General features: G+C 44.4%; 3 protein-coding genes and 1 non-coding gene across 5 annotated transcripts; 3 read left to right on the top strand and 1 right to left on the bottom strand.

Moving 5' to 3' along the window:
- The first annotated feature begins 31,652 nt into the window (after positions 1-31,652).
- LOC146205902 (tRNA methyltransferase 10 homolog C-like) lies at positions 31,653-37,503 on the top strand. Its single transcript, XM_084590564.1, has one exon. It carries the CDS (start codon positions 31,848-31,850, stop codon positions 33,012-33,014), a length of 1,167 nt encoding a protein of 388 aa, XP_084446690.1. The 5' UTR covers positions 31,653-31,847; the 3' UTR covers positions 33,015-37,503.
- A 5,990-nt stretch (positions 37,504-43,493) lies between these two features.
- On the bottom strand, positions 43,494-137,753 carry LOC146205900 (L-fucose kinase-like). 2 transcript variants are annotated; one of them, XM_084590565.1, is made up of 27 exons: positions 137,535-137,753; positions 137,291-137,446; positions 132,652-132,698; positions 131,916-132,044; positions 131,586-131,658; positions 128,808-128,905; positions 126,896-126,976; positions 125,513-125,632; positions 116,603-116,780; positions 114,238-114,356; positions 104,772-104,945; positions 102,526-102,636; positions 96,827-96,934; positions 95,536-95,651; positions 94,660-94,737; positions 91,517-91,653; positions 88,950-89,107; positions 84,967-85,113; positions 79,893-80,057; positions 72,622-72,656; positions 72,436-72,536; positions 65,207-65,344; positions 65,033-65,127; positions 60,425-60,643; positions 58,169-58,271; positions 50,034-50,257; positions 43,494-44,238 (listed from the first exon to the last, which is right to left on the bottom strand). In XM_084590565.1, exons 1-27 carry the CDS (start codon positions 137,599-137,601, stop codon positions 44,131-44,133), a joined length of 3,285 nt encoding a protein of 1,094 aa, XP_084446691.1. In that variant the 5' UTR covers positions 137,602-137,753; the 3' UTR covers positions 43,494-44,130. The 2 variants fall into 2 exon arrangements, with proteins under 2 accessions (XP_084446691.1, XP_084446692.1); XM_084590566.1 differs by lacking the exons at positions 114,238-114,356; positions 116,603-116,780.
- TRNAS-UGA (transfer RNA serine (anticodon UGA)) lies at positions 57,413-57,485 on the top strand. The gene has a single exon. It is a non-coding gene; the product is annotated as a tRNA-Ser (tRNA).
- Positions 137,754-139,828: 2,075 nt separating the features above from the next.
- Positions 139,829-141,373, top strand: LOC146205899 (uncharacterized). Its single transcript, XM_084590563.1, has 4 exons — positions 139,829-140,074; positions 140,186-140,313; positions 140,425-140,554; positions 141,080-141,373. Exons 2-4 carry the CDS (start codon positions 140,270-140,272, stop codon positions 141,254-141,256), a joined length of 351 nt encoding a protein of 116 aa, XP_084446689.1. The 5' UTR covers positions 139,829-140,074; positions 140,186-140,269; the 3' UTR covers positions 141,257-141,373.
- The last annotated feature ends 2,806 nt before the right edge of the window (positions 141,374-144,179 follow it).

Below are 144,179 nucleotides of genomic sequence, written 5' to 3'. Positions count from 1 at the left end.
ATATTAACTTCACCTTTCACGCTCATCACATATGCTGGGCCTATCAGCCGCGTAGCGACAAGCCGATGCTGCCATATCACTCCGCTCATTCTAAACTTGTGAAAAGAGGTATTGTCAATTTATGTTTTCAAAATGCTCTCCGGAAATCTTGTCCACACATGATGAGCGATAGTTTTCAAGAGCAGTCCAGGAGGCTGACTAATGCTGGATATCCCGCCCATGTTCAAGTTTCTGTTGCCGAAAAACTTCTTTAAAAAATGAAACCAGAAAATTAATGCCACCCAAATCCGGTTCCTTTTTGATTTGCCCCTGTACGTTCCCTATGCTCGCTGAAGAGGTCCTACACGTGTCGCCTTATAGCCACCTAGTGCGCACTGTAGTGGCTACCGACGTGGCGAAGGCATACGACAACATGTTACATGCCAAGATTCTTAGCCATTCCCTTGCAGGTCATAAAAGCAGTACATAATCTGCTTAAGGACAGGACGTTTTCTATCCGGATAAACGGAAAACAAATTGGCAATTACACATCGAACAGAGGCGTGCCACAAGGGTCAGTGTTAGCACCTTTACTATTTAATATCGCACTGATCCCATTGGCGTGGAAATTAGCTGCAATACCAGAAGTGCGGTTCATGATATACGCAGATGATGTCACGATTTGGTCTGTTCATAAACAACTTGAGAGACAGAATCGGTATCTGCGAGAGGCTTTAAATACCATAGATGAGTACGTCCAAGATGCAGGTCTGGAATTGTCACCTCAAAAGTCCAGTTACATTCATGTTGCAAACAAGAATGGAAGAAAACAATTGGCAACGCAGAGTCACCCTAAAGATTGGAAATCAGGCATTGGAAGAGGTGGACGAGTTGGGAGTTGTTGGCCTAGAAATTCACAAATCCGGGAAAGGAATACAATGGCTTCATAAGGTGAAAAAAGTAGCTGCGACTTCCTTAAACCTGATAAAACGCATTTCGTCTAGGGGAGGAGGAGCTCGAGCGGACATGGCAAGACGTCTTATACAATCGGTGTTACAGCCGAGGATACTATACCAGGCCCAATTCCAAAGACTCACGAGGCGACAGTGGGCGAAATTGGAAACAATAAATAGAAACGCAATGCGCACTATCACGGCCTTACCAAAACTTACCCCTATTCCTATTCTCCAAGAGTTTGCACAGATAAATACGTTGACGGAATTAATTGAACAACGAGAGGCGACAAGGGATATGAAGAGAAGGTATGTTATGCCCATAGCATCCTTGTACAACGAAGTGGCAGTTCAAACACCACGAATGGCTGACCCCCCTCCGTGGGAATTCACGACTATTACGACAAACAAGATCACTCGGCTTCGTCGCAAGGAAAAGCTGGCATCTCGACCTCCGGTTGATGCACTTCCAGGTGCCTGCATTGCATATACGGACGCATCAATTATAGAAAATGGCGGTAGCACAGCAGCTACTAGTCCAACACACAGCGAACTAAAGGTACATAAAGAATATGTTTCAGAATACCCGGACCCACTTGTGATGGAACTCTATGCAATCCGCGATGCTATGGAGGCCATAAATAAAATAGATTCCATAACAGAAGCCCACATCTATACAGACTCCTTAGCCGCCATAAAACAACTGAAGAAAGTGACAAAGACGCTATGTGTAACCCAGGAAATCCACGCACTCAATAAAAAAAACAAAGATACGCATCCAGATACATTGGACACAAGACGATGCTGAGAACGCTGAGCAGAGAAAAGTTGACCACCTCACACACGAAGTTCCAAACACTAATGCGCCCCCCCCCCCCCCCACCAGGCTCCCTTTTGATGCCCGCTCCGCTGTTCCCATCTTAGCATCCTCTTTAAGGAAAAGTACACGTGCCCTCATTCCCCCGTGTACATTCCCCCTCCCTCATAACTTAACGAGATTGGAGGAGGTTTCCCTTAGAAGGATAAGAGCCGGGGCGGCCCTTACCCCGTCGGTAACATGCCGATGGGAATCTCAAGCAGACATCGGACCAACCACATGCCCGAAGAGTTCCACACCAGCTGCAGAAGTGGATGTTCGCCACCTGCTATGGACTTGTGCAGGGACAAGGGCATCAAGGACACAGATTCTGCGCGAAGTGGGACTAACCACAACAAGGGAAGAGGATTTCTCAAAATGGCTCACCGACAACGATAAGAGTGGGAGCTTGCTCCGGTTCCTTACGGAAAATAATTTACATGAGTTTCTATAATATGCCTTATGGCAAGCTTGCGTAAAAAAAAAAAAAAGAAAAAAAAAGAAAAAGTTCCCCGCCCATTTCTTGGTCGATCATCATATGCGAATACTCGCGATTTTTTGTTTGGATCATCGACTTCTTGACATTCCTCCTTATTTCTTCTTCTAGAAAAGGAGTTCTTTCTCTAGACACAAAATTACCCTGTCATTCTACATAGAAGGAAACTGAAATGCCGCCAGCAGGATTGAGTTGTCGAAAACAGCGCTTGGCATTGGCTGATTTAAGTACACATAACACGCTTACGAAAGAAGACGCTCTGAATTCTGGGTTTTAACTTTCAGCAGGACAAATGGCAGAAAATGAAGGCTATGGTGTATAATTCCCAGACTATTGAATAAGATTCATGAAAACGACATCAATATAGAAACTCTTACGTTACAGAACTAAAAAGCCTTTATAGTATTTCTTTTCTTTTTGTTTGTTTGTTTTTTTTTTTGTTTGTTTGCTACTCTTGTGTAAAGTCCATATTTTTTTATCAATGTCTACTCTCTTTAGTTTGCATTGTTGCGTGCAGAAGGTAGGCATCTAATCTATGGTCCTTCTAGAGTCATTATCAATACAAAATTCTGATCTTTCTCCGGGTAGCATATGGCTTACCAGAAGCTGGTTTGGGAATGTCCCAGTCTGAAGGCGGCGCCAGGCGACGGCCTGCCTGTAGTTTAGGGTAGAGGCTAGCGCAGCAGCCACCTGCCTACTCAGTCGACAGTGCTGCAGAATTTCGATTTGAGATTTGGGACACTCTACGCTCCCCGCTCCAAGCCCCCTTCCCCTTTCTGCCGCCGGCTCCGTGGTACAGCCCTCGAGCCAGAGCACGGGCGGACTCGTTTCTGGGAACGCCAGTGTGCGCCGGAGTCCAAATCAGCTGTACAATTCGCAAGATTGGATATTGGAGTAATATTCGATTCGCCTGGGGGGAAATCAACCCACGACTGTAATTTCTTATGGCAGTTTTGCTGTCGCAGACCACGAGAAACACCGACTGTGCGCAGGCTAGATCTACAGCCACTTCCTCAGCTGTCTCCAGAGATCTAGTTTTCAGGGTGACCTCGGTGATCGGTCTACCCGACCCGCTCGTTACCGCCTACTTCTACCGCGCACTCAGTAATGATATGTCTGAAATTATTGTTCCTTGCTTCTAGGCTAATGTCGCCATCCTCAGTTAGAGCTGAATACCTATTCTGTAGCGAGATCCTGAACTCCTCTGCCCTCCCCCTAACCGCTAATTCGTTGATGGGTTTCTTTCTTACTAATTTGTTGCGTTCCTTCTTCAGATTTAGGCTAATTCGGGACCCCACCATCCTGTGGTCACTGCATCGCACTTTCCCGATTACCTCTACATCTTGCATAATGGCGGGGGTTGAACACATTATGAAGTCAATTTCATTTTTAGTCTCCCTTTACGACTTTTCCATGTCGATTTCCGGTTCTTCCGTTTGCTGAAGAAGGTATTCATGATTCGTAAGTTATTGCGCTCTGCAAACTCAACTAGTAACTCCCCCCTGCTATTCCTAGAACCAATGCCATAGTCACCTACTCCCTGGTCTCCTGACTTCGTTTTCCCTACCTTGGCATTGAAGTCGCCCATTAGCACAGTGTACTGCGTCTTTAATCTTCGCATTGCCGATTCTACATCTTCGTAGAAGCTTTCATCTGCCTGGTCATCATAACTACATGTAGGTGCATAGGCCTGTACAACCTTCAGTTTATACCGCTTATTAGGCCTAATTGCGATGCCTGCCACCCTCTCATTAATACTATAGAATTCATCTATATTACCCGCTATATACTTATTGACAAGGAAACCTACTCTTAGTTGTCGCCCCTCTGGTAAACCTCGATAACACAGTACATGCCCATCCTTCAGTATAGTATATGCCTCATTCGGCCTCCTAACCTCACTAAGCCCTATGACATCCCATTTCATACCCTCTAGTTCCTCTAACAACACTGCTAAACTAGCTTCACTAGCTAGGGTTCTAGCGTTAAACGTTGGCAGGGTGAGTTTTGCAATGGCGGCCTGTCCAGCGGAGCCAGGAATTCTTAGCACCCCCTGCTGCGTCACTGGTCTGACCGCCGCCGTGGTCAGTTGTTCCGCAGCCGCTGGTGACTGAGGGCAGGGGTTTTATGGAGCTTATCATGAGAGGTTGCGGCCAATTACTGCACCAGGGTGGCCAACTCCTGTTCTGGTGACGAAGGGCGTTGCCGGAGGTGTTCACCGGCATCAGGTCGCACCCCAAACCTGTTTATGCAATTCCATCGACACGCGGATTTTTGTCTTCTTTTTTTTTTTTTTTAATCCGGTGGAGAATTGCGCGAAACCTGGCTGCTAAATCCACCACACTGGAAGCGTCAGGTGACGTTGACGCAACAGAGAGTGCGCCGTTAGACACGACAGAGGCAGTCCACGCGCCGACTAGCGAAGAAGCGAACGTCCCAGACACGCCAGAAAGTAGCGAGGATTGCATTGAGTTTAAAGACGCCTGCGGTGAGCTCATAACGCCGGCATCTGCCAGCTTGCAAAGATTGCTGGGGGTGGACCGATCGTTCATGATAGCCGAGCAAAGGGCCGATTCCACATTGCAGAATCATAAGCACATGAAGAGTGAAGGTATCGCAAAGAGAAAGTGATATTTCTAGAAAGGTCCGGGGTACTTTATCGAAAGTATCTTGATCGCAGAGGAGTGCAGTTCGACCATTTGGTCGTACTAAAACGCTGTCGCGGTGATATTTTGCACTTGGTTCACGGGAGCTCGTGGTTGGGTCATTTAGGGCTCAAGAAAACAAAGAATTCTTTGCAGACAGACTATTGGTGGCTGGGATGTTTTGGGGAGGTTGAAAATTTTGTAAAGACCTGCGACGCATGTCAACGGGTGGGCAAGCCGGGAGATAAGGCGAGGGCCCCAATCAAGCTAGTGCCGGTGATCACGGAGCCATTTCGACGACTCGTTATCGACACTGTTCGTCCCCTTCCAAAGAATGACTGGTTACAGTTACATTTTGACAGTAATCTGTCCTGCCACCAAGTTTCTTGAGGCAGTGGCCCTGAAAGAGTTAAGCTCAGTTGAAATTGTGAATGTACTCATGTCCATTTTCACACGGGTGGGGTTTCCCGCTGAATGACAGTCAGATTAGGGGACTGTTTTACCAGCGCACTGACTACAACTTTCCTGGAGAGATGTGGGAATAAATTAATCCACTTTTCAGTGCACCACCCGCAGTCCAACCCGGTAGACAAAATGCGCTCGGTAATGAAGCGCGTACTGATGGCACTGTGCTTCGATCGCAAAGCCGACTGGGATGCCTGTTTGCCCGCAACAATAGAGAGTTATAGCTGAGCGGGTTTTCGCGTCCGCTCCGCTCAGCGAGCTAGCGGGAGCGCTACTGCGCATGCGCGAAACGCTTAGACTGGAGCGCGCAAGCGGAACGTTTCCTCGTTCCCGCTCCCGCGCGAGCCAAGCGGAGCCCGGAGCGGCGCGGCGAGCGGGCCTCGCTAAACCTTGTGGTCTCTAGTCGACCTCACCCTAAGGTTACAGCTACAGCCCTATTGCTATCGAATAATGCAGTGAAACTACAAAATATGGCTTTATTTAGCAGCTCTACTACAAAAAATGAAGTCTTGATAACTCTGACCGATAGGTGGCGCGACCGATACCTTACGCTTAAAGCCCCTTGGACTTTACTTACGCTTAAGTAGGCGAGAAACCGTTGGGCTCATGGAGGAAGGAAAGCTTAGGAGAGGCCCTGACGTCATTTTTTTCAAGCCGGCGCAGCCGCGCTGCGACCGGACGCTGCAACGTCTCTCCTCCTCATTTACCCTTTCTCCGCGACGCTCACGCAGCTCACGTACCTACCTAGGGCCCTTAGCAACGCTGTTGCTAGTGGCCCGAGTTTTCATAGCAACAGCGTCGCCGTTGCTGATGGCCCGACTTGGCTAACCTTAAATTTTGGCGTCACTTCCGCCACACTTTCTCCAATGCATTGGGAATGGCAAGGGCCTCTCCTAAGTTGTTTCCTTCCTCCATGGTTGGGCTAAAACTGTTTATGCGCTCCGCTCCGCTGGGGTTCTGCTCGAAACTTTGAGCGGAGCGGAATGCAAATCCGCTCAGGGATCCACCCCAGCCGAACTGGTCTACGGCCGCTCGGGTGATACTACATTCACACCAAATTGGTCTAGGGGCGGGGCCTCCGCTTTTCACGTGACCAATGACGTCATGGAGTCGGCAAAAAAAAAAAAACCATAAAAAGCTTTGCTCCGGCGCTGCGGCTGCGTGGAAAGCCTCGCCGAGGTAAGTCGTCTGCTTCAACTTTTGAGCCATAACGGCCGCTTGTGTACCCTGCACTCGTTGTGGCAAGCCAGCAGCGGGGACTAAAATTCCTTATGCTAGCATAAGCAGTCTTTCCAGCTATTTATTCACTTTTTTTGGCAAATCTTGCCGAAAGAGCGCGCGAATCTCGTTCAGTTTCACACTATAATATATCTGCGGCAACAGAAATGTGAGTGATGATTATACAAACTTACTATGTGCACTCGATGTGAGCTTAGAGATATTGTTCTTGAACGATAACTTTAATTGTGATCATTCGAACCGCGCATTTGCGGAGCTACGTCGATCATCAAAATTATAGGCTTATCGATCTATACCTGCATATTGCGCAACTTAATTCTATGCAGATAATAAAATGGCACATTTTTAGCTAGCATTTAATCCAAGTGGCGTTTCGTCTCCACTTACCGCGATCATGCACAGAACCTTCATGATGGGGTCGTCATTGAATTCACCAGCTGGCACATATATATATATATATATATATATATATATATATATATATATATATATATATATATATATATATATATATATATATATATCCATTTTACTCTTGGGGTCTTAATTTAATATTTCATTTTATACATATATTGTATACGATTCTCTGCTAAAGGCCTCTGCCATATACATCAGCTAATTAACCGTGTCTTGTGCCAGCTGCACCCGCCTAGTCCTCACAAACTTCCTGATCTCATCTGCCCACCTTTCTGCCTCCCTCTGTGACGTTTGCCTTCTCTTGAAATGCAGTCAGTTACCCTATAGCAACCATCGACTAGCTTGCCTGATTATTAAATGCCCTGCCATGTCCATTTCTTCTTGGTTTCAACTAGAATATTATTACCTCACGTTTATTCCTGACCACTCTCTCTGCTCACTTACTGTCTCTTAGTATTAAACCTAACATTTTCTATGTCAAAACTGTCTGCATTGTCTAAAAGTTATGTTGAAACCTTTTTATTAGCCTTCTCATTGCTGCCCAATAGGCAGTACCGAAAAGATACAGCTGTCACATATACTATTTATTTTTTGAGGTATACTACTGGGCATTGCGTTAAGCCAAAGGAAATACAGCGCTAAGTTTTAGACGAACCACATAGAAAGACGGACGGGACAGCGCCTGTCCCGTCCGTCTTTCCGTGTGGTTCGTCTAAAACTTAGCGCTGTATTTCCTTTGGTTTAACGCAATGTCACACCAACTAGCCCAGCAAGAGATACTGTTGATACTACTGGGCAGCTGCCAATTATGATCTGAGACCTTGTACCTGCCAAATGTACTCCAAGTCAATTTTATTTTTCTAGTTATTTGACTGCCATCGCAGAGACAGGCGGTTGCTATACCTGTACTTATAAGACATATTTCCTAACCACTTCCAGGTAATTGCTACCTATCGTAAACTCCTATTTGCTATTCTATCCTGTTAAGTGTTACTTTCATTTTCTCTATATAAAATGTTAAGTCTTATTGTTCTACCTTGCCTGTCTAAATTCGCCCCATGAGCTACTTTGCAAGGCACCATTATCAATACATCACAGGTTACTGAGGAATTGTCCTATACCCTTCAGTAAAAAGAAAAAAAACAACAGCTGAATTATTTGATGAAATGAGCGATAGGGCAAAACTGTGCCTTTCTAAGCCAATGATTGTAATGGTGTCATTTGTCGTGCAGATGCCTTCGTTTAGAGCGAGGCTTCAGAGGTGAACAACTGGTGAACTTTGTACATGCAAGCCAGAACTCTCTGGCACAGAACTGGCTAGCCTTCTGAAAGCATAGTAAAAGAATAATTCATTTCGGAGAGAACTTCCTCGTCATGACAATGATAAATAATTGAACTGCACTTTTCCCAACCTTCCAGAATTTTTCTATGCATTCTGAAGGCCCTGTAGGAACTGCTGGCTCAGGCACTGCAGCCCCAGGGGTTTCTGTTAAGTCTTTCTTAACTGTTCATGGTCATGGAATGTTGACGCGGTCGATGCCCTCGAATCAAGCTCTGTTCGTTGTACTAATGGGGACGAAACTTTTCAGGCCGCGTCATGGAATCGAAGACGAATGTATATAACTGGTGTCAAGCACGTAAAAGTTGGACCCGCATATATGCTGACATGTATGCGGCACTTTACAGAAAACAAAATATTTTCTCATGTCCTGCAAATTTTTGCCGCCGATGAATATATGCATATAACCGCTTTTACAACATATATATTGTAACAGCATATTCACTTAACATCATTAAGCTGCTGTCAACATGCACAATTTTTAATATTTTCTCCCCGCGCGCTTCAATACCGAGTGTACACACACACACACACACACACACACACACACACACACACACACACACACACACACACACACACACACACACACACACACGCACGCACGCACGCATATATATATATATATATATATATATATATATATATATATATATATATATATATATATATATATATATATATATATATATATGTATGTATATGTATATTTATATATGTATAGGGCCCCTGATATCATTCTTGAATCTATATGAATGTGCATGCAGATTTGTATATGTATATGTAGTTACAGGCGGTTAGAGGTGAAATGCTAAATTCCTAACGCTAGTTGAAGGAAAAAAAAAAAAAAAAAGAGAAAATCAGCTAGGTATAACCATCATCAATTTTAAAAGCTTGCACATACCGCGTTGTCACTCTTCTAGTATTCTTCCCCGAGGATGCAGATTTTTACAACTTCTTTCTCTACCCGGAAAGGCCCGTCCATAAGAATTTTTCGGTCATATGATGAATCATGGAGAATATGGAGGCGGCACGCATTTATCAGGACTCCCGCGCGCGCATACACACGCACGCACGCGCACACACGCACACACATGCACGCACGCACACACTCTCTCTCTTTCGTGAGAACGCAAGTAAATTTTGCGCAATCCTTGCTAATGTCGAACAGCGAAATTATTGCTATTATGTACAGCATAAAGTTCACATTACAGCATTGCACAGTTCGCCTTAATGCTGTCGTGCTGCAGCTAAATGGCACAAGAAAAATCGAGTAACGCTTGCATGCGTATACACATACATATATTACTGGCTAGAAGCGCCGACACTGTGACAGGAACTTACCTTTGGGTGACGCATCGAACTCTCGTGAAGTCCGCACAGCTACTTTACGTTGTCAGCCGAAATATCTCCAACTTTTTACAATCTTCGCATTTCAGGTATCAATGTCAGTAGCCTCCTTCCTCATGTATGTTGCTGAGGTAGCGTCGCAAAATGAGCTCCTGACGTTCAGGAGCGTCACTCATGGTCGCGAGGAAACAGTGGAATGGATAGAGAAGATCGAGAAGCGCGCGCGCGGATCGACGGCCGAAAAAAACACGCGAAGCGCGCTTTTTTATTGTATGTATTTTTTGCCGATGCCATGACGTCATTGATCACGTGAAAAGCGGTGGTCCCGCCCCTAGACCGATTTGGTGTGAATGTAGCATCACCTCGGCCGCTCCCTTCGATCGCCACTCCGCCTTCTTCGGGAATCGTGGGAAGGCCGAGGAGAGTACCCTACTGTGTTCGAATACGTGCTCGCGCTGCTTGAAAGGTTTCACATGGGACAGGAGCTCGCAGGATATGAAATGAATAAAGCGCATAATGAGGGCCAAACAGTACTATGACCGAACAGCGAGATAACGCTGTTTTGAAGCGGGAGACGTGGTAATGATGCTGCGACCTTCCCAAAAAAATTAATTGGAAGTTCATATAGTCCAGCGGAAGTCATTCAGAGGCTGTCCGACACGAACCATCTAATTAACCTGTCCGGAAGGCGAAAGGTACAGCAGATATATCACAGTAATCTGCTGAAATCGTATAGGTAAGGGAAATGATAGTTAACATTGCCTTAAATCTCCCCGAAGAAACCTCACTGAATTTCCCGGATCTGGGCGCAGAGGCAAATGAGGACTGCAATGACAGCACTGACCCCTGCCCCCAAATTAAGCGGTATGAACAACATCGGACAAAAAGGCAGCCACAACGTAATTTATATGTACCCATATGTGCCAAGACAAACCACGCCAAGCTATAGGGCTTTCACACGTTTTACTAGGCAGTGATGTTTAACTTTATAATTTCATTTTTATTTAATTAGGAGAGACGCGGAAAATTTTCTGAGGGAGAGTCCATACGAAAACAGCAGAACGCCGCCTGTGTATCCTCGAAAAAACGAAGCGAATTGTCGACTGCATGAATCGTCCTACAAGAGAAGCTTCCTCATTAACTCAGCCGTCTGACGAGTCATGCTTCTTGAATGTAAGCGATCACATTCGGCAGTATTTAAGCCAAACACCACCCTACGTATGGAGGAGCAAATTGCTGAACGAAAGTAGGCGCCATAAAAAGGGTGTCAGATACCGCGAAAAGCAGTGATAGACTATCTGTAATGATGACTTGCTCACGGCTGGTAACTGGACAGGACACGCTAGAGTGACTTTCGTGTCACGTGATTGCGCGCCCAGGAACTGCAAAAATATCCTTCCCACGCGGAAGGCATTGGTATGCATTAGTAGCCACTGTAGCACTGGCCAGACCACGGCCGGTCTCGATGGGGAGAGCGCTTCTTCTTACGGCCTTCTCAATGGGGTGTGTTGCCGCCTCTCGCCGCACCTCCGCGGTGTCGCCACCTCCTTACTGCTCTGCGTCTACTACCACCGTTCCAGCGCACGAAAAGCTCGCGCTCGCTCCCCGCTCCACCGGCATAAATTGCAACCTCCAAGTCCTTACATTTCAGTCCTTATGATTTCAAGTCAAGGCTTGGCGCGCCGTGCAGTCTGCACATTCTTGCGATTTTGCCCTCGAACTTTCAGTTCTGCCTTCCATCACAGCAACTAAGACATCTCAGCTCTTCAAAAGCACCATGCGATTTTCGAAATGGCCAGGAAAAAGACCAACTCGCACTGTTTTGCTCCGAGATGCCGAAGCGCGGCTATCCGGATGCTCCAGTCACCTTTGTTTGCTGCTCCGAGGGACAATAAACATCGCACAAAGTGGAAACGAAGCTTGTGAAGGCAGGAAAAGCCTCTCACAGAAACATTGGCAGTGTGTGAGCATCATTTCAAGCCGGATCTGATCCTGCTGCGTGACTACGCACATATATGATCAATGGCAGAAGTGAGGATATACCGCGTGAAATCCATCACTGGCACCTGATGCGGTGCCTATACCCTCTTGCCGGGTTATCCGGCATATATTATCGTCAAACCCGTGTAGCCAAGGCTGGATGTGGGCAATATTGATATTGCAGAGAGTTGTGCTTAGTGCAGATTCTTGCTATTAAGCCTGGGGCACCAAACGATAGCCGACATATTTTGTACCGCGTGTACAAGCTAACTTCAGCCAAGTGTTAAAAATAAACCATTTGAGATAGGCCAGAGAAACCACTTGCTGACAGCCACCTGGCGCACCAGGTCTGAACAAAAAAGGAAGACTTCGGGGAAGAAAGCTTCGACTGTTTGCGTGTTCTCGAATACTACCACTGGCTCAATAAAGCAGACAGCTGAAATTAAATTAAATTCAATTCCGCGTAGTCATGGTATGTCCTTGGATCTCTAGCTGGCACATTTATTTAATCATTTATTCATTCTTCATATCATACCCTACTGATGTCCCAAGACAATAAATATCGATAAAAAAAAAACGGTGCAGGCAATTTTTCATTTTGCAATTCTAATTTACTAAGTATTGTTTTCAAATAAATGTGATTTGTAAAGTTGGGGAGGACCTTCTGAAACCCCCATTTCATTTATTCCCGATAAAGAAAACCTCACGTGCATAGTTTTTCCCACCTCTATAGAAAGCCCGGGAAATAAAAAAAAAATCACGTGACTGACGTATTCATGCGCTACGATATTGTGGTGCTCCCAACCGTACATGGTTTGAGTGACAGAAATTAGCTGCGGCCGTGACTCAACAGCCCAGTCTCAGCGCTATACAGGCTGATAATTTCTGTATTTCGCGGGCTTTCTTTAGAGCTTGGAAAAACGATGAGGCTTTTTTTATCGGAAATAAATGGAATGGAGGTTTTAGAAGGCGCTCTCAAATTCTGCAAACCCAGTTATTGTCTAGAGGCGATAGTTAGTCAATTAGAAAAAATAATTACTAATTACTCAACTTCGAAATTAAAAATTGCCTGGGGTGAGCCAGTTGGCTGGCAGCTGTATACAATTGTGGTCTCTCTATCCTACCTCAAATCCTACCTCAAACTAACTGTGATAAAAGCTTTAATCTTTTTTTTTTTTTTTGAAAAGAAAAAGATAAGTCATATGTAATAAACTTGGCTAATTTTACTAATTTTAAGGACGCAGAGGCCTTTTGTACCCTTCAAGTGATACCAGTTTGTGGCTGACTTTGAGAATGTGTTTACAACCTGCTTCAGCCTAAATTCAAGCAGACAGCTTGTACTCAGTATATGCTACTGGTCAAGCAAACCTGCTAACTTGGGTGCTCTGACCATTGTCAGATTGGTGCAGCTGAAATCACTGCCTAACTACCCGCATGCACTTTTTCACAAAATGCATTATTGACCAGCGCAATGTCAAGATTCAAAGCACCTGAAGATGAGCAGATGGATGCTCTTAGGACTGCTTGTGTAGTCAATAATTTCACAAAACAACTCATTGTTGATGGCTTTTGTCCCATGCACTCTAATAAAATAAAATAGCAGTGGAGAAGCCTTGTGAAGTACCTAAACAAAACTGCTCTGCCCTCCTCATGTATGTATTTTTGGCATATATGTTACGCATATGAGATGATGAAAAGATTTTAGCACCTGGCTTACAGCGATGATTTATAAGAGATATTGTTGCTGTGAACAGAGAATGGTGACGCCACAGAATATAGCTGGAGGATTCGTTTCAAAGCGTAGGATTTGTTTTTTTCATGACCACTTTGTCAAAAATAATATATATATATATATATATATATATATATATATATATATATATATATATATATATATATATATATATATATATATATATATATATATATATGAAGCTGCTCCTCACTTTGCCAGTTGGCAAATTTCCTAACGCCAAGCAGATATCAAGCTAAAATGAGCATTCCTGGTTACCAGTGGATACCGAATAGCGCAGTGTAATATAATCATCCCTATTGGCTAAAGGAAAGTTACTGCGGCGTGGTTGGAGAGATACGAGAACCCGTGCCTGCGCACGATGCCTGGCCGCTCTGCTAACAGTCTGCTGCTGACAGTTGAGTTGGCTCTGTAATAAAGCGGGCTCTGCAGGGCTCAGAAAAATTCCCGTCCCGTACAAATGAATGTGCCGTAACGATTTACAGTGCGCGATAACTCGTCCCGCATGAGCTGTAGCAGACGCCAGCGAAATAAGATCGCTTTCACCCTAGTACAACAGCGAAAACCCGAATAATGTCGAATGAAACGCTTTCTATCCTGGGTGGAGGTCCACATACGTCGGCAGAGGGAAAAAATCACCACTTTTACTGAATAGGCGCACAAAAGCATCGGTACTATGTCGCACTATTGCAAGAAAGCATTGAAAAGTCGACTAGTAGATGTTGCAGTGGCGCCGTCTGGCGGTGTCAATGAAAATCGGCGTGCCCGAGCGTCGTCGTTCGCGCCACTAGAAAGTATTCTAGTTCACTATATTTGCTATCTATAAGGCATAAAATGCAGATAAATTCCGCTCAATGACGTTGCCCTCAGTGCCACTGCATGGTGGTCGCATGAGCCAGCGGTTATACTGCCAGTGCATTGAGCAGTCGAAATTTTAGCCACAGTTTTTAAGTTGCATATATGCATTACTTTCAGAACGTCACTGAGCTGAAAGAGTATGCATCTCGCGACTGACGCAACAACTTTTGATCAAGACATCGAGCACAAATATTTTTGTAGAAGTGAGTACTTCAAAACTGAGCCCTTTTTGGAAGGAAATTTAAGGAAGGAGAAAATGATATTCTCCCTTAAAAAATTGAACATTCTTTTAAAGCTTTGTCCGTTATTTCTCCTAAGTACACTTTGTGGCAGGACGGTGTCGCGTTGAGAACGCTTCTGGCGTCGTCACAACTGTCACTATAATTATATAGTGTTTCGAATGCAGGTCGCCTGCGGCGAGAGCTTGGCGCGCAGCACTTATATATGAACGGGCCGGACAAGTTTTGACGTGTGTCGATAGCGTTTCGAAATGCGCATAACGAATTTTATAGACCTTAAAACTTCTAACATAAAACAAAAAGAGACCCGCCACGGAAGACCGCTTTATTTTCCATTTCTAGTTATAAACAGGGAAGAGTGCCAATCCCGGAGGAACTTTATTCCCTGAATTAGTAATTGATATTTCTTCATGTTATTTGCAAGAGCTATTTTCAGGTTACCTATTCAACTCGCAAAAAAAAAAGCAAAATTTTTGTGTCCACCAAAATTAAGCCAATTTTGATAGCAGCTGCCACCATGCATTTTACAGGATATAAAATTAGATTTTTCTCTGTGTCAAGAAAATGGTGAAGTGAGTCGGGTTCAGGGGGCGATCTTCACCGCAGCGGGCTCAGGAGGCGACGATGCATCGAGGCGGAAGACAGCCAGGGAGGAGAGGCAAAAAGTAACGTTTATTATACACTTTCTACATACTGAAGAAGGTACAAGTCATGAGAGGAAAACGGAGCTATCTGTCCAAACTAAATCCGTCAGTTCAATATGGAAATTTGTTATCCCCAGTTCCCTAGCTGGGGAAACAAAGTTCATCGATACTATCCAATCGGGAGGGGGGGGGGGGGGGGGGTGGCAAGGGATCACTCGAGGTACCGCCCACTGCCGAGGGTGAACCTCCTTGCACATCTTCTGGTGGCGAGGGCAAATCTGATGTCGATGACGATTTTGTGCGGGCGATGGAGTTTCGGTACCAGGGCAAAATGATCCGAGAAGTCGCCATTTGACGGTGGTCATTCACCCCGCGAAATTCCAAGGGGGTCACCTGCTGGCCTCGAGAATTCGGCGAGCGGGGTCAATACTGCTCGGCGACGCGCTTCGTGCCCATTAAGCACAAGAATAGGTGTCCTGTTGTCGCCGTCGTGGCGCCACGGGGATTAAGGCTGGTTCACACTGGCGACTCGCGGAGGTCGCGCGGCTCGATTCGTCACGGAGGGGGAGACCGGCGACAATCGTCGATCAACAGGGAGTGTTCACACCAGAATGCGACTCGCTTCACGACAAACCCCTCTCCGAACGAGATTTGAACGAAGAGCCGACTTTCGCGCCTTTACGGCTTCTGCTACCGCGCTCGGGGTAGATCAATTCGGACTCATTTCGGTTATGAATATGTGAAATTATCAGCGAAGAACAGGATCTTATTGTTATCCCCATGTTTAGGACGGTTTCGACAGCCTAAGCGCTATAGTTCGACGAAGACGGAAGCGGCGGTGTTGTGTGCGCTGTTGTTTGCGGTCTCGCGAAATAGCAGATCACGAAATCGCCTCATGCCCGAGCGTCAAGCTCATCACCAATAATACGAGTACAAACGCGAATTAGTACGCGTCATTCTCGCAGTGATCCTTAACATGTGTGTCCAACTGCGGGCGCAGGAAGTCGATCGTGCATGCACTCTTCAAATTTCCCGCGCTGGAAGGAGGCAGAAGCGCTGCGGATTGGCTCAGTAGCTTTGCGACTTCAAGTCGCGTCGCAAGAAATCGGTCAGCGAGCGACTCCATGGCGACTCCCTCAAACGGGTCGCTGGCGACTCGTTCGGGTCGCCCCCTCCGTGACTAATCGCCCCCTCCGTGACGAATCGTGTCGCGCGACCTCCGCGAGTCGCCAGTGTGAACCAGCCTTTAAGGCTCGAAAGGCAGCTGGTCTCTATCCTGAAGGAGAGGGGGCGGGAAGGGTTGGTCGTCGCAGCCGGAAACACTTGCCGTCGCCGCCGCTTCGCTGCTTTTGGCGGCGGTCGCTCGCCGGCGTCCGCTAAGTACAGCTCCATTGTCAGCTGCTGGAGTCTGCGCATACCTCGGCCGGAACTCCGGTCCCAACAGTACGCCTCCATTGTCAGCTGCAGGAGTCTGCGCATACCTCGGCCGGAACTCCGGTCACAACAGCCCGTCCGCCGCCCGAAGAGGTCTCGTAGTGTTAGCAGCCAACGCTGCACACCGTAGAGACCTGGAGTCGGTTCAGCCTGGTCGATCTGGCCATCTGGTTCCTGCTTCCTTGTTGAACAGTGCTAGCAGACTCAGCCACTCAAAGCCAAAAGCACAGCAAGCAGCGAGCGCAAAACAAACTCTGAGAAGTGCCAGGCTGCCTTCATAACAATGATTGCCATTTCAAAGTAAAGAAAACAAAATAAAATTCGTCCAGAGAATTTTAAGTTATCTTCCAAAAGAGACCATGTCCGAGAAACAAGGAAAAAAAAAACAAGATTTTTTTTAGCAAATATGCTATCTAACATTTTGATCCATGTCGTAACATGAAAGATGCCAGAGAAGGCCACTTCCTGTTAGAACATATCCCAAGGTGGAGCGGTAGGTAAACGATAGTAAGAACAGCAGCAGCAACAAAAAAAAACTGCGCAAGCAAAAAAAAAAAAGAAAAATATATGATATGCGTAGCCAATTAACGTCTGGGAGCCCAACCAGAGAGCGTTACCCAGGGAAACTTCGGCTCAGGCCATCAGAGTTAGCATTATTGCGCCCCTTTCTATAACGCACGTCAAATGCGTGCTCCTGCAAGGCTAAACTCCAACGAAGCAGCCCGCCATTTTTTGCCGACATATTACGAAGCCAAGTCAAAGGACAATGGTCAGTCTCTACAATAAACGGAGACCCTGCCAAATAACACTGCAGCTTCTGAATCACCCACAGGAGACAGGCGCATTCCTTTTCTGATGCACTATAGGCCTGCTCTCGTAGGGTGAGCTTCCTACTTACAAATACAACAGGGTGCTCCTCCCCATTGTCATCTTGCTGGCTGAGGACTGCCCCCATACCGCGGTCACTCGCGTCGCATTGTAGCACAAACAGACGCGTGTAGTCTGAAGTTCTGAAAACAGGCTGACTGGCCAGGGCCGCTTTCAGGGCCAGAAAAGAGCGTTCTTTGTCCGAATTCCATTCTACTTTGACAGGTTCATTCTTTCGCAAACTGTCGGTAAGGGGGCTGGCGATTTCGGAAAAATTGCGGATATAATGTTGATAGTATCCGGTTAGTCCGAGGAATGACCGAATATCTGTCTTGGTGACTGGCCTGGGGAATTCAGATATTTCGCTACTTTTAGTTCCAGCGGGTGCCGATAACCGCGTCCGACAATGTGACCCGAGTAAGTCACTTGAGCTTTTCCCAACTGACATTTCTGCGCTCTCACAGTCAAGCCTGCCTCACGTAACCGTGTCAGTACATCCCTCAAATGACAGAGGTGTTCCTCCCAGCTCTTAGAATAGACAGCTATGTCATCTAAATATGGAAGAGCATAGTCCCCCAGACCCTGCAGCACACGGTCCATGAGACGGGAAAAACAAAAGGGCGCATTTTTGAGGCCAAAAATAAGGACGAGAGGACGAAACGTTCCTAGAGGGGAAATAAAAGTGGCGATTCGGCTCGCTTTCTCGGTCAGAGGCACCTGTCATGCAATACCCCCATGAGGTCCAGCGTGGATATATAATGAGCACCACTTATGGCCTCAACCCTTTCCTCAAGATTCGGAATCAGGTAGCTCTGATCACGTGCTATCTCATTCAGACGGCGGTAGTCGATACATGGTCGAGGGTCTTTACCTGGCACCTCAGCTAATATGATGGGGGACGTGTATATTCACTCTCGGATGGTACAATCAGCCCCATGTCTAACATCCGCTGAATCTCAGTTGCCAATATTTCCTTCTGCCGGGGTGAAACCCGGTAAGGCCTGCACCGGATGGGCTTGTCGCAAATTAGCTCTATATCATGTTCGATCAAGTTAGTCCTGCCGGGCCGGTCAACGAAGCAATCTCTGAACTCTCGCAGAAGCGTTTCTAGCTCTTATTTCTGTTTATCTTCCAGTTTGGCGTCGCATTCAATTTTCTGGCGAAGTTTTTCGAGTGCGGAATCTAGTTGTACTTCTGGGGGAAAAAATCATTTTCCATCTCTTCAGGAACATTTAGAGCGAGCTGCACAACGGCTTCCCTCTGTCTGTACGGTTTCATTAAATTGGTGTGGTAGATCCTCACCTCTGCGTCTTCCCGGCATCTTAATAACATAGTGTCCGAAATCTGCTGTAAAACCTCTGCGGGACCCTCCCATAAAACATCTAGTTTGTTCTTCCACGACGCAGTCAGTAAGAGCACTTTGTCTCCAACAGCAAAATTTCGTTTTCGGGCGTTCCGGTCATAATATAGTTTCGCCTTGCCCTGAGCTGATTTCATGTTAGCCTCCACTAGCTCGCGACATGACTGAAGATGTTCTAGTAGCTGCAACACATACTCAACCACTGTGGGGTACCCTTTCCGCGCCCTTCCCATGCCTCTCGGAGCATCTGAAGCGGGGACCTCATAGAAACGGCCGTACACTAGTTCTGCTGGGCTGAAGCCGGTGACCTCATGTGTCACGGACCTCAACGCAAACATGGTAGCTAGCAAGGAATCCTCCCAATCTGTTTTGTTTTTATGGCAAAAAGCCCTTAGCACTCTTTTCAACACGGAGTGCCAGGCCTCTACACTGTTGCTCTGTGGGTGCCGCACGGAACTGTGTAAAATGCGAATTCCGCATCTCTCAAAGAAGGTAGTTGTCAGAGCGCTAGTAAAGACGCTGCCCTGATCACTCTGCACTTCGGCCGGAAAACCCACTCGAGAAAACACAGAAAGCAGCGCTTCGACCACCTCTACCGAGCTTACTTTCTTAAGTGGGACGGCTTCCGGGAATTTGGTGGCCGGTGTTACGTTTCTCCACCTACAAGTGGGACAGCTGACGCGGCCACCGCATAGCAACAGGCAGAACCCCGAGCGGATCGGCCATTTCGACGCCGTTCATCGGCCGCGCAACGCTTCCTCCCGCGGACAAGTCTCGACGTGATCTTGCCACGCACCAAATGTGTGTGCGTGCGTGTGAGTGCAAACGCCGGCCAAGCCTGGAGCTCGTGAGAGAGTGCGCCGCCCTCGCCCGTCTGCAGGAGGTGGAGGAGATGCGGTCGGACCAGTCGGACCACCTGCTATTGAGTCATCCCTTCGTGCCCAGACTTGTCGGGCTCTCCATTTCCTGTGAGGGTTTTCCCTTTCCCTGTGAACTGGAAAACCTATAAAAAGCAGCGGCCGACTCCGCTGAGACAGAGACTACTTTGACGCGCCGTGGAGACGACGCTAGACACCAGCTGTGTGAACGTGTCTGTATTCTCTCCGGGTCAGCTTCTCTGCCCGTTCCTTCATGATGTTGTAGTAAAGGTTGTTTCGTTAGAAGACGCCTCGTCTTTGCTGAGACCGTTGATGCCGTCAGCTGTCCACGGAGCCGCCAGGCCAACGCTACCGAGGGGCCGCGCGCCGCATGTAACAACTGGTGGCAGCGGTGCGATACCCAGGCGCACACGACCCAAATGTAATAACTGGTAGGCAGCGGTGGGACAACCAAGCCGTAACCGTGGTCGGTGGGACGACGACGACCGAGCCGTGACCGTGGTCGGAGGGACGAGCCAGGCGATACCGTCGTCCAACAACTGGTGAACAGCGGAGGGACGAGGACGACCAAGCAGTGACCGTGGTTGGTGAAACGAGCCAGGCCTGACCGAGGTGCAACATCTGGTGGGAAGAGCGGAGATGTCCCAGGCGTGACCCGTGAAACAAGCAGCTCAGCGGAACGTCGGGAGCAGTGCATCGAGCCCTGTGTGATGACTGGTTGCCTGCAGCGGAACGACTGCGTTTGATTCTTGTATGCGAGGTTTGGTGAGTGCGGGACTTTCTTCTACTGAGTTTTGCCAGGCTTTTGTTAAGTAGAGAACAGAGCAGGTAATTGTGTTGTCGTTGTTGCTGGGTTAATTGCAGCAAGGCAATAGTGGGCAGTAGAGAAGGCAGCACTCGGAACAGCCATGAATTTGGATTTGAAGTCGTTGCGCAAACCGAAATTGCTGGAGCTTGCGGAGGAGTTGGGTCTGAATTTGTCAGACAAACTCAGAAAACCAGAAGTGTTAAAGGCTATTCTTGCGTTGGAAGCTGAAGTTGACGAGCTTTTGGAATGCCTTGAGATTATTGAAGAACGTCACGAGAAAGAGGAACGTGAACGTGAACGTCATGAGAAAGAGGAACGTGAACGTCACGAGAAAGAGGTTCGTGAACGTAGAGAACGTCACGAGAAAGAGATGCGTGAACGTAGGGAACGTCACGAGAAAGAGGACGCCCTCGTAAGGAAATTGATGCAGCTGGAGATTTCAGCACATAGAATGAGCGTGGAAAGGATTAAAGCTTGCAATGCTATTCAGTGTAACGGTTCAATACCGCGAGATGGTCCGCCACCGTTCCTTATTGCCGAGGATGTGGCCGAGTATTTGGCAAACTTCGACAATGTCTGCAGAAGTAAACGCTTCGAGCGAGATAGTTGGGCGCAGAAGTTGGTAGCTCTTCTCTCCGCTGAAGCGTAGGAAGAAATCAAGCGCTTGGTTGGCGACCGCTTGAAAAATTACGATGAACTAAAAGAGTCATTGCTGATACAATATCAGATAACGCCTCATGATCTTCGGAAGAGGTATGAGAGAGAGAAACATTGTGACGAGTCGTACTTTGATTTAACCTATCAGTTGAAAGCCGCTGTAAGTGAATGGCTAGACTGTGCGGAAGTTCCGGAGCAAATCGGACTTGCACCGGAGTGTGAGACACAGCATGGGAAAGCGGCCGAGCAACGTGACCGCAGTAGCGAGCCGACCGAGCCTCGAACAGAGGAGTATTGTGTTACCTTGGTCGAGCCACTAGCTGAGACGGTTAGCACAGGCTTAATCGGCGAGAAGTCCGAAGTGACGCCGTTAAGCGAGGTGAACTGCACGCCGACCCAAGTAGCTGTAGGAGATACAGTTCCATCAAATGAGTGTGGGGAACTGGTAGTAACTGAACCGCCTCTCGAGTTAAAAGCAGTAGCTTGTGTAGAGCGCGACGGAGATGAAAACGAGCTAGGAAATGAGAAAATTGCGGTTTCCGAAATCAGCTGTGTGTCGTAGAGCAGGGCACGCAGAAAAACGGAGTGCCAATCGGGAAACTGCGCAGCCCGCGAGTTGTGATCAGCCAGGGCAGACCGACGAGGAATGCGCGTACGCTGTAGAGAGCGAGACTTGCAAAGGCGACAGCGAGCGACCAGAGCAGAGTCAGAATCGTTCGTGCCCCAATACCACGCTAGGTTGTATTCGCGAAAGCAACCCCAGTGCGAACGCGGACGTAGCACCTATGGCCCTCACACAATCCGAAGCGCCCCAGCTGTCGCAGGAACTTGATCCTGCTCTGGTTAGCTCTGAGCGAGGCGACGCATTGAATGGCGAGCCGCCAGAGCAAATGCCTAGAAGGGGGGCTGATGCGACTGACGTCAGCCGTTGCTGTTCTGACTTGACTGAAAGTGAGCCATGCGCTGCTGGCCGCGGTGCAGACGCGCCGCCGCAATTTGACCACTTTGACGACCCCGGTGTCCTACTAGCTCCGGTTACCGCTAGCTTGTCAGAGATGGCTCAGAAAAAAAGCAGAAGGCTAGTATTCCAGCGCTGCCGACGAAAAACGCGAAAGGTCAGGCGCGAGAAAGAATGCTGCCATCGTAAGGAGAGCAAACTCGTACGATTGCGAAAAGAAAGCAAAAAGCATGTGTTCCAGTGCTGCCGTAGAAAAAAGCGGAAAGGCAGGCGCGAGAACGAATGGAGCAAGTTGAAGCTATCGCGAAAAAGGAAGCGACCATCCAAAGGCACAAATGCGTCCGTGCTGAGAAAATGCGTGACTGGTGCGCCGAGCGTAAGGAGAGGGATAGGTTGTTTAGAAAAGTGAATGATTCAGGCTCATGTGTTTCTTTGCACAGAAACAGGAAGGCAAGGTTGTTCAGTGAAATGGACAGCCGAAGCTTTAGTGAAAAGGGTGATCTCAAAGGTAACGCCGATGGCTTAAGTCGGAGCCCATAACGTGAGAAGCCTTTATTCACTAGTTGGTGTTTTTCTTCTTGACATAGGAATTTGAATATTTATATTCATTATCTTTGTTTGAACGTGATGTTATGCTTTCTTGAAAAGCGCAATTTTAAAATTTGTGGACGTGTTCCAAGTGCTGCTGAGCTGCCCTTTAATATAGATGGGGGCATAAGAGGGAAATAGTCTGGCATAACTTAGTGAAGTTTGTGCCGTGCTTGCTGGCTGAACGGTTGAGTTTTTAGCGTGGTTGTGACGTTGTGGGTTGTCAGAAATCTCTCCTGAAGACAAGTTGCAGAGTGCCTTGGAAGCCCAGACTTTCCAAGAACTTCTTCAGGCTAACTGGCTTAAGAGAAACAAAGTCGGACGACCCCGGCTAGCAGCAACATCCCGATCCCTCCGGACAGCGGATGCAGTCCCCTGCCCTTCGGGATCTCCCTTCCCCGGCGGGGCAGTCTGTTACGATTCTCCACCGACAAGTGGGAAAGCTGACGCGGCCACCGCATAGCAACAGGCAGAACCCCAAGCGGATCGGCCATTTCGACGCCGTTCATCGGCCGCGCAACGCTTCCTCCCGCGGGCAAGTCTCGACATGATCTTGCCACGCGCCAAATGTGTGTGCATGCGTGTGTGTGCAAACGCCGGCCAAGCCTGGAGCTCGTGAGAGAGTGCGCCGCACTCGCCCGTCTGCAGGAGGTGGAGGAGATGCGGTCGGACCAGTCGGACCACCTGCTATTGAGTCATCCCTTCGTGCCCAGACTTGTCGGGCTCTCCATTTCCTGTGAGGGTTTTCCCTTTCCCTGTGAACTGGAAAACCTATAAAAAGCAGCGGCCGACTCCGCTGAGACAGAGACTACTTTGACGCGCCGTGGAGACGACGCTAGACACCAGCTGTGTGAACCTGTCTGTATTCTCTCCGGGTCAGCTTCTCTGCCCGTTCCTTCGTGATGTTGTAGTAAAGGTTGTTTCGTTAGAAGATGCCTCGTCTTTGCTGAGACCGTTGATGCCGTCCGCCGTCCAGGAGCCGCCAGGCCAACGCTACCGAGGGGCCGCGCGCCGCATGTAACAACTGGTGGCAGCGGTGCGATACCCAGGCGCACGCGACCCAAACCTAATACCGGATATATTATAGTCAAAATATATCTGTAACTTGACGTAGTTACAGGCAATGGTACCACTACATCTACAACACGCCGAAAGGGCTCTGTGATTATTGGCACTAATTTCATAGGTGCCTTTCTGGGCTCGATTACTGTTCCCAAGGACGCGGGATCGAATCCCGGCCTCGGCGGCCGCTTTTCGATGGAGGCGAAAAGCAAGGCGCCCGTGTGCTGTGCGATGTCAGTGCACGTTAAAGAACCCCAGGCGGTCGAAAATTCCGGAGTCCTCCACTACGGCGTCTCTCATAGCCTGAGTTGCTTTGGGACGTTAAACCCCACAAACCAACCAACCAGCCTTTCTGGTTTCGTGTGGTTTGCCAATTCTCTGGCAAGTGTCGCATGTCTGAACAAATTTTTCGACGTCTTTAAAACATCCGGGCCAGTAGAATTCTCTCAGCAGCCTGTCTTTAGTTTTTTTTTTTTTTTATACCCAAGTGACAGGCCCAACCTTTTCCATGCGAGAGGGTGAGAACTTGAGCCCTATACTTAGACGGGACAACAAGCTGGTCGTGTTCTACTCCTTTCCTGTCCTTATACTGGCGATACCATAAGCCAGACCGGCGCTGGACAGCGATGTTTTTGCGTGACACACCCGTTTCTCTTTGGTGGCTCAAGTTTTGCAGAGACTGATCTCTTTCTTGCTCAGCGGCAAATATTTCTCGGTCCACACGATGGAGCTCGAGAAAACTCTCTGAATGCGGCAGCACCAGATTCGTACTGACTTCCTCTCCTGGCTCATATTGAGCAGTTGCACATAATTCGGGACAGTCAGTGCAGCAAGCACCGCTATCGGTGCTTTCTAGATCAGCGCTATAAGTGAGTAAATCCTGTTGCTGCTCGCCACCGTGATTTTTACAGAGCGATATCTATAGGAGCGCGAGCTTGAAGTTTGAGTGTTCATTTCTCTCGGGCTCTATATCGGCCGCCACTGCCGCGTATCGATGCAAGCGGCGCTGTCAAGACCCCTTCGTATACTGCGCAACGCCGTGCACATTAATTAAAGAAAACAAGGTTATCGAACCTTCAGGACCTCCACGGCGTCCCTCATAGCCTAAGCTATCCTAATAGGGTGAATGAATGAATACACCATCAGTACCTGTCATATGCTCGTGATACTTTTGGAGAAGAATGATTTATATTTTGATGGTTTTAAGGGGCAGGTTTTGCTATAAAGACTTCATCTACATGTGGAATACACTTGCGACGTGCAGGTAAAGCAACTACATTCTGTTTTATTTCATTTCGGTGCTGCGCGCACTATACAACCAGCGGGTGAATTAGCGCGAAACCAAGCCCCCCCCCCTCCCATTTCCGTCGCCGCTGCAGCAGGCGCGGAGCGAACGGTGGACAGGTTGCGCCCCTTGCGGCGGCAAAGAGCGTAACTCAAGGAGAAACACGGCTGGTCTCAATGTTACTAGTAACAAAGTCTAGTAACATTGGCTGGTCTCGAGGCATGCGCGCGCGTCCACTGCATTCAGTCCGGCCGTGGGAGAAACGGAGAACCATCTTTTTGTGCGGAGCTGCTTGAATGTGCAAGAGGCGCTTCGCTTCGCGACCGCCATCCCCATGGTTCCCACGACCCGTATTGTTATACGCACTGATGCCCTCCAGGTGACAAAGCTACTTAGACGCGTCAGTAGCAGCACACAAATCTGCCACGACATACACAGTCTAGCGGCACGCCTACCGCAGCCAATTCGGATTGAATGGATTCCGCAGTATCTTATAAGCTCTCAAAGCCATGCGGATTCTGCGATCTGCCTTTCCACATCAACCTTATTCCAACGGTTGCGCTTATTTACTCTACAATGATTTAGTCCCATATATATTACTGTCTTCTCGTATGGGGCACAACTACTGCATGCTACCAATTCGGCAAGCATATTTATTACACAGAAAAAATCGATCCGTGCTCTAGAAGGTTTGAAGTACAGCGAAAGCACGCATGCTTTTCGTTTCAGTTATGGAGTAGTGAGGGTGGATCAACTTTATGGAAACAAGCTTGCGATTTATATATACAATGAAATCAGGAAAAACCGTGACAATTTTACACAGACATATATGAGCCTAAATCAAAGTTTTGACCTAAGGAAAGAACAATACAGGTTACCAAAGCTGAGAACAAATTACGCTGGGCAAAGCCTGCGATCCCAAATACCTATGCTTTTGAACAAAAATAAGGATCTTGTTGCCGTTATTGAACGGCATGCACCATTTCGTGTATTTAAACGTAACTGATCGAGATGTGGAACTAAGCGTTTTAATGAAAACTGTCATCGATGTCAAAAATTGTTTAGCTTTTTGAGTGCCTGTTACTGTTGTGTTGTTGGTTCTTTTTTTCTCATTTTTAATTTGTTCAGCTTTTTGAGTGCTTCTTACTGTTGTATTTTTGCATTGTTAATTTGCATCTTTGAGTGGAGAAAACAATTTCATTTGTACCGCGCTGTTTCCCCTGTGTACAAATTGTATGGGGCTCTGAACCTGGTGAGGTGCAAGTACGCACCTTTTGTTCGGGGTCCTTTAGTTTCTGTATAAGGAAACTAAGAATAAACTTTAAACTTCAAACCTAGTCATCGCCAAGCCTCTTAAAATTGGATAACGCTACCCTCTTTTTGAAAAGACGAGCACCTTCACGCGCGCCATACAAGTGCTCTCATATAGAGAGCTTGCATGAAGCGATGCATGCTGGGTAATCCACCATGATGTTTTCGTTGGCAGCAGACGACGCAGAACGGCACTGCCTCACAGCCTCGTCTACACGGTCGCGTAGTACGCGCAGACGATGCTGGCACAATCGAACAGGCCGACTGCGGGTTCTTCACGATTCCAAAAATACGTCTGCACGAGGGCGAGATAGCAAAGGATCCTCTGGCGACGCCGACGCGAATGGCTCGCACGGGCCAACACACGCGAGGTCGACGCCAATCCAGGCAAGTATCAAACTACTCGCCAGAAGTGAAATCATGAATGTCGGCCATGTCAACGGGCGGCCAGCCATAGCGCGCCCGATTTTTCGGGCACAGCGTCGACGCGTACGTTCTCGGGAATGAAAAGCCGCGTGTTTGCTCGGTGGACCATCGAAAACGACAAGGAACTTGCTCAATTCAGCCTGGCTCTATATACTCGCCGTCTGCTGCCAGCAACATCATGGCGGATTACCCAGCATGCATCGCTTCATGCAAGCTCGCTTCACCCGATGTCTAACCCGTGCAAAGAAGGTGGCGCTTCGGAGGATTCTACACTGAAGTGATTCGAAAGTGGCCTCAACCCAGACAACACACCAACTCCCAGGGACATCCCGTTTAAATCCATACCTCCCACATCCTAACAAGGTAATCCGTATGACGTCCCTGCGAGCTCCCTTCTGGGCTATGTTCGAACCTCCAAAGGAGGATCTCCGTGGGACGTCCCATTTACTTGTCCTTTTATAAGACCATGCTAATACATTCCAGGGCAGTTGTAAGGGATCATGCACCCTGTAGCACGAAAGCGAGTGAACAAGAACCCCACAAATTCGCTTGAAATGTCAAAAACAAAAGGCATCATCACTATAACTGGAAATTGGCGCCGTCCCTGCTACGATACTCAACAGTTGCTAACTAAATTTCAGCTGCGCTTTTCCAAGTCTATGTTGGGTTGTTGCCACTGATTGTACACTGTGGTTTTTTAGAACATATGGACAGCAAATGTAAGCTCATAACTACATTAGCTGATGCATGGGAATTGGTTCCTTTGGAAAATATATAAAAGGCGGTGACGAAATATGTTGCATTACATGCAGCCTACCATGATATGAGAGGTAACGTTCAATATGAATCGTGTTCACAAAATGAGGTGGCGCCCAACTATCACGGGGTACAACTTCGTGGTGCTCAACTAGCACGTGGCGCTCAACTTTTCTGAAGAACACAAACCTGCTCTAACTGCTGGCTTTATTTTTATTGTCGACAAAGAAATGAAGTGGCTCAATTAACAGAATGTGGCATTGGACCTTGGTTAACTGTACTGCTAACAAAATACGTATATAACTATCCAAGGGAGTATTTTATATAGCTTTGCACATATGCAGTGTATTGCTTGCACCTGAGACATGTGGTAATCTCAAAATTGTGACTCCGCTGTTATCTGCAAAATGTGAGTGCGCGTAAGTTCGTGTGTGTAATTTCTCAAGGACCGCAAAGCTTCCACTGTGTGTTTATTATGCATAGTATGCGACACCCAGTATATAGGCAAATGCAGAAACTTGTATAGTACAGGTTGGAGCATGCAGTGTTCAACGCCCCCGAATATTGCTTTACACGTGGGCGTTCATCGAGTAAGTGAAATATTTTTAGTCAAATATTAACGCAGTAGCGTTAAGGGCCCCGTGTCGCAGAAAAGTCGGTGTCGTCGTCGGCGGCCGTCGTCCCACGTCGTCCGGCATTGACCGTGAGCGAAAAATCGCAGAAGCATTAGTAAATAAAAACGAGTAGGAAAAATCGCCGACCTGAGGAATCGAATGTGGGTCTCAGGGGTGCGAGACAAACATGCTAACCACTTGGCCATGCCAGCTAGATGGTTTGAAATGGGCAAAGGCGCGTCTATCGATTGTAGAGTTGTCTCAAAAATGTCCCTTAGAAAAAGTGTATTGTGGCGTATAATAATAATTATGAGCATGTAAATTACAGAATTACAGAACACGCAGTTAGGCGAGTGGCAAATTACTTTTCCGCTGTACTTCCTCTTCGTTTGGCGTGCACGTAGCGCCATCATGCATGTGGCGCACGGAATAAGATAGACACGGCATGGCCTCCGAGATCTTCATCGCGCCGGCTCGGATCAGCAACGATGTTGCCGACGAACTACGACTGCAACTTGAGGCCCGCGCGTTTCGGCAAGGTGGCTGGCAGCGCTTCTACGTCCCAGAATTACGTTTCAGAACAAGTAATTACCAAACAGTCATGCTTTGGACAAGTTAACGAGTGTTGTATCATGTGAACTGCGTCTTTGTGTCACTTAAAAGCGCGACAAGCAAATGAGTAGACGGTGCGAACGGGGCGCTATAACGCTATCGCGTTCCATTCTTAAAGCGAAGCTTAAGTGTCCTCCAAACTTTGTATGTTTTGAATTGTTAGTTTGACACAAAATAATTATAACAAATTTGGGAATGGTCACCTCCAGCATAGTGGTCTTTTCCGTTGAAATTCAACTCTGCCTCCAATTCCTCCCAAATCATTCCTGCCCTAACTTTCCCAATACAAATTAAAGATGGCAACTTGAGTCTGCTTATAACACAAACAGGAGCTGAGATTCGTATAATTGCATGCTTCTTACGAGGCCTCTGCAAGACAGGGCCTAGAATAACAAGCAGAGAAAATCTCCTTAACAATGTCCCAATAAGCTCCTAAAGTAACCCAAACATGTCCCACCTTAGTATTGTTAGGGACGTCCTGAGGAAGTCACTTCTTGTTTCATTTGGGATGTTTTCGGGATTTTTGTGGGACTTTCGGACATCCCTAGGACATCCGAATCTCCCATTATCGGAATCCCTGGGACGTATGTGTGTTTGGGAATTTCGAAATTTGTATCACCACCCTGGCTGCCCCGTCTGCAAGCCCGAGATACATAAGCCGATATTCCCCACCTGCTGTGGGAATGTCCAGCGCTGAAGCCGACGCGGATCCGGCACCTGGTGGCAGCTGGTCTCATCAGGCCGCGGAAAGTCAGGGGCACTTCCGTCCCGTCTAATTCTCCCAAGCGGGGGCGAAAGGAGGAAAGAAAAAGCTGAGAGGAGGACTTCTCCCTCGCGCCTAAATTATCCCCTCGCACTGACGGCGCCGCCGACTGCGCTGCGTGGCTTGCTTCGTCGCGTGAACCGCTGCAACCGTTACGACTCCGCTCGTTTTGAATTAGAACTGTCGTCTGCGTCGGTCGTCTGCGTAGCCTAGAGCTGTGAATTCTCTGCGTGTTGGCTTATCGGCCAAAGTCGCGATTTTTCGTCGCGGTTCTTTTACTCTGTACGTCTCATTCCTGCTGGCTCTTCGCCCCTTCGTGAGACGAGAGACTTGTCTGCGTGCACCTCCAGTTCCGTGGACCCATCTCGTCTGCTGATTGTGCTGGCCATTACAGTCGGCGATATCCGCTGTGTTTCGTGTTGTTGAACTTGTTATCTTCATGTACTGTGGAGAGGCGTGCGTTTCGAAGAAGACGGTTCTTCCAGGAAGGGTAGTGTAAATTTTTAATCATGCATTTTGGTTATGTACAGCGCAGTGACACGTGATTACTTGCATCAAATACCAACCACTAGGTAACTAGAACGCAGGTATTTGCTCATGTTTCTACATTGCTTTGATGGTATGGAATGCATAGAATGAATATGTGCATCATTTATTTAATTTCATATCAACTGTACACATGCTGACAGAAGCAGTGCCGGCAAACTGGGTTCTTTTGTAGCGATAAAGCAAGCATGCAAGATTACAATGTTAGCGCAGAACACATAACACTACTGTAAACTGTTAGCTATGTAAAGTGCGCGTGTGTGAGGGATACCTTGTCGCATCTTTTCATTTTCTGTTTCACGTGCAGTTAATAAAAAAGACAACCATATCTGCTGTTCTCTGTGCTATTTCTTGCTGCGGTCGGGTACGCTTGCTCGCGAGCGCCTGCGCCCTCGAGAGCGCTATGTTTGTGGTTTTTCTTTCCATCACACTGTTCCTGCCGCGAGCCGGTCGCGCCGCGGCAGAACGATGATGCGGTAGAAAATCCACGGGCAGAGCGTTTTCCCGGGCGCGGGCGCACGCGAGCGCGCGACCCGCGCTGCTTTTAGCAACCTACCGACACCCCCTTCCGCGCACCGTTTTTTTGGACCAGTCCGCTATACGGCCTCCCCCGTCAAGTCCATTTTTTACGCGCCCCCTCCCGCTATAATCCTATAATGGGGGGTTTGGCGCTAGCGTCTGTAATTCGTGGCCGCTGGGAGGTATAGGGAGTTTCACACCCCTGGTCTCATCCCCACATAATTCGTCGTCATATGCCGCTTGGACGCAAGGAACGCACCGCTGTTCACTTGTAGACTTTATTACATCAGCCAACTTTTTTTCATTTACTTGACGTACCATACCCTTCATTATTCATAAAATTTCTTTTATGCCCCGAGGCAATAAAAATCGAAAGAAAAATAAAAGCGTTCCCATTGCTCCCGCGGCGATTGAGAAGGCCGTATACCTAAGAGCGCGCGCTCTCCTTGAAGACCGGCCGTGCCAGCAGTTCAGTCCAGTCAGCTGTGTTTTCGGCTGAGTGGACCTCACTGGCATTTTTTCCAGGGACCATAGCTAAAGTGAGCTAGAACCATAGCTACTGTAGGAAAGAGCGCGTGACGGGCCGTGAACAGACTGGAGGCGGCAGTTTCTTGACGCGTCCGTTGTAGCCGGCGTAGGGTAGCCGACGTTGGCGGCTCTGCCAAGCGCGAATAACTCGACCTTGAAGAATGCTAACTGTAGAGCTCACGTTATAAAATGCCGAAAATGATACGTTTATGGAAAGTAAGGCAGTGGACGGCCAAGCGAACAGTCTCCTGTAAGCGCCAAAATGGGCCTGCCGCTCCAGATACTCCATGCCCTTCGGCCGCTAATGCCAGCCAAGGTGCCAGCTTTCGTGAATTAGTGCGCTAAGTAAGCCAGGAATTTTAGCTAATTTTTGCAAGGTTCTGAACTCGGTTTTCGCTGAAACAGAATTTAGCCGTAAAATATTTACTTTTCTCACTTTAGCCAAGTAATAGCCAAGTCAACGCTAGGTCAAGTTATAGTCAAGCCATAGCTCATGGCATGGAATGGCAAGGGCTCGCGGTGGTTATCGGTGGTCTCGAGATGTGGTCGTGTGGTTCATTTGCGCGGGTGTTCATTTGCCAAGTGTGGTGCGTATTTGTATTTAATAACTGTGTGTCAATTCGTTGCGAGTTGTGACTGTAACTGTGACCGCCACAAAAGTTATGGCGCTTCGACTCCGGTTGTTGCAGTTTACAGCGCACAAGAATACCGATACAATATCCAAAAGGTGCTGGAAACTGATGAGAGCAGCCTCAGGGGTGCCGTTCAGCACGTGTAGGAGCTACTGCGCTGTGGTGTCGTCTCGCGAAGTGACTGAAGAGCATGAATGCGATGACGAAGCCAAAGAAAAGTCATGTCCGTACCGTGTCGCTGACTTTCCAGACTTGGCGGTAGACAAAATAACTAAAGAAAGGCTACGGCTCTTGCTACGGCAACATAATCTGCGGCTTCGAAGTGGCCTACCGACACCACTAGAACTCTCATCCCAGGACGTGCTTGACTTGCTCGCGAGAGATTCCTATCACAAGAGGTGCCGTTTGTTCAAATATCTCTTTCATCAAGAACAAAAACGGTTGCGCCAACGGCGCCGGGAAACCAATGGCTTGGTAACAGCGGTGATGTCTGAACCAAACATGGGAAGACTTTTGCCTTATTCTGCAGACCGATTAGACGAGTATCGCCTTTTCGGGAACACTTTCTTACTTCGTATCTGGGGTGGTGCTATCGACAGGTTTTACGAATCAAGACAAATACCAGCGATATTGTTCGGCCAGAGTGTCGTCTTCGACTTGAGTTACGACGAGGTTATGACACCCAGAGAATGCAACAAAGCAGCGAGAGACCTGCTTTCAGTTTTTGGAAAAAACAGGTGGAGCCGGGACCCTTTTCAGTTGTATTTCTGCAATGCATCTCCTAACGGCCTCACTGCGCGAATCCTGCGAAGTGCGCTTTTCGAAGTATCCAAAATCCCTTTGCTGTCAGAATTGACATCAAGTAGCTATTTGAATATTTTTCCGAAGGAAAAACTTGTGTATTTAACACCAGATAGTGAAAACACTTTGGACGAGTTCGATTACGACGCAGTGTATGTTGTTGGAGCGCTCGTGGATAAAGAGGCCAAAAATGGTGCTACTCTTTCCAAGGCAACTTCAGAAGGCTTAAAGACTGCCAGGTTTCCCCAGACTTTTGCTTGGTCCTGGCAGAAGGAAGTAGCACAGCCTCTGCATTTGATAGATGTGTTCAAGATCTTGCTTGCTCTCAAGCAAACAAATGACTGGAAAACTGCATTAAGATTTATAAACCGGAAAGTAACTGTCCATCAAGGTTAAAATTTTGGACAGAGTTACATGTCCTTATTTTTCTCCACCATCGTTAGCAGGGCTTCATACCTTTGGCAGAATTACTGTAGTGATGCCATAATTACAAGGGGTGTTCTAATAGTAATGCATCCCATATTTTTTCTTGGAACACCATTTATTCAAAATTTATGAAATTCACAAATATTACAGCCACATATCTACCAGACCTATATGAATATTCATTGTGATATTGGGCAACTTGTATGGCTTCATGCCACCATTGAACAAGGAAAGGCATGCATGCCCCCTCTCTCATTTCCTTTATGGTGCCAGTATGGGCAAAAATCCCCATCCTCACAGCAGCTTGATAATACAGGCAGTGAATACCAAATTTGGCTGCACTGTACTTGCCAATTTTCCTTACAGACCTGGCTTGGCACTGTCTGATTTTCATTTTTCAGAATGTTGAGAACATCATTTGCACTGTGAGAATATGGCTGCACCAGATGAAAGAGAGCTAATACAGACAGGGCATGCATGCCCTTGTTCACCGGTGATGCAAAGCCAAATAAGTTGACTGAGAATACATTTGAAAATTAACATAGGTCTGGCAGATATGCGGCTATATTCATAGGTTTCATAAGCTTTGATTAAACAGATTAGAGATTGAACAGCTGCCTCTGTAATCAGTCGGTAGTGCACCGGATGCGAAATTTGTAAATCGTGGTTTCGGATCCCATCTGCAGCATGTGGTTGTTCTTCCTTCTTTATAACCATTTGTTTCCATGAATACAGTATAACTTCACATTCATCAACACAATAAAAAGATAATCCCCTATGCCTTCCTTAGTGTCAGTGGCTGTTGTTTGGCTACCTTTGTTATGGGCCTTTAGAGCGTAGTTTATAGTATGACCGCCACTGGAGCTTCGACGTCTTGCACTACTGCTCATTTCGTATACATATTCACAAAAGTAGCGAACATTAGAACAAATATTAATTTGCATTTGATTCGGATTTATCATCGTTCGATTCGCATTCAGTTCAGTAGCAGAGCTATGTTGTTTGTAATCAATTCGATAACGAAGCTATACTATTCATATCTGATTTGGTTTAGAGAATGTGCTATTTGCACACCCTAGTAAATAGCTATGCATGGCTTGCATGGGACATTAGTGCCGTGAGAGCAACCACTCGTAGCTCTCACCAAGAAGGATGACATTTTTCACCATACTGCTTCTTCACCAGCATGGTGACCAATGTGATGGTAGAGTAAGCAAGCCGCTGTTGCCAAGCGCTGATCACTGTTTCAAGGCTGACTGAACCCTGTCTGGCCGTGGGGATACGTGTGAAAAAATATGGACATGGACCTACTAAGTTCATCGAAAAATGTGCTGGTTTCCAGCACATGGGCCTTATTCATATATCTATGTATTTGATAAGGGAACTCCAGTGGTATTTTGACCATAGATTTATATTGCTGAAGGCATTCTCATCAGAGTTCACGACTTCACTTTTTAAAACATTCAAAAAATAATTTTTAATAAGCAAAAAAACAAACCAAAATAAAAATTCCTGCGAGCACCCTGAAGGGCCATCGTGCTAAATCAGTGGCATATACACGACTTGCTATTTACCCACGACCTCCTGCTGTGAGACAAGTCAAATGAGTCCAATACTTGGTGGGCATGGTACATTTCACTTTTTTCTGCCCTTGATGGTTTACAAATGAAAGATAACGCAAGCGTTCTGGGTCAGAGGGGTGCAGAAGGGGGCAACAGCAGAAGGCCGATCCATAGCCTAGAAGGAAGAAGTCTTGTAGAACTGCCACTGCCGGACTCATTTGAAGCCATGAGAAAAACTTTCAGTGTTGACATTTCAGGAAGACTACAATGGTAACTTTCTTGTCCATCTAAAAAGATGAGTGAGCAATCTCAAATACAGCTAAAATTAGGACCATGAGCTCTTGAAAAGTTTTAGCTAGAATTTTCTATATGCTGACACATTGTAATGAGTGGCTTCTTTTATTCAACAATGGTATCACAAGTATGATGGTGAATGACTGCTTTTAAGAGTCCACAAGCACTTTAGTATTAATAATAGCTACATCTATTTGATTATCATTTAATTATAAGGTATGGTTGCCTGGGCATTTGTATCTGCCAATATGTCTTGGTGCAAGTAACTTTCTACTGTTTAGCTACAAGCATCTATTTTTGTTCCTGTTCACTATTTTCATTCGTTCATGCAGTCAAAGTAAAGTAATCAGAATAAAACTTTCTATCTTAAGCTTGCCACCACTAAGTTCCTCTTCATATCTGTCCCCTCAAGTAGGCAGCTTAACAGGCATCATGCATCAGAGCACTGTTGGTGCAGCACCCGAGCTCAACAATCTCCTGTAATAGTTTCGCAGCACTGAACATGCTATCTTGGAGTTGGGTACCAATTGAGGCACAGGACAGCATAAATCTCTTTATGCAAAGGCAGTGCCTTCATATTTTCAGTGGTTTGTGTGCACCTTACAACATCAGTCACAACAATCACTTCAGAAATGGCAACGCACAAACTGCGAGCTGAAGACTACAGCTGAACCCACAAAACATGTTTGCTGCCAGGCTGCTGTACGTCTACTGGGAGGCCGAGCCGTGCCAAATGTGACATCATGCACAGGGTTGGCTGTTGAGCCTTTGACTGTGGAATTTTTCGAAAAAAATTCGCCCCCAGTGTCAAATTTTTTGAAATGCTATGCGTTTAGCGCAATACCCGTACGGCAAAAACTCCACGGGACGAAATGCGGCTGCAGTACCTGTACGGCAAAATCAGTCAAAGGGTTAAAAAATATCACTTGTTTGACAGCAGGAATTGGGTAGATGGAGGCCTATCTTTTGCTAGAAAACTGTTCTCAGCCATGTTGTTTGGCTCAAATGATCTTGACCTTGAGAACTTGCAATATAAATTTTACTGACATCTGTGAATTCTGAAAAATCACTAAAGCTGTCCTTTTAGCAAAAATCCAAAAAACAAACATCTAACTTTGTCACTGCATGCACAATATTATTCTGATGAGCACAAATAGTGTGAAGAATGAATGGAATCTAGAGTAGTGAAGGGTTGATGACTTGCTCTCAAAGGTTACAGTTATGGACAGTTCTTATAAGGTTGGTCGATGTCTTAGCTGTACACTTACGATTTTTACACACTGATGGAAACATCCTTTTACGTGCCACATATCCAGCCAAAGGGGCATGCACTTCATGCTCATTTCAATGCCGTGTATGCATTTGCAAGGTGCCCTTTTACAACTGCAAATATCACTTTCAGCAAGTGGAAAATATTGAAACTTTTATGCTATATTCAAACAGTGGAAGATATACGTGGGTACCTATGTAAAGACAAGGGAGACCAACCAATACCAATAGTTTGGTTCTACTTCTAAGGGCTCGTCAGAGATGAGGTAGTGTATGAGGCTGTATTATTTGCAATGCTTCTCCACCTCTGCTTCATTGCTCATTAAATGTGATTATGCTGCACTTTTATGTGGTTTGCTGGGGCTATGGAACAAGAGGCAGCCCTTAACTTTACCATGACGCCACTCCTGCTTGATCTGTTGCGCAATCTGCCTTCAGAAAATAAGCAGAGTGGTTGTGTACACTATTATATCTACGCTCTTGAACAGTACCCATGATGCTGTTGTAACATGCCTGGCTTCCTACTAACACTGGTTTTATTCCAGATTGTTCTTTCCTGTTTTTCCCTTAGATTGTATGGTAAGATCTGGCACTAAGTGAACGAACTTTGGGCGGCTGTAGAAACAGGCTGTCGTCTGCAAAATGTGATCTGTGTATGCATAAGTGTGAGAGTGACATTGTGAAGTCATCAGAAAAAGAATGCACCCTTGCTCTTCAGTTTCCTTATGAATGAATGACAATGGGCACAAGGATAAGAATTTTCAGCTGCCTTTGGCAACTATTCCCTGTATTTCAGTTTCCGAGATAAAATGGCACTGCTGAAATCATCCCACATACAATTTACTTCATTATTAGTACAGCGATTAGCAGTTAACAACAATGCACTACATACATTGCCCATACAGATTCAGAAGTTTCCAAGTGCAACAGCGCAACGGCACGAGGCCAGAGTGCAAGAAGGGACTAGATGGCGCCTTTATAAGCAATGGCTACCTGAATAAACCTTTGTTGTTAGTCAGCACTGTGTCTCGTCCCTTCTTGTACTCTGTCTGGCCTCTTGCCGCTGCGCTGTTGCACTCGAAAACTATGTCTGACCAACGTGCCCATCAGTTATTGTTGTATAGATTCAGAAGGTTGTTCTATTCCTGCATTCACCATGGAGGAACAAGAAGCAAAGAAAAAACATACTGCTGAATGATTTACAAACATGTTGACATTTTGTTGACAAATTTCAGTGCATGCTCATTGCTCCGACTATTTTTAGGCATTTTTTAAAAAGCTATGCTTTTACTTATTGCACTCTGGTGAAATAAAAGTGAATTATAAAACAAGCATATGGAAGCATTTGAACACACACACGTGAAAGCTGGCCAATTCTTTGAAGTCTTGCCATGTATTGCCTGCATATATACACTGTGTGTGTGATGAAAAACACATTCGATGACATACTGAAATGCTTCTAGTTTCCAGAGCTGTTACAGTTGTGCCATCTGCCACGACACCTGAGTAGGCAAGTTAAAGCTTGCCTACTCAGGTGCAGGGCTCTAGTAGGTGTGATAACTGAGAAAATGTTTTCCCACCATAGAAAGCTTAAAATGCTCTCGGAGTTTGAGTTATCAAAGAAAATAAAGTGATTCAATTGGCAAGTCCCATATGTGATGACATTCACAAGCTTTGACTGCTTTTATAAGCCTCGACAAAAGGTAACAGAATACGCCATGGGAACAGTTGGGAAGGTAAAAGAATGGTGTATTTTCACGCATCACAGTGACATTTTTGTTACAAGATGCACCATAGTAGGGTGCTTTAGATTAATTTTACCCAACTGGGGGTCCTTTTAATGCGCACCGATTGTGTATGATTGTGCTACAGAAATAGTAGCAAAAGATACAAGCGGTGGCTTGGAGAGTGTCAAGGTTTTCATATGAAATAATCTGGTGGGAAAGTGGAATAGGAATGCTATCAAGAACATCATGTTCATTAATCAATCTCATGCCTTCTCAAAGATTTGAAAGCGATAACCTTAAAGGCCTCGTTGCCCAGAAAATCCAGCATCAGCTTTGGAGTTGAGTGAAAAGCCACGGGCATGGCACTGGCAGATGGTAGCTGAAAGCTTCCATGGCCGAGCATTGATTCTTCAGTGGTTCGTGTAACTTGAGACCACATAATTAGAAAGTTGGGAGGAGCTGCCAATTTGGGTTACTTAATTCAGCTGGGAAGGTGGCATAAGATGCAACCTTTCAGTGCTCTTGGATGGTGGGTACACGTGCGCGAACGAGGAACCACTATCGCTACATACCCTTATAGGTGCAGCTGAAGTGTCCCCCTAGGTATTACTCCATTTTGATAAATTCTTGGATGCAAAATATGACAGTCAACACCGTGTATTCAGAAAAGTTCAGAGACACCAGGCTGCACGACACAGTAAAATACTACAGAAATTAACTTTTGTACAGTCACCTTCTGAAATGCCATTGTGTCTAATGCAAATGAGTTTCAGTTGAACAGGTTTGAGCACACAACCTTCATATTTTTTTTTTATAAGCGATATTGTCTCGGGGCATCAATGGCATATGTGATGAAGGATGAAATAATGGCCGATTGATGAAAAAAGGTTGGTCGATTTTATGAAGCCGAGGAGTTCAGTAGCAAATTTTACGAAAATTGCAAAATACACAGCATATGTGTGGAGTTTTCAGTACTGTGAAAGCAGTGAATGTCTTGAGGAATTGTATACAACATGAAAGCAGTGCATGTCTAGACGCCTCAAATCACCTCTGGCATCCTTCACTCTGTAAGTACAGGGCACCCCCATACCCCGTACCGACCGAATCCGCATCCTGGGCCTTCATCTACAAGATAATGGAGGAAACGCCACTACTCTTCAACGAATAGATCAATCTGTAATCCAAATCAGCCGCCTGCTCAAGAGAGTCGCCAACAAGCATAAGGGCATGTGCGAATCCAACCTTTTGCGCCTCGTACAAGCCTTCGTTTGTACACGCATTGCCTACATTGCCCTTTACCTTCACCTCACGTGAACAGATCGGGAGCGACTGAATGCATCACTACGCTAGGCATACAAGGCAGCATTGGGTCTACCCATGTCCACTTACACCACCAAACTGATGACCCTCAGGATCTCCAATATAGTCGATGAGCTAATTGAAGTGACTCTTCCCAATATGAGCGCCTCTCGCTGACACATGCAGGCCGCGCAGTACTGAGCCAGGTAAGAATCACTCCTCTGAGGGCGACTTCTACATATATGGACATCACGCCTGAGCAGAGACTCAGTCTTCGTATACCTCCGCTTCCCAAACGTATGCATCCAGAGTATCATACAGAGCACAGAGCCAACCGAGCCCGGCAACTCCAGAAACGTTCTGCCGGTCGCCCAGACGTTACATACACTGATGCCTCCCACCACCCCCTTCGCCCCGCTATGGTTGCAGTTGCATTGGCACCGCACAGAAACTGGCACTACGCCTGCAGCGCCCTCAACGCCGCAACTGTTACCACTGCGGAAGAGGTTGCCATCGTGTTAGCTCTGACCGACCCCTCCACCAAAGTAGTCGTTAGCGATTCTCAACAAGCAATTCATAACTTCGATGCAGGTCGTATATCCCGACAGGCGCACACTATCCTCCGATCTCTCCCCTTACCGTCTACACCTCGTCTTCTCATATGAGCCCCAGCCCATGAGGCGCTCAGCAGGAACGCATAGGCACATACATGCTCTAGCCCAAGAACTCAGCTACCGGGTGGAGCACCCTCCACAGCCTGCCGCTTCCACTGACACTCCTCAAGGCACTCATTTACGCCTTGTTACGTACACGGACATCCTCCAGCATGATCGGCTCGATCGGTGTCTATACCTCCCTCCACACCGGGAACTATCTCGGTGGGCAGTCCATTGGCGCAAAATACAAACAGGAACCTTTCCAAACCCATGGCTATATAGCAAACTTTTCCCAAATCTTATTGCACCTATGACCACACACTGCTCACAATTGGCCACATTCATTCACATGATGTGGACATACACACGACACAACACAGCTACAGTGGATGTGTGGGAGTCCCTCCTGCGTACCACCGAGCTCGCCCAACAGCGCCAGTTCATTTTGCGCACATTGGAGGCCGCAGAGTCCCGAGGGGTCCCTGCTGACCTTCTCTAAGCAGTGCAACCAGTCTTTCGGCTGGTTCTCCTATTTTGGGAGTAAATAAAGAGCTTATCATCATCAGGAATCTTATACAACGTGAAAGCAGTGCATGTCTTCAGGAATCGTATACAACGTGAAAGCAGTGCATGTCTTCAGGAATCGTATACAACGTGAAAGCAGTGCATGTCTTCAGGAATCGTATACAACGAATGTTCCATGGTTACTTCATCAAAAGCTGCAGTGCACAGATTTCGGTAGAGCAAACTTTACCTTCACTTCGGCATTCCATGAAGTTTGCTCAAGTGGCATTTCACTGCATCAGAGTGCTACCTATTGGTACAACTCGAGAACAAAGCGGCAGGTGGCCCCTCAGGAAGTGCTCCAGCCAATTGAGTCGGTCTATGTTATGACGTCATAGTTTGTCAAGTCGCAGTAGGTTAATTCCGTTATGCTACAGAATAGGGATTAACCGCAGGTTAACTGCGGCATCATAAAAATTGGTGCAAGTTTAGCTAGAAGGCCCTCCTTTGAGAGGCATGCCCCTTTGTTCTTTAGCAGATGTTTGGCCTAGCCCCCAGTTTAGCATAGTCGTCAGCATCATTACAGTTATTTAGAGTGCTCTTAAGAGGGAAGAATAGTGTGCATGGGCTAGCAGTTCTGTGGCAAACTGTGTGAACGGGCTTCAGTAGCTAAGACAACAGCGGAGGGCGACTGCTGAAAAAAATGCTGGCCCTCCACACGTATCGCGCTGGTAAGACTGAGATCAAGCAGGAGCAGTTCTGTGACAACTCCAAATGCTTTTTCAAGGCCGCGCTGGGGTGCTACGGACAAAGGTTTAATGGGCGAAGTGCAGTGAACGGATGAACAAAATAGACGTGATGTGTGTGGTGTGCCAGCAGGTAGAAGAGACTACAGAACATGTTCTCTTTTGTCTAATGCTCCAACCACAGCATCAGGCCGGAATGGCGAAAGCCATTACAGCCTGATGCTGTGATTCTGCGAGATTCCCACCTCGACAACTGCTTGATGGCAATCCGGCTGCCACAGTTGCAGTGATAATAGGAGACAGTTGACATTGTTTGGGATGTGGAAGCAATCGTGAACACAACAAAGCGCCAACTTGCATTGTGGAGAGGCACCTTCGTGAAGACTAATACACTGTAGGGACACCTACGTAATTTAGCTAGGACATTTATGGAAGTTTTTTCATAAGGACCACCCATTGCAAAGGGGAAATCTAACAAAAAATTCCAAGAGCACTGCAGAATCTGTCCTGGAGAAATACGAGAGCCTGAGCGTTACTACTGCACACGGTGTATCACACGCCCCTTGCAGAGCTTTTGCTGCCAAGGCCAAGGCTCGTGCCACACTGTTGAAATTTTCTTTCTTTGACGCGTGTTCATTACAGTGCACATTTAAGCGTGGAATTGGCAGTACAGCGTCATTCTTAACGCGCAGCATTCCAATAGCCACATGACATTCTGACACAAGCTGAAGTGGAGGCAACACACACAAACTTTTGCTTTTTTTCATTGCGCCGCTGCGCTCTTCCAACGCCGTCATCATGCCGCCGTCCTCTCCCATGACATCACGTCGCTAGGATGTGCCATGGCATCAGTGGTGGCGTTATCCATGGCAATCATGTTGGTATGACATCACCACGAGCGCACCCCTTTTGCCACTCCATGTTGCCATGGAGACAGCAGGAACGCTAGAACTAAGATATGTTTGTTACGTGCCCGGCGAGGCTTAATCGGTTAACACACTTGGCTGGTGATCGGAACGGTAGGAGTTTGATTCCCGGTGGAGATTGTTTTTCTTAAAGGCTAAACAGAACCCCGCTGTGATTTTATTGACAGGCTGAGTGTAAATTTCTGTGGACAGAGGCACACTCATGAGCCCTATAAAGGTTTCTGCCTTAAATGTCCAAATCTCATCCCCATGCCCTGCTCTCCTTGTTTGTCTCTGACAGAGAACAGAAGCAGGAAAGGAAGAAAAAGGAAAAGCCTAAGAAGAGGAGCAGTAGGGAAAGGCACCAAGGATAGACTGCATGTGGGGCCGTGCGGGGAGGGCGGTAGCAAGCGGACACAGGTGTTACAGAGGGCAGGCTCTCTCACCTTCTTTGGCATGATTTAGCTCTGCTGCATGTTATCAGGATATGTGCACATGCACCTGCGCAGTTGTCACCATTTCAGTGAAAATAAAACCATCCGTGGCAACGTGGCACATGGAGTCATGCTGTGTGAAGGCATGGGTGCAACCAATGTGGAGAGTCGTGCCCAGAATGCTGCATGTATACATGAGGTGGGAGCCACAAGAACATAGCTGGTCTTAATGCTCCAGGAATTCTGTCTGCAATGCAGCCAAGGTGAAGTGTGATGCTTGGAACTCTGTACGTATACACGAGTCAAAATTGCAAATTTGCAACGGGTTGAAAAAAAGATGAAAGTTCTCTGGAGGCTCCCACTAATGCGCTGCAAGGTCCTCAACACTGTGCCTATAAAGCACTGTAACTGTTCCACAACATACAGTCGTACTATCGTCAATTCATTTGTGAACTTTCTAGCATTGACCAGTGTACACTATGAATATGCGGCTGCTATGATGCATTTAATTATGCCTAGTAATGGCTGTTTAGCACACTTTGGTAATCTCGGAGAAATGCCAGCTTAAAATGCATTTGCATGGTGGGTTGTGGTCCTCTAAAGATATCATAAGCCTCATAGCGTACCATAGTAAGGCCTGCTAAGTCAGTGAGATGTTAGCATGGCATGCTTTCCCTATCCGATAAGATTCCCAAGCTTGCTGTACTCGTGAAAAAGTTATGTTCAGAAGAATGCTAGTTAACCTGAGCTAGAATACTGTCAGTGGAACTTACCCAGAGTGCTAAAGGTGCACTAACTTGCTTATTTTCCAAAGAAATTGATTCGAAAGAAGAGGCAAGTCAGTTATATTGGAGGAGTTTTTTCTTTGCAATAAAAGGAAGGTTACAGGGGAGGAGCACCCTTGTCATTTCAGCAATAGCTTTGGAGTGCATGTCTGGCTGGCTGGCCACCTGGCACGTTACACTCTCCGCAGCACTTTCATTTCTTCACTGGGGCACTTCGTGCTCTTCCAGTAAATGAATGTGTCTAGCAAATTCATTGTAATCCAGAAAACACGTTTTTGATTTCTGATTTTAATATCACCAATTCTGCTAAAAATCATGAATAATTAACAATACACCATATTTTAAATGTAAACTAGCAACTACAAGCGGGTTATATATTCCACTGTGTAGGAAGAGAGGAAGTGTTTAACATCTATAGCTTCCACACCATTGATAAAACAAGTCCCCATAGTGCTGTCCACATCATTTGCATAGTGCAGCAAACAGTTGTGGAATTCTTTCTGCATTTTGAATCCACTGAAATGCAGCCACTGTGGTTGGCAACCCATAGACTCAAGCCCAACAACAGAACATCACAGACACTACAGCAGGTTTTGAAAAAAGTGTCATTGTGGCACTCTAAAAAGCTGGTATACAAGTACTGGAGACTAAATTTTAACTCATTTTTATTGCACGCATGTCTTTAGGTTACATATAAAAATATAAATCTAACCACTCTCACGAAGTTGAACACAGATCACAGAAACAGGGCTGCAGAGGTCTAATACAAATGCAGTACTGTTCTCAAAATCCTTGGAATGCTTGCAAGAGACTTGCTGTTCTGTGAATTCCATAAAAAAGATGCAGGAACAAGAAATATCGGCACTGACATGCCATTTCTGTAGCAAGGCAATGTACAAAACAACTTAATATGGATGCATGCAGCTGGCCAGTTCAATATTTTCCGTGCCACAGCAGAGTTTCAAGCCAGTCATGTCAACCTCCACCTTGTGTATGGTAACTTTAGACATTCCCTGCACAGAAGCGTAACCAGAAAGAAAAATATTAGATTGAGCAACAGCATGTGACATTTTGCCTTATACGTTTATAAACAATGATTTGGCTGAAGTGTGCACCATCCAGCAGACATTTATTGCACCTTTCCCTATATCTACCCACAAATTCTTAAAAGAACTACAATTCATTATTATTTAAACACACACTAAGGGTAGAATACTTGTGTTGCTTACATGGTCTTAAAAGTATTCCTGATGCTAAACATGCAAATATTCGAAGGCTCTAGCTGTGCACTAAGTGAAATGGTGTAATTAAGAAGCAGAATACAGAAATTGCATATTTTTGCAATGGTAAAACTTTACTGTATTACCGGCCACTGCACAAAAGTTATTTCTTGTAACTCTGCTTAACAGGGGGAAATGCTGGTGCCGGCCGGTAGTAAAAAAAAATTTTTCTCATAAAACATATACTTCCCTCCGGATGCATGGAAAAGTAGTGTAATATAGTTGCCTTCTCAAGCAATATAAAATTACACACAGACATTGAACAATGTTTGGAAAAAAACTCCAACATTGTTAAGTAAAAAAAAAAGCGCACTATGTGATGTCAAGGTGAGCAAGCCATAAAAGCATTTTCGGAAACTTCAGGTGCTGTCCTAACTGTCCACTATCACATCCAGAGAGGTTACACTTTTAGAACTCTCTTCTTTTTTTGTTGTGTCAGTCTTTAAAACCAGAAGTCAACAATCAGCTACCACAGTGTTTGCGCCGCTCACGTAAAGCAATTTCATTTTTCCATCAAGCATAAGCAAGCATAGCATTCCTAAGGGAACATCATTGTTCGACACAGTCTTGCGCTCATTATAGCATAGCTTGAGATTTATTTGTTCTGTTTTTGGAGGCTCATGACATGAAAATATACCCCAGAGCTCTAGTCTAAAGAATGCAAGCCATACTGGGAACTTGGGACCAATTCAGGGATGTATTGATGAGCATCACGAAAGGCTTGGAAAGGGATGAGGCTATTGACACAAGTGATGTCAATACATTGCAAAAAAAAGGTTTCAGCTTCATTAAAATACACTGCAGCAGTTATTAAGCTAGTCTCGCTTATCCACGCCAAACAAGCCAGTATTGTAGCCTTGGCTTCGATATTATGATCGTGTGGCGGCTTCGCAGCCAATGAGTGTCTATGTGCATGGTACGGAAAGTATTAGAACAAATTATTAAAGGTTAACTATCTTTCTGGCAGAAAGATGCAGAGGTGTAATTAGAAAATTTCAGTGCAACATTCACAGAACTGTATTAAAGAATGCCTTACAGTAGAAGGTCCTTTCGCAATGCTCTGAATAAAGCATGCAAGCTACTGAATGGGCATGGCATTTGAGCGGCATGGTTGCAGTAATTGAGGCTGTGGTTCTGCAAGCATGAAGCCAAGACCTATTCTTCATAAAATGTTTGCACTACATAGATGCACAGGACTCCAAGTGTGAAGCAATGCTTCCAGAAAAACCATTCTGTTTTCATAGGCTTTCAATAGCTCTCTGAATTGCATAATGACAATGAATTGCATAACAATTACCCTCTAGTAACAAACAAGGAACATTAGGTGTAAAGGTAGGAAGCCAATAACATGGCAGTATAGTATTGTATTTGTTGACGTGTTACTTTTTCACAAAACCATACCTCAAGCTACATGAGGCAACTACAGTGAAATCTCGTTACTATGAACACCACATTAACAAACTTTTCAAATTAACGAATTTTTAAAGAATCCCCGGCAGATTTGCTATGTTTTCAATGTTAAACTATTTCAGAATTATGAATTTCAAAATAGCGTATATTTCAGAATAACGAATGTATTTTATTTCTTCTATAATTTTGGAACATCAGTATTACGAATTCGGCTTGGAACTTGGCAGCTTGGAACTCTCGCGTGAAACGAAACAGAAACTTCCGATTCTGTGTGTATGGTCCGTGGGCTGTAGCTGTCATCATCAGGACATCTAGAACCAGCTCCTAGCGCCACCATGAAGCTATGGTTTATTACGCAGTAGCCAGCAGGCCTAGCTGCCTGCGTTGTTTTCTTCCTGTGTTGTGTGATATATGCGGCTCGGTCATTCGTGCGTTCGCATGCGCGCGACGATATTTTTATTTCTTTTTTGCCACAGATTATCTTATTGCGAAGTTTGTGCGAGATTGGCGATGATATTAGCCAGCGAAGTGCCACGAAGATATGAACGTAGCTGCTTTCCCTGAAAAAGTGATTCGGCTTCTGCAGACAGCTAGTATTGCCCCATCGACTGACGCGATCATTATGGAAGACAGACAAGCTTTTCAAAGATCAGGGAGCATTGAAAACGGGGTCAAAGAGAACTTCGATGTTTTTTTGTTTTTTTTTTTTGCACATGGACGAAGTCCGTACTTTCATCGCTCTGTGCAATCACGCACGCAATGAGGTGTTCCGGAAAGTGGAAGGTGTATGTGCTGTAGTGGTGTAATGTAGTGCGCGGTCGTGTTTGCTGCATGCAGCAGAAGAAAATATTTGATTTCTTCAAATAAATAAGCTTTGGAGTTAGTGCAACATTTTCACATGAGGTTTTGGTCGTCTACACACGTGTCTACTGCCAAGGTACGTCATTTTCATACTTAGGTTTGACCACTGGCTTATAATCGCAGATTTTTCATTACAACGATATTTCAAAATAACGAACGATTTTTTGCGGTCCCGCGGGATTCGTTATATCGAGATTTGACTGTAGTAATACAAGGGTCTTGCATGCTTAAGCTAACAACTCAGCATATGGCCTTGGCATGTGATTGCCCAAGTTCCGGACAAAGATCACAACATGAATCATCTTGCCAGGTTATATTTTCTGGCCTAATTACAGAGGCCCTCCTATCGTCCTCATAATTGCCATGACACATGTGTGTCATGGCACATGACACATCATGACACACTTGTGTCCTGATGGCACATGACACAAGTGGGGTTATGATGTGCCAAGTGGTTGGCAGGATTCTAGCATGATTGCTTGCTTTTGTGGTGACAATTTGACTGCACTCTCCTTTAAAAGCCCCATGTGCACTTCCACAAGTGGATTTTCCCTGAATATTTCATAGCTGACCAAAGCAAGATGGCGGAGCCCTCGTGCTGTAAAAATTGTGAAGGCGGCACGATGAGTGCCATGGTTGTGGGTGTTAACCATGGAGCACATTTATGAAAGGACCAAAAAAAAAAAAAAAGTGCACTGTGAAGCATGTGGTCAGCCATTTTATATTCCTCACATGTGATTTGTGGGAAAGTCCAACTTTAGCATCATACAAATATGATCATTCCATGACACAAACAACGGAGAAGAATATAAACAGGATGCCGTTATGGTGTTTTCCTGACAAACTCTAACTTTAGGAGAATTTGCTCTCACGGTTTTGCCACCATCAAAGCCAGCATGATATTCAATTGCAGCCTAATATTCGGAAATTCTCGAGTATCAATTTCTTGACTAAAATATGAACTGAATAGCAAACATGTTTGATCCATATTCAAAACTTCAAGTATTTGCAAAAACCTACAGATCAGCCATCATGAAACTCAAATGACCACAAACAAGGAACAAGATAGTAAAATACATCCACAATTTAAGAGTGAACACAAGGGGCATCCTTTTCACCAGGGAAAGTAGGAGAATGAGGAAACTTATGAAATTCTGGTGTGTCAAACCAACTCCATCATAAGTGTGCCTTTCCAGAACCTCATTCAGTCAAAAATGCAAAACAACCATAGTCAGAGGAAGCTTCAAAACACAACTAAAGGATCCCCATACTGGCTGGGTTGTGTACAGAAGTACACATCTTTGTCCACAAAGCAAGATTCGAAGCATCCTGAAAACACATCACAGTTGAGTGGTTTAAGTAAAAGAAAGGTTTGGTCAGGGAGTAAGCAAGAGCCACTCGAAGCCAAATGCTCTTTCTCTAAGCAATAGAAGAGACCATTTCCCACCTCAACTGGAACTATGAAAACATAAGTACACAAAGACTCCAACACACTAATGCAGGAGTTTTAACATCTATGAGGAATGGACTAGGCCAAAGCATAAATAGACCTTTCCAGTAATTCCGCCGCGCCATCGAGCGGCCGTGCAAAGCCCCCTGGGAAAGCGGAGCGGCGCCGCGCTCACGTCTCTCCAATTCTGCCGGTTCTAAGGCGAACTTTTTCTGCCATCTCGGCATCCTTGCTGCGCTGCTGCTTCCCGCTGTTTTCTTTTACATTGTGCCCACCATTCCTTTGCATCATGCTGTGCAGTTGGGGGTTGAGTTTTAAATCTACGGATCATCAGCCGACACAAAAAAGTCCAGTGTTCGCCCACAGCAGCTCCCCGTGGCAGCGCGCGCATGCGCAGTGCGGAAGCAACCCTTCTCTCCACATCTAGAGCCCATCAGTGACTGGAGCAGCACGTTGTCATGGCTACGGAGCGTCTGCTGTAGCGGCATGTGCTATGCACGGCAACCTTGGCTTTACATGGCGTAGTGAAGCTTTCGCTTCAAAAGTCATCAAAAAATTGCATAAAGACTAGCAATTAATTATGAAAGCAATTCTTGGCTTGGTACATTTTGCAAGGAAGCACCAACAATGTGCACGAGAAGACGTATGACGGCAGAAAGCAGCAGCACAGCACACCAACATGTTTGCCAGCAGCTGACGCAGGTGGCGATCGCTCTGTTCTCCCATCATGCTTTTCGCGGATCCATCAGGGGATGGCGCGGCACTGCAATTTCTGTTAAGGTCTATTGAAGGAAACTTCAGATCCTTACAGCACTTAGCCAAGAGAGCAAGGTTTGGCAAGAATACCTGAAAAATCAAGGAGATATAGCTTATGAGTGGGGTAAGCAAAAATAAAGCTGCAAAATCTTTGATCAATGTGATAAATGTTTGATTTGTATCACACTGATTAAGGATTTTACTTTGATTTCGCAAAGATTGATCAAAGGTCTTTGATAAATATGACACAAGTTTTTGTTAGTTTGCTGTTTTGTCCTTTCTACTATGCAGGAGGGTAGATTGTTGCCAGCACTTCCAGCTGCTAGTGGTGCTCTTCTATGTGAATATGCTACAGATATTGTCTTTCTTCCGAAAGCTATTGCTAGCTTAGCTGCACAACTTGTAGTTTCCTCAGCCCATTTTCGTTGTCACTTGTCTTCCATTAGAAAATGGCAGCCATTATGATGATGAGAACCAGCCAATGGCTGCTTCTCTATGCCCTGACATGATAGCAAGCAAGCAAGCAAAAGAAAAGGGTAATGGCTTGATGAAAGGCAGGAAATGAGAAACTATCTCTACAGTAGGCTGGTAGGTCCTTTGCTGAATGCAGAGCAGCTAAATTTCTATCGTCAGGACGTTATCCTCCGTGCTTGCTTAACATTTGAAAAAAAAAAAAAAAAAAAGTATTTCAGAATTGCTCCACTGCTTTTTCTTCATGGTCCAAAGTATCTTGTCCCTCTCACCCAGTGCACCCTTTTTCTGTTGCAGAGCTCCCCCTCTTTCTAAAGCTTATTCATTCACTCCAGCAAAATGCACACCACAATGAAATCTCAGAGTCAGACCCAGGTGTAACCAAGAGTATGCAAAATGACATCTTTTGTATTTTTGTACCTGATGCCTAACAGTTCAAATGTCTGTATATGAGAGCAACCAGTAAACCACTCTTAGTTCAGGATGTGAACACCTCCACTATTAGCACAAGGATACAGCAGAATATAAAAACATATCTGACATCACAAATGGTGGCATTCTATACCACCAGCCCTTTTACCTGTGACCTGTCGAGAAGTCTCTGGATGAAGACTGCCTGTGACGGGCTCTTGGTGAGGGCACAGAGAAAGCCGCCACCGCCTGCACCTAGCAGCAGCTGGCCATACACATATGGTTTCAGAAGCAGCATGAGGCGTCCAATAAATGCTGGCTCACAGCCAACAGCTAGCACTTTTTTCAACTGCCAGTAACGGTCCATCCACATGCCAATTTCCTCGAGGTTTCCTGAGTGAAGATCAAAAAGCAGAACTTGTATGACCACCTACAGCGACCTGCAATCAAGCTTTTGATACATCACCAAGCTTTTGATACATACATGTACCGGGATATATACAGAGCATCCTAGATAAATGTACCTAACTAAAGTTTTTCAAAATATGGTGTGCCTTAGCCCCGTGATATCTGCTGAGAGCTGTTGAGAGTCTGCCATGCTAATCTGCAGTATTTTTCTTGTTCACTTGCGTTAATTACTATTTAATTCGTTTTACAGAAAAGAAAAGGCGCAGTATCTATTACTAGCGGGATCTCGCTATCATCATCTCGATAGAAAGAGCTTTTCACGAACAGGGGGGGGGGGGGGGGGCATATCTATTGGTTTGAGAAAGAAATTGTAAATGCAAAAGTTGTAGACCGGCTCGAAAATGGCTAGCTGCATTGTTTCCTTCAAGCTATGATTCTTGTAGCTTTTATTGGCCTTTGTATAAAGTGTGCAAAATACAAAAACAACCACGTGACAGGGCAGCAACTCCAGCACTCCCACACGACCGATCAAGTAATGAAGTCCTCTTTTCTCTGTAATGCTGCCCCGAACTGGGTTTGGCATTTTGCGCTGGTGAAGAGGTATGCCAGCGACTGCCAAAAGTAAGGTGTAAAAGCGAGCGAGCAGAAGAACATGACGATGAATTTCTCTTCACCTAAGTGTTCTGGCAGTAACATTTACTCAAGGCTGAGTTCCTTTCTTTTTGTAGCTTTGAGCATTCGAACTTCATTTGATGATTAGAGCACTTATCTGATAGGAATGAGATGTTTACGCCAAGCCACTGCCGCTTGCGTGGTGTGCCGGTCATGACGCTCCACCAGAGCTGCCTTCCGTTAAAAGCAGCGCCCGCTCTCTTTCTATGGTGCGTAAGCAGTTTCAGGTAGACTTCTCGAAGCAAAACCATAGCAAAATGCCGAACCCTGTTAGGGAGAGCACTGCAGAGATAAGAGATTTTGTTGCTTGATCGGTTGCCCGGGCCGGAGCACTGATATTACTACCTTATGATGTGGTGTTTTTCTTATTTTGCGGGCTTTTTTTTTAAGGGGCAATAAAAATAAAGCCACATAGTCGTAGCTTGATGGAAAAAACGTAGCTAGCCGTTTCTTAAGCCGATCAACAACCTTTGCATTGAGACTTTCTTCCTCGAGCCAATAGACAAAAAGTTGGGAAATTTTTCTTGAATATTAATTAACGTAAGGGAACAAAAAAATACTGCAGACTAGCAAAGCCAACTCTCAACGCCTCTCAGTAGATTTCATGGGCTAGGATGCACCGTTTTTTCAAAACTTTGGTTACATTTAGCTGGGCCATCTTGCACCAAGGAGTTCATCAAACAGAAAAGCCACTCTCTATGTTCAAGCAGAGAGAGACTAGCAAGTAAGTACTAACAAATAGGCAACTTCATGGCTGAATCACAGTTAGGGAAGCTACAAGAATAAAGATTTGGTATGGCTTGTGGGGTTTAATGTCCAAAGGTTACTCAGGCCTTGAAACACATCGTAGTGGAGGGCTCCGGAAATTTCGACCACCTGGGGTTCTTTATTGTGCACTGACATCACACAGCACATGAATGCCTTGCTTTTTGCCGCCAACGAAAAACGGCCACTATGGCTGGGATTTGATCCCGCATCACTGGACACAGTAGTCGAGCACCCTAACCACTTAACCACTGCATCACTGTGGTGGGTAAGAATGAATAATACAAGTCAACGTAGCAAACCACAAATGGTGAGCTTCAACTTAAGGGCCTAAGCAATGGCTTTGGTTTGGTTTGGTTTGTGGGGTTTAACGTCCCAAAGCGACTCGGGCTATGAGAGACGCCGTAGTGGAGGAGTGCGGAAATTTCTACCACCTGTGGTTCTTTAACATGCGCTGACATCGCACAGCACACGGGCGCCTTGCTTTTCGCCTCCATCGAAAAGCAACCGCCGAGGCCGGGAATCGATCCCGCGTCCTTGGGCACAGTAGTCGATCGCCATAACCACTGTGCCACCCTGGCAGGGCTAAGAAATAGCTTTGAAGATTGTCAGTAAATGTGTTCAATTCAAAGCATGCATACTTTTGCATGCTTACTTTTCAGCACTGACACTAGGTAGGTGCACCTGGGACAGAGCCGGCAATTTACTACAGTCGAACCCGGATATATTCGTACTCGAAGGGGATCGCGAAATAGTTCAATATATCGATAATTCGATATACAGAAATCGGCTTGAGAAGCCACTTGCGATCGTGAAAAATGATACGATATTTGTCGGGCAGGCAACCCACTCGCATAATGAACCCACTCCCCATTTTTGCCCCCAAGAATTTGAAAAAAAAAAAAAAAATGTTCGGTGGCGCGTTCCTCCCTTTTGACCGTCGCATCCACAGCTCATTTATTGGCAGGGTGCCAGATGCTGCGCAGCGATAACGCCACAACGTGTTTATCTTTTAACTACACTTTTCGTAGATCCTGTGGTGGCAGGGAGCGAACTTGGCAGAGTGCCCGCATGATGGCTTGATTGCACAAGCCGTGGTTCGATTTATCGTGCCGCGCTTGGGGTGGGGCGGGCGTTGTCCATTGCTACAAAATCATTGACAAGCGTGACAGCTGCAAATGCCGTTTGGAGCGGACAATGCTAAAAGCCGGTGGCATGACCGCAGCCGACCGCGTGCTTTTGTTAATTCATAGATACAAGAATAAACGACTCTCGCAAAAAAAAACAACTGTCACTTCTTAACGTCTGCAGCTGCCATAGCTTACGCTGCGCCGCACGTTCAGCCCGACAAGAACTCTCGCAAAAGAAAAAAAAAAAAAATTGCCGCTTCTTAACCTCCGCAGCCGCCATAGCATACGTTCAGCCCGACGGCAAGAATAAACAACTTGCAAATATATATATGTATATATATATAGATCTGCCGTTTTTTAGCATCCGCGGCCGCCGTAGCTTACGCGCGTTCAGCATGACGACACGAGACGCTCATCGCACGCCAGCCGCCGTGCCCCGCGCAGAGCGTTCACAACACACACTAGACTCTGGAGGAGCGTCTGCCATGGGCTGAGCTGGATTGTCCGCGCATGCGTAGTGCGTGCTGCTGCGAACGAGACCGGGAAAGAGAGAGGAAGGGGAGAGATAAAGATCAGCAGAAGAGTGGGCACACCCTTGCGCTTCGCTCTATTGCGTTTTTCCCCTCTCCCGAACACCACGGCTGCATTGGTTCCCTCTCATTCCTTCACATTGATTGATTGATTAAAACTTATTTCCACCGATTTAGGAGGCCCCCTACTCCCCGCTCCTGGCACGCAGGCCTGAGGAACGGGGGCTGGAGCCTCCGCGACTAAGGACTGGTGAATATAGATTGGTTATTCGCGGCCCCAGCCGCCAGGCGGACGGCTTTTTGCTGGTCAGCGGAGACGTCGCTTCGCAGCAGGGTTACCCAGGCTTCTCTACTTTTAATGTTGTCCCTAGCGCCCGGAGACCTAGGGCATTCCCAAAGTATATGGTCGAGGGTCCCCCTCGCTTCACAGGCTTTACATTTATCATTTTTTCTCTCATCTATCTGGGTGTGCAACAACCAGACAGGATTCGGGAAATTACCGACTTGTAATCGCCGCCAGGCTATGGCCTCTTTATTACTTAAGCTAGGATCCGGTGGCGGCATCAGATGTCTTCCTAATCTATAATTTTTGATTATTTCTTTATAGGTTTGCAAACGTTCGTCCATCGCCTGGCAGTCGGGCAGCTCCGCGTTTGCCCGGAAGTAAAGATCTCGGGCTAAATCATGGGCCGCCTCGTTGCCGGGGACGGACGTGTGTGCTGGGACCCAAATTAGGGTGATTTCACGACTTGCAAACGTCACGTGCTAGCGCGGCAGCGATCACCGCAGATACGCGCGCCTTTGGGGGAAGGGCGCAGCACTGCCCTAGACCAGCCGTCGCCGAGCTGTGTCCTCTCATTCCCTCCGCGGTGGCTTGAAAACGTCACACGGCAATCGGCCGAGGTGATGTGATCGTCTTTGGGGGAGGCGCACTGTCCAATGTATGGTATGGAGTTCGATATATCGAATGACCGGAGAAATTGAGTTCGATATACGACGCAGCTTTCCTATACTTTTACATGGGATTTTCAAGGGGATATTCCGCGAGTTCGATATAACTAAAATTCGGAATATCCGGGTTCGACAATTTAAAAAAAAACACGGTTTTCGAAACTTGCATGATTGCTGATTGATTACTGTTTCCGTTTTTTTCTCAAATGTATTTGCTCTTTGGGCAATAACGTGATGCTGCGGCAACACTGCAATTCAGCTTCCACAGTATTTTCAGTCTAAAGCTGGGTGCAACAAGCGGGGAATAGTGCCATACTCCAGGTGAGGTGCTTCCTGCAAAAAATGTAGGAATCTCTGGCTCGCCACTTTTGTTCTCGCGAGCTTGCTTTGGGCATGTTTCGTTGGCTGGACACGGACAAGCTGCATGCAAGCAGTGTGTACTCCTTCAAGATAAACACGACTAATGACACAACTCTTTTTTTTTTGTGGTCACGTCTTGCGTGCCCAGCTAGGGGCCATAGTTCCAGTCGATTATGCCAGAGGCATTATCAATGGTGAATTGAATATGCAATACTCGGCCCTCTAAAAAAAAAAAATTTTAACCCGCAGAGCACGACTGCCACTTGCAGTGTGAGTGTGGCCCAGAACCGTGCTTTTTACGCAACAGGTAGTACCAATGTTATTCTCAGTAAAAGCAGGAGCCAGTTTTTCACTATTCAGTGCTTCTTGTTGACAGCAGTGGGCGGTGCAGTGAAATATTCTATGCCAATTTGCAGTCTTCGAAGTCTGGCTGCTTGAAATATTCACTTGTGGTTTCAAGCAGGTAGCCAAAGCAGGAAAATGAGGCACCACAAACGCTGCTGTGAATTCAGCAACACCAATTCAGACATCGGGCCAAAGATTCCAGAAGTGTTTTGGAACGCTGATGCCATCATTTTCTGCTGGGTCTGTCTAACAAAGAGAAAAAAAGGTCTATTTGTCACAACCACGGTGATGTCATAATGAGTGACAGGGAGCCTGGCACTATCATTCGTTGCAAACAAGACATCATGGCTACACTTTTGTAAGGGGATAGTCGTCTGCTCTGCAGCTGTCTTTGCCACCACCAGATGCAGTTGGACTGAAAGGGAGGTAGACCGAAATCTGTGCACCACCACCTTCAACCAACCAATGTGCTGAACAAGACCCGTGAGCCCGCTGACGAGCCTTTGCTGCCATCGCCGGCATTCAGCAGCCGGTTTCTATATAGGCACTTGCTGGTGAAAATTGCACAACGAGCAATCGTGCCAACAAGTGGGCATGTGGGTGCAGCTGGCAGTAGTAAACAAGCCAGACAGCAACACATGGTGTATTCACACGCGGGTACAGTCGCAACCTGCTTTTTTTTTTTTTTTTATTCATTCACGGCCTCAGTAGCCAGGCATCAGGGCGGTGCTTGCTAAACCAAATTACATGCCTTGTTTGAATCTCGTGCCAATTATTCGAAAACTTGCATACATATTCGATTCGTTCGAAATAATTTTTAACACGCACTAATTTGTTTATCAAATCGAATGGTAGAATATTCAATCTGCTATTCAAAGATACCGAGCATTCGTACATATTTATATACAACTACAACAAAGGAGAAATTTTAAGCCTTCACTTTAGCAAAACCAAACTGTTGTTGACAAAATGAAAGTTTTTGCTATTATCAAACATTTTAATGATCTCAGCGAGCTTAGTAAATGACTGTCCCTGTTTCTAGTCAGTAGTGTAACCACCTGCAAATGGTAACTCTAGTGCTAGTTTATTCAGTTCCAATCCATGCCAAAAAAAAAAAAGCAAAAAGGAAACAGATGTGATAAGCATTACTTGTTTAAGTTATCCTTTAGCAAGAAGCATCACAAGCAGAGAAAAAAGACCACACCATTAGCAGCTCATTTCTGTAACGTGAAAGGGCCACAATGAACACATTAATATTACCTACCTTCAGCTAGGAAAGAAGCCAACAGTCGGCGAGGCCAAGGAAAGCGTAGGGTATGTTACTCTATGTTTTTTTTTTTATGTTTTCTTGGATAATCAAAGAAATTAGTAATGTAATCTTGTTTAGGGGAAGATAATTAAACACAAAGTAGCAGAAAAAACAACGTGCCGGTGGTGGGATCCGAACCCACGACCTCCGAATATCGCGTCCGGTGCTCTTCCAACTGAGCTACATCGGCCGCTGTCCCCCCTGCTACTTGCTTGGGTATTTATGTTATCTGTATACGAACCTTGAGAGTGTTCACCAGCGCCACCCTCAACCATAGCGGCGGACGTAGAACGTCCTTTGTTACCGCCAGCGTCACGTAGAACGTGATCAAGAGCGAGGGCGAAAGCTGTGCTAGAACCCTCTTACGCTACCTATGGCTTCAAGACTGCCAGAACCGAGACCCCCGTAAGCTACAAGCAGATCAGTTAAGGGGAAATGAGGGTGCTCGTTATAATACATGAAGGAAAGAAGCCAACAGTCGGCGAGGCCAAGGAAAGCGTAGGATATGTTACTCTGTCTTTTTTTTTTATGTTTTCTTGGATAATCAAAGAAATTAGTAATGTAATCTTAGTAATGTAATCTTGTAGTAGCAGAAAAAACAAAGTGCTTAAATTAAACACAAAGGTCTTGGGTTCGGATCCCAACACCGGCATGTTGTTTTTTCTGCTACTTTGTGTTTAATTATCTTCCCCTAAACAAGATTACATTACTAATTTCTTTGATTATCCAAGAAAACATAAAAAAAAAAAACATAGAGTAGCATACCCTACGCTTTCCTTGGCCTCGCCGACTGTTGGCTTCTTTCCTTCATGTATTATAACGAGCACCCTCATTTCCCCTTAATTGATCTGCTTGTAGCTTACGGGGGTCTCGGTTCTGGCAGTCTTGAAGCCATAGGTAGCGTAAGAGGGTTCTAGCACAGCTTTCGCCCTCGCTCTTGATCACATTCTATGTGACGCTGGCGGTAACAAAGGACGATCTACGTCCGCCGCTATGGTTGAGGGTGGCGCTGGTGAACACTCTCAAGGTTCGTATACAGACAACATAAATACCCAAGCAAGTAGCAAGGGGGACAGCAGCCGATGTAGCTCAGTTGGAAGAGCACCGGACGTGATATTCGGAGGTCGTGGGTTCGGATCCCACCACCGGCACATTGTTTTTTCTGCTACTTTGTGTTTAATTATCTTCCCCTAAACAAGATTACATTACTAATTTCTTTGATTATCCAAGAAAACATAAAAAAAAAAAGACAGAGTAACATACCCTACGATTTCCTTGGCCTCACCGACTGTTGGCTTCTTTCCTTCATGTATTATAACGAGCACCCTCATTTCCCCTTAATTGATCTGCTTGTACCTTCAGCTAGTCACATAAGTTTTTCTCTTCTGCAGCTAGCAAAAATGCTACCGTGCATTAAAACACATTCTTAGCAAGGGCAAAATCAGCAAACTAGTGGCTCATACAACTCAATTACCCTAAGCTTAGCAACATCTCAATCCAAACGAGGTCACTGAATCTGCATGTAAATGCATACCTGAAACATTCTTAGCATGGAAAAAATAAAGGAAAAAGAGTAGAAGCTTCAGACAACATTTTGTTGTCATCAAAAGCACTGAAAACTTGAGTGATATGACTTTTGTCATAATTTGCTTTTAGTCTCATGACTGAACTAGCTAGCATACTAATTCCGAAAATAAGGCCACACTTTTAATTCTTGACAATTCAGAGTGATAGGCAAAATGCTAGTTTGTATATGAAGTTCATGTGTATTAACAGGCACTAAAAATCACAGATGCTGCAAAAAACAAGGCTGTTAGCATTATTACTGACTTACCTTTCAAAAAAGATTCCTTAACGCTCGTCTTGCACTGCTGAAGAAGCTCCTTAAAGCATATTACAACTGTGCTGTCTCGGGTATACCAATTCCGGATGACTGTCTGCAATGATAACATTAATTTGCTCATAGTAAGTTGCAAATGCCCAAAAAATGTTTACTACCATCATTCACTGCTGTTTCAAGTGTGAATGCAGCATGAGAATCTATTTTGTGGTAATATGTGCTCATATACTACGTACACAGATCTTTCACTTTGCAATAAAATGCTACAGTCGAACCCCACTGGAATGAACACTGCTGCGATGCAATATTTCAAGTTCCTCGTCAGCTGGCCATAGAAAGCAATTGGCTAAATTTCTTGCCACAATGAACCATTTTCAGGGAGCGTTTCCACTCAACCTGATGTTTGCTGAGTGGAGATAGATTTAAAAATGTATCTGACAATAAGGTGAGTATAGTGCCGCTTATCTTTGCACTTCTGTAGGGCCACTCTGCTTTGTTTCACTAAGAACTTTCATTAGTATTGATATGTGCTCCTACTGACCTACCCATTCACTCACTGACACACACTAAGGCTGTTATTGCTCTGTTGCAATGAAGATTGGTCTGGCTGCCTTATGACAAGGTGTAGGCGTAAGCTCCTGTATTTTTCCAAGCCAGGGCCGGAATCAATCTGCATCCTACATCACATGAGAGCATCAAATAATGCAGCACATTTCTTCTTTTACTTGTGATTGCACACTGCACTCAACGCTAGCATGGTGACTGTGTCTAGGAAGCAAAAGCTTTTCTTTAGGAGGCAAGGCAACAATATTCAGAGTCATCTAAATAATAATAATAATAATAATAATAATAATAATAATAATAATAATAATAATAATAATAATAATTAGTTGACAGGAAGGGAAAGATGCAGTATTTGTCACACTTGTTTCTGTAGACACCTGAACCACGCCGTAAGGGAAGGGAAAAAGGTGGGAGCGCAAGTGGAAAGAGAGAAAGAGGAGCCATAGTGGAGGGCTACGGAGTGGCTTCGATCACTTGGGAATCTTTAACGTGCACTGACATTAGTACATGGACGCCTCTCTCTCTTGCGCTTCCATCTAAACGCAGCCAACGACGGTTGGGATAACGAGGCATCAAACGGCAGGAAAAAAATGAAATGCTGCAATGAACTTTGACATTTCGCAGAGCACACGCTCACTATTCTGAAATTAAAAGATGCAACATCCAAAGCTCTTTCTTCTGGGTGTCCACAATACAGAAGAAACTGACAACGAAATTGTGATGAAATAGCCCACTGGGCGAGAATTACACCACGAAGCTAAAAGAAAGGAAAAAAGAAGAAAACAAAAAACCAGCTGACTAACTTCTTTGTAAATAAATGATGTTTTCGGACTGTGTAGCCCAATCTGACGGACTAATTTCATCTCAACGAAATTTTGCTTCAACAAAATTTTTCGTGTGCCCAGTCAATTTTGTTGTAGCGACGTTTAACTGTATTATACTAATAATTCCAAATATAACAATCCTAAACTAGAATTCAGCACCAGAATCTGCTGCACTAACCTAGGTCAATATAGCAGTGCAAACTATTGTGCTGAAATGTGCTAAACTGACTCGACTAACGAGCATATAGCTGTAGGCCATTTGGCAACACATTACTGAAACAGAGCTGCAACACAGCATTACACAAGACAACTTTGTTTGTGGCTCTTTGTTTTGTTAGTGTTACACTTTTATTACAGCTAAAAACGAAAAAGCTTTTATTCAATCAGTTTAAACCCCAAATTCAGGCCAACTGCTTCTTTTTGACTGCTTCACAAGTGAGGTACAGCATGCACATAAAAGATTCAAAATATTACTTTTTCTTTTTCCCGTGGTATTCCATTAGAGTTTATGCCTGTGTTTCTTGATATTTTTGTCTAATGTGTTGCATTTTGTGCATGCATGTTATTCAATACAGTACATCAAAACCTTCTATATTTAAATCATGTATATTATTTTTATACTGGTGCTACATGTTTCCATGAAATTAAATATAATTGCTTACTGATCCCACTGCTTGTACTAATTATAATGCATTTTTATATGCCAGCATGCATGCTTTTCTCCTTTTTCTGTTCCCCCTTCACTTCCAGCAAATTTGCACATCACACTGCTTCTGAATGCGGTATAACCATGTCCTACTGCTTCAACACGAGGCTCTGCAATAGAACATGCAAGGTACAAAAAAAAATGAATAACTTCCACCTGGAGCAAGTTCTTGGCTAGTCGGACTTTTCCAGTGTATAGAAGAAGAAAATGGTTGCTTAGGTGACGACTAAGCTCCAACGATAAGGGCAGCATTTCAACGTCCACATGAAGCGGGAGATGAGGCTCTGAGAAGCTGTGCACGAGCCCTCCCATCACTCCTCCCGCTTGATCTTGCCAGCCACCTCCTGTCGTCAGGAGTTGTTCCACATGCAACACCTATTAAAGGTAGAACCAAGAAATCTTTTTAATGGCTGGTCAAAAGCTCTCCACAATTATTGCGATGCATTTGGCTCATGGTAACAGGATTATTGTCTTAAAAGCTTTTATAAAGACAAAAGAAAACAATGAAAAGTGAAATTACTTTCTTTTATTGCTGTACATATTACATTGCAGACAAAAACTGTGCTTACTACAGGACCGTCTACACAAAACATAAAGAGCTAAAAATAAGTCATTTTCAGCAAAAAGATGAGAATGCAAGACTACAGAATTTCCTCACAATTTCTTTTCTTGGAAACGACAACATACTTTGTATCATGACAATTATTTAAGAGTATTAGTTGGGATTTTCAGTCTAAAAATCGAAGATAAAAGTAAGCCAAATTCAACCTTTAAAATTCAGTTTTAAGTTGACCAAAGCATCAGTATCATTTACCACATGTGTCCCAGTTATCTGGCTACTAATAGGAACTAAAGAAAGGCAAAAAAGGAAATTAGGACTCTGGAAGACGGGGGTACAAGAAGACGGTGCTAATGTTAGATCAATAGTGCAGTTGTGCATTTTGAGGTATTACTCCACTACTTTACATGCTTCTGCAGACCAGTAGGCTCCAGGAGTCAGGCTGGCAGGTACAGAGGGTCATAAAGCAGCTCACACCTGCATGCCGTTAGCTCCGTGCTTTCCTTAGCTATTTTGTTAGGACTGGTCATGCAGCCCCACCCTGGAACCGTTCAAATGGGTTTGTTTAAAATTAATGCTGTAAACTGCAGGCACAGAGGTAAGCCAACTGAAGAAGGTCAATGACTTGGAAGGCTGCTTCCTCTGGCATACTATCCATTTCCGACTAGTTACTAGAAACATTATCAGAATGCTGGGAGCTTTTTGGTATCAAAAGAAAAGACGACTTTACTCTTAATGCAGTGACAAATGAGACAGTACACGGGCACTGTCTGAAGAATGAGGAACCGCTACTCTTTGCACTAATTAGGTCATCCAGGCTTACAAGGTTTCATAGCAAGCAAGCTTTGGCCTCGTGTTCCTGATCACTCCGTATGCCAGTGACCACCTCAGTCAATTTGTAAATGAATTGTAAACAAATTGGGCTGCACATTATCCGAAGAAATCGCATACTTTGCTCCTGCAACATGTCAGATCACAGAGTTATTAGGAAACTCCACTGGAACGTAGAGGTTAACACAGCTGATCAGAACAGTATAACAACCCTCGTCACAAAAATGTCCCTCCTAGCAAAGCTTTGTCAATTGCCAACACCTGCCCAGGTCAGCTGCCTAGTCACACAGGCTTTTCTGCTGCATTTAAGGACAATCACTCAAAACCACGCACAGTCATGCATCGTGTTCTTGCTACCTGGATGATTAAGCAGCATTTCTGGCATTGTCGGCAACATGCTGACCATGTGAGGCTCTACCTTTCCTTTCTCTCCATCTTGTTTTTCTTTCTTTTTGTGCATGTGTTAATTATATTACTCTTCTTCTGATTGAGGAAGAAGAAAACTGTCAGTTGCTAGTCAACGCTGTGTCTGTCCCTCTTCTTGTCTAGTGTGTTTGTCTGCGTTCGTGCTGTTCCTCAGAAGATCCATTATGTAATTTCTGCTCCTTTGTTTCATGGCGACGGCATTTCTTTCAAGAAGCACAGCTCAAAGTATGAACATTTTTGCATGTATTACAGCAAATTAAATGACCAGGCTAACAGAGAGACATAACGGCTGACTTTTGACTTGACTGCACAGGGGTACACGTGCACTCTGCGATGTTAGTGCACGTGAGGGAACTTCTGGTGGCTGAAATTATCCGGAGCCTTTCACTACACTATCACTTTGGGCATAAACTAAGAGAAATTAAAGAAGCAAAAAGTCTAACCCCTATGAATGAGGTGTGTCCAGAAACTAATGGGAATGAGAGTGCTACGTCCCTGGGACTCTTGCTCAGCAGGAAATGCAAGAAGGACACTTAGTTTGGGCTTTCAGTACTACTGCAAACAAAATTTGAATACCATAGGCAGGAATGCTGAAGTGTCTCTTTGTGTCTTTCAACGCCAGTTTACCCGACAACATTGATTATTTCTTCTTTTTTACTTGTTTGTTTGTGGCCATGTCAAATGCTTTACTTCCGCAGGGCACACAGCTGAATTTTGGGAGGCCAGAAGAAAGCATTTACATAGTCAAAGCTAAAATGTTCTGCTCTCTACATGAAACCCAAGTGATTGAGCTCTCTAACACTAAAGAAAGGTACCCTTTTGCTAAAACCAATGTACATAGTCGACACTACTCTATCTCAACAACAGAGTACTGCAGTCAGTGACCAACATAAAATGGCTGCTGATGGCAGCAACCTGTTTCACCTGTAATGGTATCATGCCAAATGCAGAAAGGCTAATTCACAGGTTAAGGGCATGTACATTTAATCTTTCCTTTTTTTTTTTTTTTTTTTTCAGTGCTTTCCAAAAGGCGCCGAAGCTACTCTGCTGAAATTGCGAAAAAAAAATGTCAGCTTCATGGAGCATCAATGTTGGGTATTCAATACAGCTGAAACACAACTGTTGTACCAAATTTACCACAACAAAACAGGCATTCGAAAGGATATATACTTACATAGGCCACATTATGTTTCTGCTCGCACAGATCATTGTTTTAAAATTTTGGAATACAGTGCCAGAACTAACATGTATGCCAGCTCCTTTCTTGTTCGATCCATCAGTGAATGGAATCGACTTTCAAGTCATCAAATGTGCTCCATAAATGAAGATGTGTTTTTTTCCACTCTGTAACCCCCCTGCTGTAGCGCCCTCGGGCTAAGCGGGGTAATCATTGAATAAAGAATAAATAAAAGAAATAATTTGTTCAGCAGAGATATTACAGCCACTGCTCAAAATGCACAAGCCTCTAGTCATCATGCACACTGGGCGGAAAGTGGGCAAGCAGCGAGACAAGGAGACAGAGCACCACCGTAGAACTATGAAAAGGTATGAGGAACTAGCAATTTAAAGAGAAAACACTTGGAATTTAAGTATGCAATTTTTTATTGGAGAAACGAAAAGCTTGCTGTCAAAAATGACCAATTCCAGAACGGTTTTGTTAGAAATGCTGCACGAAATTGTTACTGAGAATTGTTTTCTATAAATGCATGCGCCCGTTTTTATGTATTAAAGTATGATGCTAAAAACTAAAATAAGCGAATATGATAGTTATTGCGCGCCGTCAAAAGTGCTGTACCGAAAACTAATAAAAATCTGAGTGGCCAGGAAGTAATTAGACATTTTCAGTATACAGTAGCATCCATTTCAGGTTCAGTACTCAAGGCTGTTATGGCGCAGGGACATATGTCCCTGTGCCATAACCGGCGAAAGTTTTAGTGAACTGTGGTTACTGCTCCATTTAAGAAATTAAAAATACCATCAAGTGACAAAAGTCAAAACCACATCGGCAACACGAAGTGTGCATACAATTTTTCATTTCCACCACTCCCTCAAGACATGCTGTGGTCAGTTTATGGTCCTTTAACAGACACTGGGCTAGGCACAAACACTTTGTGACAAAAAAAAAAAAATATAGATATGCAGGCACTGATCTGAACCACAAAAAGACCAGCTTTAGGTGTTACTGTGATATATTTTGGCATGTGCTACCATGGTTTGCAAAATATTTTTTTCTCGCAATATATGCCAGCACCATTTTCTGCTGCATTTCATAGTCCTAGAGTTGAGATGTTCTCTACGTGGCATATATTTTAAATGGCTTGCACAAGATGCAGGCTAGTTCAGAATGACAGTATGTGGAAAAACTGATACTCTACCCATTCTTGTACAGACTAACGTTTAGCAAGTGAGCCAGACTTCTTGAGAGGGAGTGATCATTTGAGACGAATTTCGGATAACAATCTACGAAGAGAAAAACTGCTCGGTACTTCTCAGCTATATTATGTCAACATACAAGACTTGTGTGAGCAAATCAAGAATGAAATAATGCTTCAATAGCCACAGAGGGCTCGCCCACTATGCTCATAATGTGGGAATACAACCTTTTGGTGATCCACTGAGGTGACGTGCATGGCTAATTCTGCACAGAAGGCTGCTTTCTTAATGCGCAGAGAGCTTTCCGCAGAATACTGTGCAGATTCTTTATCCTCACTTTGCGGAATCTAAAACTTTCTGCTGCAGGAAATGGGGGACCTATTAGACTATTCTCTTCATTTACCACACCTCCTATGTCTGAAACAGTTACAGCACATACAGTACAATGATAACAGTTCAAAGATAGTCTGTTTTCTGTGTGTCTTCGCATAGCTAGTGTTATTTTTCTTAATGTAATGCACCAGCTAGCCCAACAGCATGTTTTTTCAGAATACGAAAGACTGAACGTCACTTACACAGTGAATGACGGCGTCTTTGTCAAATATCATCCCAACTGCTGTCCATAGTGCTGACACGATGGCTGCAGCCAGTATGCTACTCGTCCCCAAGCCTGCAATAATCGAGGAATAAAGTCCCTGCAATAATCATGCATACTTCAAGTTTATATAAGTAAAAGGGATTGCCCTCACCTGACCCTTGAGGCAATCTGGACCAGCTCTGCAGTTCAATGCCACCCATGTGTCGCACTAAGAGTTGCTCTGACAGCTTTCTTTTGCTGTCAATATCCACCACACCAGAGCCAATAAGGCACGCCTTTAGGAGAGCACCTGCCAGTTTGAAATAGAAGCTGAAATGGCCATGTCTGACTGCAAGAAATATTCGAACTCTGGTAAAATATAAGCAAGAATTATGGCCCATTTTAACCCTTTAAGTTCCCAGGACCAAGCTGCACTCGCCCAGGACTGAGCTGTGATGTTGTGCCAGTACAGTGCAGCCCACTTATAACGATACCAGATATAGCGATATATCGCTTAAAATGATCAAATTTTTGAGATTTATTATTTTTCCCATTGCCCCCATGTAAAAATAAACCAGATATAACGATCGATTATCGGCAGTACATCGGATACAAAAATAGCTTTATCGCTGCCCGACAAGTGTTTACCACGAAAATTTGACTGAATATTCAATAAAAGATACAATAGTAAAAAGACAATGACATGAGAACTCGACATATGCGGCGAAAACGGAAGAAAATGAGCACTATCGTCATTGCAATCGCAGCCACCCAAAGGGGGGAGAATGTTTTTGCAGGTCGTCGATGCGCAATCACGTGACACATGGGTGACGTAGTCTACACGTCACGTGCGCGTATCTCGCGGAGTCTTTTTTCTTTGTTTTTCCTTGTAAGAGGAAGCACTCGTGGTAGTTTGTTTTGTCCACGCCATGGCTCCTCCTCCAACACAGTCTTCTCCCCTCCCCCATGGCTCCAAGCAGTGCTGACATGACTATGGGCAGCAGAAAAGCAGAATTTTCCTCTCTTGGGGAAATGAGTGAGAGCAGATACTGTGCGTTCAGTCTTTTGCTTTCGTTCTCTTTCTTCCAGTGGTCTGGCGGGGTTAGAGATGGTATTCGAAGCAACGCAGGGACTTGGAGTCGTGAGTCTGCTTCTTCGCAGCGCGCTGCAGGGATTGTGAGTTTGCTTCCTCACTACAATGAAAACGTGCCAGAGTACTGACCTTATGCGGGACCGCAAATATATTGAGTACCTGCGCATAAGTTATTTGCACACACACGCGCCCACAAACATGCAGTTTTGTAGTGGCAAAAAGCAAATAACTTTAACTGCATGAGAGCATCTTGTGTGTAAACGTTGATGTTTGAAATTAAGCTGTGAAATTATACAAGATGGTAATTATCTTATGGACAAACAATTTTGCGTCACTACATATATATATATATGCAGTAAAAACCTTGTTAAGTCGAACTCGGCTTATTCGAAATCCCGCATAATTTGAAGGTTTTCAGCGGTCCCAACATTTTCGATGAATATTTTGCTGGATAAATTGAACAGTCAGCGTGCCTCAACTCAGTTAATTCGTTAGTTCTGACTGTAGCCTCGGTGATCTGTGCTATGCGGCGCGCGTTTCGGAGGCTAGAATCAGTTTTTCAGAGATGCCGCTAGGTGCCACTAGCACCACTAGGTCTTTCCGCCTTTCCATTGTAACTGTCTACAATTTGCGCTGCGGTCATCACACGGTTCAGTCTCGTCATCTTCACCGCATTTCAACCTGTTCTGTGCCCTGAGTGGACGTGTATGTGCTGTGCTCTTCGTTTCCGACCACGTGCGCAGAGTTTCTGAGAAGAAAATGCCCAAGCATTAAAGCCTTGACTCTATGCCAAAAGGTGTGCCTGATTGAAGAGGCAAAAAAAATGGACGAAGTCCAAAACGCAGCTGGCAGAAAAACAACGTGCCTCTATCAACCCTTTTGACTATCTTGAAAAACAAAGCAAAGGTTCTCTAAGCTTATGGAAAGACCCATTCGGTGAAGCGGACAAGAATTCGTTTTCCAATCTATCCGGACATGACTTACGGTGCCGCGAACTACCGCGCCAAGCGGTCGCGGATCAATGACTACTTCAAGTGAACATCTAAATAAAGGGACTGTATTGATGCATCAAAGTATCGTGCAATTATTTTCCATTTTTCATCCATTTTTGATAATTCGAAACCACAGTTAACTCGAAAGTTTTTTGCGGTCCCAAGGACTTTGAATTAATGAGGTTTTACTGTATATATATATATATATTTGTTTCACATAATTGAGGCGTAAATTTTAAGGTGCAAAATGGCCGATTGAGCCAAGTACACGGGCACAGCAAATCTTCAGCACTCCCTCCGCTGCCGCTCGGCCAAACCAGCCCATACCTCACAGCCAGGGAAAAAAAAAAGAATAAAGGAAGCAAGCGTGCACACTGCTTTGCCGAGGGCAGCTCCAAGCCATCACTTGTTTGAAACCACGCTGTCTACTTTGGCTAGCCTTCCCGCCCCTCCTTTCAATCTTTCCTCACTAATAGGGGAAAAAAAATACAGAAGAAAGCGTGCGTGCTGTTGAGTGCGGACGGCTAGATGCTCTCCCACCTCCAGCTCGAAGCCGCGCTCCGACGACTAAGCGCTTTTCTCACTACCCTAGTAGAAGAAAAAAAAAACGTAGGAAGGACACGTAGAAGTGACGTAGCTCTACGTCACTTTTGTGTCACGTGATTGCGTGTTCAGGACCTGCAAAAATATCCTCCCCCCCAAAGTGGTGGCGACTACATTGACGGACGGCGAGATAGCTCATGAGATGAAACGGCAGATTCATCAGAATTTTTGGCAGGATTTCAAGGTTGGAAGCCCCGTGAAAAAATAGACATTCGCACTCTACGATTTTAATGATCATCAAGGCTGGGGACGTCCTTCAGTTCATCCAGCCACTAATCGGTTTCGTGCACGCAAAAAGGACTGCCACCAGCGTACACGCTACTGAAAGCGATGCTCACAGCGATTGTCAAGCTTCAGCTGCTGCTCAAGCGAGCGCGAATTTCCGACTTCTTTAAGTATGCTTAAGTTATTTTATGGCTATTGATGTATACTGTAATAAAGTGTTTAGTGCTCAGTACGATGATTAGCGTTGTTCAACCCGATTCACTCATCGCTAGTAGTAGGCAAGCCTACATACATGAGAAAATATGTGGGTGTGCTTCTTCTTTTTTTTTTTTCATCTTAACTTTTTTTCCGCCGGTCCAGGTATAACGATAATCGGTTATAACGATCGGATTTTCAGGTTTTCTCAATATCGTTATAAGTGGACTGCACTGTATATCGCCAATGATGAGTCGTAGTCAAACCTCGTTATAGTGAACTAGTAAAAAATCGTATAGCAGTTCGATACTGCTAAAATTTATAATAAAAAACCTTGCAAGAAACACGCATAAAAGTAGCGAGATTTAGACACTGAAGGGATAGAAATTCAGATTATCCTTGCTAGACAAATGTGGAGACGTTTTCCAGAGATTTACCGACGTTTTCAAAGACTCTTGCGGCGATTCCGGAAACCGCAAAAACTGAGCGCCAGATAGGTTGGCTTCCCCGCGAATCGCCGCTAGCCTGCATGACTGTAATCCAAGCATCTGCTAGGGTAGCTTTTTCGCATTGCAGCCATGTGGTGTGAAAAATGGTACGTCAGAACATTGCAGCTTCAGCAGTTTTCATCACATCTGTGACAGCCGACGTGAGCACAGGATAGGCCGTTGAGGGGTTCAAAAGACATGGACTCATGATGGAGGGTGGGCTTACAGCCGTGCCACTGTATATTCCGTAGTGCTGCTGGCTTATGAGAGGTACCAACACTATAAAACGCAAACTTTCGTGCTCTGGAGGGTTCGCTATATATGTTCATTTTATGACCAACCACATACGATATATTAAGTTGAAAATAAATGTGTTAGTTAAAAATATTTCGGAAGTTTGATATATCCAATAATTCTTAATATCTACGTTTGTTATATCGAGATTTGACATACCTGACGAGAGCCTGCTGCTGTTTTGGTTTCACTCCCAAAGACCACATAGGCACATTTGTCTAATTCGATTTCAGTTTTTAATACTACAAGACAAAAGTCAGAAAAAATGGTCTTTTACATTTGGCCCGAATCTGGCTCAGTGGCGATGGCCGCACACTTGAATAATACCAGTAGCAATGAAGTTACTTGGAAACACGCCGTTTCTTGCAGCAGTTCAGACAGTGGCAATAATAAAGACATTCAATTTGTCTTCGAGAGTGAGTCTGAGATAGTAGCTGAATTTGAGAGGCTTTGACACTAACCAGAGTGATGATGATATGCTAACATAGACCTTGTGCATCATAAAAATTTGTCCCTGTTAATACGGAGCATTGTATAGACACCCAATATTTTGTTACAGTGTGCCTGTTCAAATAGATATGAACATTTCACAATTTATCATCTATTCGCTGCTGCAAAGGCAAAAGAAAGTTCCTTAAAAAAGCTTTTTCTTAATTTTTTTTTATTAATAGCAAACAGGTCCAATCAAACAATACATTTTCAGAATCAGAATGGCAATAAAAAGAGTATGAACAAGTAAAAAGAATCTGGGAAATTCAGTACTCTTTTTTCCGAAAAATAAAATGGGGGTTCAAGGTTTTGTTTAAAAAAGCCTAATTTGGAATAATACCTGTACCTGTACATCAACTGTGTTGAACGTATATATATGGACCACAACATTTGACAGAAAGATCAGTTTCATCCCTGCATTTGCAGGCAGCCTGGAACAGGCATGAGGAGACTAAGCCTCAGCAAGTGAACTGCACAGTGCATCCTTGAGATTTCAAGTGATCTGGTAGTTAAAAAAAAACTTAGTTTACTTTTCTTTTTATCTCTATTTATGCAACCATCAAGCAGGTGTTCATCAGATAAAATTACTGTGATGCAAACAGTTTTCGGCCGTTTATTTAAGGCCCATTTGGTAGTTTGAGCTTAATTTGGACAGTTTTCCCGGTTGCTTGAAGGCTAAATTATTGAGAGTTTACTGCACTCAGCAGTGATACGACAGCTCCACCAGGTTTCATGCTGGTCCTTTTTGCACAAAAAACTGGTATACGGAATCCTATATAAAATGTACAGTTTGAAGTATGCAGTTTTCCCGTGAAGACTCAAAAAGACACTGCAGGACAAAAATCAGATAAGAATTAATAGTAAGGAAAGCCACCTGCCATAGATTTTCCTCTCACGTTAGTTCGTGTTTTATCAGCCTGAAACATGCGAGGTTCTGCCAAATTTCCAGTAATTCAGCACTAGCTAAGAGGTGGTCGGTGCCACAAGTTCGTTATATCAAGGTCAACCGCCGCAGCAGATTTGTTGCGTGGAGTTTTCAAATATGCGCACTTCAATGGGGGAGGCGGTAGGGAACTGAATAACTTAGTAATATAGAGGAATTTGCTACACGGAGGTTCGTTACATAGAGGTTTAAATGTATATAAAATTTTACACAAAATTTATTTTTATTATATGAATCCTGAAATAAACAAGATAAATAATGCTTTTTTTTTTTTCATTTTATTTTTATGTACTAATATAATATTCGAAGGCATTTTTTCTCCATATTCGTATGCGATTCCGATTTGAACATTTCAATTTTCGCACATCCCTACTTACAACACAACATACGGAGAAATTATTTGTTGATAGAGACTTCAGAATGCTTAACTGCTTGCAATGAAACTATGGTAAAGAAAAAAGGTCAAAAGTCATTACAGTGCACAGCTTACATCTTGCTACAATATAAAGACCGGCTGTGGAGACAAATACGAAAATGAGAGCTTTCTGTTTCCAATTTAGGCAACTGAAAATGCCAAGCTCAAATTTACGAGCTGAGGACATAGTTGCCAATGACGCTAACAGCTCCAATAGTGCCCTGCTTTTATCCTGAAGCTATCCTTTCTCTCAGCTCTACTGTGACTGGCCTAACATATCTAAACAAATGTCTTCAAAAGAGGCACAACATGTCCCAGACACTAGGCCACACAATGTACAGAGGTAGGGATCATAAAACTGAGGGACACAGATTTTGTTGCACATCATTTGACAGCATAACCGGACATGGTGAGAGAAACCTGTATAGAGTGATGATGCTTGATCGATTTTTATGTCACATAGCAACACTATGAGGCATGCCTTGATAAAAAGCTCTGGATTATAGCAAATACCTGGACTCATTTAACATGTAGAAAATACCGGAACATGGCTGTGTTTACATTCAACATTTGTCAGCGTAGCTGCTGTAACTGGGGTCAGATCAGTGCCTTCGAGGTCAACAGCCAAAGAGCCCAGCACAAGCCACAGCAGTTGGCAAGAGAAGGGCTGCAGGCAGTGACACCTCATTTCATTCAGATGTCACATAATGTAGCTTTCGAACAAACTGGGACCAACCAACGTTCTGAGATCTTTTTGTGCAAACAAGGCACTCTCAATGCTCCTATATTCCATCTGTCACACGACAGAGATGTACTACTTCACTTCACTTCACTTTATTACCTTAAAGACCCCACATTGGGGGCATTACATAAGGGGTGGGAGTACAAACATTGATTGAATATGATTGCCTACATGATATTTATGAAGTGCATATTTAAACTGTTTACAAAACTTGATGGGCAGGTGATGGCATGAACATCGTGGGGAAGGCCATTCCAGTCTTTTGCAGTGTGAAGAAAGAATGATGAAGAAAAAGTGACGGCGCGGGCGCGCTGGCATGAAACTACTAGTGGATGGCCGGTGCGATGAGATATGCGAGCTGGCGATGTGATGTAGGGTGGTTGGCCGAGGGAGCTGTAAAAAAACTTATGGAACAGATTAAGAGAAGCAATGCGACGACGATGGGCAAGAGTTGATAAACCTGATTGCCGTTAAAGTGACGATACACTGCTGTCATACGAATAGGAAGAATGAATGAACCTCGTGGCGCGATTTTGGACAGATTCTAGTGAACTGATGAGATATGCTTGTTGCAAGCTCCAGATAGCAAACGCGTATTCTAGTTTGGGTCGGATGAGCGATTGGTAGGCGAGAAGTTTAATACTTTGAGGGGCGTGCCGTAAATGGCGTTTCAAAAAACCCAATGATCGGTTAGCTGATGCGACGGTGTTCGTTACATGTGAGCGCCAGGAGAGATCCTGGCACAAGGTGTGGGGCTAAAATTTGAACTCAAGCATGTGAGAGCACGCAGGCACAAATTTCAGCACAAACGCATACAAACACACACACACACACACACAAAAAAAAAACATTTAGTGCATACTATATCAAGCATTCTAAGAGTGGCCGGTAAGCAAACAATGAAACCAGGTAGCAACCTTACCTCTAGCACCAGGTTGACTGTAATCCAAAAGGTCTTCTGCACTTGTTATTTCCATCTTCTCTGGAACAAGGTCGTGCAGCAATGTGATGACAATGCGTGGTCTGTTGGTCAGCAAAGAAGGCCACACTATAGCAAATCATCCCTGTCATCACTTTGAAAAGGTGTGGTTGGTGTCAACACACTTACTCCTGCAGTCGTCGTGCCTTGGCTCCAATTGGCCTCTGTCAAGCAATGACAAGGTGCATTAAATGTGTGCTCAGAGCGCTTCATGCACCACTGCCGCTGCGAACTATGCGTGAAATTACAGCTAGCAGTAGTGGGCAGGAAATGAGTGTTTCAGCAAGTCTAAAGTTTCTCAATGGGAACAAGGCCATCTTTTCCCCACAAGAATTGTGGCCATAAACTGAAGGTGGTTAAACACAGGTGCCTCAATGCTGGTTGCTGCAGTAAAGCAGTAAATATTTATGAAAGTCTGTCTGACCAGATTTACCCAAAACCTGTTCCTCAGCTTGCATCTCATTTGAACATCTGGCAGTGCACTGCTGTTCACGTTTTCCATGATCAGCAACTGAACAAAGTAGTATGCAGTTCCGGTGTTGCATCCGTCACGACGGAAACATTTGATCAATGCTTACACTTCTAACTTAGACACAACTCATTTTTCGAAACTCTTCAAATAATTCTGGAGTTGAAACTGATTAATTTGAAATGCAGAACACCAGTTCAATGATGCAAATGCTAATGCAAATAAGCCATGTTATTTGCTGCTGAAACGTTTTGAATGAGAAGCTTACTGTGCAAGAAACATTACTGAATGACATCTGAGAATTTGAAAATGATGCATGTACAGCATTATCATCATCATCATCAGCCTGACTATACCCACTGGAGGGCGAAGGCCTCTCCCATATTTCTCCACTTAACCCGGTTCTGTGCTAGCTGCATCCACTTGACCCCTGCGAACTTCTTAACCTCATCCGCCCACCTAACTTTCTGCCGCCCCCTGCTACGCTTTCCTTCCCTTGGAATCCAGTTTGTTACCCTAAGCGACCATCGGTTATCCTCTCTTTGCACTACATGTCCTGTTCATGCCCATTTCTTCTTAATTTCCACTAGAATGTCGGTAACCTGAGTTATTTCTCTGACCCACTCTGCACGCTTCCTATCTCTTAATGTTACCCATACCATTTTTCATTCCATAGCCCTCTGGGTTGTCCTCGTAGAACTCTCTTGGTTAGCCTCCACGTTTCAGCCCCATAGGTGAGTACAGGTAAGATGCAACTGTTATATACTCTCCTCGTTAGCGATACCGGTAAGCTGCTAGTCATAATCTGTGAGTGCTTGCCAAATGCGCTCCATCCCAATCTTATTCTTCTTGTTATTTCCTTTTCATGGTCCGGATCTGCGGTTACTATCTGTCCTAAGCAGACAAATTCGCCTACTACTTCCAGTACTTCGCTACCTAATGTAAACTGCTGTTCCTTTCCGAGGCTGTTGAACATTACCTTAGTCTTCTGCATACAATCAAACCTGTATATATCGAACCCGGATATATTGAATTTCGGTTATATCAAACTCACGGAATATCCCCTTGAAAATCCCATGTAAAAGTATAGGAAAGCCGCGTCATATATCGAACTCAGTTTCACTGGTCGTTCGATATATTGAACTCCGCACCACGCACTGGAAAGTGTGCCTTTCCCAAAGACGATCGTATCATCCTCGGCCGTTTGCCGCGTGACGTTTTCAAGCCACGCGCGGAAGTAATGAGAGGGGACAGTTCGGCTAGGGCAGCGCCGCGCCTATTCCCGAAAAGAGCGCGCATAAGCGATTATCGTTTCCCCTGCGCCAGCACGTGACGTTTGCAAGCCATGTGCGTGAATGAACCAGAGAGAAACGGTGGGAACGAGAGGGGAAAAACGCGGCAGAGCGAATCGCGAGGGTGTGCCCTTTCTTTTGCCGGGCTACCTCTCTCCTTCCGCTTTCCCGGCCCAATTCGTTTGCAGTAGCACGCGTTAAGCATGCGCCAAGCCAGCTCAGCCCGTTTTCAGACAGAACGTCGGACGCTTTCTCCGGCGTGTGTTGCGAACCCTCTGTGCGCGGCGGCTAACGTGGCTATGGCGCCTGCGGAAGTTAAGAAGCGGCAGATCTTTTTTTTTTTTTACTTGCGAGATTCGTATATTTTTATTGCTGTGCTGTATGCGCGGCATAGCGTAAGATATGGCGTTACGAAGCGGCATTTTTTTTTTTTCTTTTTGCGGGAGTCGTTTATCTTTGCATGTATGAATCGGCAAAAGCACGCAGTCAGCTGCGATCATGACACCGGCTTTTAGCATTTTTTGCTTCAAACAGCATTTGCAGCTACTGTGTCACGCTTTCCAATGATTTTGTGGCAGTGGACTACGCCCGCCCCAAGCGCAGTGTGATAAATCGAACCACGCTTGTGCAATCAAGCCATAACGAGCACTCGGCCAGTTCGCTCCCGCCGCCACAGGAGCTATCAAAAGATAAACACGCCGCGAAGTTATCGCTGCGCAGCATCTTGGCACGCTGCCAAGAAATAAGCTGGGGATGAGACAACCGAAACCGAGTGCGACATGCAAGCGAAAACGCTGGCGATTTCTGCCGCGGCGACACAGAAACCTTGTTTTGAGCTGCCGCGGTGGCTCGAACGGCAGAGGGACGCAGTTCCAACAAGTTGGAAATGTTTTGCTCTGTCGCTGCCGCTCGTCGATGGAGCGAGCTGGCCTTAACGCTTTCTTTCTTTTTTTCAAATTCTCGAGTGCAAAAGTGGAGGGTGGGTTCATCATGCGAGTGTGTTGATTACGCGACAAATACGGTATCGTTTTTTCGCATCGTAAGTGCCGTCCCAAGCCGATTTCTGTATATCGAATTATCGATATATCGAACTATTTCGCGATCCCCTTCGAGTTCGATATATCCGGGTTTGACTGTATTGATTTTCAAGCCTACCTTTCTAATTTTCCTGTCTAGGTCACCAATCATTGTTTGCAGTTCATCCCCCGAGTTGATTAGCAAGGCAATGTCATCAGCAAATCGCAGATTACTGAGGTATTCTCCATCTACCCTTATCCCTAACTGCTCCCATTCCAAGTCTCTGAATACTTCCTCTAAGAAAGCTGTGAATAGTACTGGGGAGATTGTGTCTCCTTGTCTAACACCTTTCTTTATGGGAATTTTGTTACTTTCTTTATGCAGAACTATGGTTGCTGTGCAGCCACTATATATATCTTCCAGCACTTTCACGTACGGCTTGTCTACCCCCTGATTTTGCAATGCCTGCATCACCGTCGAGGTTTCAACTGAGTCAAATGCTTTTTCGTAATCAATGAATGCTATGTATAAGGGCTGGTTATATTCCGAGCATTTTTCTATCACCTGATTGATGGTATGGATATGATCGATAGTAGAGTATTGTTTCCGAAAACCTGCTTGATCCTTTGCTTGATTGCAGTCTAAGGTTGTCCTGATTCTATTAGCGATTACCTTAGTAAATACCTTATACGTAACAGACAGTAGGCTGATTGGTCTGTAATTTTTAAGGAGTCCCCTTTCTTATGAATGAGGATAATGTTTGCATTCTTCCATGATTCAGCTACCGTCGATGACACCAGGCACTGCGTATACAGGGTGGCCAGTTTTTCTAGCACGATATCCCCCCGTCCTTTAGCACATCTGTTGTTATCCGATCCTCTCCAGCCGATTTCCCCCTTTTCATAGTTTCTAATGCCTTCTTGACCTCGTCCTTCGTCACTGCTGGAAAGTCTGACTGTTTTTCCCTGCCGCTAAACTCGTTACAGTCCTGACTACTTTGGCTACTGTAGAGATCTGTATAGAACTCCTCGGCTACTTTGACTATATTGTCCAAATTCGTGATGACGTTGCTCGCCTGGTCCCTTATCGCATACATCTGGTTTTTGCCTATGCCCAATTTCTTCTTTACCGCTTTAAGGCTTCCCACGTTCTTTACAGCGTGCTCAATTTTCTCCATGTTATACTTTCTTATATCGGCCACCTTGCGCTTATTGATTAGCTTTGATATCTCGGCCAATTCAATCTGGTCTGTTGGATTGGAAGCTTTCATACTCTGGCGTTTCTTAATCAAATCTTTCGTCTCCTTAGACGGCTTACCGGTATCCTCTCTAACTATCCTACCGCCTACTTCTATCGCACACTCAGTAATGATATCTCTGAAATTATTGTTCACTGCTTCTAGGGTAATGTCGCCATTCTCGGTTAGAGCAGAATACCTATTCTGTAGCGAGATCCTGAATTCTTCTGCCCTCCCCCTCACCGCTAATTCGTTGATTGGTTTCTTTCTTACTAATCTGTTGCGTTCCTTCTTCAGATGTAGGCTAATTCGGGACCTCACCATCCTGTGGTCACTGCATCGCACTTTCCCGATTACCTCTACATCTTGCACAATGGCGGGGGTTGAACACATTATGAAGTCAATTTCATTTTTAGTCTCGCCGTTAGGACTTTTCCATGTCCATTTCCGGTTCTTCCGTTTGCTGAAGAAGGTATTCATCATCATCATCATCATCAGCCTGATTATACCCACTGCAGGGCGAAGGCCTCTCCCATATTTCTCCACTTAACCCGGTTCTGTGCTAGCTGGATCCACTTGACCCCTGCGAACTTCTTAATCTCATCTGCCCACCTAACTTTCTGCCGCCCCCTGCTACGCTTTCCTTCCCTTGGAATCCAGTTTGTTACCCTCAGCGACCATCGGTTATCCTCTCTTCGCACTACATGTCCTGCCCATGTCCATTTCTTCTTCTTAATTTCCACTAGGATGTCGCTAACTTGAGTTATTTCTCTGACCCACTCAGCACGCTTTCTATCTCTTAATGTTACCCCTACCATTTTTCGTTCCATAGCCCTCTGGGTTGTCCTCAACTTAAGTAGAACTCTCTTGGTTAGCCTCCACGTTTCTTAATGAATTATCTTAATGATTCTTAAGTTATTGCGCTCCGCAAACTCAACTAGTAACTCCCCCCTGCTATTCCTAGAACCAATGCCATAGTCACCTACTGCCTGGTCTCCGGCCTGCTTTTTCCCTACCTTGGCATTGAAGTCGCCCATTAGTACAGTATACTGCGTCTTTACTTTTCGCATTGCAGATTCTACATTTTCGTAGAAGCTTTCAACTGCTTGGTCATCATAACTACATGTAGGTGCATAGGCCTGTACAACCTTCAGTTTATACAGCTTATTAGGCCTAATTGCGATGCCTGCCACCCTCTCATTAATACTATAGAATTCATCTATATTACCCGCTATATACTTATTGACAAGGAAACCTACTCTTAGTTGTCGCCCCTTTGGTAAACCTCGATAACACAGTACATGCCCATCCTTCAGTACTGTATATGCCTCATTCGGCCTCCTAACCTCACTAAGCCCTATGACATCCCATTTCATACCCTCTAGTTCTTCTAACAGCACTGCTAAACTAGCTTCACTAGCTCGGGTTATAACGTTAAACATTGCCAGGGTCAGTTTCCAATGGCGGCCTGTCCAGCGGAGCCAGAAGTTCTTAGCACCCCCTCCTGCGTCACAGGTCTGACCGCCGCCATGGTCAGTTGTTCCGCAGCCGCTGGTGACTGAGGGCCGGGGTTCTATGGAGTTTATCATGAGAGGTTGCGGCTAATTACTGCACCAGGGTGGCCAACTCCTGTTCTGGTGAGGGAGTGCGTTGCCGGAGGTGTCACCGGCATCAGGTCGCACCCCAAACCTGTTTATGCCTATAGGCAACCGTTAATCAAATGATCAGCATCCACAGTTATGATTACACTGCGCGCTCACGCAAGCACACACATGCACACACACGCACACGTGCGCGCGTGCACACTCAAATGATGATAGATATATGAATAAATAAAACGCCATGTTCTGGTTAATGAAGCATGCAACCTACCTCCTAAACTCTTGTTATTCGAAAACGAAGCGTCGTAATGAGAAATATAAGCTCGACATAGGGCATCACAACTGAATTAAATTTTCCCAGGGAGCCGCACTCGGCACATTTTAACCTCACTTATTATACAGTCAATATCCACCTGACGCAGATGAAAGTGCGTGTATTTAAAAGTAATTCACGTTCCATAGCTCTAACCAAAACAATGCCCACACAGCAGCCACTTTAAGCTTGTTTTATGAAAAATAAGCTAGCATTAAAGCAAAGTATACAGCTCTGCAGCTGACTGAATATATACCGGGAGGTTCAGCGAACACTTTAAGATTCCTAAATATAGTGGGTTTAAAATAAAAAGAAATACATTTGCTGGAACCGACTCTTTGCTCATGAGAGCAAAGTGACAAAGTCGCCGGGTGGAGCGACATATACGTCACACGCGCTGTTACGATGTTGCTTTATGGTTTGTGGACTTTAACATCACCCAAAGCGACTGAAGCTATGAGAGACACTGTAGTGGAGGACTCTGAAAATTTCGACCTCAAGGAGTTCTTTAACGTGCACTGACATCGCACAGCACACGGGCGCCTTGCTTTTCACCTTCATCGAAGAGCTGCCACATGGCTAGAATTCGATCCCGCGTACTTGGGCACTCTAGTGGAGTGCCATAACCACTGAGACACGCAGCGGGGTCGCTACGAAGTGAAGTCGCTTATCATGGTAACATTTGTGGGCCTTGTCGTGCGATACAGTTTTTGTAATGAATTTTTTCTCCTAATGTACTTATTGGATTACGAGCTCCAGTTCAGCAGATACAACATAGCCGCTATAAGGAAAAAAAAAAGGCTACTTAGGGAGTTTATTTCATTACCGAACTGAAGCATTCTGCCTCTTACCTGAAGTCCGCCGTATCCCTCAGTACAGGCCCCATGGGTACGATAAATCGAAAGCCGCCAGTTCCTTCCTGTGTGTGTGTGTGTGTGTGTGTGTGAGTGTGTGTGTGTGTGTGTGTGTGTGTGTGTGTGTGTGTGTGTGTGTGTGTGTGTGTGTGTGTGTGTGTGTGTGTGTGTGTGCGCGTGTGTGTGTGTGTGTGTGTGTGTGTGTGCGCGTGTGTGTGTGTGTGCATGCGTGCGCGTCAGTAAATGCATCGGTAAGCGAGACAGCGTTGGCTGTGGTATGTAAGCCTTCGCTGGGGAGGAATCGTCATTACCACAGACAGCGTCGAATAGCTCCTCGGCGGAGCTGTTATTGAATGCGGCTGAAGAAAATAGAGAATGCCGGCATATACATATAATTTGTGCGAAATGCGCGCGGGTGCTCGGAGACAAACAGCAGCATACCACCTAGCAGACAGCCAAGTGAGCCAAATTAAGTGCAAGCCAATTAAGCGGCAGGTGTCTGAAGGTATTAAACCTGGCCAGATACTTTCCTTAAAATACCCTGTACTACAAGTTCCAAAATATACCAATTTCCAACAAAAATTTAGTCTTGCATGTATTTTGAACTGTTAGCTCACCTTGCCATCAATAAGAACAGCAATGTTGATTACAGAACCCCCAAGTTCGTAACAGATGGGTGGTGTGTCTGTCCAACCGCCAAAGAGATCCATTCTTGCTGGGCACTCAGCCACAGCCCAAACTCCAAAAGGAGCCAGAAGGGGAGATGGAGTCGTTATGATGTACTGCAACCAAACAACACAGCAAGTCAAGTTGAAAGGAAAAAAATAAAAAGGTATGCCACCAAAAATGTCAGTGCATCTGAATGATAGAATAAAGTAAGAAAAGAATCATCGTTAAAACTTCAAGTTGGGCTAATTGGTAATTTCTTGTTGCAATCATTTTGTAGCGCTAAAAACACGGACACAAAGAACATGAAACACAAGGGACACCCACTAGACTGCAACTAGTTTTTACTGTACAAATACCCTGCTCCGATACAATGGCTCGAAAAGGTAGCCCTTGCTTATGAGTCTTTACGGAAAAAAAGATTCTTAGGCTATTCTCATCGGCCTTGTCCACCTGGTTTTTCAGTCGATTAGCAGCATTTTGGATTTACTTGCATTTTACCTAAGAGTAACAGTCGTGCGGTTCAGAGATGAATGTTTTATACAGAAGAAAAGAATTTGTATAGGTTCATTTCTGAGCGATATATTTTTATCACTGTGTGACAAGCGGATTACTGTGTGTTTAGATAGAAGTGTTGTAAAATGTTGAAGATATGTAGATGATTATCTGGTGTTTGTTACTCTGAACTGTTGCCAGCAAAGCGGGAGTGTTGTTTCTAGTGTTTTAGAGGTGTTTGATAGGTGTTCTGGGGGGCTTCGTTTCACTCCTGAGCTTCCTACAAATGGCTGTATACAGTTTTCAGAACTGTCCATCTGCATCACGGAAGAGCGTACATGCTGGGCTTATAAACCACGGTCCAAAAACCAGATTTTAAACTATGTTTCGGCACATTCAAAGTTCGTTAAGCGTGGCATAGTGATGAATGGCCTACGTGCGGCATTGCGAAAGTCGTGCAAGCATAACATGGAAGTCAGTCTTCGAGAGCAAGTTAACCGTTTGGCCAAAGCGGACTGCGCCCCTGAAACAGTGACTGCGGTGATAGAGGCATTGATAAGGGAACTTAATCTCGCCCTTGGTGGTGCCAAAGCGAAGGCGTCTGCTGAAAGGCAGAAGCGACAGGTGGCAATCCCTTATATCCACCGCCTCAAAAAAGTGGCACGGAAGGGTGGTCTGGGGGTAAAGTTCACGGCTCCTAATAAGCTGGTCCGACTATGTTCTGCTGTTACGGAAGCGAAGAAGCCATGCTGCAGCAAAAAACACCAAACTAAATTTGTGACATGTAGGACGGGAGTCGTGCACTCAATCCCGCTTGCCTGTGGCAAAGTATATATTGGCCAAACTGGAAGGTGTTTGAATGACTGTATAAGAGAGCACCATAGGGCTGTTGAATCACTGGCCGGAGGGTCAGAATTCGTGAGGCATTGCAAGAGTCGCAAAGATTGTTTTCCAGTATGTGATGCCACGTCCGTGATGTACGTGGGGACCGAGAAAAAAGAAAGGGAGATTATTGAAGCCTATCAAATTGACAAGGCGGGCGACATGTGTATTAGCACCCCTTCCCTTACGTTGGCAGAAAAAGAAATTACTTATCTTCGTGATCACATGCCACAAAGGAAAGAGGGTGGGTAGTGTGTGTAAGTGTGGGGGGGAGGGGAGGGAAGACCATGTGTGAATGATGAGGCACCTGCGTGTGCTTAATGATCGTCATGTATTTATACAGTAAAAACTAGTTGCAGTCTAGCGGGTCTCCCTTGTGTTTTGTGTTCTTTGTGTCCGTGTTTTTACCGCTACAAAATGATTCCAACAAGAAAAGAATCAGTTTAAGGGGGGAGCCTAGTCTTGAGTAAAAAATTTTTACTTTTAGAGCTACCAACCTGAAACTTTCCAGAATTATGTAGTTTTGCATGCTGATTTCAAATATGCAGTCAGATTTACTCTGTAGTGTATAGATCATATTTTATGCTAATTACTATGTCTGACTGTTATGAAAACAATAGAAAAAGAACTGCTTCATAGCAATAGCTAAAACTAATATAAGAGTGTCCCTGGAAGCCTAAGGTTTGAAATAAGACTTGTTTCATCATTTTGTGTTCAATCTGTACAAAGTTATGGAAGTTCAAATTTTCAAGTCAATAACTGAAAGCTGCCTTTTTGCAATAGCTATAAAATTTTGAAATGTTCTAAGTCAAATATTAGTTGCACTGTGCTTTTATTGCAAACCTCACACATAGAGGATTCAAATAAAACAAGAATGATGAAGATCTATTGAGCAGTTGTGAAGCCCCACCTCTCACAAAATTTGAGTGTACCAAAATTTTGTTCTTGAGAAAAACGAAAAAAACTAATTACGATGAGATGAGAGGATTTATTGAGGAGGAAAGCATTCGGTTATGTAATGTGAAGGCTTAGAAAGCCCCAGGGCAATAGTCTTCATCAGGTTTTCCACGCTGCCTTTTCTTTACGGAAGTCTGGAAAGCTGCCGACGCAGCATGCTTTTTCTCGGACTTCACAGCACGAACCCTATCTTTCTCGGCAGCTCTAGAACTACTGTTGTCACTTGGTTCCAACTGCAGCTCCCTTAGTATGCTAGAGCTGGCATACTGTGTGCCAAAGTTGAAACGCATGACAGCTTCTGCTACAGCGTTCTGCACTGCAAAAAGGGACACATTTTTGTCTTTAGGTGTGAGGTTCCAGATGAGAGAGTGAAGGGCCTCGTTAGAGTTCTGCGTTTTGCCACGTTGGCATCGCTGTAAAAGGCTTTTGTCAGCAAGGCGCTCGTACACTGGAAGCAATGCCAGGCACACATTTTGAGGCAGACTGTACCTGTGTTTGGGTGGGAGTTCATTTCTGGCTATGGCTGCATTGTGCTTGCACCAAGATTCAGCACCACTTGGGCAGAGGGTGTGGTTATGCTTCTCATCATTTGATGTTACATGATGATACGTTGCCATGACTGCCCTCTGCATCCTGTCAATATTTCCTATATTTGATTTCAGTGCCCATCCATAGTAGTTGGTCAGCTTTGAAATGAGGTCTCCAGTGAGCCGACCCTTGCCACCGATGAGCTCGTCGGACTTTTTTGAAACGAGGTTTCTAAGTGCTGTGCCCATTCGTTTTTGGACGTGATTTACACAGTCCTCTTTGTCAACTGAAATAAATCCATACACTTGGGCCTCTTGTACAGCGAGGTACGACCTGCTGTCACCATCGGACAGCATTGTGGTGTACCTCAGGCCGTGGCGAGAAAGTGACCTTTGAAACAGAATGAGGGCTGCCTCAGCCTCCATTTGGCCTGCCTTGCTGCTAGTGTTTTTCTGGCACTCATGTTTTTCCTTCCATTGAGGATACTCCTGGCTGTCAGTTCCTGGTGCACATGAACATCCCAGGCAGAAATTCGACAAAACAACATAATCCAGCACATATCCCGAAAAAAGTTCGATGACTGCAGCAACTCCAATGTGAGATGAGTGCCCTCGTGTGTGCCAGGTTCCATCAAAGCTTACAGCAATGTTCCCTGCATTTCCAAAGTTCAGTTCTTTGTAGAGGTCCTTCACTCTTTTGGCACACTCATCCAGGTTCTTGCTGCACGCTAGTGTTGCTGCCGGGTTCAGTTTCTGTTTCAGGTAGCCCTGATAGGTCTTTTTATGAAGGCCTCTATGCGACACTCCCAGATTTGCGAAAAGATCGTTCAGAGCTGCTTGTGCCAGTCCGGTGCTTTGAACAGCACGCGCCGCAAGCAAATTTATTTCGAAAGGCCTGCAATTTGCCTCCGACTGCCCTGTGACCCGAGGCGAGCATCATTCAGCACCAATTTCACCACAGTTGATGCATTTCATTCTTAGCTTTGCAGCTAGTCCATACTCAGCATTGTCCTTCGTGATTTTCACGGTCCCGCGACACGTAAGGCACCCAGTAGAACGCAGTAAACAGTTCACTGCATCGAGGTCAAGAATCGTGAACGCCGTCGACGAAACGCCTGGCGCACTAGGCGCCGTTGCCAGAAGTTCCATTTTTCGCTTCGTCGCCGAAACTGATGCCAACTCAGCCGTTCTCTCCGCCGCTCGCTGCGTCAGAACTTCGCACTCTTCGCTTGACAAGAAGTGCGCATTCACTCTTGTGCGTTCCGGTTGCAAGCTGAAGCTAGCCGAAACATCCATTTCGGGATCTGCCGAGGTGGCCGCCGCACTCGCTGGACCGCGTTCGGGCGTTCGCGGCGCATCCGAGGTCGCCGTACTTGCCGAGCCGTGTTCCGCTGTTGCTGTGCACTCAGACGTTCGTGAAGGGTCCGCGGCGGTTGCCGCTGAAGACAGAGACACTTTTCGACGCTTTTCGGCACGTTTCTTACGTTTTTTGCCAAATTTGTGCACGGTGTGAAACTTTCAAGGCATCGCGACTACCCAAGCCTTGACAAAATGGCGTCGTTCGTGTTCCGGCATGGAGCAGCCGGAAACAGCCGCCGACCAATGAGATGCGGCCGTTTGAATTCGCGCCATGCACGGACCAATGGAGTAGCTCTATGCTGCTTTTCTTTTTTGCTTTGTATTTTGTTTGCTGGGCAGTCTGGGATGCCTTTGCTTGGCGGAAAAGCAAGCCGAAAGGATGCTCCTTCGAATGAGACAAAGATGGCCGCGATCCGACGCGAAGTTTTGAAACCGCGGACGCTACAAAACGGGCGAATTTGGTGCATTGCATGCGCGCGATCCTCGTCATTGGAGCTATATTATAGTCAATATTTCAGTTATAACAAATCTTTGGGGGCCTAATTTTCGGTAATAGATGCAGGAAAGCATAAGGAATCCAAAAATAATAAAATTGAAAAATCGTTTTTTTCGCAATTTTTTCGTCTTCAAGACCCGGCTCCCTTAAGGAGACATGCATAATGGGCTATGCAACAACCGCCATAAGCACGAGCCATGCTTTTAGAGAAACAAAGGCTTGCTGTGACCTCTGTAAAGTGCAATGAACTTTAAGGCTATTCACACTGGTCAGAAGACAACACATTTATATGTCTTCTGCTGTACTCACCTTTTCTACAGTGTTCACAGCTCTCCGTATGAGCACCTGAAGAGCCCCTTCGTAATGCCTAGCAGCCCTCATCATGCGATCCGGATGGTCCATCCACCTTAGGCGTTCTTGCTTCAATGCCACAGCACCTTCCTGTATCTGCCCTTTCTGTGGCATGAAAACGGTGATTGCTGTATACACAAGTCTTTTAATGTGATACACAAAATCAAGAGACACCCACAATCTCAGCTTCAAGCGTCAGTGCTTCACCGCATGTTGCTGAGAGAACACAGAGCAATAATAAACTGAAATCTGATTCTGAGTATAGAGACATCCCACACGGCCAATAATGTTCATCGGACGTCCGGTTAAAGTACGCACGTCCGAAGCCGCAGTGGGACATCTGCCGGAAGAACGAAACATATCCGAAAACGGTCATCCGAATTGGGACATAAACCGGTAGGAACGAAACAGCCGAAAACACATCCGTATTGGGATGTCCGTAGGATTTACGAGGGATCGTCTTTCTCGGATCAACATTCAAACAATTATTTCAGAAAAATAGCCTCTCGATACAGACCTCAACAGAACCCGTGCTCATCGGTTCGGTTCATGTATGGGCACTGGTGGGCACTCAGTGGAATGGGCTACCAAGGGAATTCTGACCTGAGCGCACTAGTTATAACATCAATGTACCAGTAAAAAAGCAATAGTCCCTGCCAGTCATTGCAATTTATATCAAGCTATCAATGGTCACGTTTTCTCGCGAAAAGCTATCCATTTAAGAAGCTGTCAGAGCAGTTCTGCAGTGTTAGCAGTGCGCTGGCCTTTTCGCACCGCTCCTTGAACGCGCTCACAGCGCTCTGATCCTAATTACTACATTCATGATGTCACTAACCACAAAGAAATGTCCTCAGTTCATGAACTTCAATTGCACATGCATTGCGCCAGCGCTTCAAACACACTATAACTATGGTACATTGAATATATTACCGACGTTTTATCTGCCATGTATGTTTACATATCATAGATGGCTTCAGCTTGTCATGACTCAGTGTACAAATAGTATTAATAAACTGCTGTTAAAAATTGCTTTAATACAAAATGCTGCATATTATTCATTGTGACACATTAAAAATTTAATTCGCAGTTTTTATTTTGGCATAATGTGGTAACATGCTACATATACGTTACTGGCAGCTCGGCCAGTCTCGACTAAGCCAGCCTAAGCCTACGCCAGCCACAGCTGCTAGCCGCTCAGCACGAGTGGCCGTGTTCTCACTGTAGCTTCGCTCGTCAGCGTGTGATTCACAATCCGGAGCATCTAGCTGTGTCGTGGTAAGTAAACATCTTTTAATGCACCCATCAGGGTTATTTAAGTGCTCTTCAATCTGTCTAGTAATTAACAGCGCAAATTTTGGTTTTGGGAGTGGTTCATTTGGTACGAGTGTTCCAACGGTCAATACGGACCGCAAAATGCTTCTGTCGGTTAAACCGCTTGCTTATTCACGCTTAAAATTCGGCACACGTATAGCATACAATCGTCTTTCTTTTTTAATACCAGTTTAGATTATGTACTTGCCTGATTTGACCACAAATCATTCGAAATCTTTCTGCAACATTGCTGCGGCGACCCATAAGCCAAGCCTCGTTATCTGGGTCACCTACCGCCGATGCTGCAGACACGTTTCAGCTTGATTCTAATCGTATCAGGCAAGCAAATTGCCGAAACTGATATTAAAAACGACACAGTTATGTACTATCTGGCAAATAACAGCCGAATAAGCGAGCGGATTAACCGATAGAAGTTACGATTCGCGTTTAGCATTACAGGTTGCAACAGTTAGAACGCAGCTCTGGTTAAAATCGCATACGTTCCCACTGAATGCTTCCAGGGGCACTGCTTTTATCTTTTTAGATAGTAGTAGTAGTAGTAATCTCATCTCATGATTATGTCATTCACTGTGCAAATGTTTTGCGCGACCAAACAATTTCGAGTTCTCATTGTGGTATTTTGAACTGTTTTTTCTAGCTGCAGTGAGGAGCCTACACCCGGACTCAAGGGGCACCTCTGAAACTGTCGCAAAATCGTGGCCGAGGCATTCATCGAAACGGTCAGCTCAACTTGCAACAGCACATATTTAACTAAGCACGTTCTTCTTGATGTATGTACATATCGTGAAATAAAACTTGCATTTCACTTACGACTAGTTCTTCTAATAAAAATAGTGGCCTGCCACCATTTTACAAACAAATGCATGTAAAAACCACGCGGATTTGCTAAGTATGCATGCTACTATGAAACGTCAGAGAATAGCCCGTATGTCCGCGCTCGGATGTCTGCTGGATTAACTGTACATGTTCTGCGGTCTTGCATCGGATTCCGTAGGATGTCCGAGACGACTTTGTGACAAAAACCGGATGACCGACGAAGGTCCGAACGTCCCAAGCCAGCGTACCGACGGTCGTCTGTCGAATGTCAAATGCCATGTGGGATCTCTTAGAGGTTGAGAGGTTAAGGTTGTTACTGGTTACAGGTGGGGTTGGCCTTGCGGGGGCTGCCGGCAATTGCTACACCATGACTCCACTTAAATATCCAGAAGTCAGGCACATACACGCAATCGCACGTAATGGTTAGTAACCACGACTGCAGTAGACATCTGGAGTCCTGTAGGAAAACTAAAAGGCATGTAACCTCCTTTCTACAAGACCGGTTTCCGCACGGGTAAGCAATGTGAACACACTCTAACAAAGGCTTGACAAATCACCACATATCAGATCACAGCAAAAAAGTATTAAGGTGAACGCCTTACTTGGCTCAATGGAGCTGTCAGCAGAAGTGTGAGCAGGGAGCAACATCAAAAATATCACACAATCTCAATTGAAATTGTGATGTAACCATTTTTTTGAGCAGCGTTCAAAGCAGTGTCACACCATTTTGCTTCCAATTTAAAAACCATGTGCTAGTCAATTTAGAGGCTAATTTGCAATAGGGATTCCAACCCACGACCATTATTTGTAAATGTAGGTGTCCACTGAGAAGTGAGACAGATACTGCGCCTTTTTTTTCTCCCAAGAAGCCAAATTAACCAAAGACTAACAATTTGCAAAACTCTGTGACAGTCTATCAATCTTTAACCGCCAAGAAAACCATGCCAAATTATGTGAAACAGTGCTTTAGCAAGTCTTAATCAGTTCAAGCAGAGTTAACTCCAGCTAAATTTCAAAACATTTTCCTTAACAACAAAATGCTCAGAGTCACAAATTCATGACATACTGCTCGCATGTCATGTACTGATGGCTATATAGAGCTTGAATATCAAGTGTGATGTCAACATGTCCTTAGTAGCTAGTGCGTTCTCGACAAAAGTGTTTGGCATTATTTCAGGGAAGCTGTGTGAAGAAAAAAGGAGGGACTGAAAAGAGGGTGGAGTTCCAATTAGCATTGGACAACTCCTCATCCTGATAACTCCTCTGGAAGAAAAAGGGAAGATTAGGTAAAAGCTGCTTACTTTTGTGGAGTCTTTTGGTTGGCTTGAGGCCTTTAGTTTTTCATGCAACTTGGGCATTTGGAGTCTCTTGTGCATCTAGTCCATTGTCACTTTTTACAACACGTAATGACTACTCTGCTTCTATAATGAAGACAGATAACTAAACTTCACGCAACTATGAAGCCTAAAGATGGTGTGGTGACAGAACTTGGTTATTTAGAATGATGCTCTCCCACTGTGCGAATTAACATGTACCTAAAGTTAGTAGTAAAACTACTGAAAAACTTATGCACCCAATTTGATTAGTCAGCTGATAGCCATTCTCTGGCTGTTATAATGCTTGCCTTGCTAGCTAAACCTCGAAAAAAAAGAAAGAAAAATGCCATGCAGCTCCCATCAGCTTTGTATGAACTACTTCAGAGAACAAAAACATTCCATATAGTATATCCACACACTATGAGAGTATGTACCAGTTATGATACTATACCTAAAGAAATGCACAACTAGGCTCACCATCAGCAGTTCAAAGGCATTCATCCAGGTTTTGTTGCCCCCTGGACCGCTCCTCAAGCCTCCCGCATTTCCGGCCATTGCCCCCAAGAAGTCGGCAATGCATGAAAATGCTCTGGATGCTATGGCTGGATCTTTGCTAGCCTCTTCTCCTTCGGCCACTAAACAAAAACAAACAGCAAATTGATTCACGCTTTGGTGCAATGAAGAAGTAAAAGCATTAAAGCAGACAATGAATGGCAGTAAACGACAAATACTGAAAACTTCAAATACGAATATGGGAAAGGAATTCCCTCGAAATTGAATCTAATCAGTGGAAAAAACAAAGAAGCAAACACGGTCATTTTCCACGTCTCAAAATGCTGTTTCAGGATTCACATCGCATTCGCGAGCAAAATTAAATCAAAATTACATAATGTATACCCTATTGAAAAATCCAGTGTAAAGTTTCTGCAGGAATCTGTTACCAGTTTTTGTTTAAGCGGGATCTGCGTGAAACCAGGTGGAGCTGCCATAGCTGCTGAATGCCGTAAAATCTCAATTAGGCGACCAGAAAAATGAATTAGGCTCAAATTGGTGAATAAGGCTGAAAAGTCTGCCGAAAACAATTTGCATCACAGTCATTTTATCTGATCAGCACGTGTACGATGGATGCGTGCATTTGAGATGAAAATGAAGTGAGAACAACATTTTTTCCCAGTTGCGTCAAGTGCTTCGCTTTGCGCAGACTGCCGGGAAGGCCCTTTTCGCAAAACGGCGTCGTTGCGTTTTGAGGGTGCTTCACTGCATAGCCAAAGCAAGCAGTCAAGCATTGCGGCTAAGCGCGCAATGAGAGGAAACTGCGGTGTATTTGGTAATTTCTAAATATTTGGATTCAAGACTGAATATTCGTAAAACCCTAGTGATTAATGAGATGAAACACAAACCACCAACTGCTTACCCCAGTGCACGTAAGCAAGAAATTTGAGAAGGTAAAATTGCAGTCCTGATATTTATTCCAAAAATTATATGGGGCTTGTAGCAGAGCAGAAATTGAAACCGTGAAGTAGCAGCAATGTCAGAGGTTTAGTAACCTCACTAAGGCTGGAGCACTGAAAATGTGTGCATGCATTGGTGGGGAATGGAAGAGTAGATGTTTGGGCAAGTAAAATTTAGTTTACATAGTTCAGTTTATGGGGTTTAATGCCCCAAACCGACTCAAGCTATGAGAGACACTGTAGTAGAAGGCTCCGGAAATTTTGACCACCTGGGGTTCTTTAACGTGCACTGACAAAGCATAAAACACGGGTGCCTTGCTTTTCACCTCCATCGAAAAGCCGTTGCTGAGGCCGGGATTTTCATTTGGAACCCATATACTAACATGAAGTTGATGTTCTACAGTATGAATGAACTTTAGACTCTTCGCATACTACAGAAGCACTTGCACAGGCCACATTTTAATATTCATTAAATGACAACTGGAACTGCCACCACAGACAGTAAAAGCAAAGTGCATGTCCTTATTTATGGACAAAATTTTACAAGCCGGGAGGCCTTGATACTGTTTTCCTCACTGCATTATGAACATGCAGCACTATAATCACGTGCAAAGCATGCCTCTGTATATTATTCAAGCCGTTCATATGCTCTGTTCACTGTTAATGGTTAACTGCTCTGCCAAAACCAAATGTTCAAGAGGGACGTCAGATGACACAGGAGCTGTATATAGCTAGTTAACAACTAGGCAACAAAATGTTTAAACTCTAAATATAGCAAACGGAGACAAACACAAATCATAAGGAAACACCTAGCTCAATGTGCTGATTCCTCCAAATGCATGCTTCATTTGAGATGACTGAGGCGAACTTGCTGCATGGTTCTTCACATTATGCATGTGGCTGACATCAAGGAGGAACATTAGCAAGAAGGGAAGGGGCCAGTGCCTTCCAACGGATCATTCTGTAACTTATCAGAGGTTTTCCAGACGATCTGCAGATGCTCTCAAACTCCCCTCCCCCTCGACCTATTTTTACTAGCAGTTGTAGAGAGAACTGCTTTTAACGATAGTGTACGTAAGTGTTCTGTGCCACAGAAAAATAGGCATCATCCAGACGGTGGCGCTGTTCCACCAGAAAACCCACGTCACGCATGACACCATGCATGCATGTCTCGATTTATTCATTGAAAAGAGGACTTGTAACATGAAATAAAGGTAGCACGTCTCAAGCAACTTTAAAATTTATAAAGTAATTGATTTTGGGTAAAAAAAATTATATGTTTTACTCCAGATTCACACCCACAATTATTGGGTTGCTAGCCAGGCACACTACTGGCTTTGCTGAGGTACCAGGGGAGAGGAGAGGAGGAGGAAGGGTCTGTCTATCTGTGTATGTGTGCATGTGTGTTGACTTATGGAAGCTTAGTAGTGTGGTAATATGGGCAAACAGTGACTGTGTGCAAAAAAGAATCGCTGAAGAGAGCTGTTATTTAATGCTGGCCTCTTACGCACTTTAGGCGGAGCCCTCTAATTTTTTCCATGACACGCACTCTACTGTGTGCCAAGTGTATAAGGGCAAGTTCAGTTCACATACCCATATCGAGCGCAGACATCAGGTCTGCCTCAACACCACAGGCGCAGGCTGCACTCATGTAAGGGGTGATTAGGACGTCCGTTTTTTCCAGAAGCGTCTTTTCAATGATGCAGCATGCAACATCAAAAAATATGTTCCTGCAATAAGCCAACATCGTACGAATCAGTTCTGCGCTCATCAAAATGGTAGGTCCTTTTCCCTGCAGCTGCCCCTGCAAAGCATTTGGAGTAATTTCATTACATTGAATAGATTGAAAGACTACATTACACAACAGTCAAGTGCTGTAACCAAGGTGAAGTGAGAAAACTAACAAATAATAATGAAAGTAATAACTGATAACAAACATCTACATGCTTTTCTTGCATTATTCATGTCAAGCATGGTGTTGAATTTCAATACTACCAATATACATTTAAACACACTGGACAGACATAACCGGTTCCCCTTTTATGCTACAACATAACTGCCAGGAAAAAGCAACAAACCACTACAATCGCATAAAAAAGTCCACAGTGGTCACCCATCAAGAGCTGCAAATGACAAAAACCAGCTGTTAAAATTTTCTTGTTACCCAAACGAAAAGTCAGTCACCAGATGAAATACAAGGACAGGAATTTCGATACCTCTGGCTTATGTGATATAAGTCAATGTCAAAAAGCTGATTTTGTTTGCTATTTGATTTATCAGCAGGATAATACAGGATGCTGTGTACTTTGACCCACTGTTACCAACTGCTGTTTTTAAGTGGCATCCAACCAAAGTCAAACCCACTTATAAAAATACCAGTTAGAACTGGCACAGCACCATTATTTTTCTCCCCGATTCCTATGGCAAAATTCCCCCCTTATAACAATGCTCTCGTAGGGCTTCGTCAGTTATAACAATTTCATTCGGAAGAAACAAAAACAAGGAGATGGCAAAACCACATCAGCCAAACCGTGCTCAGAATGCAAAAGCGCGTGCATGAGGTGCCATGAAAGTGAAAACCCAACCTCACAATGCATGACAATGACTTGACGCACATATGCCAGGCGGCACAGGGGAGGAGAAAAGACTGATACTTTCCAAAGCCTCCTTCTATTAAGCGGCCCATAAAATAATGTTATTGAGGGCGCGCATCTTGTAGAAAATGTGGTACAGCACTGGTGCCGAGGCATCGCTGCATAGGCCACATGCGCCACATGTGCAACTGCGTCAGTCACTGAGGTGCACGTGCCTTGCAAGGTCGGTTTCCTTTTACATCATCACTGTTTTCTTGGTCCTGCTGACTCATTGAATTTCCTGTCAAGAATTGCTTCTAGAAAGTGGGCTTCATTCAAAATGCCAGGATGGAAAGGTTCGCGAAGCTTCCACCGATGTTGTGCCAATGGCAGCGCGTCCAGATTTGAAGGTTTCTTTTATGCTGATGATGCAATCGCGAAAAATGAAGATTTCATTTACAAGGTGATCATCTCCGCTAACAGTGATGATGAAAAGGAACTTTCCCAAAGACTCCTTAAGAATAATAAAGTCCCTTCCGGACTTCATTTAAGGTCCCCCACTCGGGTATGGGCATCAGAAGGGCATCCTGCAGCGAGATGTGAATTAAATATGCCATGAAACACTGAAACATAACTGATATGGATTTTGTTTCCAGCAAAGAAATTTCAAAGAAACATTGTAAGCTACTACTTTCTCACCAATACAAGCTATGGAATTTTTCATTTCATTGTTTTTGTCATAACCTAGCCATAAAAACTGTTGGTTATAAAAATGGTACTATTTCCATGACACTTCAATATTGCTGTAAGCTTAGCTTGGTTTGTTTGGTTTATGGGGTTCAACATCCCAAAGCAACTCAGGCTATGGGCGGCACCATAGTGAAGGGGTCCGGAATTTCGACCACCTGGGGCTCTTTAATGTGCACTGACATCGCACAGAACAGTGGCGCCTTGCTTTTCACCTCCATCAAAAAGCAGCCACCATGGCTGGGATTCGATCCCACATTCTTGGGCACAGCAGTCCAGCGCTCTAACCATTGTGCCACTATGGCAGGGCACTGCTATAAGCATGTTAGACCGCATTATTATATTTCAGTCAACTGCAGAATACTGAATATCACTGGATTTATTAACAGTACTAGAATTCAAGTCATATCATAAGTGCTAAACAGTGTAGACCAAATTACTGCACTGAAATAAAAGGCGTAGTATAAATGCCAGGGCCGTACTGGATACAAGACCACCGAGTTAAAGACCACGACATCAACAAGTATCATCATCATCACCAGTCTGATTCTCACCATTAGGCAAAGACCTCTTCCACATTCCTGCAATTAACCTGGTCCTGTGCCAGCTGCATACCCCTAGTCCCCACAAACTTCCCTATCTCATTTACCCGCCTGTCTTTCTGGCTCCCCCAGCTATGCTTGGTTAGTTACCCTTACCCATCATTGGTCCCCTTGCCGTCACAGTACGCGCTCTGCCGATGACCACTTCTTCTCCCCAATTCTGACAGCTCATGTTCATTCGCTGAGCCACTCTGCACGCTTACCATCTTTTAACGCTACATCTACCATTTTCCTTTCTTTTTTGTTGTCCTCAGTTTAAGCCGTACCCTTTTCATTGCTCTCCACATTCCTGCCCATAGGCGAGTGCTAGTAAGGTACAGTTGTTATATAAAAGTATATAACATAGCTGTTATATGTCATATACCAATAAACATACATCGAAGATAATATACAGTGCTATGGCCATACCAAGACTGTGGCAGCATTCTGATGGTCATATATGCAAAGTATTTTGCACAGAGGTTACATGCACTGCATCTATCAGACTAAGTTTGTGTAAGAACATATGTACACGCAAAAACAACTTTACAGCCTTTTTTATTTTAATTCGTGCCCTGCCTGAAATGTCAGCAGTCAGTAAAATTCCTCAATAGGCCTCCCCACTTGACAGAACACAGATACATCTATCTACTCTCTTTATAATACATCTACACACCTCTTGAGCTGACGCTTTGGGCCAGCCAACATCATGCATTAAAAAAAGCTCCCCTTAACTCACAAACTGCAAAATATCAACAAATTCTCTGTCTCAAATTTGAGTTACTGAAAGTCGAACTGCACACCTTGAGCCAAATACTACACTATGTTCACTTACCAGCGCTTCTGAAACTGGTCCTTCAGGCTCTGGTGCTGCAATACATCCACGAAAGAAAGCTTGGTGCATTTTTTCCACCTACATGAAAATAAAGGTTTGGAAAATATGCCCATAACATGCATTTCTAGTATACAGCACAATCTAGTGCAGTACAACACCTGGTTATTATTGATAGCAGGTCAAACTATTAACATTCACAGTCTCTGACTGGGGGAGTAGCGCACATTTCATAAATACTTTCATCTCATGCTAGTTATTCAAAATTATACATTTATATCTTGACTGGTATTAACTTTTTCATAACTATGTTTGCGACTTCAGGTGTGTCTGCCTGCAATTAGTGCTTCCTTTTCGAAAAGTATTTGCACTGATGTTTCACCACTGAGATAAAAATTCTCAGTAACTTTACTTGCCCATACTGTTCCAACTTCAACATAATACACTCCCAATAAAGCATAGCAACAAGTCTGAATGAACACCAAATACATAAAAAGACGTGGTCCATAGCTCTTCCAAAATTAGTGCTTTTAATAGAAAGCCCAACGTCTTGGACAGAAAGAAAACATGCATGCAAAAAAAAAAATTATTGATATATTTAAATATTTATTTCCTTTAGGCAAACTGTTAAAGATGCTCATGTTTTACGTAACGGGGATCAATACTGCACATGAAGAGCTTAAGCAGCATAGTGTTTTACCACACATGCCCAACATGTGCACTTCAGAATAGCTATAGAATAGAATAGCACTGAGCAGTGCGCACAGTTTGCAGCCAATGCAACATCTCGAACAAAATCTTTCGCAGCAACCTACATATCCATCTTGAAAAGACCACTCAAAAATAATAATAAAGGGAAACAAAGGAAGCATGCCGCACTCCTCCACACGCTCTTGACATGGCACTGTGCTGACTATGAGCAGCGCATCTTGAAAGCTCTTTCGACCCCATGTGAACAGCTTTGCAGTCATTAGGCAGTCCTGTTGCTGTCCCAGCTGCAAAAGTTGAAAACAGAGTCATGTAAAAAAAGAATAAAAGTTTCAAAGTGCGAGTTCACTAGCTCACTACTGAAAGAATGAATGCACCAATCGGGACAAACTTCGACAACGTTAAAGGGATCAACAACTGATCAAAATGTGTCATGAGATCAAAGTGAAAATTAAAAAATCTTGTCTTATATTGCGACAATCAAGCACTGTATAATGTTGCAGGAAAAGCGATTGAACTTTTTAGTCAGCATTGACAGTCGCACAAACCAAGCTAAAGTGACATCCTGCAATGAAACCTTGTCATTACTGGCATAATCCACTACGTGACTACAACTCCGTTAAATGATACTATTTAGTATATGTTGCTATGCGAGCAGTGTTTTTAATTTCAGGAATTGTACATTTCATTAAAGCTCGTGAAATCCCCTTCATACACTTGCTGAAAAGCAATTTTCCCGTTGCATCGCTGATGAAGTACTGTAACTTTTTGTAACTAATGTCGTCACAGAGTTTCACATTTTGTACTGAAGCAGTAAACACAGTCAACTCAAACTGTTGTCAACGGGGTACACATAAAGGTTTCGTTATGGAGAAATGGACGTTACGCTATACTAAAATCATGTAATTACTACATGGTGGCTGGAGATACATTATTTTTAATTCATCACTTTGTTTCATACCACATTTACAACACAGATTATTGCATAAATCAAATACTATAAAGCCACAGGCTCACTTCACCAATGAATGCCAAAAGGACTGTGTTAAGGCTCAGGCATCTGGATGCTTGTGTCTTGCTGGCATGCAATCACTACAGTGCTAGCTGATCAAGCTTTCCAGCATTGGGAAATATAAAAACAGATGCAGCCACTGGCTAAAAATTCTCGGCACAATTTCTAGACCATTCGGCGCATTGGGTTTTCTGTTCAACATTCTTCCTGTTTACATGACTCTTGATATGCCAATCAGATTTGTATTCATTATTTCCTTTTTTGTTTCCTTTAATTTGTTTCATTCATCGCCCACTTTTCATATATCTCGAGAACTTGCACCACTATTTCAAAAGCTGCTTCAGACACCTCTGGCTTAAGTCTGTCCTGCTTTCCTTCCGCAGTTTGCATTCCATTTTTTGTACTGCAAATAAACTAGGTAATGAGACAGTGTTTAAGACTTTACATAACCTGAGTTGTCGATGTAGGCCATAAGACATCTTTGGTCAAAGCAGCAATATTACAAAATTCTTGGACAGGGTGCTTGCCCTCATGAAGCTGTTCTTCAGCAAAGGGAACCTAGAAATAGAAAACCAAATGCATGCATTCAAACAAGAAAAAAACTAAACGCTAAATAACAACATTGCTATGAGATGTCATGGCTCAGAAAAAAAAAGGGAAAAAAAAAAGTGTTACAAGCTTAAGCTATCTGCATATGCTCGAAGTTTATAAATCTGCACAAACGCATGTCTATTTTCCCCATTTTTCTTTTTTCACATAAAGCTGCAATATATAAAGGATTCATAGTAAGCATTGCAGCATTCAAACTATTCTAGCTGGATAATAAAAGTATAAACTTTCGGATCAACTGAAGCAGCAGTGACCAGATAAATGTGATGATTTTAATAATCAGTTCAACAGCTGAAAAGTGAGGCAATATTTCGTTTAATTATTCACAAATTGTACACATTTCGGTTTATAAGTGACACACCGACGATTAAAAAGAGAGGCAAAGCCGTTAAACCTCGAAGTCTAGTGGTTTTTCTTTAAAATTACAGCCCACAATTGTACCCTTTCGGGACCGTGGAAAAAGCCAGCAATTCTGATAGGCATTAAAACTGCCTTAGCCCTTCAACTGCCACTTATAAGATAGTTCGGAAGACTATATACACACACCCCCTGCCAATTGAGAGTATACTCATGTTGCCTTTATGGAGAAGCCACATAAAGGCATAAAACTTGTGGAGTAAATTTGAAACAACATTTAGCACTGATGTTTCTCCATTTGCGCCATCACCATCGTCAACACAGAGTCACTTCCTTGTCGTCAGCAGTGTAGCCATGGCAAAACAAGCGTAACCTGCCAAACGTAATAAAAATATTTAATAAACATGTGCTGCAGAGCATCGCAGTGTATCACTAGCTTAATTTTCCATGTATCTAACATGTAAAAATATCCTGGCCAACATGCAAGAAAACCCAGCAGGGAGTGTGCCGCAGTCCCCCCCCAAAAAAAGATGGCAATGAAAGGGTTAACGATGCATTTTTTTTTTTTTAATTTCAAGTCCTAAAAACTGCTGAAAAAAAGTACATGTGAAAGCTGGAAATGCTTAAAGAAAGTTGGAAAAATTCTTTTCCTGGTTGTGGAAATTTGGGATGCCTGTCTGTAGGTTTCTTTTTTTGACTTTGCGACGCTTGCAAAACCATCGACAAAACAGGCCATTCTGACCGGTGTGCAAAAATATTTTTCACTAAATTTTTTTCTCCATAATCTCGTTTCTCGTATAAATGCATGGAAGTGCAGCTAAATAAATGGGCTTTTAAATAAAAAAAATAATTTGTCTAAACCTAATGCACAAAATAGCAAACACTATCAAATATAAAATTTCTTCAAAACAAACAGAAAAGGTGGAAATGCTTGACTACGAGAGTTAGAAACCATACTAAAAAAATTCCTGAATACACAAAATGAGGAACATCGCCTCTTTTCTAAAATAAGCAAAAAAAAAAAAGGCAGGTTTATTTACAACTTTTACTTGTGCTTTCTCACACCAGTGTTCACCCCTCAGTTCTGTGCACGGGTTTCATGCACTCATGGAGACAGTTCCGGGAAGCACCTAGACACAAATTTACCGTGCATAAGTTTTTTTTTTCTGGACCTTTCTAGATACTCTGCAGAGGATGGAGTAGGAGTACGAGCTTGCTTGCCATCATCAAGATTGTAAAGCTAAAGTATTTGCCTATTCATAGTATATACTTATATAATAAGGGAGTAATTACTCATTCACATCCACCCAAGCGCAGCCATACGGCTACATAGGAAAGCTGTACAGCTTTCTCAGAAGCTTCATAGTTAAAGGGCCACTGTTAGGCTAGACCTTTTAAGCAAAGGAGCCCAATGCTTCGATCAGGTACCGGAGATAGTCTGTGCAAAATGCTACAGTGATACGCACGTCACAAAACAGCAAAAATACAAATCAGAGCTGTCTCATACTCTCCTTTGGAAACCAGCTTCCCCATTCTCTACGCTGGCCTGACAAGCCACTAGGCTGACGTCAGGATTGCAATGACATCCACTGGTCCGTCTCGCTGACTGATGGGCGAAGGATGGGCGTACTGTCCACCGCTCACTGCACGCTTTTCCCTCTCCCGTTTTGTTCACTCGCTTTCACTCCGAAGCCCAACCTCTTGTTTTCTCTCCCTTTTAGGAGACGCCCCACCTCCCGCCAAACGCTGAGGAGGGAGGGGAATTTGGCCTGTGGAGGCTAAACGACCAGGCAGGAGAGTGAAAAACCTCTGAGAGGGTACGAAAGAACAGGGAAACACAAAATCGGCTGATTGCAGTGGCTGTAACTGCGTTATCAATTACTCTTTTCAAAAACTTTTTGTCGCCTTGTGTTCTGGGGGCAAAGCCTCACAGTCACCAGGGAAGAAAATATTTTCGACCGGAGGGTGGGCAGTGGCGTTGTAAAGAAAAATTCGTCCTGGCCCAGGAATCGAACCCGGGACAACCGTTTTCCTGGGGCAGTCACTCTACCAACTGAGCTAACCAGGACGGTCAGCAGATCAGTTGGTAGGGCGGGAGCAAATTGATCAACAACTCGAAGTGGGAACGGTGTTGATCGAATATTGAGGAGAATCCCCCAAGGTGGAGTATATTTGTAACGCGGGAGTAATTACTCATTGACACCCACCCAAGCGCAGCCACACGGCAACAAAGGAAAGCTATACAGCTATCTCAGAAACTTTGTAGTCAAAGAAAAGTTCATCCTGGTCCAGGGATCGAACCCGGGACCACTGCCTTTAGGATACCTTGTATCCTTGGGACAAGAAAAAAAGTTAGCAGCCTAGAGCAATCGGAAACTTCTGTTATCCAAATCTGAGTGCCACGACTGCACCTTGGCCCAAGTGCACACCAGTTTCCCAATTTCTATTTAGTACGGTGCGAAAACCTTACTAAATAGACATAAAATAGTGTGAACATTTAGCGATCATATGCACCTGGCCCAGAGTGAATAGAAACTAACTGAAAATTTGCTCACACTTGGCTAGAAGTCAATGGACAGGGCTTGCATCACTGCATCAGTTTTTGTGCTGAGGTCGGAGCTTTCAAAGTCTCCTTCCGATTCTTCGCTACAGGTATCATCAAAACAATTAGGAGTCAAAGTGGCTAAATGGTGCAATCGATGGTGGTTTTCTGCACAACCCGACTCAAATTACATGAAGTTCCACTAGTTCAGCAGCGTCTGCACTCCATTTCAAAATCTTTTAAGTATCGCCACCTGCTGATAAAAGAACGAACTAGGCCATAACTGAAGGTTAATATTCCAAACTATTCTTCTAGATGGCGATGCATGTTCCAGCATGCAGAGATTTAAGCTTCGTAGTGCACGGAAATTTTTTTTTTTTTTTTTCATTATGGCCTGTTGTGAGATTCCAAAACGTTAAGGCTCTCAAATGTGGTGAAGGTCACCATGCTCCTGAAGTTCTCACTAACACTTAAAAAAAAAAAAGAGCAACATACAAAACTAGGGGTGTGCATGTTATTTGATTCGTATTTAAAAAACTAATATTTGGAATTTTCAAATATTCAAAAAATTACCAAATACAACAAAAATTATTAACTGCAATTTCACCACACTGCGTGCTTCACCGCAAAGCTCAACCATGTGGGCTACGCAATGAACCGCCCTCAAAATGCAACGGGGTCGTTTTGTGATGAGAGACCTTCCTTACTGAGAAGAGGCCCTTCCCGATAGTGTACGCAGTCATGCACTTGATGAAACCGAGAAAATCGTGCATATGTTGATCAGTAAAATTATCCTGGTGCAAGCAGTTTTCAGCAGTTTTTCAGGCCCATGAACACTTTCCTGTCTGCGGGAAAAGGGGTGGTTTTTGGAAGGTGTCAATATTTTTTTTCCTTTAACAAAACTGCTTGGTATCAAATACCAAATTGTAGAGAAGGCAGAAAAATTGTAGTTAAAGAAATCACACACACACACACACACACACACACACACACACACACACACACACACACACACACACACACACACACACACACACACACACACACACACACACACACACACACACACACACACACACACACACACACACACACACACACACACACACACACACACACACACACACACACACACACACACACACACACACACACACACACACACACACACACACACACACACACACACACACACACACACACACACACACACACACACACACACACACACACACACACACACACACACACACACACACACACACACACACACACACACACACACACACACACACACACAAATGCATCAAGGTTTCTTGACACAAATAAAACAAAATATTTTCAAAATATACATTTTTTACAACAGGGACCAATGCAACATTGCAGCAAATTCTAGCTTCCTGTGTACAGTATTCGTTGAGTTGGGAAAGAAAACAGTAGTCGAGGTCGAACCCTGGCTGTTCTCTAGCGGAAAACATGATTGCCTGTGATGACCGCGGCAAGTAATACTGCCCAAAAGACGTCACCCTGCAGAAAACAGTTGTGACCTTCAAAACAGTGATCTTTTCTGATCAGCGTGCAGCAAAAGCGGAACTTTTCTGGGGCGAAAGCGAAACTTATTGGGGCATGGCTGTCGACGTTCCGGGTCGGTTAGACATAGTTTCGCTGTAAGTCTGAAGAGCTGAATTCGTCTTCCGAGTCATCACTGCTGCTGTTCGCGTCCAAAAATGAGCTCTCCGATGCATCAACTTCCGCGGAAATGGCGAGTTTCCGCGCAGCAGGAGTGCGCAACGTTGACACCATGATGTAAACAAGGAGAGTCCATCACCTGACTTCGGAGACCATCTGGACGGGCACAGCATGGCGGAAAAAATATAGCCAAAAGCAAAATTGAAAAAAGGAGTTCTCTATTTCCCACTGAATGACGCCACTTATCAAGGAGCGCTTCGAAAACAGGAAAATTCGAATCGTGAAACCATCGATAACGGGTTATCGATGGGAATAGGCACGGACAGGAAAGTGTTAATAATTCAAGCTTTCAGTTAATTGGGACATTTCTTCTGGTCCCTTGAATACTGAATTAATAAAAATTTACTGTATTCAACAGTAATATGACAGCTCCACATGGTTTCATGCAGAAACTTCCTGCACAAAAAAAAAAATAAATAAATAAATAAAGGTATGCGAAATCCTTTACAGTAAAACCCCGCTGTTACGTTCCTCACTGCTGCATTTTCCCGGCTGTTTCATCGTTTTCATCCGGTATCTGCATAGCTCTCATAGGATGCAATGTATTGGGAACCCGTTGTTACGTTGTAGCAGTGAAACATTCCTGCATGATACATCGCAACCTGACTCCCTGAATCTGCCTAAGCAGTGTGCGTCAACTGCCATTTTGGCTTTTGACGAATTTTGGCCAGGCTTGGCTACGGAACTGGTGGCAAGAAGCTGCCGGGTTCAATCTCGAGACATTCAGCTAAGCAGCTAAATGCCATAGCCAACTAAGTTATTGCCTCACGCGAGTGCTTGTGAATATCAAATCCAGCTACAGGTTTTCCAGCCCAATGTTATAAAATCTGTCTCTCATATTTTTAAGGAAAAAAAAAAAGAAAGCATGAACAACTACGTCATGCAACCTTACCTTCAGGCACTCATCAATTCCAAATACGATGACAACGGGCAAAGCCGTGTCGGAATTTTCCAAACGAACTTCATACTGAAGTACACAAGTGTTCGCTGGAATTTCGAGGGCCTGAAAGTAAAAACAAATTGCTTTATCAAGTCTATCACAGGACTTCCAAAGGGAAAGAGTAGCTGCCCGACTGCAGTTCATTACGAGCATCAATATATGCATCTTCCAAGCAGGCTGGTTAGGAGAGCTACAATCACCAATGCCAAAGCAAGTAAAATGAAATGTGTTATTTGAAGGTTTCTGTTAAGAAAGATGAAATCTCAACAGTATGTACAAAAAGTAGATAAGCAATCACTGGCACCAATGACTAACATGCCCAATAAGCAGCTGACAATCCTCTATTCTTGAACGATTGCAAAGCACTTAACTGGGCTACACTAACATAAAATTTAGTAGTGAAGAACAAAAAAATTACTCAATGAGCAACAAAACAAAATCAGCCACTAATGGTAAATTCCAGGAGCAGGTTTGTACAGGTTTTGGACTGAGTGCTGCTTGTTTTGATACAAGGCTGTTTCAGTGGCAGATTAGGATCGCAAACCCCGTGTTACGATGGCCCGTTGCGAACAGCTGCCAAGTCAAGGCTGCTCTGCTAAAATCGGTAGGTGTGACTGGAACTCTTTGCAATGTACAGTCGAACCCGGATATATCGAACTCGAAGGGGATCGCAAAATAGTTCGATATATCGATAATTCGATATACAGAAATCGGCTTGTGACGGCACTTACGATGCAAAAAAACGATACCGTATTTGTCGCGTAATCAACCCACTCGCATAATAAACCCACCCTCCACTTTTGCACTGCAAATTTGAAAAAAAAAAAAAAATGTGTTAAGGCCAGCTCGCTCACATGCAAGCGATTAAGCGATCTCAGCGACGAGCGGCAGCGACAAAGCGAAAAATTTCAAACTTGTTGGAACTGCGTCCCTCTCGCTGCTCAAGCCACCGCGGCAGCTCAGAACAAGGTCTTTGTGTCACCGCGGCAGAAATTGCGAGCGTTTTCGCTTGCATGTCGATGGTACGGGTCACTCCGTTTCAGTCGTCTCATCCACAGCTCATTTCTTGGCAGCGTGCCAGGATGCTGCGCAGCGATAACGTCGGGGCACGTTTATCTTTTGATAGCTCCTGCGGTGGCGGCGAGCGAACTTGGCAGAGTGCCCGTGATGGCTTGATTGCACAAGCCTGGTTCGATTTATCACGCCGCCGCCGCGCTTGAGGCGGGCGTCATGATCGCAGCAGCTGATCACATGCTTTCGTTGATTCATACATGCAAGGATAAACGACTCCCGCAAAAAAGAAAAAAAAAAAAAAAAAAAGACACCTGCCATTTTTTAACGTCTGAACAGCACAACGATAAGAAAGGATGACTCGAAAAAAAAAAAAAAAAAAAAAAAACAGAGAGAGCTGCCGCTTTTTAACATTCGCAGGCGCCATAGCCACGTCAGCCGCCGCGCGCAGAGGGTTCGCAACAGACGCTGGAGAAAGCGTCCAACACCTGTCTGAAAACGGGCTGAGCTGGCTTGGCGCATACATAGCACGTGCTGAAGGAGAGAGATAGCTCGGCAAAAGGATGGGCACACCCACGCACATGGCTTGCAAACGTCATGTGTTGGCACGCGGGAAACGATAACTGCAGATGCGCGCCTTTGGGGAATGGGCGCGGCGCTGCGCAGACCAGTCGTCGCCGAACTGTCCCCTCTCACTCCTTCTGCGCGTGGCTTGAAAACGTCACGCGGCAAACGGCCAAGGGTGATGCGATCGTCTCTGGGGAAGGCACACTTTCCAGTGTGTGGTGCCGAGTTCGATATATTGAACGACCGGTGAAATTAAGTTCGATATATGATGCGGCTTTCCTATACTTTTACATGGGATTTTCAAGGGGATATTCCGTGAGTTCGATATAACCAAAATTCGATATATCCGGGTTCGATTGTATTTAATGGTGCAATCCCTATTTGTACCTCCCAGTCAATCGATTCTGTAGCAGACAATGTCTATGGGAGCTCACAAGGAATGCCAGATACCCTCTGTGGCATGCAAATTCACCTAGCTTGATCTAACTGGACTAAGGGTGTTTCAAACGCAGATTTGGAGCAAATGACTCCCACTGGATTGAATCGTATGCTGTACAGAGGATGGATCACCTAGATCTGTGACTGGAATTTACCAAAATCAATGCCTGTCTTGTTCTTACCTCATCTTTTGCATTTACTGTCAACCCATTTATGTAACAATCCTTGCCAATAAAAACTTCCGAGGCTTCCAGGTGGCAGTCCTTCAACAATGAGTTTCTTCCAATAAAGCAATATTCACACCTCATTAAAGTATTCATGAGGATGGAACTTTTGTCAATTCTTGAGCAGCTGACCTGTACAGAATCATCAAAGAACGCATGAATATTAAAAAACAGTGTCATTTAAACTAAAATTCAAGGAAGAAAACACAAGGAATATCCTTACTATGGTTATAACACAAATATAGTTTGAGAAAGCAACTAGGTGAAAGTACAAAAAATGTGTAATAGCACACTGCACATGGGCACACAGAACACAAAGAAATCGTGGGCCCTGTCGTCTTGCATATTACTTTTTTCCCTTACGCACAGATTTAAATTATCGAATAGCACCAGCTAGCTCAACTTACTTTGTTTCTAGCTTTAAAAACCTTCAGCCAAACTTCAAAACTTTTGGAGCGTGAACTTTTGGAGGCATTTCACCTCGGGAATAGGGGAGATAAGTGCGCCAGCGATACGTTGGTGCAGCTCTGGAAGGCAGAGGTCAGTTTTCTTGATCGTGTTTTGTAATAATCCTTGTTTTGACTATGTCTTTCTGTTATTGATATGTACTGCGCATGTCTCCCTTTCAGCATATATTGGCTGCTGTTGCTGCAAATAAATCAGATGAGAGCTAGCGCGTGTCCTGTGTCGTCTTCACTCGAGTGTGTCTTCCTGCGCGCTTTTACCTTTCGTCAAGTTATAAACAGCTGTATATATTGCCACCTGGCGTTCCTAATGTTCTTAGATAGCGCCTGGAAGAAGAGGACACTGAAGTCGGCTCGCGCGTTTCGTTCGGAACTGCGCCCGTCCCTACAGCTTAGCCCTGTCATTCGCGTTTTGCCCTGTTGTTCGAGACTCCCCCTCTAAAAAGAAATCGAAGACGGGGCACGAGCGATGGGCAATGCAAGCGAAAACAAAGATCATCACATGGACAGAATAGATAACGGAGGCGAAGTAAGGTGTCCTACGCAACACAAAACGCGCATAGCACACTACCGCATGAAATAGGGCTTCATGCGGACAACGTGCACGACCTCGGAGCGTGGTTGCCGACACAAGGGCTGCACAGTACCCACTGGAAGAACTTCATATGTTACTTCCGTGACACAGCGCAGAACTTCGTAAGGTCCGAAGTAGCGGGAAATCAGTTTGTCACACAAGCCGGGCCGACGCACCGGGGTCGACGCCCAAACTCTCTTCAGGATGGTATGTGACGTGTCGATGACGGAGGTTGTAGCGGCGTGCATCCGTGCCCGGCTGTTGCTAAATGTGAAGGAGGGCAAGTTGACGTGCTTCCTCAGCACGCTGAACAAACTGCTCGGCATCTGGCGTGAGTGGATGATCTGTGCAGCTTGGAAGCATGGCATCCAACATTGTTTGAACGTCACGTCCGTAGACTAGGCGAAATGATGTAAAACATGTCGTCTCATGGGTGGCCATGTTGCAGGCATATGTGATGTCGAGGAGAATCTCATCCCAGGTTTTGTGCTGCGAGTCTATGTACATACATTGCGATCATATCAGCGATGGTTATGTTGAGTCTCTCCGTGAGGCCATTCGTCTGTGGGTGATATGCAGTCGTTTTTCGGTGGCTGGTATGACTAAGCTCGAACGCGTCGTGCATGACCTGTGTCGTAAACGCGGTGCCTCGATCGGTGACGACTAGGGACGGTGCACCATGACGCAACACGATTAGCTGCATAAAGAACTGAGCGATCTCAAATGATGTGCCACGCTGCACTGCCTTGGTTTCCGCGTACCATGTGAGGTAGTCAGTCGCGACTATAATCCATTTGTTACCTGCCGATGACAGCGGAAATGGGCCCAGAAGATCGATGCCGACTTGGTCAAACGGCCTCCGAGGTGGATTAATAGGTTGGAGCAAACCCGCAGGCTTTAGAGGCGGCACTTTTCGACGTTGACACTCGCGGCAGCCTCTGATGTAGCGATGAACGGCGTCAGAAAGTTTAGGACAATAATAGGCTTCACGAACTTGAGCGAGTGTGCGTGTAAAGCCCAAGTGACCGGAGGTGGGCTCATCGTGGCAAGTAAAAAGAATATCGGCGCGAAGGTCGGCCGGCACGACGAGAAGGTGCGCTCGGTCAACAGTGCTGGAGTTTTTCTCGAATAAAACGCCATTCCGAAGACTGAATACAGACAAGTTCCTTCCAAACTGGTGGGGGACGTCAGCAGCGCGACCCTCCAGGTGGTCAATGACAGATCGAAGGTAGGGGTCAGCTCACTGTCGGGTCATTATGTCTGAGGCATTCATTAGTCCAAGAAAACCTCTGTCGTCATCCGTGACGTTATCGACTAACCCGACGGGTGCCCGCGAGAGCATGTCAGCACCTTCGTGTTTTTGACCAGATTTGTACACAATGGCGTAATCAAATTCTTCGAGGCGAAAGCTTCATCGTGCTAGGCGCTCTGATGGGCCACGGAGATTGGCCAGCCAGCACAAAGAATGGTGGTCAGTAACGACTTTAAATGCGCGGCCATAGGGGTGAGGCCTAAATTTCATAGCTGCCCACACAACCGCGAGGCATTCCTTTTCCGTAGTGGAATAATTTGTATCAGCGCGGGAGAGCGTGCGGCTGGCATACGCAATGCCCTTTTCCATGCCAGATTGGTGTTGAACGTCGGTGTGGACTTCGGTGGCAGCGTCTTCAGCAAAGTGCACAAGATCAGGGGTAGTTTGCAGTCGTCTGCTCAGCTCCGCAAAAGCCTCCTGTTGCTCAGCGGCCCACACGAACTGTGTATCATCCCGAGTGAGGTGGGTCAAGGGTGCGGCTATCTTGGAAAAGTCGGTGATGAAGCGGCAGTAGTATGCACATGGACCCAGGAAACGTTTCCAACTCCTCTTCGAGGCAGGGATGGGAAAACTGGCGACAGTGGCAGTTTTGTCGGGGTCTGGCCTAACGCCTGCGGCACTCACAAGATGACCGAGAAACTTCAACTCTTTGTAGCCAAAGTGGCACTTCTTAGGCTTGAGCATCAAGTCAGCTGACCGGAGGGCATCTAATACTGCGTGCAGGCGTTCGAGGTGTTCTTCAAAGGTTTCAGAGAACACGACAGCGTCGTCGAGATAGACTAAGCAGATTTGCCATTTGAGGCCAGTGTCCATCATGCGCTGAAAAGTAGCCGGCACTGAACATAGGCCAAAAGACAGCACTTTGAACTCGTACAGTTCATCTGGGGTGACAAAAGCTGTTCTTTCACGGTCCCGCTCATCGATCTCAATCTGCCAGAACCCGCTCTTCAAGTCAATGGAGGAGAAGTACTGGGCGCGACAAAGCTTGTTGAGCGAATCGATACGGGGCAGCGGGTAGACGTCTTTTTTTAGTGATGGCATTCAACTTTCGATAACACAGAAGCGAAGGGTCCCATCCTTTTTCTTTACTAGCACGACGGGGGCTGACCACGGGCTGTTGAATGGTTGTATGACACCATCACAAAGCATCTCCTGAACTTGTGTTTGAATGGCTTCACGTTCCGTCGTTGAGATACGGTACGGCTGCTGGCGGATAGGGCGAGCGTCGTCAGGAGTAATGATGCGGTGCTTCACAAGAGGCGTTTGCCGTACTTTTGATGAGGATGCAAAACAAGTGCTGTACTCTAGTAGGAGGGCACGTAGCTCATGATTCTGTGTGTCCGAGAGATCCGGACTAATATCAAGATGGTCAAGTGGAGGGTGCACAGTGCTAACAGCCCCAAACGTAAAACATTCTGAAACATCCGCTAAGGAGTCAGCAAGCGCGATGGCAGTAGCACATGAAGATTCCGGGGTTCGTTGGTGAAGTTAGTCACCAGGAGCTCAGACCAGCCGTCGCAGAGGTGGATGAGGCTGCGCACTGTACTGATGCTGGGGGTGAGCAAAAGAGACTGGTTGCCTTCCGCGACCGCATGCCCGTCACGCAGTTTGTCGTAAGTAACAGTCACAAAAACACTGGCGCGTGGTGGAATCGAAACGCTCTCGACGGAAATTCGAAGGGCGGCGCAGCGTTGGCAATTTTTGGCGTCAGTATCAGCAGCTTTCTCGGCTCAAAATGTCACTGTGTGCTTCCGGAGATCGATTATAGCTCCATACTCCTGGAGAAAATCAACACCAAGGATAAAGTCACGGGAGCAGTCAGGTATAATGAGGCAGCTTGCAATGAACGTGGAGCTGCGAATTTGAACTCGTGCCGTGCACAGGCCACTAGGAGTTACGACATGTCCGCCAGTGGTGCGAATCTGCGTGCTAGACCATGGCGCCATTACTTTTTTAAGAAGCGCTGCTAGCTTCCCGCTTATAATCGAAAAATCAACACCAATGTCCACCAATACGCTAACCTTATGGCCGTCGAGAACCGCGGGTATGTCCAGCGAGAATTGATGTTCATGCGTAGGAATGTCGTCAGTGCCGTAAAATCGCGATTGCTCACAGGTCTCGTTGTCAGGGAGTCTTCATCACAGGAGTTCATTGTCTTTAGTTTTCCCGGCGGGGACTTGGCGACCGTCGCTGCGCCATCCCGGATGACCTGGGCTGCGGCGATGGTCAGCGTGGAAATGGGGAGCGTGACTGCCGCTGGGAAGTTGGCGCCATGCGCTGCTGAGCTAAGTAGTCTTCAATCTCATGGGGTCGTTGGCCTATTGGAGGGCGACGCATGCCGATGGGAAATCCATGAAGTCCAAGGTGTCGATAGGGGCACTGGCAATAGAGATGACCTGGTTCCCCACTATGGAAGCACAGGCGCTGGCGATTTGGGGCGTGCCACAGGTCCGCTTTCCGCTGGGGGGGGGGTCGTCAGTTGTCGACGAACAGCTCAGTGTGTGCAGAATACAGTGAGCCTTGATCGGATGGCTGTAATGGCGCCGAAGCAGGCGCAGGGTCGCACCATATCTGCATAAGTTGGACGTAGGTACTCTGTGGGGAAAGGTTGCGGATCAGCGGACGCTACTGAAGGCCTCAACGCTTGAAGCTCTTCGCGGACAATGCCAGCTACAGAGCCGACCATCGGCTGGGGACAGGGACTCCGGAACTATTGAGTGGAGGGGCAAATTTTGTCAAGTCATAATCGTTATTTCCAGGTAATTTTGATTTTATTTTATATTTTAATTTTGTTTATTGTTATTTTATCATTTTATCCTAATATTTTATTTAAATTTAGCCCCAAATTTACACTTTGTAAATTTAGTTTTATGCAATTTGAAAGCATGTTTTACCCCTAAAGATGAATGAGGCCATGAATTGTTCGCAAATACAGCCTTCTAAAACACTATCGCACTTCATATTTTCAAAATAATCGTTACTATACTCACTCAAAATTACCAACATGATTCAAGTTCAAGCAATCAAAAAGCTGGTTTAAGAGAATACATAACTTTAGGGAGCCAACAAAAGGTTGTTTAAGGCTCCCAACAACTTGCCTTCAGATTCTTTGCGAGAAGAAATTATGTTGGCTCAAGGGTGCCCTATTCTTGCAATCTGTCAATTTTCACGCCAGCGAACGAAATTTGGGCAAAGAAATGAAAAAGGGCCTTAATTTGGTAAGAAATATATATATATATATATATATATATATATAAAAACTTTAGTTCAAAAAAGTATACGTGCGAACAATATACACTTGAGTTAAGGAAGTTCACGCACGGCTTGTTTTAATCCCCTGGTTCTTGCTCATCAACTGTGGTCAGTGATTCAATACTTTTTTTTTTTTTTTTGAGAGTATTAATTTAGTTCACGTAAAGAAAAAGCTTTCAAAATGGTGGCAGTCCATGCTAGCTCATTTACAACACAGTCTACATTTTAACGTCCTAGAACTTGAGCACTCATAAAAGTGATTTTAGTGTGAGAAGTGGGAAGGGGGAGGGGGGGGGGGGGGGGCTGCCTTCTCGGATTAAAAGTTCGGAGGGGCGACCGCCCCCCCCCCCCCCCCCCCCCCCCCGGTTCCAGAGTCCTGGCTGGGGAGCACCGAAAAGCGTCTGGAGCTCTTCACGTACAACTGAGCCGATGATGTCGCTAGGTAGGTTTGGGGTAGCCCCAAAAGCCGAAACCAGCTCCACAACCGAAGCTGCGAGCACCGGCCTGTCGTAGGTGGTAGACCGCTGCTGGAGCACCCTCTCCATTACGACAGCTTCTGCAAGAAACTCGGCAACCGTTCTTGGTGGATTACGCACGAGGCCAGCAAAAAGTTGCTCTTTAATACCACGCATGAGGTGGCGCACCTTTTTTTCTTGGGTCATGGCCGTGTCAGAACGTCGGAAGAGCCGGGTCATGTCCTCCATATACATGGTCACAATCTCATTTGGCATCTGCATACGAGACTGTAGAGCCCTTTCTGCGCGTTCTCGCCGATCCGCGCTGGTATAGGTCTCACGAATGCATCGGCAGAACATGCGCCATGATGTTAGGGCGTCTTCTCGGTTCTCGTATTAACTACGAGCGCCTCTTCCAGGCTGAAGAAGACGTTTCGAAGCTTGGCAGCGTCGTCCCACTGATTAAACGAGGCGACCCATTCAAATTAGATGAGCCAGTCTTCGACGTCTTCGGTCTGACTGCTGTGGAAGGGCTGAGGCAGTTGTGCATTCTGCAGGGTGTAGTAACTTGGAGCTTGCATAGCAGGCCGAGAGGCGACTGCGGTGTTGAACTCCAATGGCCCGTGCTCAGGGAGCAGGCCTTGATTCCTCCGGCTAGTACGGTGCACAGGGGAGTCGACTGGCACAGGAGTTGAGTCCTGGGCGTGCGGTGGTGTACGGGACATGTACTGGGATCGAAACCTAGCGCCGACACCAAAATATGTCACGCACAATAGGGCAAGACGCGAACGACAGGGCTAAGCTGTAGGGGCAGGCGCAGTTCCGAACACAGCGTGCGAGCCGACTTCAGTGTCCTCTTCTTCCAGGCGCCACCTAAGAACATCAGGAACACCAGGTGGCAATATTAACTTAAAAAAGAATGAGGCTTGACAAAAAAAAAAAATACAGTTTGTTAAGTAGACCTCTAGACCTGCTAACAATGCCAAAATGATGCTCACAAATTACTTTACAACATGGTTTTTGTAAGGTACAGCATTTTTTGTGGGTCTCATGTCTTACCATTTATTGTGGAATTGTCCGTGAGCAAACAGAAAACTAGACCTTATTTTTTTGTTATACAAAAATGTTTCCGCAGTGTTGTTCTAGCACATCAAAGAACACCGGGCTGGGGCATGGTAACTGAATGGTAGCTTCAGCCAGAGAGCTGAAGCGTTGGCGGCTGGCATCTGGTCTGTTTTGATACGACATCTTCACGCGTCTGCCTTATGCATGGTTGCAAGGTGCGCTATGTTGTTCAATCGGATGGCAAATATGAAGGAGAGTGAAAACCCAAAATCATGGAGATCTCCAAATTGATATCACGGAGAACTCGTTTTTGTCTTTTGCTGTTACATGCAGAGAAGGTGGGGGATATTTTCTTATTTAAGCACCACCGCACTGCTTTTCATTGTTGACTTGTCTGGAGTTAGGTGGGCAGGCACCATGCCTGAGCAACCACGGAGGGGGTCTGTGGGGAGACCAGAAAGCTCGTCTACTGCAAATTGTTGCAAATGCCCTGTACATATTTCTTGTTTATAAATAGTGTGCCACTGATCCCTCTCAAGTTTCCATAAACCCAGAAGTCTGAAGAAAGAGGACAATGTGGAAGAAAAGAAACTAAATGTATGCGCGTAACCTTCACCGTTTTTTTTTTTTTTTTTTTCATGTGGGACTACAGCATTTCTTGCAAAACTTGAGTTGATTCCCTTGTGTCGACACACTTACCTTTCATGTGCAAATATTTCACAAAAAATAAAGAACAGTGAACAGTCATGAAAGAGCTGAGACTATCCTTGTCTGAAAACATTTGAATACAAAGCTTCATGTACATACAAAGTCCCCTAGTAAAATTCATTCCTCTAGGGAACGAATATCCCTTTCGGCTCTAGGTTTTTTATTTTGACGTTAGATTTTTTCCTGGGCGTTATTTTTATCTACTATATGGTCCAATAACCACGCAGCAAAAATTTATTGCTCAGGGTGCAAGTATTTATGCATTTAGAGACATGGTGTCAAAATAGGACATCAGGGCTCAATGGGTGTAAAATGCGAAAGGAGCCGCTTTAGTTACCAGAAGTGAAAATGTAGGAGAGAATGAAATTATGCTCAATTTTGAAGTTAGGAGCAATCATGAAGCAATTTATCTACTTTAGTTTTCTGTAGTTTGCTATTTTTAACAAATTCATAGTAATACATGGGCTGCAAACGATTGTTTTATCCATAGCCCAAGAAAGCGCCAAGTCTGTTGGCAAAAAAAGAAGAAAAACATATATGCGAGTGCATTGTATTCGTGTCGCTAAAATAGCAACACGCACTGAGTTGTTCCTAGCCTAGAGGTCACGCACGGTGATGCACCGGCTGTTGTCTACATGCCACTAGCTTCCCCACGCTCCCTAGCGGTGTCCACAGGAACAAACAAATGGAAAAAATTTTCAGTAAAAGCTTAACTTCAAGAGCGAATCTCTTCTCACTGTTATTTCTCATGTTCCTGTTGACCAATATTACAATTGCCAGTGCATGGCTTGATTCCATAATTCGTGCTCTCTGATAGAAAAAATTTCAATATCATTTTTTTAAAAGCAGCTATACCAATTAGTCTGGCTGCCGCAAATAATAATTAATGTCAGGATTCACAAAGACTGATTAATACAGATATATCTTCAAAAAAAAAAAGAAACCGAGGAAGCCCTCTAAAAATAATCCCTAGCATCACTCAATGGCCCCCACTGACAACAGTTGAGCCCTGGTGGTGTCTAAATCGCACATGCACAAAACATGGTCTAAAGTCTAAAAATAATCCCTAGCATCACTCAATGGCCCCCACTGACAACAGTTGAGCCTTGGTGGTTTCAAAATCGCACATGTACAAAACATGGTCTAAAGAGACCTATACTTATTCAATTGTATTTAAAATCTGGATACAAGCTTATAAATGTATTTAGCAAAAGATTTAAAAATATCAGTGCAAAATATGTAATGGCTAATGAGATATATATTTACCAATTTGCTATACTGTTGTGTCATTAGTAATGGCTCACCCCATCGCTTCTTCCTCTTCACACCGCACAGGTTCGCATAAACGAGACAATAGTAACACCGATAAAAACAGGGATCCGGAAGGTATTATGACAGTAATTTACAATAGTTTTTCGGGTATTCCTGATGCACTAATGGAACATTTGTGTAGAGGTGTCAAGTAACGACACCAGGGCCAAAAGGGATATCATGAAGTTTACAGCACTGCATGTGGCCAAAGCACAAACTGTCCCCGAGAATGTGAATGCACTCCAGCTACCTGAGCACAGTGAATAAACACCAAAGAACTTACATCGAGAACAGCATTGTGTAGCATTTCACTGCCAGCACGGTTAATGAGAAGCTCCGAGTGCTGACGTGCAGTGGCATCATTGGACAAATATTGATGACTTTGCTTGCCTCCCAGAATGACTAAAGTGACAAGAAAAATGCAAAAATTTGTGAAAACAAAATGCAGACTCCTTGACTGAAAACAGCCTCGATGAAGAAAGATGTAGCAACAAACATTTGATATTTCGTAGTGCACAAGCAACTACAGTCGAACCCGGATATTTCGAATTTTGGTTATATCGAACTCGCGGAATATCCTCCTAGAAAATCCCATGTAAAAGTATAGGAAAGCTGCATCGTATATCGAACTCGATTTCACCGGTCGTTCGATATATCGAACTCCGCACCACGCATTGGACAGTGCACCTCCCCTAAAGACGATCACATCACCTCGGCCGTTTGCCGCGTGACGTTTTCAAGCCACGTGCAGAGGGAATGAGAGGACACAGCTCGGCGACGACTGGTCTAGGGCAGCGCCGTGCCCTTCCCCCAAAGGCACACGCGCATCTGCGGTGATCGCAGCCGCGCTAGCACATGACGTTTGCTAGTCGTGTGTGTGAAGGAACGAGAGGGAACCAATGCAGCCGTGGTGTTCGGGAGGAGGAAAAACGCGATAGAGCGAAGCGCAAGGGTGTGCCCGCACTTCTGCTGAGCTTTATCTCTCCCCTTCCTCTCTCTTTCCCCGGTCTCTGCAGTAGCACGCACTACGCATGCGCGGACAGGCCAGCTCAGTCCGTAGCAGACGCTTCTCCAGTGTGTGTTGTGAACGCTCTGCGCGTGGCAGCTGGCGTGCAATGAGCGTCTCGTGTCGTCGTGCTTAACTGACCATATCCTACGCAATAAAGTTGTTTCATTCATGAACGTGCGTAAGCTACGGCGGTCGCGAACGCTAAAAAATGGCAGATCTATTTTTTGTTTTTTTTTTGCGAGAGTCGTTTATTCTTGTCGTCGGGCTGATCGTATGCGATAGCAGCTGCAGAGGTTAAGAAGCGGCAAGTTTTTTTTCTTTTGCGAGAGTTCTTGTCGGGCTGAACGTGTGGCACTGCGTAAGCTATGGCGGCTGCGGACGTTAAGAAGCGGCAGTATTTGTTTTTTTTTTTTGCGAGAGTCGTGCATTCTTGCATCTATGAATCAACGAAAGCACGCGGTCGGCTGCGGTCATGCCACTGGCTTTTAGCATTGTTCGCTCCAAACGGCATTTGCAGCTATCACGCTTGCCAATGATTTTGTAGCAATGGACTATACCCGCCCCACCCCAAGCGCGGCACGATAAATAGAACCAGGCTTGTGCAATCAAGCCATCAAGTGGGCACTCTGCCAAGTTCGCTCCCTGCCACCGCAGGATCTATGAAAAGTGTAGTGAAAAGATAAACACGTCCTGGCGATATCACTGCGCAGCATCTTGGCCCACTGCCAATAAATGAGCTGTGGATGCGACGGTCAAAACGGAGGAACGAGCCACCGAGCACTTTTTTTTTTTATATATATAAATTCTCGGGGGCAAAAATGGGGAATGGGTTCATTATGAGAGTGGGTTGACTGCGCGACAAATACCGTATCATTTTTCACGATCGCAAGTGGCGTCTCAAGCCGATTTCTGTATATCGAATTATTGATATATCGAACTATTTCGCGATTCCCTTCGAGTTTGATATAGCCAGGTTCGACTGTAGTTAATATCTTGGTAGAAATTAAGAAGAAACCGGACTCTGGCAGGATACATATAAAGTGCTGATAAATGATGGCCTGTTAGATTAACAGAACGAACACAAAGGAAAAATGCAGCCAAGGGTGCTGAAATCTTGGACGGGGAGATGAGATTAGCGATATGGTGGTCACGGCTGGAGTAAGACAAAACTATAAAATAAAAGACCAATGCTTTGCCCTGGAGTGTATATCCCTGCAGGGCATGTCCTTGCATTGCATGTCCCTGCATGTTGTCATAAAAGAATAAAGACACGAGGATGAACTATACTTTACAGCAAGAATTTCTGGTTGTTTCTCAGGATGAAAGAAGATTTGAAGAGCACGTCCAGTGCAGCTAATTAAAGTGCAACAATAATTTAACGTTGGTCTATTTCTCTATGATAAAAGATGCGACATAATTTTTAAGCTGATGAGCTTCTTCAATGCTCCCCAAAACACTGCAGAGAAGCAATTTAGAGTTCTGAGTATTTTCAATTACACTACTTCTAAAAAATGAAATTCGCAGTTAAAGCTCCAGTAGCACACCATCCTAGACTGTGTAGTTGAAATATGGCATATGTTCGAATAGCACTGAGTGACTCTTCTGTTGACAAGCGAGGAACAAAAATGTTATGGCTTACAAGCAGTCATAGAGTAGAGTGACAGTTCATTCCAGATGACACTTCGAGCCTTTTGGGCTAGTGCTGTCTTTTCAAGACAAAACTTTTCATCATACCAGCGTCCGCACTGGCCACTCACAAAGGAGTCATAGGAGACATCTGCTGCCATGGCAACCAGTAGATCAAAAAACAGTGACATCTAAAGGAGGCAATACAGTATAGCAAGTTGAGGTTGAGTTGCAATGTGATGCAGTTTTCACATGTAGCCAACAACTTTTGAAGCTACCGCACAGTGACAACCAGACAGCAGAACCATAATAATCACAGTGAACAGAACATGGCCATTTTCATTGGACTGAGCTTGTGAACCTATTGGAAATCCTGGGTTTCCTTCCAAGCTAAATTGAAAGTGAAGGATTTCCTTTATTAGTGAAGTCAATAAATTTGTCAACAAGTACTCTTTCATAACCAAAGCTGAAAATGATATAAAAAGCCTTCTCACAATATAAAAGAAAGTTATGAACTCAACCATGGCTTTGCTCAGCTGCCTATAAAATGCTTGAAAAAAAGCTTTGACAACACCCATAAAATGGTGCAATCAACACTGATAAAGGGGGTTATATAGATAAAAATTTCTGGAGTGGAAGTCCCCTATACCGGCCAGTGGGCTGGGGTGAAGCCAGCGGCGGCCACCTTGAGGGGGGCAAGAAAAGGCCTGTCAAGCGCTTGGGAGTGCTTTTCGCGGGCGTTGCCAGTGTGTTTCAAGTGCTCAAAAAATTTTTAAGTTCTATTGCAATGTTGTGGGTTACCAGCTGAGCCATACTGGACGTCTCCGAATCAATTTGAACCACCTGAATGTTCAATGATATCGACGATATCCGAATACTGAGGCGTTCGCTTTACTCAGTGCAAAAGTCGCCGCTCAACATCATTGTCAAACCTTTGAGTGAAGCCGTAGCAACGCTAGTATTGCATAGTTGTGTAGCTTAAGTCGAGTATAATAGCACTGCATTAATTGCAAGTCTTAATTAAACATGGTGAAATAATTAACTGCTAACGAGCTTTAAATTTTACACATCGAGTCATGTCGTTAGATATGTCGAGTGTAAGTGCACTGGCCAAATTTAATTTCTAATTATGCTAATTAGACAATTGTCCATAAATATTAAAATACATGCATTAGCTACGAGTCATATCATTGGATAGCTCATGCCGAGTACAAGTGCTCTAGACTAACTGCACATCTTAATTACCGCTAATTAGTCAATTGTGATTAAATCTGGAATGTATGCTATCCTTTAAAGTCATATATCGTGGTGTAGCTTATAGTGAGTACAGTTGTACTAAACTAATATTGCAATTAGCAGTAATTAGCGGTAAATAATTAAAAGATGCAGCTAGTCCAGTGCTGTTGGACTTGGCATAAGCTAGCCAATGATATACGACTTGCAGCTATAGCATGTATTTTAATATTTATTCACAATTATGCAATTAGCAGTATATAGCACAACTAGCGGTGAATAATTAAAACGTGCAGCTAGTCCAGCGCTGTTGGACTTGGCATAAGCTATCCAACGATATAAGACTTGCAGCTATAGAATGTATTTTAATATTTATTCACAACTGTGCAATTAGCAATAAATAATTAGTGCAATTAGCAGTGAATTAAAATGTGCAGCTAGTCCAGTGCTGTTGGACTTGACATAAGCTATCTTACTTGTAGCTATAGCATGTATTTTATTATTTAATCACAACTTTGCAATTAGCAGTAATTAGGACCAAGGAGGTTATATAATTAGGACCTAAAATTAGCCCAGTGCAGTTATACTTGACTTATGTTATCTAGCGACATATAACTTGATGTCACATAAAATCCACGTTTGAAAGCAGTTAATTCACTGTTTAATTAAGACTTGCAATTAATAAAGTGCTTTTTACTCAACATAAGTAACGCATCTATGCAATAATAGCATTGCTATCAGTGTCAAAGGTTTGACATTGGTGTTGAGCTGCGACTTTTGCACAGAGTAGAGCGAAGAACGCCGCAGTACTCGGATATCACCGATATCTTTAAAAATGCAGGTAGTTCAAATCGATTCGGAGACGTCCAGTATGGCTCACCTGATAGTCTACAGCATTGCACCGAAACCCAAAAATCATTTAAGCACTTGAAACACGCTGCCAACGCCGGCAAACACAGCTTCGGTTTATTTGTGAAACATTATCCCCGGTGAATTCACACGGTTAACACAGCCGAATGCGACGCACGAACCAACCATGATTTGCAAAATGCTACTAGTATGCTCAGGAACCATTCATGACACCATACACCAACATTAATCCAAGCGGCATTGCCATGCAGTAAAGAAACATCCGTAAACGGGTCACGCACTTGACTGCAGCTGCTGCCGTGAATGTGGCTGCCTGTATGCTTTGCCCCTCCCAAATTGGCGGCACGTTGGCGTCACTTTTTGGACGTCACCTCCACTCCAGAAGTCTTTATACATAATCTCCTTGAGCAGAATTATAGTGAACTAGAATATTGTCTTAGTGGCGCGAACGGAGAGGTGCAGGCGTGCTCCTTGGCGTAGAAACTACGAGATGGCGCCACTGCAACTTCTTTCAGCGGCTGCTTCAGACACTTGTGCGTGTTTCTCTTTGTCGTTGCCCCATTGTGGTGCATTTATGCTTCCTTAGTAAATAATCCTACATGCCGCTGCATTAACTAGCTTCAGTGTAATTATGTAAGCATGGTTTTCGTACCTTGGCTTTCTGAGCAGTTTAGCAGTGGTGTTGTCTGCTACCATGAAGAGGCGGTACGAAATGTTTGATTTGCTGCTGGATGTCAGTTATTATCATGCACCCCTCCGGCTAAATTTGTTTACCTGTGGACAATATTCTAATTCACTATATCTGCGCATATGGTGAACTATACAATTCATCTGTCCGTGCACCTACGCTCATGTACATATACGAATTTTTTTTATGAAACGGCTCAGCGGCAACGCATTTAATTCAGTTTCACCCAGGACTGAAAATATTCCCAACCCAATTTCCGGCCATTCTTACTTGCAGCGCGTGCGTGACGTTGGCAGGCTGGCAAATCCATATGGAGGCGAGCATTTTCTCTTTTTTTAAATTTTATAATGTAAAAAATTCGAAGTGGAACATTAAACCAAATCTTGGTTTCAAAGTAGCCAGGACCGTAGTGAGATTGGCGGTAGGGAAAAACAGTCAGACGTTCCACCAGTGACGAAGGACGAGGTCAAGAAAGCACTAGAAACTATGAAAAGGGGGAAATCAACTGGAGAGGATCAGATAACTACAGATTTGCTGAAGGACGGGGGGGATATCGTGCTAGAAAAACTGGCCACCCTGTATACGCAGTGCCTGGTGTCATCGACGGTACCGGAACCATGGAAGAATGCAAACATTATCCTCATTCACAAGAAAGGGGACTCTAAGGACCTTAAAAATTACAGACCAATCAGCCTACTGTCTGTTACGTATAAGGTATTTACTAAGGTAATCGCTAATAGAATCAGGACAACCTTAGACTGCAATCAAGCAAAGGATCAAGCAGGGTTTCGGAAACGGTACTCTACTATCGATCATATCCATACCATCAATCAGGTGATAGAAAAATGCTCGGAATATAACCAGCCCTTATACATAGCATTCATCGATTACGAAAAAGCATTTGACTCAGTTGAAACCTCGGCGGTGATGCAGGCATTGCGAAATCAGGGGGTAGACGAGCCGTACGTGAAAGTGCTGGAAGATATATATAGTGGCTGCACAGCAACCATAGTTATGCATAAAGAAAGTAACAAAATTCCTATAAAGAAAGGTGTTAGGCAAGGAGACACAATCTCTCCAGTACTATTCACGGCTTGTTTAGAGGAAGTATTAAGAGACTTGGAATGGGAGCAGTTAGGGATAAGGGTAGATGGAGAATACCTCAGTAATCTGCGATTTGCTGATGACATTGCCTTGCTAAGCAACTCGGGGGATGAACTGCAAATAATGATTGATGACCTAGACAGGAAAAGTAGAAAGGTAGGCTTGAAAATCAATATGCAGAACACTAAGGTAATGTTCAACAGCCTCGGGAACGAACAGCAGTTTGCATTAGGTAGCGAAATACTGGAAGTAGTGGACGAATATGTCTACTTAGGACAGGTAGTAACCGCAGATCCGGACCATGAAAAGGAAATAACAAGAAGAATAAGATTGGGATGGAGCACATTTGGCAAGCACTCGCAGATTATGACTAGCAGCTTACCGGTATCGCTCAAGAGGAAAGTATACAACAGTTGCATCTTGCCTGTACTCACCTATGGGGCTGAAACATGGAGGCTAACCAAGAGAGTTCTACTTAAGTTGAGAACAACCCAGAGGGCTATGGAACGAAAAATGGTAGGGGTAACATTAAGAGATAGAAAGCGTGCAGAGTGGGTCAGAGAAATAACTCAAGTTACCGACATTCTAGTAGAAATTAAGAAGAAGAAATGGACATGGGCAGGACATGTAGTGCGAAGAGAGGATAACCGATGGTCGCTTAGGGTAACAAACTGGATTCCAAGGGAAGGAAAGCGTAGCAGGGGGCGGCAGAAAGTTAGGTGAGCGGATGAGATTAAGAAGTTCGCAGGGGTCAAGTGGATGCAGCTTGCACAGAACCGGGTTAAGTGGAGAAATATGGGAGAGGCCTTCGCCCTGCAGTGGGTATAATCAGGCTGATGATGATGATGATGATGATGGTTTCAAAGCAGGTAGATTTCTGGTATAACAAGCTTAAATATGGTAATATGAAAGTTTCATGCATTGAAACAAGGACGGAGTTCTAGCCACCCTAACAATGCGCTTTGCAAATCTAAGTGCATCCACAAGCAGGCTGCGTCCGCAGGCCGCACTAGCCACACCGAAACGCAGAGTGACCGTCCGGAGCACGCGGTCCCAGAGCCGTTCCGACTGCCCTCAGCAGCACGGAGGCAGCGTTGCGAGGCCAGTAAAAGGTGCGGCAGTGCCCCTTGTGGGAGGCGAGCCGTTTTGCTTCAGCCGTTCCGCTGGCGCGCGCCTCCGTTTGCGCCACTAGATGAGTATTCTAGTTCACTATAAGTAGAAGGAACACTGGTTTAATGATAATGATGGTGATCACCACTTTTCAAATATATATGGCAATTGAGGACTAAATTTCAATGCACATAAAATTCACACACACGCACAAAAAAAAACTAACAAAGCTGACAACATCCCAACTCTTCACAATGCAACAAACATCAGCTATCTAAGCACAGTAAAAAAAAAAAAAAAAAAAATCAGCCTTTGTAGCATCCCCCCCCCCTTTCTATTTTGAATACACAGCTACTAATTACATAAAATACTAGGGTACTAGGTGCCATTCTGTTACCAGGTGTACGTGTCATAAGCATGCATGATGTAACAGACAAACTTATCAGCATAGTCAGACACTTTCAAAGTGAGCTAATGCCATGGCAAATCATAGGCACATGGAAAGGTCAGCCAAAGGGTGCAGCACAGCCATGTTTGCTGATTTTTTACCTCATGCCATTTGTGCTGAACTAAAGAGGTCAATGGAAGTGCACATTAATTTGCTACAGGCAATATCCAAAAGGACAGGCATGACATCGACAGTCACGACCCCTCCTCCTTCAAAGTGAGCATGTCTAATCTGATGAAGTAAGCATGAGGACTTCTGAAAGCTTTTTCAATGGCTGTCACTGGCGTTGGCAGAGCTACAGCCCAGATTTTCTTCCCTGCTGCCTACTTGGTCTGCAATTCAAATTGTAATGCTGAACTGAAACAAGACTAAGTTTCATTTATTATGGTTTCATCACTGATACAGTAGAACCTCGGTGATATGAATCTCACGGGGCCGCAAAAAAATTCGTATCATCCGAATATTCGTGTCATCAAAACGAAAGAAAAGTGTGCAGAAGCATGGCAAAGGCGGTCACGCAGATCTGTTTATGTCCAACAAGGTTTAGTAAGGTCGCACGGTCACAGCTCACCACTCACAGCACACACAGCGCGACAGGCAACTGCGACGTTGATGATGTGCGGGCCGCGTGTCTCCGTGAACTCTTCGCGGGGCATACAACACAACAAGAGATGGCAACGTGCCGGCCACATGGCGCCGCAGACTACCCGCGATGCATACAGCGCGACTAGTGGTTGCGAAGACTATGATGTGCGGCCTGTGCACGCCCACTGCGTGTGCTACTGACTACTACTCACGGCCACGCACTGCTGCAAATTTTGTGCAGTCTCAGTCCCCCTCCGCGTATTTCTCGCGCCACGTACAGCACGACAGGAGGTGGTGGCATACGGGCCGCATGGTGTCGCAAACTGATCATGAATCACGATTGCGACGCCGGCGATGTGCGGTCCGTGCGCACCTGCATCGTACGCCGCCGTCAGCTAATGTGGTTGCAACACCTGCAGTTTGTCGGCCACGCTTCGCAGAAAGGTTTTCATGGCGGGAACCTGACATTCAATCGTAACGTCAGAGAGGCGCAGACCACGCGTCACCGCAAACTGCTCGCGATGTGTACATGCAGCGCGGCAGGCGATCACAGAGTCAACGATGTGTGGGCAGTGCGTTAGTGATCAAGGTTGCAGTCACGCGCTCGTATCATCCATAGTGGCGCGGAAGTGATCGGAATATCCGAAATTTGTAACATTGTACACAATGCGCTCCGGCCGGGGAATTTCGCAAATTCATATCATCCCAAAATTCATATCAACCGAATTCGTATCACCGAGATTTTACTGTATAAGAAAACACAAAAAAATGGAATGATTCTGCCTTTCTGGGACGACGCCACAAAGTTAACGAACATTATCTTTTACTTGACCAGAGTTACCAACCTGTGGTATCATAACCACGAAGCCGATATCACAAATTGGGACTCGTTCAAGGCGAACCTTACCCCCGTGTTTGGTTGCACTGTATAAGAAAACACAAAAAAATGGAATGATTCTGCCTTTCTGGCAGGTAGGCCTCCAGTGTTGTTCACAATAGTCCCAGTAGCTTTTGAGTACAAAACAGCATCCAATAAAATTTGACCTGACACAATTTACAATGTTGGTAACAAAAACAAGTGAAAAAGTTGAAGCCGCTGCTATCAGACAAGGCAAGACTACTACTAATAAATGAGAAGACTATACCTCTGGGCTTTACTGTAACCGTTTGCTAAATATACGAAATACAGCTAAGACTGCAATGTATGTGCTCACATCGAAGTTAAATTGTTTAGAATACCGAACTCTACAAGACTTGACAAAAAGCTATAACCTGTTTCCGCAGTTGTTTAGTGGTACTTCATTTTGATGCCTTTTTTGTAAGACTAGAAATTCAGTATTAGTAAAACAGGCAAACTGTAGGAAATTAATTCACTGCAGATGTGAAAAACTGTTGTAGAGTGCGTTAAATCTCGTTACAAGAGACACTGTTACAAGAGACACTCGGTTATAAGAGACACTTGAAAATTGTTTGATTGGTTTTCCTATGTCTGCCGTGTTAACAACATTGCATACAGGAGACATGGTTACAAGAGACACTCGGTTACTAAGGACAACTTTTTCAGGTCCCTGGAGTAAATTCTTCACTATTTAGAAGAGACAACCCAGGTGTGCTCATGCAATGCAGCTGAAGCTTGCCAACTCGTACATAATGCACTTCAGATTCCCTTAGCTAAATTCTGCTCCATATCAACATCCTTTTTATTGTATATGTCAGGAACTGAGAAGGAGTGCTTCCCAATGATTGGAAAGTCAAAACAACCCCGTTGTTTCAGCCACTGGCATCGCATTACTGTCACCTACGAAGCATATCAAAATAGATGAATGACATTCAGCATTTTCAACTCCTCGCTGTTTAAAATTTGATCACAAGGTGAAAGCTCAGAATCCTAATGTCTTTCTCTTTGCGGACAATGCTTCTTGCACCACTAAAGTTCTTGTGCTCAAAGCCACCAGTTATTTTTTCGCTCCAAACTCCGCACCCTACCTTCTACCAATAGACAAAGGCATTAAGCACTCAGTCAAGTTGCTGTACAATACAAGGTTTGTAGAACGTCTGTTGCTCGACAGGCAGCAAGACTGTACAATAGTAATTCATGCGAAGTTTGCTAAGTTTGCTGTTCAGATAATTTCAAGTGTCTGGAATGGCCTGAGAAGGGAAGCTGTGAGAAACCATTTCAGACAAGCAGGCTTTAAATGTGGTGACATGATGTAAGAGGGCCCATATATGAATACTGTGGCAAGCTTCCTTAAAGATAAAGCTTGGGAGAGCATCCAAGAGACTGCCGAGGTACCAGAATCTGAGGAATTCGTATTTGCAGATGTGAATCGTGTGTGCTCTCAAAGAGCTTACAGACTGTGCAATTCTCGCGCAAGTAAATGGCACATGGGCCATAGAGGATGACTACGAGGACATTTTAGAGGAAAAGTGTCAGCATCTGAGGATGACAAGCAAGTAAGAGTGCTTCAAAGGTATTAGAGCAACAGGAAGGCTTGCAAAGTGAAGTGCTTTACCTCCAGAATTTGGGAAGGAATACACTCTGCACTCACAAAATTACATACTAGTATGAATGAGTTCTTTAAACTTTCCTGAACAATTTCCTGTTAATGCGTGTAAATGCATTTATATATGCTGATGTGCAGTAAACTGATCAACACAGTGCTTTTAGAATTTTTGGTTACAAGAGACCTTGCTTACAAGAGATCTTTTTCGGGTCCCTTGAGTGTCTCTTGTAACAAGGTTTTACTGTATAAAAAAATTGTTGACTTATTATGTAGCTGACAAATAAATGAACAAGACAACTGTGATGTCATCCCTATTTCAGGTTATACACGTTCACTGCATAAATAAGCATGCTGTAGGAATGAAAAACAGCAGTGTCCGACCTGCATAGGCTCAGCTCCACTGTCTACCCCCATATATGTGCAACAATCCAATGGGGACATGGAATGTAGAGCCAGGAGGCTTTCAGCCAGATCGGCAGTAAAGAATACCATGCCAGATACCTGAAAAGCACATGCTCATTGAAATTCAAAACATAAATCTTCAAGAAAAAATATGCTCATAGCAAAACACCGTGAAATAGAATCCAGCACATTAACTCACCTAACACAATAACCAAACTTATACATCCCTGCAGGGTGCACTCTGCTATTACGGGTACAGTTGAGAATAAAACAAGATTAGCACAATGGTATCACCACAGTGATGAAAATTGTACACGCGGCTGGCGCGGCTCAGTTCTTTGCTAACACGAAAGACACTTTTGTTATCACTGTATTCATAACCAAAACATTGAGCTTTGTTATCTGCCACTCTGCCAAAACCAGTCATGAGTGCTGATCTTTTTTTTTTTTTTTTTTTCACTCACAGCTGTACATATATAACCATTAATTTAGCCACAAATGGTAACATGAAAGGAAATAAAAAAAAATTGCTAAAAAGAGCTACAGTTGTTTTCCTGGCACCGAACTAAAATGAGCACCTTCCGATTTGTAGAAATAACCTTTAGCGCCAAATATCATCTCATTTGACAAAAGAGGTTCTCGGCAAGTTAAGACAAAAGAGGAAGTTGTAAATTCAGGCAAATGCTTATGTTTAAGCACCCATTCATAATAAAAAAAAAAAAAGGCAGGGTTTCTAAAAAAGACGAGAATTGCGTTTCAGTATTTCCTGAAATATATGCCACAGAGAAAGAAGCTTCAAAGCTTTTGTGCACAACGCTTTGAGCTATATCTATAGGCATGTGACGTCATGAACATGGGTTTCAAGCCATCATTTTATATTCCACTGCTTTAGTCATTCATAACTAAGTGGTATTGTCATTTTTCATAGTTGTTCTAGTGCCAGATCTTATCAATCTTTATAGAGGAAAAATAAGCTCTTTCCCAAAAATAAATTGATGCCCCTTTTAATGCACTAGAATTCATAAAGATTAAAGGATCCTAATACATTTCCTTGAATAAAATAACGCTTTAAAACATCCTGGACCGCACATATAAGGACAGCTGTATTAAATCAACTTGATATTTCCAAACATTTTATTTCAACACATGCATGCAAAGCCGGAAGGTTTGAGTCACATCGAAAATTAGGTTTAGCTTCAATGTGCACAAAAAATGCAATTATACAGTTTAAGAAACGACACCCTTGCAAGAAGAATGCAACACCTGGTAAGAAATTGTCAAGTTGAAGCTGCAATGAGAAAACAAAACTTTGGAAAGCAAGCACTGATGGCCTGCCACTGTGGAGAGGTTGCAAAAACTTACAACAAGGACCGTGCCATCTGGACGAGTGTAGCTACGCAAGGCCTCTAGTGATCCACAATACAGGATCCTTGAAACAACATTCTGAAAGGATCACAATAAAGAAACTGTGATGCTGGAATATGACATGCGGCAGATGAAACTTGGCAGCAGCAAGATACTACCATGAAAATGTTTAATGTAATATTTTTTAATTTTTTTTATATATCATGTAAGTAAAAGCAGGTAATTGCAATACAACTGACTTTTACAGAGAGGTGCAGCAAGACAAGGTAAATTTTGCAAAAAACAAAAAACACAAACTGACCATTTAGGACCCCATATACAATCTATAAGAAATTGTTAGAAATTTAATCAAATAGCATATGCACGAATGAACTTACGTACAGAGGTCTGGTAGTTTAATTTCATACGATTGATGTACATTCAAATTCTTAACCTTTCAATATTTTACAACAAAACCACATTTAAATACAATTTAGTTGACAGACCCACATTTCATGGACACCTTAAAATTGTTTTCTGCCAGTCAACTCAGCTGTCCCTTGCCAACTGCAATGACTAGATACTGGCACTGCCAGGTCTGCTCACTCAATGCATCGCAATTCGCTAAAGCTACAAGAAGTCAACAGGCATTACGTCAGAATGATATGAACAAGTTTCAACAAGGTCCTTTTGAGGCCTCACTGAATATTACTGTCTTGGTCTGTGCTGTTACGAGTGCATGAATTGCAGACAGGAACTGCCACATCCATAACATGTTCTTGTCTGCACCTGTATCTGACGTGGTACCATTTCATCACTAGACAAAAAAATAAAAATAAAGTGAAAACTGGCTTGACTGCAGGATCGCTTCCTTCGTACAGCTGTCTTAGGCTGAGTGGTTACTGTCTCAAAACTGCTGTTAGTCAGTGAAACAAAACAGGTGCTACTTTTATACTTCACTAATGTGGCTTGCACTAAAAACTAAATGGTGTAATTTATCCCTGCTCCAAATCTGCAGCATTGGTCTCATTCTCTCTGGACTGACAATCACTTTGGCACATAAATTTGACAGTAAGTACAGTTCTCTAATAAACAGTCATGATATATGAATTTACCTATTCCACAATTCACTGCTACACACAACAGTTGTCACATTAAACAACTATCTCTCATACCTTTACCTAAACACGGGCAGTAGTGACTTCAAGATATGGAGGCCGAAAGAAACAAGCATCTGAGAATAAACAGCCAGTAACACATGGTACACTTGAGTCAAACTGCAAATGAATGCCAAAAACAACATGCTCTATTAGTAATGCTGGATTCTTTTGAATGTCACGGCAACCAGAAAATACTGTATACAAAACCGTAACCACAAAAGAATCATGTTTTCTGGGAGAAGCAGGGGCTCACAAAAGAGGTACACGAATCCAGTGCGGCATGGTCAGCACCATGACTACATAGAAAATATGGTTCTTTTCAACATGGCAATACACACAAGGCGGAAAATTAAAAAATAAACAAATGCAAGGAAAGAAAAACACCTGCAGTGTTCCCTTTTATAGCATTAACCATATAATCTCTAAGAGGACAATGAGGATGAACTGAAGTTGGTTTTTATTGCCCAATTGCCCCATTCTGATGACAAAAATGCTACTTTTACCGAAAATGGCCTTTATTGGCTGCTTTTCAGTCCTTTTCAGTCTTGGTGTCATGAGCTTCAATTCAGTGGCAAGGATATTTTTGTCTAATTTTTTTCGGCAATAAATGTGTCTTTCACTCCCAACTGACCCTTTCATTTTATGTGAAAAGGCAACTGAGAAAACAGCAGGTGCAAAAAAAAATATATATATATATCCTTTAATTTCATTTCACAACTGCTTGGCCTCAAATTTTCTTTTGTGAATTAAAAATATTTCAAATTACTTACATCACTGTTCACCATCACAGCACCATGACCTGTTGCATAAACAGGATCGCTTACAGAACAAAAGAGCAGACAATCTTTTACACGGCACCAGTCGACAGCTGCAGAAGAAAATGTATAACAACTGTATCACAAAATGCTGACAGTGCAAACCAGATTATTGCACGCTAAAACATTACCACATGGTGCATTATTTATGTGATTGTAAGAAAATAAAAAAAAGAGAAGGCTGGAAGGCTGTCCAACTACAGAAGAATTATATGAAAGGCTTTAGCATGACAATGTATTTTAACTACTGCAACAAAAATATTTTAGCCCAGTAGCATTAAAGGTCCAATTCAGCAGAAAAATAGCCTGAGCATGTTCAGGCATGATAGGAAAATTCGGATTGGTCGAGAGGGAGTGACACTGCCCATGGAGCTGCAGCACTGTCAAGTGATGGAAACATTATGCAAATTGCAATTGCAAGGCCGCAATATGAGTGAATGTCATTATGACCAATAACACTGAAAAGTAAATTATTCGTGCTTTGAAGAAAATTTTGTAATCAAGTGGAGGAATCGAACCCCCGACACTTGGACCGCAAGTCAGACACGCTACCTTTAGGTCACAGAAGTGCACTTGACTTTGTTAACGGGAGGCCTTGTGTTAGTGTGCGTCACAACATGCTCTGCTGTGTATAGCGACTTTTTAATTTCAAGGGGTAATCGGAAAGTTTGCACATTTGTGCCCCCATGAGGCTCATGGTCTGTCAGAGGTCCGACAAGGGTACCCCAAGTGGCAGTAAAGACTATTGCTATCGTGTCAAACTCTTATGCTTAACTTAAGTGTCCCCAAGTTTTTCTCATATATGCACACCTCAATCAAGAATGCATGCAATAAGACACAACATGCAAGGGAGTCAGTCTGCATCACTGATTGAAAGTGAATGTAGTCTTGAATCAACTTCTGGAAGTGCTTTTTTCAAAGAACATAAAGATAACACACAGTTCATTACTGTTACAGTGCTATTAGAAATCAAGCAGGAATCAGGATGTCCCCCGCAATCAGTAGCAAATCTGATTCTTCAATTCAACGGACGCACAAAAAGTTACTTTGATGCCAGAGAAAATTTACTTGGATAAGAATCAAATGTTTTCAAGTTTGCTGGCTGAAAAATAACTCATGAAGCAGTAATGTCTGCAGCACTATCACTTATACTATAACAAAGCAATTCTAAGCTACATGCATATTACACAGACTGATGTGAAAGCTAACTAACAGCAGTATTCAAGAAAAAAATTACTCAAGTACATTATTGCACTTGAAAAATTTTGATGCACTTATTCAGCAAAAAATACAGAAGTCAATAAATTAAGGGAGCCAGAAAACTGTAATTATTAAATTCAAGCACATGCCACAGGTGTTCAGAGGTTATACACGGTCTTCTACTGTACATGTGACAGGTCTGAAATTAATTAATTAATTAGGGATGTGTGAATATTAGAAATTTCAAATATGAACTGAATATGTTTGTTATATTCTATTCGTATTTGAAATGTCCGAATATTCGAAAATTTTCCAATTCACTGCATATTTCGCGCTTCACCGCAATGCTTGACCAATGTGACAGTGCAGTGAAGCATCCTCAAAACAAGATGGGGCTGCTTTCTGAAAGGACTATAGACACCTATTTTTTGAGTACATGTTTTATCATTTGTAATGATGCCTAGGACATTACTGTACACGGATCACCACATCATATTCGCCTACGACTGCTGAATAATTTGTAATTGAATTTCTTTTTTCCACTGTTTCGGTTTCAACAGACAAGCGATGGCTGTGACGTCACAGTCAAGTCTAGCTCACGCGAGGGATGAATATACAGCGATAAAATCATTGCTGTGCAATTTGAATTCTCTATGATGATAAAGCCAGCCTGGCTCAAGAATAGGAATCACTACAAGTGAAGAATGAGCGATTATATCGCTGTTTTTTCATGCGGCGCATCAAGACATGATTGTGACATCACAGCCATCTCTCGGCTGTCGAAACCAAAACTGGTGAGAAAATAAAATTAAATTATAAATTATTTGGCAGTCCTAGGCGAAAACTGCATGCGGATCGATATACAGGAACGACTTACGCATCATTAACAAGAAGAAAAATGCCATCAAAATTTGGTGCTGGTAGTCCTTGAAGATAAACCTGCCCGAGTGCGCACTGCACAGCTCGCTTCACAGCAATGCTTCAGTGCATGGACTATGCAGTGCAACACTCCCAAAATGCAATGGGGCCTTTTTGCAAAGAGCACCTTCCAAACAGTGTGCGCGAGGCGAAGCACATGAGGAAACCGGGAAAAAAAATTTCATTCTTATTTCGGTTTCATCTCAAATGCGAACAACCACCATGCATGTATTCATCAGATACAATTACTGTGATGTAAATGGTTTTCGGCAGTTTCTTCAAGGTATTTAGCAGCGATATGACTGCTCCACTAAGTTTCATGCAGGCTTTTCCTCCACAAAATACTGGCGTATAAAGTTTACACTGCATTTTTCAGTAGGGTATACATTCTGTCCCAATTCTAGCTTAATGTTAAGAGCAAATACAATGTGAATTCTGAGATAAACAAGATGAATAATATGCGGTATTTTCTATTTTTTTTTTTCCCCACTGATCAGATATTTGATTCGATATTCGAAGCCATTGTTTCCTCATATTCATATTAGATTCTTATTCGAAAATTTCAATATTTATGCACCCCTACTATTAATGAATAATAGGAAAATGGTACCATACCAATATCATTCTGGCAGGTGAGTATCATGTCCGTGCTGCACACCCAAACTCCTGGAGGGCCATTTCCTTGCATCTGACATTAGACAAAGCAAGGTGAGCTTGCGTTTCATGAAAAAAAGCTAGCATTAGTACTCCAATACAGTTAAATATAACTAGGCTACAAGTTACAAGCTACCTAGCCTACTACTGTCCAGATCACTGCAACATACACCAAGCAATAATGAAAGAGGCCTTAGTATCTCAAACGCTACTTTGAAATAAATCAAAATTGGAACTAATTTTAACATCACCAATGCTGTCTTGATGCAGAAGTATACAGGAATTTGGTACCTGGGAAACAATGTTGAGAAGATTTTCCACGTTGGAAGAGCAACCACTAATCTGGTCAACAGAAGCTGCGTGAATTTTAGGTACGCTCATAAATGCTTTGCCACATGGTTCCAGAGCATACTCTCTACTCTGCAGAATGAAGCAAACAGAAAGGAACAACAGTTCGAGGGCTCAGTGTTATACTGCCATAACAAATTGTCATGACCATTTTTAAGGCAAAAAATTTACTTTTAACCAAAAAAATACAATATACTTAAACTATCAGCATATCAGGAGACAGTACTTGTAAAACAGATAACAAGACAACTAAAAGTTGGGATATTCCTTTCTGCTCTCAGAATAATGTATTGCTAAAGATTGATATGCTGCACTAGAGAAAATAAAAACTGCTCACTTGCCTTCACAAAGCAATCCACAATGTAAATTTAAAACTTGGCCAAGTAATCCACAAGACTATTAGAATTTTGTGAAAACCAAACAATTACTACTACAGGAAAAGAAAACCTGACTTCAAGTCAGTTTTTTCATGGTGAATGCCAACAGCACTACATAAAAAAGGATGCTGGATGCAGAAAAGTAAACAAATGCGGAATAACAAATAATGCCAGGCTAAATTATGCAGTCAATTTAATAACTGTATATATTCTTGAACATGTGCATACTGTGAAACATGCAAAGGATAACAAAGATTAGTAATCATGTAGTGACATTAAAAATACATAATCAAATCACTTACATGATGCAGGATCAAAATTCGACTTTTGTCAAGCACATCAGGAGACACTACCTGTGAAACAGATAACAAGACATTAGAAGTGAGGACATTCCTTTCTACTTCCAGAATAACACATTACTAAAGAATGATATGCTGCTTTAAAGAAAATAAACACTCTTCACTTGCCTTCACAAAGCAATTGATAAATTGCCTTAAAACTTGGCCAAGTAATTCAGACGGCCCTCTCTAGCTACAATAGCACCATCTAACCTGTGCATCCAGACACTGTTAAAGTGAGGTTAAGCAAAAGAATACCCCCCCCCCCCCCCCCCCCGTGGAAGCGCATCCTCCCCAAAACATATGTAATTAATTTGTAAATGACAGTTTTTATCTAACTTAACCTCTACCCCATGGACCGCACATATCCAAAAACCTTGCAAAAAATTTTTGATCACTGCGACTGCGTTTTAAACATGTTAAATCTGTGTGTTGGCATACTTTTCAGTTAACAGAATCCACACTTTAACTCAAACATTTTTTATGTGTCCGCTCCGCGCTATGGTGGCCCGGTGGTTAAGGCACTCAACTACTGAACTCAAGGATGCGAGATAACATTCCGGCCGCGGAGGCCACTTTTCGATGGAGGCAAAAAGCAAAATGATTGTGTACTATGCGATGTCACTGTATGTTAAAAGAACTGCAGGTGGTCGAAATGTCCAAAACCCACTACTATGGTGTCCATTATAGCCCGAGGCATTTAGGGTTGCTAATCTCCATAAAGAATAAGTGAAAAAAAAAAATGAATGAATGAATGAATGAATGCACTGACTGAATCTCGAATCATTTTTATGGACTTCCTACACTAGTAGCCGCTAAGTCTTTTAAAACTACCTTAATGTGGAAATGCTGCACCAATAGAAATTCCACCCGCCACAGTGGTGCAGTGGTTAGGTTCAATCCCGACCACCGGCGCCTGCGTTTCGATGGAGGCGAAGCGAAGAGGCATCAATGTGCTGTGCGATGGCAGTGCACGTTCAAAATCCCCAGGTGGTCGAAATTACTCCGGAGCCCTTCACTATGCTATCCCTTTCTCTTTCCATTTTCACTCTTATACTCCGGAGTCCTTCACTACCCAGCACCCCTTTCAACTTTCACTACTACCTTCCTCCCTTCCCTTACAGCGTGGTTCAGGTGTCCACAGAACAATTGTGACAGATACTGCACCTTTCCTTTCCTGTGAACCAATTATTATGAAAATTCTGGGGTAATTTTGCTTCTGCAAAGTTAAGTAACTCCATGACTACATTATACTGTATTTTAAATCTGAACTGATTTGTAAAGAAACACACAGCATAAAGCATAATTATAAAGGCTATTTCTGTTTTAAAGGCATTGGTAAGCAGAATGTGAATGCAGTATATTCGTGTATGTGCAAAAATGACTTTTCAAGTAACCAGAGGTTCTAGGAGGAAGCCATCCCCCTCTTGGAGGTCGCATTGTCAAAACTGGCAGCAACTGCCATTAGTATGGCAACTAATGTGAGGTAATGCTGGAGTGGCCTTAGCAAGTACAGGTATGCACCTAAGTTACTTTTCAGCAGCCTGTGAATGAAAATTTTTACTCTGTTTGCTTGTTTGTTGTGCTGTAACCTTTTTTTTTTTTTTTTCAGTGCTCATTAGACAGGCTCTCTGAACTGCCTGTGTCAAGCATAGGGGATTGGGACCAACCAGTGCATGCACTATACTCACTCACAGGTGCTTGAAGTGGAGCGAAAGCTTTCCAAGTGAGAGAAGAAAAATTCCATAGCTATGTGGCTGGCTCATGCACATGCAAGGGCAACACAGTTATCGAAGCTTTGAATTCGCACCCACAACTTCCACTAAGCACTTTTTCTCCTCATTCCTTCCCCACACTTCAGTTCATGTATCGATACTAAATGAGATAATTATTGTGCCTTCCTTTTCTTCATAACTACCTCTCATTGCTTGCCCCGCCGGGGTGGCGTAGTGGTAAGACGCCCGACTACTGTGTCGGAGTTCCCGGGTTCGAACCCGACCTCGGCGGCTGCGTTTCAATGGAGGCGAAACGAAGTGGCGTCCGTATGCTGTGCGATGTCAGCGCACGTTAAAGATCCCCAGGTGGTCGAAATTACTCCGTAGCCCTCCACTACGGCTCCCCTTTCTCTGTTTCCACTTTCACTCCCACCTTCCTCCCTTCCCTTACGGCGCAGTTCAGGTGTCCACAGAGCAAGTGTGACAGATACTGCGCCTTTCCCTTCCTGTGAACCAACCAACCAACCAACCTCTCATTGCTTGGCTGGAGTGCAAGATGGTGGCCTTCAAGACCATTTTAGTGGCGTTTTTAAAGGGCCCCTGAAACGGTACTCACGGTAATATTCTAATGCAAGAGATCCATAGAGGTGGTCTTGGTGAGCATTTGAGTCAAATGCTATCATTTACCAATTATTTTCAAAAATTGCTTCTGAATACCACTAGCAACTGATTAGGGCGATGCATTCCTGTGCGTAAACATCCCAGACGGCGTTATTGGGGGCTTGATGGGTACGCCGATTCTAAGTGACGCAGGTGGGATGAGGCATGGTGGGGAGCTATGGTGACTTGTTCTCTTTTTATTTAGCACGCCGGCATGCGCCATGCAGGCGGGGGGGGGCATCATATTTGACCGCCAATATGATTGGCGCTGATGAAGCTAGCTTAAATAATTGTGCTGCAGAGAAGACTGGTGGGATACCTATTGCTCATGTGCATTTTCTAGTTTCAGTAAACAGCTTTTGAAGCTATTTACCCTTTAAGGTGTACACACCATAACATGTGGTGAAAGACTGACTGGTTTTTAACAAATCAATACAACGCACAATGCAGTTTGATTCACTGCTACTGTCACCATCATCACTGGGGCAGCTTTATCCACTGGAGGACAAAGGGCTCTTGCAGTGATCTCCAACTAATTGCCCTGTACTGTGCCAGCAGCAGCAGCCAATATATCCACAAATTTCCTAATCTTTAAGACCACCTGACTCTGCGCCTATTACTTTATGCACTTCCTGTGCCAAGAACTTCTAAAATTCCACAAAATACCTCATTGGTTCTTTTAGTCTGATTGCTATTCTTCTCCCCAATGCCACATTCTGTTGTGTCCTTAACTCATTCCGTGAATCCAGAATTTTTGTGACAACAAAAAGGTATTGGGGAAATAGGCATGTGTGTGTGTTGAAGTCTGCACACGGGCAATCAGCTGTGGAAATAGCTACGACGTTTTGTACTTGCTTCCCATGAGAAATTCCTGGGTTCGAATCCACTGCGCACTACAAGCAGAAATACAAGCGTCAGACGCCTTTGCTAAGCTCTGAACCTCTAGATTAGTGCTTTCACATTAATACTAATCCTGCTGCTCTATACCACATACTTGCATGCAGAATTATATGAAAGACTGCTTTCATGCATGACCACACCTCCTGTAGCAATCTTGCAGCAGCCTTGATGAAATAATAAAACTTAAAATTTGAAATTAGCTACTGAGAAGCAATATCTGTGCCACCACACAAAGAGCACAACTTCAAGATAAGTAATAGCACACATGACAGTATGTGAAAATATGGTAATCTTTAATTTTCACGGAGCCTATTTTGACTAGTCATTATCTGTCCATGCATGGCACTTAACATGGAGCTGTGAATGAAAATTTTTACTCTGTTTGCTTGTTTGTCTATACAAGGAAGTTTGAGTTAGCTCAAACTTCCTTGTATAGACATTCCCTGGCAAAAATTGTAATACAGCAGTGGATTGGCCCAATACATTATTGTGACTGCTGTATAAGTTCCATAACAGTTTCATATACCCGCTGCCGTGGCTCAGTAGTTAGGCACTCGACTACTACGCCAGAGTACCCGGGTTTCAACCCAGCTGTGGTAGCCGCAACTCGATGGAGGCAAACTGCAAAAGGCGCCTAATGTTGTGCGATTTCAGTGCATGTTAAAGATCCCTGGGTGGTCTAAATTATTCCAGCCATCCACTATGCATAATAGTAAGTTACGAGTTTTTATCATCATAAGAGCGGGAAATATGTACAGTTTGAAACAAGAACAGCACTATAACTTCCTTGGTGTCAGCAATTATAGTGGTCTCAACAGAATGACACAGGAAAAGTCTCAATTTCATGAGAATGAGTACCCAAGCGTAATATTTATTTAGATAACTTTACTAACCAGCACATATGGTTGCATCATCCAGAGGGACTATAAAAGACCTGTAAAGCTGCCTATTTATACATACCAAGTATGAAGAAAGTGTGTTCTGTATGTCCTTATGACGTCGCAGTGCTCCCAGACAATGTATGGATGCTTCAAATGGGGACTTCTGCCAGAGTGACAGCACTAAGAATGCTACCGCTCAGCGTCAGGGGAATCTAACACCCCATCACATTTTCAATTTCATAATTTTTTTATTACATTCTTATTAGATTTTCTTCAATTTCATAATTTTTTTATTAGATTCTTATTAGATTTTCTGCCTATTAGCTGTAGATAACTATGTAAGCTATTAGTCGTGCTATTAAAAATTTCGCTTAACTTTACAAAAACAGTCTGCACTAGGAAGAACCATCCAGCGCATCATAACATCAGTGGTGAGCAGGTGTATACTTGCCGTGTATCCACTATGCGCGCTCAAAAACTCTGTCACTACCAAGAGCGCGTTCAGCGTAGCAGCTCCGCTACCGATATTAGTTGCTGGGTCCTCGACGGTGAGAATCTTGACTGATTCGGAAATAATTTTTCGAGCTTGAAGTATCCGGAGTTCTGGAAAACGTGACAATCGAGCCTCATGAACAAAACAACAAAAAAGGAACTAACGGCCAGTAATAGTAAAGTTGGCGACGCGCATTACCTGCTTCAATTGCAGTCGCCCACTTGAGAGAAGAGCAGGTCACCACAATGCAATCGAAGTTAGACATTACGCCGAAATTATGCGAATGAAACAGCCCATGACACTATCGAAGACACTTTTGCTCGGTACCTCTACTTCTGCTGTTGAAATACAACGCGCCAGCGCAACATTACACCCCAAAACGCCAACACCGGCTGGCCTTGGCTTGGATTGGATTGGGTTTAGCGAACATCGTTGGCTGGTTTCGCTTCTTCTTTTCGGCAAAAAAGAAAACACACGTTGGTTCGATGCGGGTTCAAAGTGTAGGTCAATGTCTGTAGATTCTTCGAAAATTAGTGTGGGTCATATGTGGCATGGTAATGGCATATGTCATGGTATAACCTTATGTATAACCCGATATCATCGCCTACGAGCATTACTATCCATGAATAGAGAGTTTTAGAATATGGGGCGCCAAGCTTTGGGGGCCCCCAAGGAGCTTGGGGTCTTGCTAGGGGCGGCCCCTATTTTTCGCAAACAGCGTTCGCCCAAAGCCGCCGTTGGGGTTGGGTCGCGACTCGCTTGGGTTACGGGAACTTACCGGCGTAGGGCCAAGCTAGCCAAGCGGCGGCCGCTCTCCTCGGCACACATTCGTCACCGCTCCATGGTGTCACGCGCTCATGGCAAACGAAAGGCCAACGAAGCTTATGCTATGTTTTATGATGCCCGCACCACTAAATTTTAGCGATAAAACGCGCTATATTTTCCGATTGCTTCCGGAGTTGCCGAGCTGCTAGGAGCGAGTTCGGGTTCGGCTCGTTTGGTTGCCATAGGGACCAGACGGCGGAAAGCGCGGAAGGTTCAAATGAGGTTTCCGGCCTCTGCCTGGATTGACAATTCCTATTTCGTCGACGAAAACTGTTTATTTATAACTGGTAGTTTTAATATAGTCTTGTCCAATGATAGTACTTTTTGATGAATAAAAGAGCGTTATTGGCTTCTATATATTTAAACACTTTTCCTTGGTTTACCGTCGTGGCGCTGCAATCGACGACGCTGCAAGCCCGGCTTTGCTGTAGAATATTCTAGAAAGTTCTAGAATCCTCTACAGCACTATAGACCAACACCGTGTTTACAAACAAAGGGGGCGCTCGTGGCGTCGCAGCCGACCGGGGTGAAAAATAGGGTTAGCGTCCGTAGGAATACATGGAACCGAAATATTTCTAAGCAGTTTTCTCATTTCACGGGGCACCTGTGATGTCGTTATTAGGTACAAAGCAACTATGAACATCCCAGAACAGATCATCAAAATATCAAATCTCATTACCGAGGCGAAGTATTTTTAAAACACCGCGAAGCAGGTTGGGGTGCAAGTTGGAAGGGCGACCCGTAGAAATACATGTAAACACAACAATTACCGGAGCATTTTTCTCATTTTGCAGAGCATCAGAAGTGGTGGCCGGTCGTTAAACGTTGACCATCGCTTTGAAGAAGTGTGTGATAAAGTATGGTGCATCATTACGGAGGCAGTCTACTTTTATAACTCCCCGAATAACCTGTGGTATGAATCCAGACACCGCCAAAAGGCAAGCTGGTTGCAGCGAATCGCGCAGTTTTGCTTAGTCTGATATGCTGCCGTATAGGGTAAATAAGCTTGATAATATACTGTCGCTCCAGTGATACGTGCTAGACAGAATTACATTTAAAAAGCAGTTGACAAACGCCATATGACAATATGAACCGAACGAGATTCGCGCATTGCAGCAGACGACAGCGTAGCTGGCGACACCCACCGCGGCCGCCTCAGGCTCCGGAGCGTCTGCTAGCGACAGCGGGTGGTGCATGGTCGTCTGCAACTGTGCGCGGTCAGTTTATCGTGCTGTGAGCGGTCCCGCAAGTCGTCAGACTTGCAGTACTTGCAAGAGAATGTAGTGTGTCATGCAACATGACGTCGGGGCGTCATACAAGACGTTCATCAAAAAATGAGAAGGGTTCAACGCTGCTGAACCGAGCAAAATGTTGCGGTAAGTTGTGTTTACATGTATTTCTATGGTTCGCCCTCTCAACTAGCACCCCCATACGTTTCGCGGTGTTTTAAAAATACTTCTCCTTGGTAATGAGATTTCACACTTCCACGATCTATTCCACGGCGTTCATGGTTGCTCTGTACCGAATAACGACATTACAGATGACCCGCGAAATTAGAAAAATGCTTTGGAATATTTCGCTTCCATGTATTCCTATGGGCGCTAAGCCTATTTTTCACCCCCAGTCGGACCACGCTGGCGATAGAAGCGCCACCGCATCGTGGTTGCGTCACAGATCGGTATTGGTGCGTCGGGAAAACCCCCATTCTAAATCTCGCCGCTCGGCTAGATCTCGCCGCTCGGCGCAGCCACAAGCTATTTCCTTGGAGGCCACAAGCCTTGGGTCCCCTTAATGTCTGCGGGTGACCAGAGCAGCTCTGCAAGCAACTCAATGGGAGAACCTGAAAATTTCATCATCAACGTGTTACACACAAGAGCTCTGCTGACGTGTACTTTCAATTTCTGGAGTACGATGTAAGTGTGGCTTGCAATTTTTTGTTATGGGGCATTGAACTGAACTTATATCGGACAAAAAGGACCGAAGTGACTGTTTTGTGAGTTGGTTGCACCTAAATGTGTCTGCAGAATGGCCATGGCTTTGCGGATAACCAGCGCAGCTCTGCAAGCAACTCCTTGGGAGAACCTGAAAATTTCATCGATTATATCGGCATGTTGGGAAGAGCTCTGCCGACTTTCAGGTTCTGGAGTACAATGTAAGTGTGGCTTGGAATTTTTTGTTATGTGGCATTGAGCTGAACTTAAATCGGACAAAAATGACCGAAGTGACTGTTTTGTGAGTTGGTTGCGCCTAAATGTGTCTGCAGAATGGCCATGGCTTTGCAGATAACCAGCGCAGCTCTGCAAGCAACTCCATGGGAGAACCTGAAAATTTCATCAATTATATCGATATATGTTGGGGAAAGCTCTGCCGACTTTCAGGTTCTGGAGTACAATGTAAGTGTGGCTTGGAATTTTTTGTTATGTGGCATTGAACTGAACTCAAATCGGACAAAAAGGACCGAAGTGACTGTTTTGTGAGTTGGTTGCACCAAAATGTGTCTGCAGAATGGCAATGGCTTTGCGGATGACCAGCGCAGCTCTGCAAGCAACTCCATGGGAGAACCTGAAAATTTCATTGATTATATCGACATGTTATAGTGACCTATGCCAAGAGCTCTGCTGACGTGTACTTTCGATTTCTGGAGTAAGATGTGGCTTGGAATGTTTTTTTATGTGGCATTGAACTGAACTTAAATCGGCCAATAGGACCGAAGTGACCGTTTTGTGAGTTGGTTGCACCTAAATTAAATTAAAAGACTGTGAGATTGAATTGAGCTTTTGGCTACTATAATATTGCACATGTGTGTTCCAGGTACCTGTCAATGAATCCAGTGGCTTTGGACTATAGTATGATGCCCTTGCAATGCACGATGTGATTAATGAATGGCAAATTTGCATCACAGGAGCATTTTATTACAGGAGGAGAACACCCAGATACTTTACGACATGTCTGCCTTCTACAATGGAGAGTTGGGAGTCATGCCTGATGGCCTCCAAGTGAGCGAGGGCGTGATATACGCCACCTTCCACGACGGACGGTGGGTGCGGGTGGAGCCCATTGCGCTCCACGACGGAGGACTGAAGCTGAGAGGATAGTGTGGTTTCACCATGTGATCAGGTCATTGGCAAGGACTCCACCCTTTTCTGAGGAGATATCCATAGGATATTTATAGTAATGGTATAATGCAATAAACCTGATTCGATCGTTGTGAACAGTATTCGAATCTGCTTTAATGTACGCTGTGATGTACAGATTATCTTTAAGGAGTGCTCGCGAGCATTTGGGGGAACTCTTTGCTGCACGTTCTTTCCATTGATGTCGACTGGACTTTGTTGGCACCCTCCGGTTGGGCACGCACAGGCCACGCGGCCGGGACAGAGTGCGGTGAAGTGCCATCACAGCCGGGTTTCTCTTATTTTTTCTTTTGCACCAGTGTGCCCCGGTTGAGGAGAGAAAAAAGGGACATATTTTATTTTGGATTTCTTTGATGTTAGTGGGCTCGGTCAAGGGGAGATGCGGGTCTAAAAACGCGGATTTTTTTCGAAAATGACTAATTTTGTTTTTACTTGTTTTGAAAAGTTTAGTATCTCTTTCATGAAAATAAAAATCAAGGCTTAATCGGGAAATGGGCTGAAATTGCGTTTAAAGAGCACGCGGTGGCTATAGTGCCTAGAATATACTGTGGCTGTCATTTTGACCAAAGTACGCTATCTTCAACGAAGTGTCTACGTCCGACGTATCCATTCGATTCTCGTAAAGATACGGCGGACGTCGATATACAGGCTCATGGCTATATGCACGTCGAACGCGGCCACATTCCGCTTGCTACGCGTGAATGAATCTCATATCCTCTATGCTATCAGCTAGCCGCGACTCTCGATGTGGTGCTACGAAGAGTGCATCCGTTCTAACATAGATCATGGTCTTCACTTAGGGTTGTGTACGGCAAGCATCGCTGTCACGCACATAGCTGCAGGCGATATGCTACGTACTGCACCATGGCATCGAGATACGCACATTCACGATCAGCTTTCGCTTCGCACTAAACTATCACCTAGATCTGCCCGTAATGCGAGCGAGCTATTCCTAGCATTTACGCTGTCTTAGGTCCTGCATCGACCTCCGAAGATCTAGCGCCGGCACAACACACACACCTCGCCGTGCAGAACATTCGGCAGTCCAAAGTATGTATGTGAAATGGCATTATGCTCGTTCCTCACATGCAGACCGAGGAAACAGGATCTTTCTAGCTAAATTCTTCGTTTAAATTCTACCTCAGAGCTGTGGCAAAAGACATGCCGAATCTACTAGAGGCCTGCGCTGCTACTGCGGCGAGCTGCACATCGACTCGTCGAGGCGAAGACCTACTGCACCGCACCGCAAGAGTGCACAATCGGAAAGTCGGAAGCGCGAATGATCCGTATTCCCTATAAACAGCAATGTTATTTGGTATTTAGGGGAAAACTAGACTAAAGTGCTTAGCCTGCATTAGCCTGCATCTTTTTCTTGTCGTTGAATTTAGAGTACATGTAGTTTAAACCCCCGCATGCTCGAGGTTATCGTGACTCGACTGAACGGCCGCGCAGCTTTGAAACGAGCGGGATCGATATGCATGCGTCGCCGGACTTAGGTACGCGGTAGAAAATGTGCGCTGCACATTTCGTTGCGGAAGCTGACTCTTGGAATTTTGCAGAGTGTGCCATGTAAGTGATCGTTGCTACAACCACACATCCATGGTACAACGGCTGGCCTACCCCGAGGCGCATAAATGTTCAACCGTGGACGTATCAATGATCGAAGAGAGGACAGATTTTCACAATATTGGGCGCGAAATCGATAGCTACCAGTGCTCAGTGTTAGAGAAATTCTGCCTTGATCATGCGCAATTCAGTTTTTCAGGTGTGGTCAGTAGCTATAATGAACAGTTCGCCTGTCAAGTCAGCGGCGCCAGCGATGGACCGGCGGAGCGATTTTCCACGCTACATCGCTGTCTTGCTAGAAAGCCTACCTAGGCGGCGTTTGACATTCAGCTGCTTTTTGTGGGCCCCGTAATTATAAGCAACGCCTTCAGAAACGCGTTAAATGTTCAAAAATGTATTCTCTTCAACAGTTTCACTCCAGGCTGTCAAAGCAGGCGGACGTTTGAGCACTCCAGTCTTTAGAAATCTGTAAGAATCGCCTTCAGTTTGTAAAATTATTGGAATAGGTCACTTTCCGATCGCTGGGACATAGACCCTCATGACAGCGCTCTCACGTGAATAAGGACCACACCAGACCGAAAGCATGTCTCATATAACATAGCTAACCAAGGTATACCTTACAGCATTGTGTTGATTTTTTATGGTGCATAAGCGACTAATGCTGCCATGCACCAAGAACAAGGTGTAATGTATTTATTTTGTGTGTAATGACTAAAATGTTCTTTAGGATGTAGCTTGTTTAGGAACATTTTAGGAAACCAAAAATGCAGGAAATTTGCACGTCTCTTCTAGGATCATGCTGGGATGGAAAGGGATCTGTTGCAAAATTGTACAAAATATTTCCTCTTATTTTTTTCGACTCTGGTGCACGTGTAAGATATGGTTTATTGTTAGTTCATCTACACTCCTTGCATATTGGTTTGTCCTCTTTTATAAGTGTGAAGCTGTGTGAGGTGTGGGTATATGTTTTGTGAAGATGACCTTAAATGGCCTCCATGTCGTGTTTTTGATTACTGCATGATTTCCATTCCTTAATGACAGGTTTGACAAGTATAGTTTGTTGTTTATTTCAATGTTTCAAAAATCCTGCCATTTCACTCTCACTTTTCTTTGTACAAGCTTCTTGGTATCTTTATGCAGCATATTCACCCTCTGTAATTTAGCATTGCGTCAAGGTAACCTGGTTATTTCTTTTCATCACCTTTCTAGACAACTGTCCCGATTTCATAAAGTGTAGGGTTTCTGATGACAGGAACTCCTAGGAAGTCATAGAAATAAATGAGATCCACAATCATGAGCTATCTAGGGTATGCATATA

This window comes from Amblyomma maculatum, chromosome 1, assembly GCF_055883805.1.
Source record: "Amblyomma maculatum isolate TAMU_Amacu chromosome 1, ASM5588380v1, whole genome shotgun sequence".
NCBI lineage: Eukaryota > Metazoa > Arthropoda > Arachnida > Ixodida > Ixodidae > Amblyomma > Amblyomma maculatum.
Note: the sequence above shows the minus strand (reverse complement) of the source record. Positions and strands in the feature narration are given on the sequence as shown.

Coding starts and splice junctions, on each gene's coding strand:
- LOC146205902 (XM_084590564.1), top strand. CDS start 31,848: ATGGCGCTTCGACTCCGGTTGTTGCAGTTTACAGCGCACAAGAATACC.
- LOC146205900 (XM_084590565.1), bottom strand. CDS start 137,601: ATGTCTAACTTCGATTGCATTGTGGTGACCTGCTCTTCTCTCAAGTGG. Junction 137,447..137,534: donor GGCGACTGCAATTGAAGCAG/GTAATGCGCGTC, acceptor CACGTTTTCCAG/AACTCCGGATACTTCAAGCT. Junction 89,108..91,516: donor GATGTCTGCGCTCGATATGG/GTATGTGAACTG, acceptor GTTTTTGTTTAG/TGGCCGAAGGAGAAGAGGCT.
- LOC146205899 (XM_084590563.1), top strand. CDS start 140,270: ATGTTGGGAAGAGCTCTGCCGACTTTCAGGTTCTGGAGTACAAT. Junction 140,314..140,424: donor TTCAGGTTCTGGAGTACAAT/GTAAGTGTGGCT, acceptor ATGTGTCTGCAG/AATGGCCATGGCTTTGCAGA. Junction 140,555..141,079: donor TTCAGGTTCTGGAGTACAAT/GTAAGTGTGGCT, acceptor ATTTTATTACAG/GAGGAGAACACCCAGATACT.